This window comes from Suncus etruscus, chromosome 7, assembly GCF_024139225.1.
Source record: "Suncus etruscus isolate mSunEtr1 chromosome 7, mSunEtr1.pri.cur, whole genome shotgun sequence".
In the NCBI taxonomy this organism is placed as follows: domain Eukaryota; kingdom Metazoa; phylum Chordata; class Mammalia; order Eulipotyphla; family Soricidae; genus Suncus; species Suncus etruscus.
In genome coordinates, this window is record NC_064854.1 from 50,385,768 (window position 1) to 50,507,663 (window position 121,896).

At 38.0% G+C, this 121,896-nt stretch overlaps 2 protein-coding genes across 2 annotated transcripts in view; one reads left to right on the forward strand and one right to left on the reverse strand.

Moving 5' to 3' along the window:
- Positions 1 to 1,262, forward strand: part of AGT (angiotensinogen) — a 10,334-nt gene extending 9,072 nt beyond the window's left edge. Inside the window, exon 4 of the mRNA XM_049776516.1 lies at positions 622 to 1,262. Coding sequence (XP_049632473.1) covers positions 622 to 813 — 192 coding nt within the window. The 3' untranslated portion in view covers positions 814 to 1,262. The remainder of the gene's footprint in view (positions 1 to 621) is intronic.
- Positions 1,263 to 13,077: 11,815 nt separating this feature from the next.
- On the reverse strand, positions 13,078 to 103,212 carry COG2 (component of oligomeric golgi complex 2). Its single transcript, XM_049776457.1, has 18 exons — positions 103,056 to 103,212; positions 95,529 to 95,690; positions 73,839 to 73,904; positions 71,101 to 71,181; positions 70,130 to 70,233; positions 59,993 to 60,101; positions 59,069 to 59,248; positions 57,276 to 57,400; positions 52,639 to 52,765; positions 46,567 to 46,706; positions 33,216 to 33,277; positions 31,089 to 31,240; positions 28,670 to 28,867; positions 27,165 to 27,237; positions 26,760 to 26,902; positions 24,660 to 24,799; positions 22,160 to 22,343; positions 13,078 to 13,714 (listed from the first exon to the last, which is right to left on the reverse strand). Exons 1-18 carry the CDS (start codon positions 103,125 to 103,127, stop codon positions 13,619 to 13,621), a joined length of 2,214 nt encoding a protein of 737 aa, XP_049632414.1. The 5' UTR covers positions 103,128 to 103,212; the 3' UTR covers positions 13,078 to 13,618.
- Positions 103,213 to 121,896: the final 18,684 nt, after the last annotated feature.

Sequence of the window (121,896 nt, forward strand, 5' to 3'; positions counted from 1 at the left end):
AGTCTCAGGGAGTAAAGGGGATAGGTAAAAGGGTGAGAGCCCAGGGTGGAAGAAAGAGGGCAATGTTTTGTGTTTTTCGTTCTCCAGGAACAAGTGAAGTGAGCAAAGTTTTTCCATTAGATGTTAAATGGCTCTGACCTAAACTGCCAGCCCTCCTAGATCCTAAGCAGAATTGAGAGGAGGGCCTGAGAGTAAGTGGCCCCAGGTTCAGTGGCCTCAATCAAACTTTAGTAGTCAGGGTATGCTACTGTACCTCTCCCGAGATGCTCTAGGCATTATACTAAGTCTGGGGAGGAGAAGGGAAGAGGTATAGCATTGTCCTAGCCCCAGGGATCATCTTGGGATAGGTACCCTCTGCTAAATTACCAGGTTTTTCACCAAGCATTTTGTAGATAAGAGGGCTCAAAAGCACTCAGGTGGATTTTAGAAACCTGTTAGGGATTGCCACTGTGCAAGTTTGGCCAAGTGAGAGTGGTTGAGGGGCATGAATATCTTTGGGTAGTGTGTGTGGGTATGTGTGCATGCACAATTAGCCAGGGCAGGTGGCGGGATTTCCAGGTTGGTAGCAGCCCAGCAAGCTATTTAGCATGATCCTGTGACCCAGTACTTGTTACTTTGCAGGTACAGAATGACCTTCTTTTTGAACTAAAAGCAGATGAGAGTGAACAAACCTCAGAGAATGCTCAGCACCTGGAAGGGCAAGAGTCGCTGGAGGTGACCCTCAACACCCCATTCTTGTTTGCCCTTTACGAGATTGAGACTACTGCCCTACACTTCCTGGGACGTGTGACCAACCCACTGAATATGGTGTGAGGTTTCTGCTGGATGGATTTGGTGGCATTGTCAGGCTGGTAAAGCAAGGTGGGCCTTTCAACGTTTCTCCAAATGAATCCATATGGAGCTGGAAAAAAGGCACACCATATCCGTGAATGTGAAGTTTAATATAATGTGCAGCAGACCCTGAGGTCTCAAGAGCCTTAGGAAATCCTGGGGCAGACAGGGCCAGGATTTCACATAGAACTACTATTCAAAAAAATATATTGTTTAGTTTGCAGCTGTTTATGAGATCTAGAATTGCCTCCTTTTAAATTGAGAACTAAAATAATTAAAAAAAATTTAAATGCACTTTCCCTTGCTTGAATTAATATGTCATTTATTGCCTGTACATATAGTCTCCACAGGTTCCTGGATTTGTTAGAATATACTGTCTTGCTGACTTATCATTGTGCTACTAATAAATGTCTTGTAACAACAGGCAAGAACATTGTACTTTTTTCCTTAGCAGCATAACAGTTAATTGTCACTGACTATACAGTAAAGTAAAGCAGGTTTGCCACAATTGTTTTTTTGGGTTTGGGGTTTTTGTTGTTGTTGTTATTGTTTATCTGGGCCACACCCAGTGAAGCTCAGGGGCTATTTCTGGCTATGCACTCAGAAATCACACCTGGCTTGGGGGACCATATGGAATGCTGGGGGATCGAACCAAGGTTTGTCCTAGGCTAGCGCCTGCAAAGCAAGTGCCCTACTGCTTGTGCCTCCACTCCAGCCCAATACACAATTATTTTTGTTTTGTTTTTCTCATCCTATAACAAAATGACATTGCACTATATGGCTTATTCTAAGACTTCTATATCTGAAATTTAGCTGACAAGCATATATCAAAAGTCTTGTAAGGATTTTGCAGCTTATTTTGGATGTAATTTCTATGCAAGATGTGGAGTTTGGAGAAGTTGCAGATGAAGTGATTTTCCAGATGCTACATTCTTAATTAGCAGTTATAGGCAAGCAGACAAGCATGTGTGCTAGGCTCTGTACCCTTATACACTGAGAAAGAAAATAAAGTCAGGTCCTTGTTCCATTCTGGGAGCACAGGAAAGAATTGTTGCTTATATTGTTCCCTGGGAGCAGAAGACATATTGAGATTTTAGGATGAGCATTCACGTGTTCTTTTTATACCTATTGAGTGCCTCTATTTCCCCTCAAGGGATTAGTTCCCACACTACATCTCCTTGGGCACAAGTGGGAAGGTTCATACCATTTGTTGATGACAGTGAAGAAGCTCACTTGTATAGATCTTGTATAGATGCAGCCATTTCTCTTCATTCCATAAATAATAAAAGAACTAAGTAAGCAGTTTTATGTGTTACTGTTGATAATAGTGATGAGTACATATAATATGGAAGGAAGTAAAAAGTATTAGGGTGGGGGGTTAAGAATGATTTGGGCATTAGTAAAATTTTTCCTGTATTTTTCATCCTTCTAAGCACTGTTGTCTGTATTCTGCTTGCATTATAATTGTCCCTTTCCAGGCCATATCTCTTGTTCCACTGGGCCATCCTACCTATGCCTGGGGGAGGGTTTGGGAAGTGGCATCAAATCTTGCTGTGTGGATTGGTGGGAGATACACTTTACTGACATAAAGCATGTATCAGCAACAATTGCCATCAGATGTCAGCCTCTCCCAATCACACGCCCAAGTGCTACTCTCAGCTTTAGAATTTTAGCTTCAATGTCAAGGGGGGATAGCTGGTTCTTCCTGGCTACATGGATGATTGGTCTGGTGAATTTTATGAATGACACAAGGTACACAACATGGCAGGACTGGTACTTAGGAGTATGAATTCCAGCGACTGACATACTCGACATGAAGCCCATCTTCACTGTTGATGAATCCAAAGCAATTAATTTTATTTCTCTGTGCCTTTCTCTTTATTAAAATGGGTTAATGTGTAAGAACAGTGGTGGATGGTCTTGGGCACTTTTGGTGATGATCAGGTACAGTAAGTTCATTTTATACACATTAACACTATCAAAAATATGTTAACAAAACTATAATAAAATTACTTTAAGAATTAAAATGAGGGGCCCGGAGAGATAGCACAGCGGCGTTTGTCTTGCAAGCAGCCGATCCAGGACCAAAGGTGGTTGGTTTGAATCCCGGTGTCCCATATGTCCCCCGTGCCTGCCAGGAGCTATTTCTGAGCAGACAGCCAGGAGTAACCCCTGAGCAATGCCGGATGTGGCCCCAAAACAAAAACAAAACAAAAAACAAAACAAAACAAAAAAAAAAACAAAAAAGAATTAAAATGAATAAAACTTGAGTGAATGCAATTATGTCAATGCCTCCACACTTCCTCAGAGTTGTTTCATGAAAGAATGGAAGTATTTACCTGTGTGCATAATTGGCATAATAATAGCTTCTGAGAGCTGTAAGCATGACCTTATATGACAGGAGATTTTGTAGATATGATTAAAGCTCTCTGTTTGGAGCCACATTGGCATTACAGATTCCTGACTGTGTTAAAGAATTTATTCTGGTGGTGTTCAGGGGATCATCAGGGCTAGCTGCTTGCAAGGCAAGCATCTTATGGCTATGACTCTGTGATTAAAATCTAGTTCTGAGAAGATGATCCTGGACCCATGACCCTAAATTAAATCACACGTGGCCTTATAAGAGGGATATTTAAAAATGAAAAGGAAAATGTTGGAAAAGGGAGTGACAGGTTATATGATATGTATCCAAGCATCAAGAAATGAAGAAGCCTGAAGAAACTAGCAAAGGATGCTCTGTTAGAGCTTCAGAGGGCAGCATTGCCAGCCAAAATTATTTTGGTCCAGTGAAATCCATATTTTTCCTTGTGACCTTATAACTGTAAAAGAATAAATCTACTTAGTTTGTTAATTTGCTAAGCAGCAAAAGGAAACATACAGTGATCTTCTGCTTAGCTTCAACTACTGGTGGGTGGCATTGTTGGGAGTCCTTCCAAGACAACTTCCTTGATGTTCCAGGCTCTTATGATTTCCATAACAATACTAAGTGCTCTCCCTTAGTGATGTATTACAGAGAAGCTAGAGGTAAGTATTACAGAGAAACCAAAGGGCCTCAGTTGTTTGCTAGAAGACATTAAGATACAGTCAGCACCACTCTGTCTTTTTAATAGGTGAAATGTTCTCCTGGGTAGTTTTTCAGTTCCAAGCAATACTTCTACCTATTCATCTCCCATATCAACCTCCAATTTCTGGGTGACATAAAGGGCCCTGAGACATGTCATGTAGTGATGATGCTTCATTGTTTCAGTTCACAAGATATATTATATTACCTCCTTCTAGAGAGCAAATGAACTTGAGCAAATGTTGCACATTTATAACCTCTGCAGATCCCACATGTTTGCACAAGTGACACCTGGTCCAAATGGGCTTTGATTTGTGACTAAATAGACTACAATATATAGTGAATAGACTACAATATTATTATATTAGACCACATTATTTTTTGTTTGTTTGTTTTTTTGTTTTTGTTTTTGGGCCACACCCGGCAGTGCTCAGGGGTTACTCCTGGTTGTCTGCTCAGAAATAGCTCCTGGCAGGCACGGGGGACCATATGGGACACCGGGATTTGAACCAACCACCTTTGGTCCTGGATCGGCTGCTTGCAAGGCAAATGCCGCTGTGCTATCTCTCCGGGCCCTAGACCACATTATTATATTTTGAATAGACTTCGATAGCTGTGATTAATCTTAAAAGCTATAAATGGTGATCATAGTCCTGTTATCTGGGGTTCTCAGGGATTTTGTTCTCCAAGACAGTTTTTTCTCATGGTGCTTTGTGTTACCATAATACTGGCTATCATTACTCTCAGTGTTTCCTGAACTTTATGATCAAAGGGCCAGTGTGAGGGGCTGAATAGGTAGTATATCAGGTAGAGTGCCTTCACTGCATGCAGGCACCCATATGGTTTTTCTTACCCCGGCAAGAGTGATCCCTGAGCAAAGCCAGGTGTAAGGTCTGAGATTCGTTGGGTATGGTTCAAAAACAAACAAACAAACAAACAAAGGACCATGGTGAGTTAGGTTCAAAAACATTTCTCCTCTAATTTAGATCTATTAAATTAGCAATTTAAATACTGTCCACCCCACTCTGCATTGGAGCTCTTGGATGAGAAACAAAACTTGAGGAAGAGTTATTTAAAGACTTAATCTGAAAACGTAGATTCACCCAAACCTGCTGGATCAGAATATGCATTTTTAGTCGAAGTCCAGTGTTGCACATTCGTTTAGGAAACTCTGCTATGACTGGTTCATGGATTTGTGCTCTTAGTATATCAAACCAAAATAGAACTATGACATCTTTAAGAAACTTTTGAAACTAAAGAACCATGATTCAAAAATTAAACTAAATTTTTAAAGCTAAAGAATCATGATTTACAAAGTAACCTATTTATAAATTTTACAAATTGTTTTAGGCAAACAATATTTCAATATCAATCCGACTACACATGTTCCCATGTTTCCTCCCACCCCACCCACTGCCTCCTTGACAAGCTCTTTAGATAAGTTGCAGTAGTTTTAGAAATTATAAAAAATATTACTATTTATACATGACAATTTATTTTATAATTTCTAAAATTACACAAATGAGTCTAACTATGAATTGACTATGGATTCAAACCAGCGTTCCCCAGCTTCTACCTGTTTTCTTTCATTTGACACAAATCTATTGGATGCCAACAAGCTATCTTGCTTTGTGTTGGGTATAGAGAATCAGCAAAGAGCTGGAGCCACCAACAGTGAAGGTGAATATTTGGATGTTTAACCTTAGCTTAAAGCAACTGGTAGGATTTCTTCTACATAGATTGCTTGGGCACAACAGTTGCTAAGTGTAAAATGTTGCCAACCCCACTCTGCTTTGGAGTTCTTTCATAAATGGGAATTGGGTCAGGGCATCCCATGCATACAAAATACTAATATTTAACAGATGACTTAGACTGTTAATACTAAGACTATTTCCCTTAATATTTCTTCCATACATTCTAAGTCTTCATGTCATGCTCATCTAGATTAGGTCATTAATTCAATATCTATAATCTCCTTCTGAGATTTTAGATAGGAGATGATGAATGGAAACATGATCAATGAGGTTGCATCAGATTTCAGATCTTTCACTGCATTTAGAAAACTGAAATGCTTTTCTTATTTTATTTATTTGTCAGCAAATGTAACCAGAATAAACATGAAGCTGCTTAGGAACTTCACATTTTTGTATGTGATTTAACATTTGCTGCAGACACATTGTTTTTTACATGGCACTATACTAGAGCCTCTCTGGATAGCTCATGTTACACAAGAGATATAAAATGTTACCTTTCTAATAATAATTTTAGGCAGTAGATTATGAATTTGAATATCATCCATTTTTTCTAAATATGATATTTTAAGAGCATTTTTTGGGGGGACACACTTAGTGTTGCTCAGGGGTTACTCCTGACTATGCACTCAGAAATAGCTCCTGGTTAGGGGAACCATATGGGACACCAGTGATCGAACTAGGTCCTTTCTGGATCTGCCGTGTGGAAGGCAAACACCTTACCTCTGTGCTATCACTCCAGCCCCTTAAGAGCATTTTTTGTCTCATAGAAAAATGGAGCTGGACCACATCACTAATCATCAGGGAGATGCAAATCAAAACAAGTATGAGGTACCACCTCACACCACAGAGAATGGCACACATCACAAAGAATGAGAATAAACAGTGTTGGTGGGGATGTGGAGAGGAAGGAACTCTTATCCACTGCTGGTGGGAATGCCATCTAGTTTAACCTTTATGGAAAGCGATATGGAGATTCCTCCAAAAACTGGAAATCAAGCTCCCATATGATCCAGCTATACCACTCCTAGGAATATACCCTAGGAACACAAAAATACAATACAAAAACCCCTTCCTTACACCTATATTCATTGCAGCACTATTTATCATAGCAAGACTCTGGAAACAACCAAGATGCCCTTCAACAGATGAATGGCTAAAGAAACTGTGGTACATATACACAATGGAATATTATGCAGCTGTCAGGAGAGATGAAGTCATGAAATTTTCCTATACATGGATGTACACGGAATCTATTATGCTGAGTGAAATAAGTCAGAGAGAGAGAGAAAGATGCAGAATGGTCTCACTCATCTATGGGTTTTAAGAAAAATAAAAGACATTCTTGCAGTAACAATTTTCAGACACAAAAGAGAAAAGAGCTGGAAGTTACAGCTCACCTCAGGAAGCTTGCCACAAAGAGCGATGAGTTTAGTTAGAGAAATAACTACATTTTGAACTGTCCTAATAATGAGAATGTATGAGGGAAATGGAAAGCCTGTCTAGAGTACAGGCGGGGGTCGGGTGGGGAGGAGGGAGATTTGGGACATTGGTGATGGGAATGTTGCACTGGTGATGGGTGGTGTTCTTTACATGACTGAAACCCAAACACAATCACGTATGTAATCAAGGTGTTTAAATAAAATATATATAAATTTAAAAAAAAAAAAGAAAAGAAAAATGGAGCTGGAGCGATTTCTGAGCGCATAGCCCAGAGTAACCCCTGAATGTCACCAAGTGAGGTCCAAAAACCAAAAAAAAAAAAAAAAGGAGCAGAAAATTTCTCATATAATGTCTTCATAAATGCACAGCCATTTTTCATCAATAGCTGATAGTACTTTTGTTACTGTTGACAAACTTATTGTTTTTCAGAGTCCACAGTTTAGATAAGGATTCCCTATAGGTTTTGTCTATATATTTAAATAATGTTACATATCAATTATTAGTGTTTTTTTTTTACTGTTCCTCAAATTCTACATTCTCCCTATTCATTCACTCTTTGGCATTCTTGATTATTTTACTACCTCCATAATTTTGCCTTTTTCAGAATGTCATATATTTGTAATGAAACCATATGTAGCCTTTTTAGAGTTCTTTTACTTAGTAATATACTTGAATTAGTCTTTCTATGACCCAATAGTAGTTTTCTAATGCTGAATATTTGATTGTCTGATTTATCCATTCAATTTATTTATCCATTGACCACTAAATCTTGGTTGCTTTAGGAATTTATAACTAAGGCAAATATACACATCATATGCAATTTTCATGTGAAAACATTTCCTCAGGTCATCTTTTTTTTTTAATTTTTATTTTTAATTATGAGAACAAGGGTGCAAAGAAAGAGGACAAGGTAAAGTTACAGTGGAAGGACAATCACCCATAACATAATTCTCAGAAGTCCCCTTGCTGATATCTTAACTTTGAAATTTCAGCCAAAGAACATTAAGATAAATAAGACAGAATCCATGTACAATTACTTTGTCCCTCAAGTCCCCAGATTGTAACACATTATAATATTTCTTAACAGTACACAAGGCAATCTAAAGCCATAAAACTTACGTAACTCCTTAAACATTACAGGCATAGTATTTTCTTACATTTCCATATACATGCATATTAGCTTAAGTTAACCTCAAATTTTTTTTTTTTTTTTTTTTTTTTTTGGTTTTTGGGTCACACCCGGCAGTGCTCAGGGGTTACTCCTGGCTGTCTGCTCAGAAATAGCTCCTGGCAGGCACGGGGGACCATATGGGGCACCGGGATTCGAACCAACCACCTTTGGTCCTGGATCGGCTGCTTGCAAGGCAAACGCCGCTGTGCTATCTCTCCGGGCCCCAAGTTAACCTCAAATTTTAAGTGAGTTCTTTTTAAGGATTAGAGTCAAAGGAGCACAGTAAAAATGGTGTTAGAGTGGCAATTGTTGTTTGCATAGGCCCACCAAAATATGAGGGACATGGAAAGAAATAACCTTGGCCTAAGTACAAAGAGACCAGACCCCTGAAGTTTCCTGGCACAAGACCAACTCTAGGCTCCAGGCAAGCTAGATCGTCCAATCCAATACATTGTCTGTAGTGCCAACACACTTTTATTTTTCACACAGTCTCTGTTGTTGGTATCATGTTTCTGTAGTAAAGATCCTGGAATCTGCATATCTTACATTGAAGTCAGGATGTGGAGCATCCTCTCCTTTCACCTCACAATCAAAGGGCAATGCAGGGAGCCCTGTCCTGTAAGCAGGTCGTTGTTGTTGTTAAGTCTTCTCAGTGTTAAGGGAAGTATCTTTTGAGCAGGTCGAAGTCTGAGCAGTGTAGGTCTTCCGTGGTAGAGGATTGCTTCCAGGTGATGTTATAGACCAGCCTGGATGTTTCGTGGATGGCTTTCCTGGTTCAGGGGAGAATGGAGTATGCCCTTTCTTCTGAGGTCTGTGCCAGGTCATTATGTCAATGTTCAGGTTGAAAGGTCCCTTTGCACTACAAGATTTGTGTGTTCCAATCTCTATTAGATAGGATCTTATTTGTATTTATACTATCTTCCCATTTTAATGTGCCTATGCAAATAAGAAGCAATGCCACATGGTGTTATTGGCACATATAGGGGCCATAAGAACAATTACAATGATTCCCAAGACATGGTTCAATCATAAGCATTAACTGGGGGACTCTTCCACCAAAATTCCTTGTTAAACAGCTCAAAAAGAGATGATAAAAAGTGGTTAGAATCATCACTGTATAAGACAACATTTAGTAAGAATTATAGCTGTAAGAGAAAAAACACAAAATAGTCTAAAGAAATACGTGTCCATTTTATGTATCTTGAAACAGTTTGGGGTTGTCACACACAATGCACAGCTTTGGACTGTGATTAGGATTGTACACTACTGAAGTTAAAAAGAGTAAAGTAGGTTAGTGATGTTTGAGAGGGGGTTAGAGAGTTAAGGAGTAAAAAAGAGCTTTGGTGTGGGAAAGGGGAGAATACAAAATAAACATTCTGTATACGGAAAACATAACATAAGAATAAGGAATATTCTGAATACATGAAGTACATGAAGTACGTGCGGGGGCGTGAGCCCCCGCGCGGTTCTGTAGTTTTTGGATGCCTAGGGAGGAATTTCTCACCCCCTCCCCCCAGGGCCCGATTAACCAGGCGTGGCCCTGAAGACCCGCATGGTGTGGGGGGAATCATGCTCGCCTGGACTAAGTGGTCAGCCCAGGGGTCCTATGGCTAGCTGTCCTGCCCAGAGCCCCCAACATACCAGGCAAACACACCAAGAAATCCTGGCATTCGGAGTGTTCTGAGCCCAGCCAAGCCTCTGTAGTTTTTGGATGCCTAGGAAGGAATTTCTCACCCCCTCCTCCTAGGGCCCGATTAACCAGGCGTGGCCCTGAAGACCCGCCTGGTGTGGGGGGAATCATGCTCGCCTGGACTAAGTGGTCCCTCAGGTCATCTTGAGGCACTTCCTTAGGGTTCAGGAACCCAAAAGGTCACTTCTGTGTGTGTGGATATAAGAGCTTAGAACTCAGACTTAGCTATGGTGAGAACCAACAGATTATGTGGCGCTAGATACCAAACTCAAAGCCTGAAATATGTAAGTCAAACATTAGAATGAACTTTAGCCCTTTGAGAACTTTCTTGACCATGTGAAAAATTAAAGAGAAATTTAGAATGATTATGAGATACTCATAAATATCATGTATTTTAAAGGCTAATTATTCACTCACTTCAAGGAAGTGAGTCTTACAGCCTATGTTACTGCTTTCAAGTTATCTCATTCTTTGATTATTTGGAAATAACTGGTATATCTGAAAATTACTTTTATGTTTTGTTAGATGGGTCCAGATCAGCTTTTAGTATAGGTAAATTTAAATTCATTTCTGAAATCATATCCGTCCAGGGGCTCTTCCTTGAGGCCCATATCACAAAGTTTTCATTCTGGCTGATAGGAACACATCCTGTTTTTCTGCCTTTTAATCCTGAAGACTGTTCTGCTTGCTTGTTTATCCCTTTCCTAGATAGTAAATTCAGCCAGGTATCAATTAGAATTCAATTATATGAATCAAGTTACCTCTACAACTCACTCTTCTGTCTTCTCCATTTCCTCAATTCTAGCTCCTAAACATCCTTCAGTTCCAAACCAACAAAATATAGGAAGTTGGCCAGGCCCTAGATAACCCGCACCATTTTCTTTTCTTATGCTCTGGAATCATGTTCTTGTGTTGGCCAATCTCTGGACAATATTTTTTCCTTAAATGTTTGTCTTGAGTTTTAATTAGAATAGAAGAGTAAATGAAGTCCTTATTCCAATCAAGTTAGACTACACAAGAAATTTAACAATCAAATTATCATCCTAAATATTAGCAATGCATTTAACACTAAGGAGATATATAAAAAATATAAAAACCTCAATTTTTCTGTAATTCAGTCTCAAAACGAAAGCTAATTGAGAGTAAATGGAATGTGGAGGTCTTTTGAAAACCAAAAAACCCAGAACAGCTGAAACTGAGATACTAGAACTGCTAAGTCAACTTTTACACAAATGACAAAAACTTTGGTATATTTGTTGACTGATAATAACAGCAACCTCATATATTCAGATGCCAGGAAGAGAAAATAAAAAGATTAAAAAAAAAAAAGATATCAAGAAGCTAATGTTAGCTGCTTATGTCTGCATTTGGCCAGCTCCATACTCAATCCATTCTTCAAAGTGATGTAAACCAACCCATGAAAATTTATGGGCACAGTGGCTATGCAGCTGAAAGCTGACAATCTCGGGTGGAGAGGTGTGCCAAGCCCCTGCCCTGCCTATGCCATGCCAACTGCACCTATCACCCACAATTGCAGCTTTGCCTATAACCCTAAATTAATTTAGGGATTTCAAGATCAGACACTCTTGGGATAATCAGGTTTGAATTCCAATGACCTGTATTCTAATAAGACAGAAGCAGATAAGAACATGTAAAGATGAAGGCAAAACAAAAATGTAGTTTAATAACAAAAGCCAATGAACATCTAAGGTACAAGAAGCTACAGAGGCTCTCCAGAGTCTTCAGGGAAAGCAGTCTTCTCCACTAACATGTTCATTTTGGATTTTTGCTTTCAGAACTGTGTGAAGGAAGTTTAAATGATTGTATTTGTAGGAACTTGTTATATTAGCTCTAGGAAACAAACACAAATGTCAATGTTAGCTCTGTTAGGAAATCACAGGTCAGAGATGGCCTGAATGGAGATGGCACACTTAGAGCTGAGTCTACTCTTCTACTGTCTGCAAGTTTTACCCAGATGGTTACTTAAGGTACCAGTTCACACCATTCCTGGAACCCTTACATTATACAAGCATGAAATAAACTTTGAGACTACCTCTTTTAATCCTAAGAAAGATAGCATTATAGTAATAATGACAAAAAAAGTACTACATTTTCTTTCAACTTGTTTTAATTATTGTTCTCCAAAGCAAAGCTAACTAATAAAACTTCCATGAAGTAAAAGTGATATTCTGGGGAAATCAGAGGTAAATGCTCTGAAACTTTTTAAAGTTAAGATTGTTTCTAACCTTGAAAACAGTATAAGACATCAAGAATATAAAATATAAAACAATATAAGACATCACTGTGAAAACAAGTTTGGAATGTTGCATTATTAAAGTGAGGTTGAGCCTGGCATTTGAAAGGTGTTGAAGAAATCCACAAATTGGGTTCAATACAGGATCATGGGCCTATGTATTCCAAAGCTATTTTAGTGATAATTTGCCTGGCATTTAATAATGGGTGCTGGAATTACCAGGCTGTTTTAACTGTTTTGATAGTCAGGGAGATGGAACACCACTTTGAGTCTATTGACTATGGATCGACAGAAGTACCATACGCATGTGACTACTTAAAGTATTTGTCCAGGGTAAATCTGAGGAGGATGAAGTTTAACTTTTACTTAAAAGTTAAACACACATCCTGTGTGTGGATGTGCGTGCATGTGGGTGTTTGTTTTTGAGCCACATCTGGCAGTAGTCAGGGTTTACTTCTCTCTGCTCAGGAGTCATTCCTGTTGTTGCTTGGGATCAAACCTCAGTTGCATCATGTAAAACAAGATCCTTATCTGCTGTACTATCTCTTAAGTGTGTGATTTTGATGGTGGAGTCACACAGTATGTTTATATTCAGCAACTGAGTGCAAGGTGAAAGCACCTTTGTAGCTCATGCCTGTTCTTTCTTCCATCTTGGATTTGATGCTAGAAAGAGAAGCTTTCTGATTCATCAAGAGACATGTTATAGTTCCATGGAACCCTGCCCCACTCCCACTTAGAAAGGTACTGTGAATAGACAATACCTTGCCAAGAGTTAGAACAAAGTAATATTGCCTATAAGGGTATTTTAATCAAAGGTTATAAACTAGAAGGAATATTTAGCATTTGTCAAAGTCACAAACAAAAGAAACACATCCATTTCGGCAGATGGTTTTTTTAATTTAGAAAATAAATCTTTCCATACTGGTTTTAGCTCTTAACAAGAGGGCTAGGTGATGGACAGGATCATAAATATGTTCTTATATATCCACAGAGAGAATGGAGAACTACCATTTATAGCCCCTTGGAAATATTAAACATTTTTTTATTTCAGGGAAGGAGTTTCCATACTATAAACATTATAGTTATTCACTTAAAATTAGAAATAAGATTAGGGAGAAAAATCTTTATGACACATATATTCATACATATTTATTTTAATCATATTTTAGAAATTAGCCCCTTTGCACTAAGATTAACAATAAAAATAAAATAATTTGTTTTGTAAACTATAGTAGAAAGTTTTAAATGTTTTAAAAACAATCTTCCATACAATGGAAAAAAAGCTTGTTTTTCTGGTTCAAAGAAGTCCCAAATACACTGAGTAGCTGCACAGCATGTTGATGGTGGAAGCACTATTTGCTACAGACACTTGTTAAGAAGACACGACCAACTTTCCTCTTTGGTTCTTCCAAGATGCTTATGGATGCTCTGCCTGTTCCTTGGCAGAAATAACAAGCTCTGCAAGGGCTGGAAAGCTTCTGATGTCCTTTGTTTGCAGCCCCATCTTTTGTATCTGCAAAGACCAAGAGAAAAATTTTAATTGCTCTTCAATCTGAACGTGAAAATAAAATCTCATAAAATTATTTTAATTTTTTAAAAATAATATACTTTCTATCTATAAAAAGATAATTGCCTAAATTCTTTAGCACAAAAGATTCAGTGATTGTAAACCTTTAATTTGGAGTAAAAACATCTAACATTTTAAGAAATCAGTATCTTAAATTATCTAAGTTAACTGTTACCAGGATGAGCTTCTTTTGTGAAAAGAAAAGAAATCTTACAATAAAAGAAATAATTAGGGACCAGAGCACCACTACAGCAAGTAAGGCATTTATTTGTCTTGCATGTGGTTCCATTCACAGAATCCCATTATTGGGTATGAACCCAAAACAAATAAAAAAGAAATAGCAAATTGAGTTATTCTTCAGTGTAGCATTAAAAATAATGCAGCAAACTGGGCTATTCATTAAAAAATATTTAAAATGTGATTTACAAAGTTACTCATAGCTGAGTTTTAGATATATAATGTTTCAGCACCAATTCCATCACCGATTTCAAACTCCCTCCACCAATGTCCCCAGATTCCATTCCAGCAGCCCCTACTCCCCCAGTCTGCCACCAGAACAGGCACCTTTTAAAATTTGACTTAAAAATTGTGTCTCATAATTTCAGTGTTGACTTTGTGGCTTGAATATTTAGTTCTGTCCTTCCTTAACACCACCAGTGTAACTGAATCTCCTTGATTCCTGTCCCCCTTATTTCACACATCTTTCTCTTCCATTCTATTTCTCCCCCCCCTCTCTCTCTTTCTTTTCGTTTTTGAGTTATCCCCGGCAACGCTCAGGGGTTACTCCTGGCTCTGCACCCAGAAATTGCTCCTGGCAGACTTGGAGGACCATATGGAATGCCGGGATTCGAACCACTGTCCTTCTGAATGCAAGGCAAATGCCCTATCTCCACACTATCTCTCTGGCCCCTTTTTTCCTTTTCTTGACTTACAGACTGGGGCCAAATGTACTTTTGGTTCTAGGAAACACCCATTTAAATCACTACATTTCCCTCACTCAGTTATTCTAAATACCAGATATAAGTGATATCCTGTTTTTTCACTTAGTTTTCTGGCTTACTTCATTTTACATGATCTCTTCCAGTTCCATTCATGCAAATAACAAACTCTGACTGTAGCTTTCTATATATCTATATAATATTCCATAATATATATGTACCATATATTCATAATTCAGTCATCTATTATAGGATATCTAGATTGATTTCCAACTCTTAGCTATTATAAATGCTATAATGAATAGTGGTTTGCAAGCATCCTTCTGAATAAATATTTCTCTGTCCTAAGGATATATACCCAAAGGCACAATTACTGGGTCATATGGTAATTTGATTCTGAGTTTACTGAAAACCCACCATACTTTTTTCCATAGGGGTTGAATCAAACAACATTCCCATTAGAAGTGGATGAGAATTCCTTTTTTACCACATCCCCACCGACAAAGATTGTTCTCAAATATGCGCCATTCTCACTTGTGTAAGATATCTCATTGTTCTCTTTATTTAGATTTCCATAATGATAAGTGATACTGAACATATTTTCATAGGCTTGTTGACCATTTGTTGGTCTTCCTTGAAAAGGTTCATTTCTTCTCCCCATTTTTAATTTTTTTAAATTTGGGGGGGCTATCATTTTTTGTTGTTGTTGTTGTTTATTTGTTTTTTGTGGGAGCACAACCAGAAATGCTCAGGGGTTACTCCTGGCTCTGCACTCAGAAATTACTCCTGGCAGGCTCAGGGGACCATATGGGATGCCAGACATCAAACTCAGGTCAGCCATGTGCTAGGCAAACGCCTTACCAATTATGTTATTGCTCTGGCTCCTGGAGAGTTTATCTTTGTGAATACTATTTATATCCTGTTTAATATCAACTGTTTATTTGATGCATGAGTGCAAATATTTTCTCACACTCAGCTGTCTTATAGTTTAAGCCTGTGTTTCTTTGCTATCCACAACTTGTTAATTGACTTTTGTATAAGGTGTGAAATATGGATCTAGATTAATTTCTTACATGTGATTATCCAATTGTCCCAACACCATCTGTTGAAAAAGCTGTTTTCTTTTCTTGGCTACTTTGTCAAAAATTAGATGACCATATACTTGGGAATTTGTTGTTGGATATTCTATTCTGATTCACTTGGTCAGAAAGTCTGTCTTTGTTCCAGTATCATGCTGCTTTGATAACTATGGCTTGCAGTACAGCTTCAATTTAGGTAATGAGATACCTCTCAGTTTCTTACCTTTCAGTATGGTTTTGGATACACTATTTTTTGTTGTTTGTTTTTAGGTCATACCTGGCAGCGCTCAGGGGTTACTCCTGGCTCTACGCTCAGAAATTGCTTCTGGCAGGCTCAGGGGAACCATATGGAATGCCGGGATTCGAACCACAGACCTTCTGCATGCAAGGCAAATGCCATACCTTCATGCTATCTCTCCGGCCCCATACACTTTTTTTTTAATGATTCTATACAAATTTAATAATTGACTGTTTTTAAATCCTTAAAAAATGTCTAAATTTGAACTGGGATAAAAATGAAGCTATATAAGAGTTTAGATAACATGGTCTTTTTGATAACATCAGTTCTTCTAATCCATGAGCATGGAATATTTTTCTATTTCCTCTAAGCTTTGTTATTTCCTTCTGTCTACCTGTGCTCCGTTGACTGTAATTTCCCTTTTTGATCTTGCTACTTTCTTCTATCTCTATCTGTGGGATTCGTCATTGTGACTAGGACATGTCTTGTGGTGTTTTTCTTTGGGACTCTTCGCTGAAACTCTTTGAGCATGCAGGATTTGAATGCATGCAGTCTTTAGCTCTGGGAGTTTCTCTGTGATGATGTCTTTGACTGTTGATTCTTCCTGGGGATCCCCTTCCTGGTCCTCTGGGACTCCAATGATTCTTATGTTGTTTCTGTTGAGTTTATCAAAGACTTCTATTTTCAGTTTTTAAACAATGACAAACCCCATATATAGTGATGGAATACTGAAAGTAGCATGATCAAAAAGAGAAATTGTGTTCAAAATAGCATCCCAAAGATTTACTGCAGACTTGATACAAGAAACCCTCAAGGTCCAAATGCAGTGGTGGGACAGAGTGACAAAAACCATCATGTTCCGCCTTACAAATGGAGGGTACGAAGACAAAACAGTTGTATGATCATTAAATAGTAATAAAAAATGACCAGTCTTAAACACCATATCCAAAGCCAATGACAACAGAATTGATACCCAATCTATAACAAGCTAGACACAGAGGGGACCACTTATACTAGCAGCCTGGGGGTGGGAGGGTGGTGGTAAAGGAAGGGGATATGGGATGCATACTGGGAAAAACAGGGGTGGAGGGAGGACAACTTTGGTGATGGGAATTCCCCTGATTCAATGTCACTATGTACCTAAAATATTACTGTGAAAGATATGTAATCCACTTTGGTCAAAATAAAAATTATCATTATAATAAAAAATAAAAAACCCAATGAAATTAATGAGTCACCAAGAATACTTCACTCAGCTAGATTTACATTCAGGTATGAAAGAAGAATACATAGCTTCACAAATAGACAGCTCAGAAACTTTATAGATTCAAAACCAACCTTAAAGGATGAACTGAAAGATCTATTTTAAGACAATGCACACCAAACTCCTACTTAAATATATCAAGGGCATTCAGACAGAAAAGGAAGAAGTCAAGCTCTCACTGTTTGCAGATGACATGATACATATTGAGAAAAACTCAAAGACTACAAAAAGCTTCTAGAAACAAAGTAGCAGGCTACAAAATTAGCGCACAAAAATCAAAGGCCTTCTTATATATAAATGATAGAGAAGAAATAGACATTAAAAAATAATTTCATTCACAATAGCAACACAGAGTCAACTTAACTAAAGAAGTGAAGGACCGATACAAAGAAAACTATAAAGCATTGCTATAAGAAATAAAAGAGGGACGCCTGCCCAGTGGGGCCCAACTGTGAAAAATTGTGAGTGCTGCCTGTGTGTGTCTGTCTCCTGTTGTGAAACTCTTGGGAGTGGGCCAAAAAGAGGCTCCAGAAAACTCACTCTCCAAGAGCTCATTCTAGGGCAGGAACGCCAAGGAACTGCTTCATAACGTGAAAACCGGCTATAAGCAGTATTTTGCAGAAGCCAGGTCCCCTGTTTGTGACATCAGGCTGGGAAAATCTACGAAACTATACCTGCCCAGTAGGGCCCGACTGTGAAAAAATGTGAGTGCTGCCTGTGTGTATCTGTCTCCTGTCCTGTCACGTGAAACTCTTAGGAGTGGGCCGAAAAGAGGATCCAAAAGAGCAGGGCCGCTCCAGGGCCGCTCCACTTCGCTACGCGGCCGTGCACTCTTTCTAAGGAAAGAACATCATCGCAACAAGAAGAAAAAAATCACACTAAGAACTGTGCTGGATCACTGAAGCCCAGCATTTCTCTCCGGACTATCTTCTCTGCTGCGTGCTCAGGCCTAAGATTTGATTCTGTGAGAGGCTTTATCCACGGAGGACTCTCCTCCCTTGGAGGCAAGTTGACCCACCCAGAAAGGGTGGAGCCAGAGGAGTGTGGATGTGTACATCATTTAGCCAATGAATACCACCACAACATGTAGAAAAACCCACAATACAAGTGTGACAATGGGGAAACAATGCAGGCCAGCGTCAGACACAGAGAATGAAGATGACAATTCTGATGACCAGATAATGACCAACCAACTAATCAACCTCTCAGATAAAGACTTTAGACAAGCAATATGGAAGATGCTCAAAAAACTCAAAGAAACCATGGATCGAGTTGAACAGAACACTAACAAGAACCAAGAAAATATGAAGACAGAAATCACAAAACTCCAAACTGAAATAACATGTCAACTAACAGGCCTGAAAAACTCAGTAAACGAAGTGAATGACAAAATGGATAAGCTCTGGGACAGGGTAACAGAAGCTGAGAATAGAATTGGTGCGGTGGAAGATGAGATAAATAACAATTCCATACAGCGGGAGACACTGGAAAAAAAAATTAAGGCAAATGAATAGACAATGGAAAAATTAGACAAAGAATGGGAACAGATGAAAATAGAAGTCTATGATAAGCTCAACAGAAACAACTTAAGAATCATTGGAGTCCCAGAGACCCAGGAAGAAAATTTCCAGGAAGAATCAACAGTCAAGAACATCATTAAAGAGAAACTTCCAGAGCTAAAGAATATATGTTATCAAATCCTGCATGCTCAAAGAATACCAACCAAAAGAGACCCCAGAAAAAATACCCCAAGACACATCCTAGTCACAATGACAAATCCCACAGATAGAGACAGAATTCTGAAAACAGCAAGATCAAAAAGGGAAAGTACATTCAAGGCAGCATCCTTGAGATTTACAGCAGACCTGTCACCAGAAACACTCAAGGCCAGAAAGCAGTGGTGGGATATTGTGACAAGACTGAATGAAATGAATGCTTCACCTAGAATACTGTACCCAGCAAAACTTACTTTCCGGTTTGACAGAAGAATACATCGTTTCACAGACAAAAAACAGCTCAGAAACTTTACAGACACAAAACCAGTCTTAAGAGAAAAACTGAAAGACCTAATTTAAGACAAGACTAACCAAAAGACCCACCAAATTTCGATATAAAGATGGCATTAAATCCCAGGACAATTCTTTCTCTCAATGTCAATGGACTAAATGCACCAGTTAAGAGACACAGAGTGGCTAAATGGATCAAAAAACTCAATCCAACCTTCTGCTGCCTACAAGAAACGCACCTGAATAGTCAGAACAAACATAGACTCAAAATAAAAGGCTGGAGAAAAAAATATCCAAGCAAACAACATCCATAAAAAAGCTGGAGTGGCCATACTAATATCAGATAATGCAAACTTTATACTCAGGAAGGTTGTAAGGGACAAAGATGGACATTTTATATTAATCATGTAGAACAGGAAGAAATCACTCTCCTAAACATTTATGCACCGAATGAGGGGCCAGCAAAACATTTAATACAACTGTTGACAAATCTGAAAAACAATATCAATAACAACACAATAATTGTGGGGGACCTCAACACAGTTCTGTCAACTCTGGATAGGTCAACCAGACTGAAACCCAACAAGAATATACTAGACCTGAGGAGAGAAATGGAAGAAAGAGGCCTAGTGGATATATATAGGACACTCCATCCCCAGAAACCTGGATACACATTCTTCTCCAATGTACATGGGACATTCTCCAGGATAGACTACATACTGGCACATAAAACATACCTCCATAATATCAAAAGGATAGAAATTTTGCAGGCTACCTTTGCTGACCACAAGGCTCTGAAATTATTTGTGAATTCCAAAGGGACTCAGAAGAAAAACTTTAACACCTGGAATTAAACAGCCTCATACTGAATAACAAGTGGGCCCGAGATGAAATCAAGGAGGAAATCAAAAGGTTCCTGGAAACAAATGATAATAAAGACACGAACTATCAGAACTTATGGGACACAGCAAAAGCAGTACTGAGAGGAAAATTTATAGCTTTGCAAGCACACATCAGGAAGGAAGAAGGGGCTTACCTGAGTAGCTTAATGATGTAGCTCATAGAACTAGAAAGTGCTCAACAAAAGGACCCAAAAATAGGGAGACAGAAGGAAATAACAAAGCTGAGAGCAGAAATCAACGAAGTGGAAACCCAATAAACAATCCGAAAGATCAACGAAAGCAGAAGTTGGTTCTTTGAAAAAAATAAACAAGATTGATAGACCACTGGCAAAACTAACAAAGAAAGAGAGAGAGAGAAACTTGATAACTCGTATTAGGAATGAAAAAGGAGAGATCACTACTGATATGGCAGAGATTCAAAGGGTAATCAGAAACTACTTTGAGAAACTCTACGCCACTAAAAATGAGAACCTGGAAGAAATGAAATTTGCCTATACCTGGATGGATATGGAGACTATTGTGCTGAGTGAAATAAATGAGAGAGAAAGAGAGAGAGAAAGAGAAAGAGAGAGAGAAGGAGAGAGAGGGGGGGTGCCAGAGAGAGAGCATGGATGTAAGGAATTTGCCTTGCATGCAGAAGAACTGTGGTTTGAATCCAGCATCCCATATGGTCCCCTGAGCCTGCCAGGAGCGATTTCTGAGAGTAGAGCCAGGAGTACCCCCTGAGCACTGCTGGGTGTGACCCTCCCTCCCCCCAAAAAAAGAAAGAGAGAACACAGTATAGTCTGTGAGACTTAAGAAAAATAAAAGGCAAGGCTTGGAAGGACCAGCCTATGATATAAAGCTTATCAGAAAGAGTGGCAAATGCAGTTAGAGAAATAACTACACTAACAACTACCATGACAATGACAGAGAGAGAAAAACAATAATTGTCTCAAAGACAGACAGGGGATGGGGGAATAGGAAAATGGGGGCATTGTTGGTGGGAAAGTTGCACTGGTGAAGAAGGTGTGCAGTTTATGGGTAAAATTAAATTATGTACATGTTTGTAAACATGGTGCTTAAAAATAAAAAAATTATTTTCACCGAAAAGGAAGAAGTTTCTCTAGTTAATAAACTTTTGCTGGTGTAGCTCTAAATTTACTTCAAAGAGAAAATCTAATTTGATGATCCATAAGTGTTCAGTAATCATAGTAAACAGGCATTTTCTTTTGGAAACTATAAATTCACTTATTTTTCTCTAGTAAAATGTTTATCCTTGAGGGTTTACCTCACTCTAGAAAACCCAAACAATCATAGAGTCAGTTTCTGAAATTCAAAATGTTGTACACATCTCGTTATAACTCAGAAAAGTATCTTGCACATAATATTTATATGTGGTGAATTTGTGACATATATGTATATATGCATACATCTATAAATGTTGACTATATAAATTTGAAAACTTATAAAACCCAGGCAGGAAAGCAGTAAAATTGTACTCAGATGTCACTTAGTAGATGTCACTTAGTAAATTGTACTCAGATGTACTTAGATGTCATACTGACAAATCACGGACCAATACATTACTGGTGATTCTAAGTCAAACCAACAATTATTGTTGGTATCAATATTCTATCATGCACATTCCAGACCAAAAAGAGTAGCTCTATGTGCTACATTCCAGAAAGATTTAAGAATATCAACAGAGAGAAACAAAATGTCAACTGTACCATAATTTTTGTACCTCAGAAAATTAATTTTTATTTTTATAAGTAAAACTAATTATAAGAAAAGAAGTATTCTTTTGGCACAAAACTCTTCTTTGCAAATATTTTGGGTGTTGAACCTTTCTGTTAAATGTATTTAGACAAGGGACTTGATAGCCCCCATTCAACCACATTTGTGGTTCATGTGAACCCCAGATTACTAGGCCTTCAAATTAGGTTTCTGATTTACTGGATTTAGGATAGATCACAGGTTACCTGCTCTCCTAAGTACTCAACATCTAGGGCAAATTGCAGCCTGATTTTGTCGTCATCACTCATGCCACTACTACCCAAGCCAGTAGGGGTGGCAGAAGTATTTTTTCTGGCTTGTTTTAGTCTCTTCAGGCTCTCCTCCATTTTCTTCACAGAATTTAAAACATCTGACACAGTTTCATAGTACCTTGAAGATAAGACAGACATATATATAGTTTTGTTTTGTTTTTGAACCATACCCAGTGATACTCAGGGGTTATTCCTGGCTCTGCACTCAAAAATAGCTCCTGGCTGGGGAGACCATATGGGATGGCTGGGATCAGGTCTGTCCTGAGTCAGGCAGGTGCAAGGCAAATGACTTACCACCGTGCTATCACACCAGCCCCAAGACAGATACGTTTTTATAGCACCAAGCAGATTAACTGCTAAATTACCTAATCTTCAAAACAGTAGATTAAGATTAAAAAATATTTCCAACTAAAAATATGCTAATAGCAAATATTTATTATTTTTAAGACTACAAGAAAAATAGGGCACTGAGTCCCTCAGTCAGGCCTTTACATTATTCATAGATTTTATTTAAATTTTAGTGCTAAACAAAATTTACACCAAACTCTTTACTATATCAAGGGTGAACATTACTTTTGTACCCCATTATCCAAACATAATAATTAACTTAATTTGTAATCAATTCTTTTAAGGAGGAAAATACTTCAAATTTTTAAATAAAAATGTTTCTTCAGAGGTTGGAGAAAAGAGTGCAGTGGATAGGGCGCTTGCATTGCATGTGCCCAATCCAGATTCAAGCTCCAACTCTCCATATGGTCCCCCAAACCCTGTCAGGAGTGCAGATCAAGGAATGAACACCGAGTAGAGATAGATGTGGCCACCAAAACCAAACATTCACAATATAATTCCCAAAGAACTATGTACTAGAGCCATAATTAATTATAAATACTTATAAACTATTTACATGTTGATTACTTGGCAGTTGTAATGTTTACAAATATTGTAATGTACTCCTTTTTTTTTTTTTTTTGGTTTTTGGGTCACATCACACCCGGCAGCACTCAGGAGTTACTCCTGGCTGTACACTCAAAAATTACTCCTGGCAGGCTCGGGGGACCATATGGGATGCTGGGATTCGAACTACTGTCCTTCTGCATGCAAGGCAAACACTCTACCTCCATGCTATATCTCCGGCCCCTGTAATGTACTCTTATGTTCTAAATTAACATATTAGTACTGCTTTACCTGTAATTCTCTTTTACCTGTAATTTTTTTTAAAATAAGATATTACAAAAATAATAATTAAAGAGCTTTAAGCAATAAAATTGAGTCATATCTTTTTTGATGTTGGCATTTGGGGAAAAGTATTGAATCAGAAATCAAGACATAATTATCAAGTGATTCTGAAGACTTTGTGGTGTTTCAAAGGCTTTAGTAATTCATCCATTATCACTTGCAATTACACTTCAAAATGTATGTTTGCTAGTCCTGGATTACTATGATTTTTTCAATGTGAGTTCTTTGGCATGGTTAGAGCTATTTTAAATAGATAATAGCCAGAGAGCAAAGAATTTTAAGGGAAAGAATGTGCTTGGACTTGTAGAATCATAGCTGAATGAAGTGGCAATAAAAATGTAAAAGACAGTTGTGTCTCAGGAGCATAAAATGTGCTGCAGCTGCCAAAAAGTATGCATTTGACCTCTGTGTGGCTGCAGCCCAGGTAAAGGCAGGCAGTCTACAAACTGTTGGGAGAGAGTAATGAAGGCAAAACAGCTCAATCAAAGGAAAAGGAAAGATACGCAAAGTGGTTTCTACTTCTACCAATTTACCTATTGAAATCTATGATTCTGTGATGCTCTGTGATCCCTGATTTTGATTTTTTTTTTTTTTTCGGTTTTTGGGCCACACCCGGTGACGCTCAGGGGTTACTCCTGGCTATGAGCTCAGAAGTCGCTCCTGGCTTGGGGGACCATATGGGAAACCGGGGGATCGAACCGCGGTTCGTCCTAGGCTAGCGCAGGCAAGGCAGGCACCTTACCTCTAGCGCCACCGCCCGGGCCCCTGATTTTGATTTTTAATAAAGTTCCAAAGATTCTATTTTTAGGTTTTGTTTTTTAGGGGGGCCACACCCGGAAACGCTCAGGGGTTACTTCTGGCTATGTGCTCAGAACTCGCTCCTGGCTTGGGGGACAATATGGGATCGAACTGTGGTCCATCCTCGGTTAGCATGTGCCAGGCAAACGCCCTACCGCTTGCACCACTGCGCCGGTCTCCAAAGATTCTATTTTTTTTTTTTTTGTGGTTTTTGGGTCACACCTGGCAGTGCTCAGGGGTTACTCCTGGCTTCATGCTCAGAAATTGCTCCTGGCAGGCACGGGGGACCATATGGGACGCCGGGATTTGAACCGATGACCTTCTGCATGAAAGGCAAACGCCTTACCTCCATGCTATCTCTCCGGCCCCAAAGATTCTATTTTTAAGTAAAGATACTTACTTATGTGTGCTTTCAGAAAGAGCACTTTCTAACCATTGTTGAATTATCACCTGTTTGAGTTTATTCTTGTGCCCTCTCTGAAGCTGGTAAAATGGCTTCAGAGCACTGTCCACATAAGAGGAAGCTGTAGTTGGCACCTCCTGGGAAAATATTGATAAAGGTTAAATAAGCATAGAAAAAGAGAGGAAAAGTTACTCAAATGAACCCGTTTTAAGAAATATACACCTCCATTCATCTGCCACTAGTAGATAAAATAGCTTGCTGCCAAAAGACACCTGGAAAATAGAGAGTAAAGGGAAGCCAAACCAAAAAAGAACTCAATTGGATTTGGGTTTTTGTTTTCTATAAATTCATGTTTCACACCAATTATACAGTGAGATCCTTAAATTTTGGGTCTGATTTAATATATTTAAAACTAAATTTTGAGAGTCCTTTTCTAATAAATTCTCATCAGGAGACACTAATGTGAACCGCCATTTAAGCAGCTAGAATATAGAGTGATTTAGCTTTCTCAGTTTTGGTTTCTTCGCTTATGATATGGATACAGCATCCCATGTAGTAGGTCTATTAGGGTGTATATAAAGTGTTTAGTATAGTGTCTGAAACACAATTTATGTGGTAAATATTATTTTCTCTCTCTGTAAAAAAATCCTTTTAAATAAAGTTAGTTACTAAAGTAGAACAATGTATTTGAAAACATGAAACAAGTATTTTACCCTTGGTAAGTCAGAATAAAATGAAAAAAATTAGGTGACAAAGTATTAATTTTAAAAACAGTGATTCCATTGCACAACCTATATTTTAAAAGGGAAAAAGGAAAATTGTAACAAAGTTAGTCTTATTTGGGCAGAGAAAAGCCATCAACTGCATCTAGAATATCTTTTTTTTTTTTTTTTTTTTTTTTTTTTGGTTTTTGGGCCACACCCTGTGACGCTCAGGGGTTACTCCTGGCTATGCGCTCAGAAGTTGCTCCTGGCTTCTTGGGGGACCATATGGGACGCCGGGGGATCGAACCGCGGTCCGTGCGCAGGCAAGGCAGGCACCTTAGCTCCAGCGCCACCGCCCGGCCCCCATCTAGAATATCTTTAAATGGGTAGAGTAAAACGAAGAGAACAGAAGGCCCTAATAATGAAAAGGTTGGCCCTTAAACAGTTGCTTATAGAAACTGTAAGTATGATATGAAAGTAGCACAAAAGTAGTAGAGTATTATTCAGTTTCTGAGACTACATTTGGTGGTAAATTACCTAAAATCCAACTTTACAGTTAAGAAAAAAAAATATAAAAGTAAGTTAAGAGGCAGCAAGAATTAAATGTGTGTCAGTTCAATAGAGAAAACAAACAAAAAATTTTAAATATAAACATTTAAAATTGGGGGCCAGAGAGATAGCATGGAAGTAGGACATTTGCCTTGCATGCAGAAGTAACCCCTGGGTGTTGCCGATGTGACCCCAAAACAAAACAAAACAAAAAAATTAAAATTAGATAATTAAAATACATTGTGTACTCAAAGAGTGTTTTCATTTATAAAAAGTCTATATTTACTGATGTTTTTGCAGTCTTTGCTGGTGAAAGAAGATGAGGAAGAAAACAATTCCAATATAATATGGGAACATGGTAAATGCATATTTTTAAGACATTTAGTCCAATAAATATGGGACTTACAGTCTTAAAATATTTTATTAAAACACTTTCTTTTGAAAATACTTTTTTTCCTTACTGTAAGACCAAAAGAACCCAATGAATACCACAATTTCAGTGTAACTGTCTTAAGTTCTGTTTGCCCAAAGTAGGCCAGAGAGATTGCATGGGTAAAAGGTGCTTATTTTGTATGCAGCTATCTTATGAGCACCACCTGAAGTGATATTTTAGCTCAAGGCAGGAGTAAACCCTGACAACAACCATTTGAGACCCCTTTCCCAAAACTCAACAAATAACTATCTAAACAACAGAGTATAACCTTGTGGAGTGCTTTTTCTCAGAAACATTATTAAAAAGATAAAATTAAGTTGGCCTCAGGCTACCCTGGGACTAACCTTCCTTGGACTATCCTAACAAACATGATTTAACACTTCAAAATTATTTTTAATAAATGGTGGTAACCTTATTGGTTCTTCGGTAAAGCCGGGGAACCTCCAGAGCACTTTTTAGGTAACTGAAACAAGAATCACTTAACCCTTGGATGATTCTTTCACTCAGGGGAGGAATACAGGCTGACAAAGACTTCTTTGAATCCTCGATTGCAGCTGTAAAAACATAAAGACTGTGTTTAATCACTTCAATTAGGTCCAAATGTGGCAGTTTATTTTAAAAATGCAACAAAGTTATATTTTAATATAATCAAATTATTAAAAGTAAACTATATCACTTAGAGAAGTTATAATATAAAGAAAAAAAAGTTATAATATAAAGAAAAGACCAAGTGTCTTTACAATTAAAGAAGACTAAAATGGTATTTTATATTATTTATTATTCAAAGATTTGCTGAGTATAAAGACTTGTTTTTACCTGAGATCGAAGAAAAATTCTTTAAGCCAATTGTTTCCATTTTTAGCTTGACTATTTCCAAGAGTTCTGGAAGCTGAAATAAAATGTGCACTAAGTTTTTGGTTACGTCTTATAAAGTAAAGGAAGAGGAAATTCTGTTATACCTACCAACTTAAAAATATTATGGGTTTTTTTGTTTTGTTTTGTTTTTGTTTTTGGGTCACACCCAGCAGCACTCAGGGGTTACTGTTGGCTTCACGCTCAGAAATTGCTCCTGACCATATGAGATACCGGTATTAGAACCAATGACCTTCTGCACGAAAGGCAAATGCCTTACCTCCATGCAATCTCTCCGGCCCCATTGAAAATATTGTTAAGTACTCAAACTAAGGACTTTCAGTAATTCTCATCATTAAAATAATTCTTAATTAAGTTTTCACATATAAGAATAAAACAATATGGGAAGCAACAATTTCATGGCTCAAAATCTAAGCAAAGTATTTTATTTCTCTTCCCCTAGTATAAAAAAATAAAACAATAACAAACCTCCAGATAAAGACAATGTTTCGGGGCCAGAGAGATAGCATGGAGGTAAGGCATTTGCCTTTCATGCAGAAGGTCATTGGTTCTAATTCCAGCATCCCACATGGTCCCCCGAGCCTGCCCGGAGTGATTTCTGAGCATGGAGCCAGGAGTAACTCCTGAGTGCTGCCGGGTGTGACCCAAAAAACAAACAAAAAAACCAATGTTTCTGCTCAACATTGTTCAAGCAACTCAAAATACTGAAACTAAAAAAATTAATAATGTATCAGCAAACAAACACAAATCCATTCCACAAAATTCTTAGCAAAATTAGCAAAAACATGGGAGTCAGAGGGATGAAGGCACTTGACTTGCATATGGCCAACACAGATTTAATCCCTGGTATCACAATATAACTCCATAACCTCATTAGGCATGATCCATGAGTGCAGAGCCAATAGAAAGCCCTTAGGCATGGCACAAAACAGTCAACCAAAAAAAAAAAAGAAGAAGACAGAGGAGATAGTAAGAGAGACAGAGAATTACAAATAATTAAAAATGCAATCTAACTACTATGCTGAACACTAAGGGTAAAAGCTTGCTCTGGCCTGTCACATCACAAAAAAGAAAGCAGAGGCCCCAGGTTAATACAATACTAGATGAGATAAGATGAGTCAACATACGTCATAGAAACTTGGAGAAATACATAGAATAGTGAGATAGTCTTTTTCAAGGTACACATTTTTATTTGTTTTAGTTTGTTTTGAGGCCATACTCAGCTGTGCTCCGGGATTATTTCTGGCAACATTGGTAAACCATATACTACTAGGGAACAAACCCAGGCAAAGCAAGCTCAAACCTATACCTCAAATCTAAACCTAGCCATCTCAAGATACTTTTGTGTCCTACAGTCTATGGCCAATGGAGTAAAATGGCATTACATCTTTGCACAAATGACTTTCTATGAAAACAAATGACTTCAAATTCTTGTGACACATGCTTACCTGCTCCTGAAGTCTGTCCAGGTCTGCAACCACATATACAAGCTGCATGCTAGAAATGGAAACCACAGGCTTTGTTTCAGAAGGACCATTTCCCTGGTCGTCACTATTTCCTTGGGTAATAAAAGGGTCTTTGTTACCAATTACCAAAGACTTTTTACCATCCTTGACATTTCCATTAGAGATAGGCCTGAGTAAAAGCTGAAAAGAGATTTCAATGAAATACTTTTTTTTTCTACAAGCACAATTCATGCATGAACTTTTATATTTGTGGAAGGCATTTGACTTGAACACAACCCACCCAGGTTCAATCCCGGCATCCCATTTGGTATCCCAAGCCTGCTTGGAGTAATTTCTGGTCACAAAGCAAACCCTAAGCACCACTGAGTGTGTGCCCAAATTAAACCAAATAAGACAGATATTTAAATTTTAATTTTATCAGGTAAACATTTTGCTAACTTAACTGAATAATCATCTTCACAAATTGCTTGATGGTACATGGTGATCTACTAAGTCTCTTCTGAACAGTAAAAAAGAAAAGGAAGTAAAAACTAATTTCCTTTAAGCTCCAGTAATTTTGTTTTCACTTATCTGGAAACAAATATATTATGATCAACTGTGTCAACTATGTGATGTATTTTCTTTAAATAAATTTTAAAAATCACAGGATAGACTCAGGCTCATATTAATTTATAGAAAACAATTATACAGTCCAATGGGAAAGAAAAAAAAAAAGGCTGGGACAGCTATACTTATATTAGACAAATTTCATTCAATCTAAAGAAAGTAATCAGAGATGGACACTATTGACTCAGGAAAAACAGACCAAAAAATACTAATTAATCAACATATATGCACCAAATGTAGAATAAACAATATTTGTAAGGTTTTTGGCCACAGCCTAGAGAAAAACAGTGAAATCATAGTGATGGAAAACTTCAACAAGAAACTGTGATCGATGATAGATCCACTAGACAGGATATCAGTAAATATGTAAGAGACCTAGAAGAGCTTATATATTTATATATGTAAATTATACATAAAATCATAAGAAATATTATAAATTTATAATAGATGAAACTATATATACTATGTATATACTAGTATATTCATAAATATAAATTTACATATTAAATTCATTAATATATTCATAAATAGAAATACTTAGCTATAATCATTTATCATTTAGTAAAAATAAGTATCTTTGCTTAATTTAAAAATTTAACATGAAATTCTCTCTCTCTCTTTTTTTTTTTTTGTTTTTTTGCATCACACCTGGCAGCACTCAGCGGCTACTCCTGGCTCTGTACTCAGAAACTGCTCCTGGCAGGATGGGGAATCATATGGGATGCTGGAATTCAAACCACCATCCTTCTGCATGCAAGGCAAACATCCTACCTCCATGCTATCTCTCGAGCCCATAAAATTCTCATTTTAAGAGAAAATAAACTTGTCATTGTAGTTCTTTCCAGTAATATAATAATGAATAATATGTAATAACAACCCCCCTTAATGTTAAAACTCTAAAAGTAAAAAATCAAATGACAGAAATAGTTACATAACTGAGAAGTACTGTCTTTTAAATTAACCTCTCATGGTAACACGACATTTTAATATCTTGATGCAAGAATTATTTGAGCATTTGTCTGTTCATATCATCCTATTTATGTATGTCATTGGAATTTTTGTTGTTTTGTGAGTGTTTAGTATATCTTGGAATATAAATTCACTATATAATGCAGTGTGTGCCAGGTGAGAAAGAAACCTTCAATCACTGCTGGTAGGAATGTCATCTGGTTCAGTCTTTATGGAAAACAACATGAATATCTATGCAAAATTAAAATAAAACTACTATACAATTCAGAATACCATTTTTTGGCATCTATTCCCCAAATACATTCATTTGAAAGGAAATATGGCACATATAAGTTCACAGTAGCATTTAGAACAATAGCCAAAATATGGAAACAACCCAAATGCCCAATGACAGATGAATGAATCAAGAAATGTAGTAAATAACACAATGAAATACTAAATAGCGAAGGAAAAGCAAAATCAGAGTTTTCAGTAATATGGATGGAATTAGAGATATGCTGAGTGAAATCACTCAAAAGGAAAGGCATCAATACAGAAAGATCTCAGATGTGGGACTTAAAATTCAAGGTAGCAACAAAGGTCCTAAGGCAATATAATAGAAGAATCAATCCATACAATTGAGTGTAACGGGGGAGGGGTTTAGAGGCAGGGGTCTTGTTTTCTTGAGAGAGAGGGAATGGGTAACTGTTGATGGGTGTGTGTGGTGTTAGAATTTTATGCATGAGAAACCATTATTAATAGCACTGTAAACCACAGAATCTCAATATTTTTAAGTACATTTAATTCTTAACATTAATTATGGATGGACTACATAGCTAGCTCTCACCTCACTGATAAACACAGAATACCGAGCCAAAATTTGCAGTGTGAGTCTCCACAGACGATGTGAAAGCAATGGTAAGAAAAGCTCATCTGACCAACACTTCTGGAGACTATTCCATGTTATATGAGAAGCCAAAAGGCAATAGGAACTTCCAGCTAAAGAAAAAACATTTACATTAAAGGAATTGTAATTAAGAGTCAAGGTCTAACATTTTCTATGCAAAAGTGAAGCTACATTCTGAAAAACTATTGTCAGCCTAGAAGTGGCTACACAGATGACCAAATAGCCATAATCCTTATTATGACACAGCATTTCTTATGCTACCTCTCAACATAACACATTTTATAATTTTACAGAATTCTATCTCCAAGTGTTTTATAAAGGTTAAATATGTATAGGATTTGTTGGAACAGAAAGTACTGGAGCTAAGTGAATAATTTGTATGCTTCTGACACTGGTCGGATCCTAACAAAATATGGTCTCAGAGCACACTGTCAGGAAAAAGCCCTCAGCACAGCTAAGTGTGTCCCTAATACAGAACAAAACACACAAAAGAAAATAGTTTGTTAATAGGTACATTGTACCAAATCAATAAACATGAATTAGAGTGGAATCATTTGCAAGGAATTTAAACCCTATATTAGGTTTGTTCCATTCTATATGCCCCTGTTTCTTCTCCCCCTACTGAATTACTGCTCAATATTAGGAAGTCAATTAAATATTACCACTTTTTTTTTAAAAAAAGACAGAGACTGCAATTTTGAGGCTAAATTAGTGTGGTTCAGGTTGATTTTGCTATAAAAAAAATTTACATGAATCAACCTAGAGATCCAAATGACTATAAAAGCAGCTATACATTATGGAGGTAAACGAGATAGTAAATATACAGTATTTATACAAATAGCATAAATAATATATACCTATATACTCGAGTATAAGCCGAGTTTTTCGGCATGAAATTTGTAACTTGGCTTATAGTAAGGTCATACAGGTTATTTGATTTGGTGAGCACATACTGAATCAAATGCACATAGTCTCCAGTCATCTTCTGCCATATACTGGAGGGCAGTGCTTCAGCTTCAGTCCACAAGTCGGGAGCTGAGCTGAAGTTGAGCTGAAGAGAGAGGCGCCTGAACTGAACTGTATGCCATTGAACTATTTAACTCACAATATTTTGTACTTTGTATGAGACCAGCAGCAGTGATGATCATCAGTGATGCTCATCAGTGATGATGACAATGTCTATGCTGAGACCCTCACATCAGATACAGATGAAGCTCTGTTCGGACATACAGATGAAGAGGAGGAGGAATGCAGTTTTGAAGGACTTTTAACCTTTGTGATTTAGCTGAATTACCTGTTAACCTACGGTTTTCTGCACTTTAAGTTTTAAAGTTATTGTTGCAAGTTTACAGTTTTTCTTTGCAATAAATATTGAAAAACATTTAACCTACTAATTTCTCAATTACTCTAATTGTTTTGGGTATATATTTTTATTTTTGAAATTTACCAGTGGCTGCTGCATTTTCCACCTCGGCTTATAATTGAATCACTAAGTTTTCCCAGTTTTTAGGAAAAATTGAGGGGGTCAGCTTATACTCGAGTATACATGGTAAGTACATTATTTCTTGTCCAAAAATGGGACTTCAGTTATGAAGCCCAATTCCCAGCTATAGGTCATCTGTGATTAGGAGAGAAATGGCATCCTGATCCTATACTTCAGCCTCAGACAAAAGATTATAGCTAGTTTACTATAAAAAGGCCCCTTACACCCCTTGGTACGGTTGGTATGTTATATTTAGGAACAAAACTAAAGTCAGTCTTCTGTATTTGTGGGGTGGTGTGTGGCACCTCCAGCTTGCTGCTCAGGGATCATACCTAACAATAATCCCAGTCTATGTAGTACCAGGGATCAAATTTGTTCCTCCTGAACAAAAAGCATGCTCTCCAACCTGCTGAGTTATTTTGGGGGCCCAATTCTCTATATTTTATTTTCTCAGTTAAGATCTAATTTAACTATTGAACCCTAAAAGGTAATAAGTATCTTACAGATATTAAGGTATGATGACTTGGTGAGCTAATTCATGTAGTGACCTCTTGGTCAGTCATCAATCACTTCAAGAACTTTACCTGGAGCATCTTCTAAAACATCTGTAAATGCCATTTCTAAGGATCCTGCTATTTCTCTAAATCTAAAGGAAAAAAAGTGAAAATTAGTATTTATGACTGCCAAATATCCCTATTCATTTTCCAATCTTAATGTATAAAAAGAACTTTCTCTATTTATTTTGATGAGTCCAATGCTCAAACAGAAACTCAACCAGCCCCACAAAACCTACTCTCCAAGACCCCACTCCTTTTCTTTAGCTGAGCAAGAATAAACTTGTAAAATAAAAATCCAAAGGTTGACAGACCACCACAAGCACCGTGTTTCTTTTTTTTTTTTTTAATTACTTTTCTTTTACTTTTTTAAATATATATTTTATTTAGACAACTTGATTACATACATGATTGTGTTTAGGTTTCAGCAATGTAAAGAACACCACCCATCACCAGTGCAAGCACCGTGTTTCTAACCCCATGGGCGAATTGGGTCAGATGTAGCGGTGGAGAAATAAAACACTAGCAGTTAGGAAAAGATTTATCCGAGGAGTAAAAAATGGCTGACCGTGGGGACTGCCAGGTGAAGTGCTGATTGACTCACTTGCGGAGTCCCTGCCTGGCTGTGCTTCTTCTGAGGAAACTGAGGACCTGAAGGGAGCCCAGCCCTGTGCTTCTCTGTCTATTCTGAAACCTTGGAGCTCTCCTAAGAGCCCTGGGAAGTGAGCCCCCAAAAACTGCATTCGGAAGCTACCCAGCGAGCGGGTGAGTGAGTAAGAGGTGGCTGACCTCGGGGACTGCCAGGTGAAGTGCTGATTGACTCACTTGCGGAGTCCCTGCCTGGCTGTGCTTCTTCTGAGGAAACTGAGGACCTGAAGAGAGCCCTGTCTGTCCTTCTCTGTCTTTTCTGACTCCTGAAACTCTCCTCAGAGCCCTGGGAAGCGAGCCCCCAAAAACTGCATTCGGAAGCTACCCAGTGAGCGGCTCTCCTCAGAGCCCTGGGAAGTGAACCCCCAAAAAACTGCATTATGAAGCTACCCAGCGAGCGAGCGAAAAAGAACACCATTGCAACAAGAAGAAAAAAAATCACACTAAGAACCCTGCTGGATCACAGAAGCAAGCATTTCTCTCCGGGCTGTCTTCTCTGCTGCGTGCTCGGGTCTAAGATTTGATCCTGTGAGAGGCTTCATCCACAGAGGACTCCCCTCCCTTAGAGGCAAGTCCGCCCATCCAGAAAGGGCGGAGCCAGAGGAGAGTGGTGCTTGCATCATATAGCCAATGAATTCCACCACAACACGTAGAAAAACCCACAATACAAGTGTGACAATGGGGAAACACCGCAGGCCAGCATCAGACATAGAGAATGAAGATGACAATTCTGAGGACCAGTTAATGACCAACCAACTAATCAACCTCTCAGATAAGGACTTTAGACTAGCACTATGGAAGATGCTCAACGAACTCAAAGAAACCATGGATCGAGTTGAACAGAACACTAATAAGAACCAAGAAAATATGAAGACAGAAATCACAAAACTCCAAACTGAAATAACATGTCAACTAACAGGTCTGAAAAAGTCAGTAAACGAAGTGAATGACAAAATGGATAAGCTCTGGGACAGGGTATCAGAAGCTGAGAATAGACTTGGTGCTGTGGAAGATGAGATACATAATAATTCCATACAGCAGGAGAGATTGGAAAAAAAACTTAAAGCAAATGAACAGACAATAAAAAAATTAGTCAAAGAATGGGAACAAATGAAAATAGAAGTCTATGATAAGATCAATAGAAACAACTTAAGAATCATTGGAGTCCCAGAGACCCAGGAAGAAAATTTCCAGGAAGAATCAACAGTCAAGAATATCATTAAAGAGAAACTTCCAGAGCTAAAGAATATATGTGATCCAATCCTGCATGCTCGAAGAGTACCAACCAAAAGAGACCCCAGAAAAACCACCCCAAGACACATCCTAGTCACAATGACAAATCCCACAGATAGAGACAGAATTCTGAAAACAGCAAGATCAAAAGGGGAAATTACATTCAAGTGAGCATCCTTGAGATTTACAGCAGACCTGTCACCAGAAACACTCAATGCCAGAAAGCAGTGGTGGGACATTGTGACAAGACTGAATGAAATGAATGCTTCACCTAGAATACTGTACCCAGCAAAACTCAGTTTCCGGTTTGACGGAAGAATACATGGTTTCACAGACAAAAAACAGCTCAGAAACTTTACAGACTCAAAACCAGTGTTAAGAGAAAAACTGAAAGACCTAATTTAAGACAAGACTAACCAAAAGACCCAACAAATTTCGATATAAAGATGCCATTAAATCCCAGGACAATTCTTTCTCTCAACGTCAATGGACTAAATGCACCAGTCGAGACACAGAGTGGGTAAATGGATCAAAAAACTCAATCCAACCTTCTGCTGCCTACAAGAAACGCAGCTGAATAGCCAGAACAAACATAGACTCAAAATAAAAGGCTGGAGAAAAGTTATCCAAGCAAACAACACACATAAAAAAGCTGGAGTGGCCATACTAATATCAGATAATGCAAACTTTATACTCAGGAAGGTGGTAAGAGACAAAAATGAACATATTATATTAATCAAGGGGTATGTAGAGCAGGAAGAAATAACTCTCCTAAACATATATGCACCGAATGAGGGGCCAGCAAAATATTTAATACAACTGTTGACAAATCTGAAAAATAATATCAATAACAACACAATAATCGTGGGGGACCTCAACACGGCTTTGTCAACACTAGATAGGTCAACAAGACTGAAACCCAACAAGAATATACTAGACCTGAGGAGAGAAATGGAAGAAAGAGGCCTAGTGGATATATATAGGACACTCCATCCCCAGAAACCTGGGTACACATTCTTCTCCAATGTACATGGGACATTCTCCAGGATAGACTACATGCTGGCACATAAAACATACCTTCATAATATCAAGAGAATAGAAATTTTGCAGACTACCTTTGCTGACCACAAGGCTCTGAAATTATTTGTGAATTCCAAAGGGACTCAGAAGAAAAACTTTAACACCTGGAAGTTAAAAAGCCTCATACTGAATAACCAGTGGGTCCGAGATGAAATCAAGGAGGAAATCAAAAGGTTCCTGGAAACAAATGACAATAAAGACACAAACTATCAGAACTTATGGGACACAGCAAAAGCAGTACTGAGAGGAAAATTTATAGCTTTGTAAGCACACATCAGGAAGGAAGAAGGAGCTTACCTGAGTAGCTGAATAACACAGCTAATAGAATTAGAAAATGCTCAACAAAAGGACCCCAAAATAGGGAGACTGAAGAAAATAACAAAGCTGAGAGCTGAAATCAACGAAGTGGAAACCCAAAAAACAATCCGAAAGATCAACGAAAGCAGAAGTTGGTTCTTTGAAAAAATAAACAAGATTGATAGACCACTGGCAAACCTAACAAGGAAAGAGAGAGAGAGAAACTTGATAACTCGTATTAGGAATGAAAAAGGAGAGATCACTACTGATATGACAGAGATTCAAAGGGTAATCAGAAACTACTTTAAGAAACTCTACTCCATTAAAAATGAGAACCTGGAAGAAATGGATAAATTCTTGGACTCTTATAATCTTCCACAGTTGAAGGAAGAGGATGTAGCATATCTAAACACACCCATCTCCATTGATGAAATTAAAACGGTAATCAAATGTCTGCCCAAAAACAAAAGCCCAGGCCCAGATGGATTCACTAATGAATTCTTTCAAACTTTCCAAGAGGAACTACTACCAATCCTGGCAAGACTCTTTCATGAAATTGAAGAAACAGAAACACTTCCAAATAGCTTTTATGAAGCCAACGTCACCTTGATACCTAAACCAGACAGAGATGCTATGAAAAAAAGAAAATTACAGACCAATATCGCTGATGAATGCAGATGCAAAGATCCTCAACAAAATCCTGGCAAATAGAATTCAATGCCTCATTAAGAAGATCATCCACTATGATCAAGTAGGTTTCATCCCAGGAATGCAAGGATGGTTTAACATCCATAAATCTATCAATATAATACACAACATAAACAACAAGAAAAATAAAAACAACATGATCATATCAATAGATGCAGAGAAAGCATTTGATAAGGTCCAACACCCATTCTTGATCAAAACTCTCAGCAATATGGGAATGGAAGGAACCTTTCTCAATATAGTTAAGACCATCTACCATAAGCCAGTGGCAAACATTATCCTCAATGGAGAAAAACTAAAAGCCTTCCCTCTAAATTCTGGCACAAGACAAGGCTGTCCTCTCTCACCACTCCTATTCAACATAGCACTGGAAGTACTTGTTATAGCGATTAGGCAAGAAAAAGATATCAAGGGAATCCAGATAGGAAAGGAAGAAGTCAAGCTCTCACTGTTTGCAGATGACATGATACTACTTAGAAAACCCTAAAGACTCTACCAAAAAGCTTCTAGAAACAATAGACTCATATAGCAAGGTGGCAGGCTACAAAATTAACACACAAAAATCAATGGCCTTTCTATACTGCAATAGTAATAAGGAAGAAATGGACATTAAGAAAACAACCCCATTCACAATAGTGCCACACAAACTCAAATATCTTGGAATCAACTTGACTAAAAATGTGAAGGACCTATACAAAGAAAACTATAAAACTCAGGGCCGGGCGGTGGCGCTAGAGGTAAGGTGTCTGCCTTGCCTGTGCTAGCCTTAGACGGACCATGGTTCGATACCCCGGCGTCCCATATGGTCCCCCAAACCAGGAGTGACTTCTGAGCACATAGCCAGGAGTAACCCCTGAGCATCACCTGGTGTGGCCCAAAAACCAAAACAAAAAAACAAACAAACAAAAAAAAAACTATAAAACTCTGCTCCAAGAAATAAGAGAGGACACGCGGAAATGGAAACGCATACCCTGCTCATGGATTGGCAGGATTAACATCATCAAAATGGCAATACTCCCCAAGGTATTATACAGATTTAATGCTATCCCTCTAAAGATACCCATGACATTCTTCAAAGAAGTGGATCAGGCAGTTTTGAAATTCGTTTGGAATAATAAACACCCTAGAATAGCTAAAGCAATCATTGGGAAAAAGAGTATGGGAAGAATAACTTTCCCCAACTTTAAACTTTACTACAAAGCAATAGTTATCAAAACAGCATGGTATTGGAATAAGGACAGGTCCTCAGATCAGTGGAATAGGCTTGAATATTCAGAAAATGGTCCCCAGACATACAATCACCTAATTTTCGATAAAGGAGCAGGAAATACTAAATGGAGCAGGGAAAGCCTCTTCAACAAGTGGTGTTGGCACAACTGGATAGCCACTTGCAAAAAATTGAACTTAGACCCCCAGCTAATATCATGTACGAAGGTAATATCCAAATGGATTAAAGACCTCGATGTCAGACCCAAAACCATAAGATATATTGAACAACACATAGGCAAAACACTCCAGGACATTGAGACTACAGGCATCTTCAAGGAGGAAACTGCACTCTCCAAGCAAGTGAAAACAGAGATTAACAGATGGGAATATATTAAACTGAGAAGCTTCTGCACCTCAAAGGAAATAGTGCCCAGGATACAAGAGCCACCCACTGAGTGGGAGAAACTATTCACCCAATACCCATCAGATAAGGGGCTAATCTCCAAAATATACAAGGCACTGACAGAATTTTACAAGAAAAAAACATCTAATCCCATCAAAAAATGGGGAGAAGAAATGAACAGACACTTCGACAAAGAAGAAATACAAATGGCCAAAAGACACATGAAAAAATGCTCCACATCACTAATCATCAGGGAGATGCAAATCAAAACAATGATGAGATACCACCTCACATCCCAGAGAATGGCACACATCACAAAGAACGAGAATAAACAGTGTTGGCAGGGATGTGGAGAGAAAGGAACCCTTATCCACTGCTGGTGGGAATGCCGTCTAGTTCAACCTTTATGGAAAGCAATATGGAGATTCCTCCAAACACTGGAAATCGAGCTCTCATATGATCCAGCTATACCACTCCTAGGAATATACCCTAGGAACACAAAAATACAATACAAAAACCCCTTCCTTACACCTATATTCATTGCAGCACTATTTACCATAGCAAGACTTTGGAAACAACCAAGATGCCCTTCAACTGACGAATGGCTAAAGAAACTGTGCTACATATACACAATGGGATATTATGCAGCTGTCAGGAGATATGAAGTCATGAAATTTTCCTATACATGGATGTACACAGAATCTATTATGCTGAGTGAAATAAGTCAGAGAGAGAGAGAGCAAAACGCAGAATGGTCTCACTCATCTATGGGTTTTAAGAAAAATGACAGACATTCTTGCAATAATAATTTTCAGACACAAAAGAGAAAAGAGCTGGAAGTTACAGCTCACCTCAGGAAGCTCACCACAAATAGTGATGAGTTTAGTTAGAGAAATAACTACATTTTGAACTGTCCTAATAATGAGAATGTATGAGGGAAATGGAGAGCCTGTTTAGAGTACAGGCGGGGGTCGGGTGGGGAGGAGGGAGACTTGGGACATTGGTGATGGGAATGTTGCACTGGTGATGGGGGGTGTTCTTTACATGACTGAAACCCAAACACAATCATGTATTTAATCAAGGTGTTCAAATAAAAAAAAAAGATTTATTCGAGTCACACTGCTTCTGGCTCATGGCCTTTCTCTACATATACTCTCTCGTTGCCCTCAAATCCAGAACTCCTTTCTTTATTCAAACCAACTCCCAAATCCAGCAGGAGGAAGGTCAAATCAGATATAAAAGTAACTATCCAATGCTTTTACATCTCAAAAGAAGAGGTTACTGGGAAGCAGAAGTTGGGGGAACACCTTTGTTTAAGCTTTTACCTAAATTCACCTTACATAAAATTATGCTGATTAAACAACTGTTAATTAAGGAGAAACAAGGTTCCTCTATTATGTACAATCTCATTTTTAAACAAAACAAAATGTCCATTTAAGCTCCATGAAGAAGTTATTTTTCTAAATATATTCTATATATTTTCCATATTTTTCTAATGTATTCAGAGAATATATTAGATTGGTAATTACCAAAAAGTAAAGTTAGGTGTATGTGTGTGAGCTGTGTGTGTATATGTGTAAAAATAAAAACAATTCTTTTTTAAATTCCACCTTGCTATAGTCAAAGACATATACCATAATCCATATACACTGACACAGGTAAGAAGTTTCTAAACTAAAAAATGTAAACTGTATTCTGCATTTCTGGAGCTTGAAGAATCACTAAAAGTGTTCAATTAGAGAACAATCAGTTGTGCCCATTTTGAAATTGAATGGAGTGTGAGCACAGCAAAGCATGCAGCCTGGAGGATAAAAACCTTAGATCAACAGCAGAGGGAGCAGCTGTGGGCTGTGGGCGGAGTTTGGACTAAAAAAAAAAAAAAAGCACCATTTTGAATTGTACAGAGGTGTATGGCCCCTGCCAAGCAAGTAGCTGGGAGAAAAAAAAGGCTGTTGACTGACAGCAGATGGAGTGGCTGTGGACTGTGGGTAGAGTTTGGAGTATAAAAAAGGTGCCATTTTGAACTTTAATGAAGTGTGTGGGCCCAGCTAACAGTGTAAAACTGGAGGAAAAAAGACTACTGACCAACAGTAACAGGAGCAGCTGTGGGTTGTCAGCTGTTTGGACTAAAAAAAAGTACCACTATTAATTAAACTGAGGAACTTATTTCTGTGGTCAAACATTTCTTCTAGTCAAGGACCCATAACACAACACATTAAAAAAATTAAAAAAAACCAGCACCACACTACCAAGGTCACAATGGGAAGACAACACAGAACCCCACCAAACCTTGTAACTGAAGATGCTGGTTCTGAAGACTCAACCTACATCAGAGAAAATGCTAAGACGTTTTAAAGAACTCAAAGAAACCACTGAACAGATAGCCCATAAGATGCAAGAGGGTGGGTCCGGAGAGATAGCACAGCGGCGTTTGCCTTGCAAGCAGCTGATCCAGGACCAAAGGTGGTTGGTTCGAATCCCGGTGTCCCATATGGTCCCCCGTGCCTGCCAGGAGCTATTTCTGAGCAGACAGCCAGGAGTAACCCCTGAGCACTGCCGTATGTGGCCCAAAAAGCCAAAAAAAAAAAAAAAAAAAGATGCAAGAGGGTATGAGAATAAATAAAAAAAACTTCAAACACGGGCCCGGAGAGATAGCACAGCGGCGTTTGCCTTGCAAGCAGCCAATCCAGGACCTAAGGTGGTTGGTTCAAATCCCGGTGTCCCATATGGTTCCCCATGCCTGCCAGGAGCTATTTCTGAGCAGACAGCCAGGAGTAACCTCTGAGCAGTGCCGGGTGTGGCCCAAAAACCAAAACCAAAACCAAAAAAAAAAAAAAAACAACTTTCAAACAGAAATAGCAGGGCTGAAAAACATGATACATGAAATAAAAACCTCACTGGGAAGCTCTCCAGCAGAGAAAAAGCTACTGAAGACAGAATTAGTAACTGGAAGATTAGCTGCATACAACAGAAAAGGCTTTAGAAGAGCATTAAGAATCAATAGTCAAGGACATCAGTACTGAGAAGTTCCCAGAGCTTAGGAGTGCATGCAACCACATGCTAGATGCACAAAGAACACCAGCTAAAAAAGACCCAAAGAAAATCACCCCAAGACATATCCTAGTCACAATGATGAAAACCATAGATAGGGATAGAATACATAAACTAGCAAGCTCAAAAAGGAAAATTATAGGGACCGGAGAGGTGGCACTAGAGGTAAGGCATCTGCCTTGCAAGTGCTAGCCTAGGATGGACCACAGTTCGATCCTCCAGCGTCCCATATGGTCGTCCCAAGCCAGAGGTAATTTCTGAGCACATAAAAAGGAGTAGCCCCTGAGCATCAAACGGGTATGCCCCCCCAAAACAAACAAACAAAAAAGTAACAAAAATAAAGGGAAATTATATACAGAGTTAAGATTTATAGCAGATTTATCACCAGCAACTTTCATGGCCCAAATGCCATGGTAGGATATTATGACAAAACTCAATGAAATGAATGCTTCACCAGGAATAGTTCACCCAACCACTTTCAATCAGGTTTGAAGGAAGGATAAATAGATTCATGGATAAACAAGAGCTCAGAAACTTTACAGACTGAAGAGAACCTTAAGAGAACTGAAAGGTCTTCCTTAAAGGCAATGCAGATCCAAAAAACACATCAAACTACTATAAAAAGATGATAATCCCATGACAATCATCTCTTGTGGGGAGCCTAGCTGATGGAACTTAGAACAAAGGTGCCTCAGAAATCCCTGACCTTGTTACCCACGTGACCAGAGGCACTCATGCCCTGAGGACAAAGGAAATAGACAAATACTAAAGTAAATTCAAAGCAGCCCAATACATCCAGCCAGAAAGAAAATTATAAAGCAACTTGCCTTTGTGTTAGCAAAAGATTAATATGATTACAGCTGATGTTTTATTTATGCTTGCTGAGTAAATTTATAAGACCCTGTTTGGATCTTGTGCTTTCAGTATAAACATGTGCTCAGGTCTACCTTTTTACCCCTCCCTATTACCTGCCCCCAGCTTATGCTAATGAGTGCTTGCAGTTGTAAATGGTGGAAACCTGTAACACCCTCTGACATATTTTGCCCTTAAAAGCTGATCTCCCCAGCAATAAATCCCTTTTGAACAGCATGCGTTGTCTTGAGGATTTTTCTTACTAACTTCTCTAAGTTTTCTTCACAGATCGGACCTGCTCGAGTAAACCCACAAATTACTAGCGACCCTCATTCCCACACCCCTGCGGGTCGGGGGTCCCCCACAGAAGGTTGCAATCTCTCTCAATGTCAACAGATTAAATGTACCAGTAAAGAGACATAGAGTGGCAAAATAGATCAAAAAGTTGAATCCAACATGTTGATGCCTACAGGAAACACATCTAAATAGAGTAAACACAAACTGAAAGTCAAAATTTGGAGAACAATCATTCAAGCAATAACTCCCTTAAAAAGGCTGGGGTGGCCATACTAATATCAGGTGACACAGTCTTTAGGCTCAAAAAGGTTGTAAGAAACAGAGATGGACATTTCTTAGTAATCAAGAATTCACACTCCTGAATATATATGCACCCAGTGTGGGACCAGCTAAATATTTAAAAACAATTGCTGATAGATTCGAAGAAAAACATCAATTGCAACACAATACTAGTGGGAGACTTCTACCATCACCCTTTGATAGGTCAACCAGACTAAAACTTAACAAGAATATACTGGCTCTGGAGAAAGAAATGGAAGAGAGTGGCATGTATAAGCTTATATTCATATATATATATATATATATACATATATATACATATATATATACATATATATAGCACATAAGACATTCTCCAAGATGGACAACATGCTCAGCCATACAACATACTCCATAAAATCACAAAGATAGAAATTCTGTTAATGATCTTCTCAGAGTACAATGCATTGAAAATTGAAGTGAATTACAAACAGATACAAACAGCTCACTACTGAACATCCTATGGGTCAGAGATGAAATCAAAGAAAAATCAAAATATTACTAAAAACAAATGAAAATGAAGACATTACCAGAATTTGTAGCACATAGCAAAAGTGGTATTATGAAGAAAATTTAAAGTTTTGCAAGCATTCATCATGAAGGAAGAAAAGGCTACCATAAATAAGTTAATGGCACAACTTAAAAATTGGAAAAAGAGGGGCTGGGGTGGTGGTACAAATGGTAAGGCATCTGCCTTGCCTGCACTAGCCTAGGATGGACCACAGTTCGATCCCCAGGCATCCCATAAGGTTCCCCCAAGCCACAAGCAATTTCTGAGAGCATAACCAGGAGTAACCACTGAGCATCAACGAGTGTGGCCCAAAAACAAACAAAAAAAAAATGGAAAAAGAGCAACTTAATGAGCTGTAAGTAGGAAAAAAATGATAAAACTTAAGCATTTGAGTAGAGAAGAGTCTATTATGCAATTATAGTTGGAACTGACCAATATGAACAAAATTGGGTGCTGAAAAGAGATAAAGCAACATCCATTGCATGCTTAATCAACAATAGTGCAAATTGGTGTCAAAAAGAAAACAGAGAGAATAGGAAGAAAAAGAGAAAGAAGAGGAAAAGAGAAGAGAAAAGAAGAAAAAGAAAGAGAGGAAAATATGTATTCCCTAGGACACAAAGGAGAGAGGATATGGGGGTCTCAGGGTATCAGGGGGGATGAGAGGGAACTGAGGACATTGGTGTCAGGATATGTATGTGCACTGGTGAAAGTTATTGTACATTTATGACAGTAACTCAATCATAAACTTTGTCTATAAAAATCAATTGTATTATGAACAACCTTGTATCCATGATGTTTAAATTAAAAAATTTAAATAAATATCATATTAGTATAAAAATAAAGAAAACCATTAGTTATTAGAATTTGTGAACAACTTGTTGCTGGATGCTTTCAGGTATCTGCTATTCTTTTCATGGTGTCATGTTGCTAGCCCTATTGGAACTGCTGCTCAGTTTCATCTCTGCTTCCAGGAGGAGTTAGCTTTCTTGTTTGCTGATAGCTGACTCACCTGGTATCTTAGATACCTGCCATTGACCTGTTTTAAGTGATTATAGACAAATTTTTGTGACTTTACTAAATTAAACTACTTATATTAATATATATTTATATATATACTTGTAAAAATATTTAAACTAGCTTTTCGTTTTGTTTTTTTCTCAGCCACATCTGGTTATGAGCTCAGAAATTGTTCCTGGCTGGGGAGTACCATATGGAACGCTGGTGTATTGAACTGCAGTCCGTCCTAGGCTAGCGTGTGCAAGGCAGATGCCTTACCACTTGCACCACCGCTCCATACCTCAGTAATGGTTATTACATGCATCACTGTGGAAGCTAGACTGGCAGATTTCAGATTATAAATCTGGAAACAGCTAATGTGAGCTCCAGCAGAAGTAGAGCTAGATTACTAAGAGGGTAATAGGACAAAGGGAAAATGACTAAAAGGGTTTGGATGCAGTAGGCATAGTGACGTGACATAGTGATGTGACAGTACTACATATCTAATACAACTATACTGGGCCATATAATAAATGGTAAATTTTTAACATCTCTTTAATTCAGTTTTATACTGTAAAGCAGTGTTTTACAATTTTAAATTATGTTCATGAATCTAAATGCCTTCTTCATTTTTGTCTTGATCTTGATCATCACTATTTCCAATGCAGTCCAGGATACAGATCTTGATTTTCTACTTGGAATATTATGTACATAACAGCCATGTATGTGAAGGGGAGTCTTACTTACATTTGATAACAGTAACTTTGTTATAAAAATGATTACATATATTCTCAATCATGGCAAGCCAATTATAATCAACTGATTTTAGGTATATTCTTCTCTGTAATTTTTCCTCAGAAAATAAAAGCCAGATTGCGTGACAATCCAGTGGATAGTGTATTTGTTTTGCACAAAACTAATTGAGTTCAGTCTCAGGAATCCTATACAGTCACCCACCACAAGAGACCCCTAAGTCAAGAGTAAGTAGTATGCTCTGAGAATCAATAGGAATATGTTTGGTAAAAACCAAAACGAACAACAATGACAATAACAACAACAAAAAATACAAAAGAATAAAAAAAAAAGAAAGAAAGTAAAAGGCGTTCTGTGGTGGAAATAACTGTGACCTCATTCAAGAGTAGCTACAAAAATGGTTATTAACATCTATTTTTCTAATGGAATATATGCTGTTATAGATTTATCCTAAATTTAAAAAGATGTTTTAAGAAGACATTTATTGACAGAAAATATCATCATGCTTTCTGAAAGAAAAGTATCATCCTTTTTTCAGATCAAATAATAATATCACATTTATAAAAGAAATCAAAGTGAATTGTGATAAGAGAAATTATTAGAGAATTATTAGAATTTTTATATTGAGCAATGAAGTCAGCTGCAAAAATACTTAAATGCTAAAATACTTACCTCTAACCCTGAGATAAAAAATAATGCTATGATTGAGCAAAAATAATACTTAGGGACAGGTGCATCATGGGAGGCAGGTGATGAGAAATAAAAAATGGGAAGAATTGCAATTTCTTCATAAATAATGACAATATAGCAAGTGGAAATGAAGTTCAGCTTGTCAAAGAATACTTAATAAAATTCTAAAGTTCTGAGTTCTCTAATTACAGAACAAAGAAATAAATAAATACTATTTTGTTATGAAAGGTAGAACTTTAGTAATCATGATTTTCCATGCTTTTGTTTCCCAAAAACAGATGAGGACATCTTTCATTGGCATTTAGAATAGAGGTTGGAGTGAATAAAATACTAACCTTATTTGAAAATAAACAGGCAAGTTCCACTTATTATTGAAGCTTTGATAGGCAGGGTGTGCCCTTAATCTTTTTACACTGGCCTGTGATCCGCATTGCTGTTCAAATACTCTTACAAAATTCATACTTATGGTGTATTTCTAAAAAAAAAAAGAACAAACAAGTGTAATTTTGTTTTGTTTCATTTTGGGGTCACATTCAACAATGCTCAGGACACTTCTACATTCGGGGATCACTCCTATAGGGCTCAGGGGACCATAGGGGTTCTGGGGGAGGGAACCCAGGTTACTATCTCTCTAGTTCCTAAACAAGTGTAATTTTAATTGTAAGCAAACTAACCAAATTGGTAAAATACAATGGAACTGTAAGTAAGATTTTAAAAGGTCATCATGTAAAATCAGTTTGGTGATGATGAGAACTTCAGGGTTCTTCCAAAGTTCCCATATAAAGATTAGACAGCACCAGAGTGATTTCATGACATGTTCAGTTTATACAGAAACCCAAATATTCAAAGTCCAGAGCTCTTTAAAAACAACTTTTATAGTTTATCCATCATATGAAAATAGAAGTAATAAATTAATTTAAATAATCTTCATTGCATTTCCAGAAGAAGTTCAAAATTTTATAAAGGAATCAAACCACATAAAGAACTATGTGATTTTCACAGAAAAGGAACAGCAGCTGATATTACTTATTTGGCATCTATGATCTATTCTACATACTATGCTCAAAACTATTCTAATTTAACATACAAAACTAACTTAACTCAGGCAGATAACATTATTATTATCTCCCAGACACGTTTTCTCTTTTATTCGGGTACACAAAGAATTTTCCCAAAGAACAAAGCTAAGAAATGAAGGAAGCAGAATCTTCTGTTCACATTTAATGGAAGTCTTACAATCCTGTGTGGACACTGCAGTGGCCCCTTAACAACATCAAGTTAAGGGTACTGTTAAATATGGTGAAGAAACAACTTAAATTAGGACACATTAAAATTATGTTTTCAGAATAGAATTCCTGTCTTTGTTAGACAAAAAAGAAAGTTATAACTCATGAGAAGGTTATAACTCAAGGCAGCTCTTTGCAAGCTTAGTTCAAATGAAAATTAGGGATTATTAGGAAGTAAAAAATATCTAGGAACATAGTCTTCGCTGAGCTGGGCTGTATTGTTTTAGAAGTCAAGTAAAGGAAGGAGCCAAATAATGACAGAAAATGTAATACCAAGCATAGATTTATCTCTTTGGGAATTCCTCAGCTATCCACGCAGGGGATAAAGGCATCCACAGTGGGCCTTTTGAAGAACCCCCTGGGAGTTATTTCAGTTCTCCCCACCAGGAAAATCTGGCAATACATCTGGTGGGCTGAGCTTCCCTAAAATATTATGCATGCTGTGGCAATGAATGGCAAATCAAACATGTTCCTAGTATTCCCTATAATCCTCAGAGTTAAGACATCATTAAACATGCTCACAGGAGACTAAAAACACAATTACTGAAAAACAAAATTTTTGTTGTTTGACTACACTTCTTATCCCTAAACATCCCTTTGAATTTTTTTAATTTATCCCACGGAGAGACATTCATAGCTGCTAAAAACACTTTCAAGTACTAGCATAGACTTAGAAAATAGTTATTACACCTAACTGGGAGAAAATAAAGAATGGGTACTGGATAACCTTCTCATCTGAGTATCTGAGGAAAAGGCTATGCTTATATATCCACAAATGGCAGCCTCACCAAGAAATTCTATTTTATTTACTTTTTTTTAATAAATTTTTTATTTAAGCACCATAATTACAAGCATATTTGTAGTTGGATTTCAGTCATAAACAAAACACCCCTTATTTATTTATTTATTTATTTATTTATTTATTTATTTATTTATTTATTTATTTATTTTGGTTTTTGGGTCACACCCAGCAGTGCTCAGGGGTTCCTCCTGGCTCTACGCTCAGAAATCGCTCCTGGCAGGCTCAGGGGACCATATGGGATGACAGGACTCGAACCGATGACCTTCTGCATTAAAGGCAAACACCTTACCTCCATGCTATCTCTCCGGCCCCCTATTTATTTTTTAATAATACATTATTCTTCAAGTACTCACCAAGAAATTCTGGGTCCCATTACAACTCATCAGAAGTTGAATTCACCAAGACTCATAAAGGCCTCTATCTCTTTCAACAGACTAACCCGAAAAGGAGAAGCTGTTTTCAGAATTTCCTGCACCTGGGTTACCCCTTATAGCAGTTTTGTCCTGCAGCCCCTTGATTCCTCAGTTTCTGGACAAGAAAGGAATCCCTCTTTTAACTTTCCTCTAGGTTATTCCCTTGATCCTATTATCATCAGTCACTATACTACTGGTTAAATTGTGTGTTCTAACTTTGTAGATCTTTTTAGCTCTTCTTTTGCTAAGCCCCATTGCAAACAGGTAAATTGCATTTAACTTTAGTGGTTTAAAATGTTGCAATTACTATGATTAGATTCTTCAGACTATGTTGTTAATTTGCTCAGTTCCATGGAAATGCTTTGTTAGGCCCAGAACAGTAGGAGAGGCAGCAAAAGACAGGAACCAGAAGTCCTGTAAAAGCTTCTCCAGCAATTCAGCAGCAACCACCCAGGAAGAGCAACCCCCAGGGCGGTGGTGGCAGTCTCTTAGGCCCCTTAGCACTTTAGCCTGGGGCTTTAGGCCAACTTCCCTCTAGCAGCAGTTACAGGTACAGGTGTCTGGTAACTGACATCTTCACTCTTAATGGGACAATAGCACACTAATGGCTAACCAGGGGCCATAAGTCTCTGTTTTCTTATATGTATTATGTTTTTAGATTTTTAATCATTCTTGGTAATCATAGTGAATATTTCTCAAACGCAATATACTTGATCATGTATATCCAAATGCAACTTGTTTATCTATAGAACTGATTTAATTTATTTTTATTTTTTTGTTTTTTGGGTCACACCCGGCAGCGCTCAGGGGTTACTTCTGGCTCTATGCTCAGAAATCGCACCTGGCAGGCACAGGGGACCATATGGGATGCCGGGATTCGAACCACCGTCCTTCTGCATGAAAAGGCTAACGCCTACCTTTATGCTATCTCTCTGGTTCCTGATTTAATGTATTTTATTCAAGAAAGTCTTAAAGGTTTTTTACTAAGTACCATAAAGTACAATTTTGTCCTGTTAGGTGTAAGCATGTTTAGCAACTTGTTTTCAAATTAAGTATACATGCAGAAACGTTCTAATGTTTTTGTTCAGATAAGTCTATGGAAAAGGAACTCAGATCCTTGTGACTCATTACAGTGCTCTTAGAATTTAACTTCTGTGTCACCATCCCAGAGAAAGCACCTTCTAAAAGAGCAAACTGCTCTGTCCTCCCAAGGATAGAGAGGACCTTTTGCTGTTCCAGGCATGATCATTTAAAATGGTATTCCTCTGTCTAACTGATACGATCTTTTACTAACTCTGACCAAAACCTGGATCCCATTAAAGTTAAGGGAGCATAAAAATCTTTAACTGGGGCTACTGTTGCTATTGAGTCCTAAACTCATACACTTGGTATGGAATCCAATCATATCATTTGGGTGGGACAATAGTGCTTGAATTACAAAAACTAAGTGAGTTAAAAGAGCTTAAGTTCCATAGTCTTTGGAACTCCATAGTTTTTGTGATTTTATAAAGACAAGTATGCAAAAAAAGCTGACTAGTTTGAAAATGATGAATGCAAAATTTAACCTATGATAATTTTACAGCCAAGTCAATTCTCACAAGCAGTGATTGTAGGAATAACAGCTTGAAAAAATTAATTTAACAACTGCATATGTGTAGTGGCCACCTTTATGTTTGTAGTCAATTCAGATCTGTCTGTGTTGTCCCTTAGCAAAGCCCTTCCCATCCCCCATACCTTCCTTTTTGGACACTGCCAAAATCCCAGAAATGTGTGATTGTTTTCCATGTGCTCTCCTCCTATCCTGGATTTGTTGCTGTCCCTATCAATCCCCACTATCCCTGCACCTCATCAATCCTTGTACCCTGGAACACCGACCCCCTCTGCCACCCCACCCTTTCAAGCTTCATGACACTCACACTTGCAATCAGACTGACTACATTGATCGGCTTTTTAAGAAGGGCCTGGCACAGGGACAGGAACTGATCTTGGCCTGTGTTTCTCCCAGCAGCTGCAGGTACTTTGGTGGCCTCCCTAGCTACTCACCACTGACAGATTACCTCATTAGCTGAAGTAATCCTCCAGAAGTGATGTACCTTGGACTTGATCACAGCAGACAAAGTGGGGATATGTGTATTCGTTTATGTGTATTTCTTGGGAATAATGTTGTTATTTAATCAATTAATCAGGGAATAGTGGAGAATGGCATCAACAGAGGGAAAGACTCAACAAACTATTGTTTCCTTGTTCCTCAATGGTATACTCCCATGGACCTACTGAAGTTCCCCAATCCATTAGTCTTTTGATACTTTGTGGCAACATCCTTTTTTCCATTTTTGCATATATCTAGTAAATGGAATGTCTTACTGGAAGAAAGGAGTTTCCATCTATTTGTCCTAAGAACTCCAAAATTCAAATGCTTCAGGTGGGTCCTACAAAACCCTGAATATTTGTCAGAGTGATTATTGCAGGCAGGTTCTAAGCTGACCTGACTCAGCAACACAAGTTCTTTCTGAGATGCTGAGTCTTTAAGTGTGCAAATGATGTACTGGAACTCATAGAATCTTAGGACTTGTTAAACCTAATGTTCTAAAAAAACAAACAAAATATTCATTTGGATGGATCAAGCAACAATTTAACCTTTTGCTGCTTACAAGAGATACACTTTCTTAAGAAAAAAAAGGAGGGAGGGAGGAAAATAGGGAAGGAAGGAAGGAAGGAAGGAAGGAAGGAAGGAAGGAAGGAAGGAAGGAAGGAAGGAAGGAAGGAAGGAAGGAAGGAGAAAGAAGATGAAAGAAAGAAAGAAAGAAAGAAAGAAAGAAAGAAAGAAAGAAAGAAAGAAAGAAAGAAAGAAAGAAAGAAAGAAAGAAAGAAGAAAGAAAGAAAGAAAGAAAGAAAAAAGGAAAAAGAAAGGAAAGAAAAGAAAGGAAGGAAGGAAGGAAGGAAGGAAGGAAGGAAGAAAGAAAGAAAGAAAGAAAGAAAGAAAGAAAGAAAGAAAGAAAGAAAGAAAGAAAGAAAGAAAGAAAGAAAGAAAGAAAGAAAGAAAGAAAAAGTAAGTCATAAAAAAAAGTGCAGGGGCAGGAGAGATAACATGGAGGTAGGATGTTTGCCTTGCATGCAGAAGGATGGTGGTTCAAATCCCGGCATCCCATATGGTCCCCTGAGCCTGCCAGGAGCAATTTCTGAGCATAGAACCAGGAGTAATCCCTGAGCGCTGCCGGGTATGACCCAAAAACCAAAAGCCAAAAAAAAAAAAAAAAAAAAGGACAGATTCAGATGGGTTCATTAGTAAGTTCTATCAAAGTTTCAATCGATCTACCGTATTCAAGTTCTTTTGAAATATGAAATAAATAAAAAGTGCGTCTGAGTAACTTCCAAGAGGCCAATATTAGAAACAGAGACATGACTAAGACAAAAATTACCCCAAAAATACAGACTGATATATCTCATTAACAATGGCACAATGGTCCTCAAGAAAAATCTTAGTGACCCAAATCCAACAACATATCAAAATGATCATATACAGTGATTAAGTATCATCACTTTTTTTTTTTTTTTGGTTTTTGGGTCACACCCGGCAGTGTACAGGGGTTACTCCTGGCTCTGTGCTCAGAAATCGCTCCTGGCAGGCTTGGGGGACCATATGGGATGCTAGGATTTGAACCACTGTCCTTCTGCATGCAAGACAAATGCCCTACCTCCATTCTATCTCTCCAACCCTAAGTATTATTACTTTGAGAGAGATAATGAAATGCACTGTGTCAACATAGAGAAACATAAAAATCATGTGGTTCATCTATCAACTGATGGGCAAGATTTAGTATCTATTCATGATTTAAAGAAAACATTCAATAAAATAGGGACACAAGCTAGCATTGTCAAGAATGAAGAAAATGAAGGAAAAGTTACCTCATGAAATGCATCAGGATTCCCAGGATTAAAAAGAGACGGCAAATTTTCTTCTAATCCTCGTACTATTTCTGGCCAGACAGAATTTACCCAAAAATCATATCCAGGAACAGTATTACCTTTTTCACTGCAAGATAAGAGTATATTTTGATACAAAACTTTAATACTATATAGCCTTGTATTTACAAAGAGCAAAACTCTACAGTGATATTTTTACTAAAAGTTCCATGGCCTAAAATTTATGTCTTTTCAAATAAAATTGAAATTAGTTTCTAGACCCAAAGGTCATGCTTCAATTTCACTCTGACACTTAACCTGATACATATCCTATATACTGGCTTTTAATCTATCATATTATAGGCAAATTAGTATCAAGTAAAAAACTAAATCACTGTATAAAATCACCTTGGTATAATCTTCTCCTGAATTAAACTACACTAGAGCCCCAATATAAGTTACAAATAAGTTAGAAAAGAAGTATAATAGCAGAAGAAATCTTTATACTTACCTTATTAAAGCTAAAGCAAAAGCCTTACAAATTATTTTAATTTTGTTCAAATGTTAACAACTTTGTGCTTATATAACCAGTTATAAGATTATTTTAATTCTAAAACCTTATAATTATTGTATATTAAATTATAAAAGATTTATATTTTATTTAAAATATTAACACAAAAAAGTAAAAAAAAATAAAACACTGATATTTAAAACCATGTACCTTATAATTTTTTTTTCTTTTTTTGGCAAAGACCAGACTTGATTTCTATTTCACAAATTCAGATGACAGGCAGCATCAAGATAAAATCATGTACTCAGAAGCAGAGTAAACAGAGTATCAGTTTAAATTTAAGATTATTTGACATTTATCATTTATGTTTTGATATTCTTTAGAATGAAAATAATAAAAATGCCCTCTTCAAAGACCACTAAAAAGGACTAATATTTGTAAAAAATTTAATAAGTGCTTTACTATTTAAGAACTATGTGGTTAAATACATAAGCTAAAAAAGCAAATTACTTAAGCTTCGGTTAAACTTAATAAGTTATTTGTTAAGTTCAAAAGAAATGTCTAGGCAAACACCATCTCACAGATCTAACCATTTTGGTTGCTATATATTGGGAAATATACTGTATGTAAAACCATTTTTTTTAAAGACAAACCGCAACTCAATACATTTTCCCTTCATAGCAACATTAAATGCAACTGTAATAATTAAGATGCCTGAGAAAAAACTTTTCTAGTTAATTTTTATCTTATATAATTGCCTGCTTTCTTTACTGGTTATTTTTATAAAACAAAGTTTGAATGTTGCATTTAAAAAATAACAAAAGCTACAGAGTACAGCAAGTCGATGCCTTGCATGCAGTGGACCCTGGTTTGATCCCCAACACTGTATATATGGTCTCTCTATCATTGCCTGACTCTTCAACACAGAATCAGGAGTACAGCAAGAGAACAGGCAGATGTGGCCTCCCACATAACAAACAAACAAAATTAAGCAAAACCAAAAACTTATACTAGAAACTTTTGAAAGTATTTCTGTTTCTTCATTTTCCCAGAAGAGTCTGAAAAAGATTGGCAGTAGGTCCTGTTTAAAGGTTTGAAAGAATTCAATAATGAATCCACATAGGCCTGGGCTTTTGTTTTGAGTAAGCCTTTTGATTAATATTTCAATTTCATCGAGAGTGATAAGTATGTTCAGGTATCACAAATCATCTTGGTTCAGCCTTGCAACATCGCAGGAGTAATGTTTATCAATTTCTTCTAGGTTCTCTTGACTCATGGCACAAATATTCTCAAAGTAATCTCTAGTGATACTTGGAATTTTTGTAAGATCTACTGTGATGTTCCCCTCCTTTCATTTCTATTTTTTGGGGGGGTTTGTTATTGTTGTTTTATGTTTGGGCCACACCTGGTGGCACACAGCGATTATTCCTGGCTTTGTACTCAGTAATCGCTCCTGGCAGGCACAAGGGACCATATGAGATGCCAGGAATGAACACAGATCCGGCCCGGATCATCCGCATGCAAGACAAAAGCCCTACCACTATGCTATCACTCTGGCCCCTCCCCTCCTTTCATTTCTGATTCAGTTTAATAGGGTTCTCTCTTTTTGAATCTTGCTAGTAGGTCTGGAACTCCATTTTTATCAAAGAACTGTTCTTGGTTTTGTTGATTTTTTGGGGATAGTTTTGGGAGTTTCTGGCTCATTAATTCCTGCTCTAAGTTTTATTATTTTCTTCCTCCTGCCTTTTTTCAGCTCCTTTTATTAGTCATTTTCCAATTTCTTAAGCTGTGAAGTCAAGTTATTCAAGTACTTTTTCGTTCCTGATAATTGTGTGCTTCTCTGTAGAGCTATGAACTTTCCTCTAAACTCTTTGGCTGTGTCCCACAAATTCTGATCTACTGGTTATTCATTAGTGAGCTGTTTAATTTCCAAGTTCAAGTTATTTCTCCATTTCTGTTTGAATTCACTTCTAATCTCAGTGCATCATGGTCTGAGAAGATAGTTGATACTATTTCCATCCACCTGATTTTATAGAAATGTTTTGTGGCCCAGCATGTGATCAATCTTGGAGAATAATGTGTCTATATCTTAGAGATTTTAGATATGAAAAGCCCTATATGTATCTACTAAGCCTCTCCTATTTCTTCCCTCGAAGCCAATATTTTCTTACTGAGTTTTAGTATGGTTGATCTATTAAGAGGTAACAGAATGATGCTGAAGTCTCCAACTACTATTGTGTGTTGTTATTAATGACTTTCTTCAAGTCTATTAGCAATTTTTTTAAACTGCTTAAAATACTATTTAAGTATTTTCTGATTCCTCATCAGGTACATATATGATCAGGAAGTGATTTGTGATGTACATACTTCTTGACTATTAAGCTTATAACCTTTTGAGCCGAAGTCTATGTTGTCTGATATTAGTATGGCCTCTCAGAACTTTTTGAGAGTATTTTCATGTGAAGGGTTGTGTAACAACCTATGACTTTGAATCTTTATTTGCTCTATTTAAATGAGTTTCTTGCAGGCAGAAGAATGTTGGATTCAATTTTTTAATCCATATTGCACTCTAGGTCTCTTTTTTAGCCATATATGGTGGTGCTCAGGGGTTACTCCTGGCTCTATGCTCAGGAATTTCTCCTATCAGTGCCCAGGGGGAATCAATTACAAAGCAAGTACACTATTCACTGTATTATCACTTCGCCTCACTCTGTCTCTTAATTGTTGCATTTAGATCACTGGTAGTGAGAGATTTTTTTGTGCCATCTTTCTGTGACATTGTTTGCTTGTGTAGTTGTCTTACCTTAAAGTAGCCCCTTCAGTTCTTTTAAATTTGGTTTTGAGTCAACGAGTTCCTGAGCTGTTGTTTATCTGTGAAGTTGTGTATCATTCTTTCAAATAAGAATGATAATACGGCTAGGTAAAAGGTAAAGTATTTTTGGTGAGGCATTCATTGCATTGAGTTTCACTATGTCCCACCATTGCCTTCAGAAATGTAGGATTGTCACTGATAAATCTGCTATAAACCTAAAGATGCTCCTTTGAATGTGATTTCCTTCTTTGATCTTGCTGCTTTCGGTATTCTAGCTATGGTTTTCATCTTTCAGATTAGGATGTGTCTTGGAGTATTTTGACTTGGATCTGTTGTGTTGGTTTGTTTGTTTGTTTTTTTGTTTTGTTTTGTTTTGGTTTTGGTTTTTGGGTCACACCTGGCTTTTGCTCATGGGTTACTCCTGGCTCTGCGCTCAAAAATTGCCCCTGGCAGGCACGGGAGACCGTATGGGATGCCGGGATTCAAACCATTGTCTTTCTGCATGCAAGACAAATGCTCTACCTCCATGCTATCTCTCCAGCCCCCAACTTGGATCTGTTTTAACTGGTACCCTTCAGCACTCTCCAGTTCTGGAAACTTTCCAGCAATAATATCTTCGACTGCTGCTTCTTCATAGGAGTTGCCTTCCTGACCCTTTGGAACATGGATGATTCTTATATTGTTTCTCTTGAATTCATCCCATAGTTCTCTTGTTAACTGATCAGTTATTTTAAGACTCTTCCATCTTCTGCTGTTGTCTGGGGTGTTCTGCACCTCATCTTTGAGCTCTCTGCTTTTATCTCAGCAGTTAGTACTCTGTTAGCAGTGAGTCCTTACAGTCAGTTTTTCACTTTGCCTAATCTTAAACTTCTTCTGTTATTTCTGTTTGAAATTTTCTCATTTCTGCTCTCATATCCTCTTCTCTTTATTGGCTGTTCATTGTATTGTTGGTTGTTGTTTTTTTAATTCCTGAACATCCTGAACATGTCCTCTCTAAATTCTTCATCATAGAGATTATACAGTTGGATGATACTGGTTGATTCTTTAGGGTAATCAAGTTTCCTTATTAAATGTGGTGGGATTCTGTGCTGTCTTCCCATTGTGACCTCTGCAGTTGGAGGTATTTATTTCATGTGGCTAAGTGAGTAGATGACATGCATAACCACAAAACTTGCTCTGTGGCCATGCTTTTCTCTGGTCTGTGAACTTGGGTACAAAATGACACTTTTAACTTACACGGACCCCAATGCTTTTCTGTTTGCCTCAGTTTCCTATATCATATTTCAAAATGTGATACTTTGACATAGCTTTAAGTACCTTAAGACAGCACCTCCTGTGACTTCTCGAAGAAGGTGGCAATGGTGAGGAATAAACTCCAGAAGTTTATCATACATAATTTGAAGGCCATTTGGATATGACTCAACAAACTGCTCTCCAATCACCTATTAAAAACATCATTTTTAAAACCTATAGTATGAAAACATGAACTTTAATACAAAGATCAAAGAAAAACTACAAATATATTTTCCTGTGTCTATCTTCCTCCTCAACTGACATGGTTTTAAAAAAATAAGTTAAATAGTAACTACATGCAAAAAGTCCCTGAGACTAATCATACCCAGTTCTGACATGGGGGGAGAGGGGGACACAGATTGTATGAAACTAACTTGAAGCCAACAAAAGCTAGCACAGTCATCTTTTCTATCCTAGAAAAATTTTTCCCAGTGACAATTATTTCTATTATCTTGACTCTGGCCTGTCTGTGATCATCATTGACAATAGAGAAAGATTTGAAACAGAGAAGAATATTAAGAAAATATCCCTTTTTATAAAACAAAAGGCTTTCATCCTAAAGTAGCATTGAGCAGTAAATTTATACTAAAAAAAAAAAAATCTGCAAACACTGAGAAATGAGCTTTGAGGCACTAATGACCTTGAACCACAAGGAATAGTCATTGCTTAATAATGGGAGTTCAAACTTCCTATAGTCTAGCTGTAATTTAAGAGGTAAAGGACACCAGAGAGTCAAGTTCTGGGCTTAAAATAATACTTAGCAGAGATGAAAGGATAGTATAAGGGTAAATGTACTTGTCTTGCAGACAGCTCATCCCAAAATGTTTCTCAGTATTGCATGTGGTCCCTGGAGAACAGCCAGGAGTGATCCTTGGGCCAAGGCAAGGAATTGTTCTGAGTGTAGTCAGGTTTAGCTCAAACCATCCCAACTATTCTCCTTCCCCCCACCCAAAATAATGTTATATTTTGGGCCACAGAGATAATACAGGGATTAAGGCACTTTCTTTCAAGTGCCTGACTCTGATTCAAATTCCCTGTATTGCACACAGTGCTGTGAGTACCGTCACTAGGACTGATCTCTGAACCAACAGTAAGTCTTGAGCCCCACTGGGAATGTCCTCTCAGCCTTCTGCCCCACATTTCAGCTAAAATACTATGCTGCTAATTTGTTTATAAATATCCCCATCACTAAAGTCTCCCCTACCCCTCCATATTTCTGGCCTCAAACACTGTTATTTCTCATGACCTCAGCTAAATGTCTTCTATTCCTTAACCAGGTAAGCACACTGTAGTGCTTTCAACTGATTACTTGTTTTGTTCTACCCAATCATTCAAAAAAAAAAAACCACTTAAATTTATTTTATTGAAAATTTAAGGGTGCTCCCTGCTCCTTGTGCTCCTCTGGCCTCCGGCCCACCTGCCCTCCCTCCTCCCTGGCTCTCCCCCCAACCTCTCCCCCAGGGTCATTCCCTTGCAGCACCCCAAAAGAAAAAGAAAAAAAAATAAAATTTAACTAACATAAAAGTAAACCCAAAAACATTCTGACATACTCTCTTCCAATGCAACTCTCATCAGAACTATATTAAGATATCTGAGTTACAGCATTACTAAAAAAAAAAAAAAAAAACAAAAAAAAAAAACAAAACAAAACTGGAGAGCATTCCCAGTACCTATCATGCAAATTGTAACAAACTAAGATCAATTCTTCCATATATGTGATAATGCAATAATTTTAAGAAACTTTACAGGAAGATCTGCTATTCTGGTAACCGTAAGTATCAAAGAGAAATACATGAATGTTTGTTGAATGAACAAACCTCATCTATGTATGGTTTTACTAGTATTTGACCAACTAATGCCTCTGCATCCCGTGTCTTGTCAATTGTGGCATAGGTTCTTAAACAGTGTCGTATTATATCAACATTGGATGTCTGAAGACCTTCTAAGAGAAGACTTTCCAGTGACTGTTGTAACATAGCAGTAATGCCAGCTATACGCTGCAAATACATAAACATTTGTATTTATAAAAGAAACAAATTAGAACAATTTAAAAAATGCTAATATATATAAGACAAATCTTATATTAGAATATATGTAAATTAAGTTTTAGGCTTAAAGTCTTTTCCTGGACAACAACGATTGCTCATCTTCATAGTCTATACATAAATTTTGCTTTATCAAAGTAGACTTTAGGAAGAGATTTCAATATGAGAAACAAACTTATTTTCCTCTGATATTAGTTTGTCAGAATAAATCTGACAGAAATAATAAATTCCAACTATATCCTATAATGTAAAATACAGAACTAATTTCACTTCTTTTTTTGGTTTGTGGCAACACCCAACAGCGCTCAGGGGTTACTCCTGGTTGTATACTCAGAAATTACTTCTGGCAGGCTTGGAAAACCATATAGAATGCCAGGGATCAAACCTGAGTCACTGTGTGCAAGGCAAATACCCTACCTGCTGTACTATCGCTCCAGCCACTAATTTCACTTTTATAAGTTAGAGAAATGTTTGTGTTCATATACAATATATCAATGTATGCTGTACACATTGTATACTTAGGAGGCAGGCACCAAAAAATAGAAAAACAAATAAAATATTCAAATATTAAAAATTATTAAAAAGTCATCTTCAAAATTAAGTAGTTCGACTACTGGATACTCAAGGGAGTATTACTAGGTTAAACAAAACTAAATAAAATCGCAAATAAAGTGCAAAAATCTATACAGTACTTACTGGTCTGACTTTGTCCATAAGAGGCATGCCTTTACTTTGAATAGCATGAAACTGCAACTGGTTAAATTCAGTGGCAATTCTCTCCAAAATTTGTCCAGTTAAAAGTGGGCTAGTAGAGAAAATGACAGAAATTTAATTCCTAAAGTGTCTTAATTTCTAAGAGAATCATGAAGTGATAAACGGCAATGTGTTTTGTATTCACTTATCCAAGAGCTGCAATGTGTTCAACAATGATTTCTGCATTTGACTTCTTCTGGAACTGTGTTCTCATATATATACAAGGTTCTCCTTATATACAAGGTAGAATAAAAAGTATCTTTTCACTCTGAACCTAATATAAAGCATATTCTAAGCCTAGGCTTGCTTAGGCTTTCCTAACCTAGCTTTGGCAAAAGAAGTACAGGAATAATCAGTGTGGGCAATTCTGAGTTTTCAACACCTAGTCTCTACCACTTATTACCCTCTACCTCCTTTCTCTCACTCTCTTGTCCTATTCTACTATTTACACCTTAATTCTCTTCTGCTTGTCTCACTTTTCTCTTCTTCTAAAACACATCTAATAATCTAAAATACCCAATACTCTCAACCAATAAAACAAAATAGCCCTCTAGAAAAAAAAAAAGAAATACCTTAAATAGATTGCTTTCAACTTAAATAGTAAAGACCTACTTTAAATATAACTTACTAAAAGATAAAACAGCTATTAATCTATAAACCCTAGTTTTAGTGAGAGGAAATTCTTTTCAAATCTGCAAGAGTGTAATAAAATGTACTTTTTTTTCTTCAAAATACACTGCAAAGTATTGATGACATTCAAAAGAAAGGTAAATGCAAAAAATATAAAGTACTTTAAATCACCCTTTAAATATTGGCCTTAAGACATGAACAGAGTCCTGATTAAAGCAAACATGGGAAAACACAGGCCCAAGCAAGAAATGTTCTAAGAAAAACAAAGTCTTACGTGGGAAACATACTACTAGGGAAAATATGTGCCTGAGCAGAAACTATCCTGCTAGGCTTAGACAGACTTATAAAGCTTGTAACATGAACAGCTTGGTAGAGAAGAGCAAAACATGGTCTCAAGAAATATGCTTATCTATCCCATGTCCAAGCACAGAGTTGACCTAACAGTTTTTCTTTTGCTCTATTACTAATTCATTATGAATAGTGTAATTGATGAAAGGGAGGAAATAAAGAAGGTACCTAGTATAAGGGCCAAGGAGCACTCTCTTTCAAGCTTTTGAGGCTAGCTTGCTACCTGGACAGCCACAGTGTCTAAGAAATCAACACAGATGGACAGAAGTCAGAGGTGCCAATCCAATCAGCTTTTTGCCACTTCCTTGAACAGTCTGTGTCTAGATCAAACAGTAAAGTGAAGAAAGCAATCTATATTAGGTAAATAAAATGCTATTTGGAGTCCCTAAGTATCTATGCAGTCCTATATCTGAAGCATAGGAATTAAAAACAACAGTGAAGATAATACAAGGATTAGATAGCAAGGGAAGAACTCAACCCTGGATTAACTCTTGGCCCTTTAAGTACTGCTAGGTAAAGCCATGAAGTCCCTGATCAATGCAAGGTATGGCACAGGGACCATCAAGCACGAGTAGAGTGGCCCAGGGTCCCTGGCATCATAGAGCTTAAAATTTTAACCACCAGCAAGTTAGTCAAGATTTTCCAAAGTTGGTTCCTAGAGAACTCTCCCTCCAAAAAATTAAATTATCTCTTTGTTACTTGAGATCACCATTTGTCCCCCCAACCCCCTGTCAGGATCTTTACAATGTGGAAGGGGAAGCTGCTACAATTTAGGCTTGGCTGTACCTAGCCTTGGTCCCAAGAAGCTGAGACAACATGGCATTAATCACCTCTTTGTTACTCAGGATCACCATTTAGTCCCTAAGGTCAGGATGCCAGTGAAGTGGAAGGGGAAGGCTGATAGTCACTCAGCTTTGCTCTGCCCAGCACCATGCTTTTCTTCACCCCTTAATATCTTACCATGAATATATAAAGACATAAGCAGCTGCGCACTTCTTCACCATGTCATATCTAATGATGAATACACAAAGACATTCTAAGTCTAGTCAACTAACCACAAAACACACAAGAAACACTGCTTGACTGCAAAGGTGACAATGAGAGAGCAATGAGACAAGATGGTAGTAATAGAGCCTCTCTGATAAAGACTCTGGAGATGAAATGGTGATGATATTAAAAGAGTTCAAAAAAATGGAATAGACAGTCAATAAAACACAAGAAGATATCAGAGCAGAAATGAGAAAACTACAAGCAGAAATGACAGTGCTAGTGCTAGAGCAATGGTGCAGCATTAAGGTATTTACCTTGCATGCGTATAATCTAGGACAGACCACAGTTCGATCCCCCGGCATCCCATATGGTCCCTCAAGCCAGGAGTGATTTCTAAGCACATAGCCAAAAGTAACCCCAGAGCATCTAGACAAGATTACTTCACACAGCTAGATTCACATGCAGGTTAGAAGGAAGAATACATAGCTTCATAATTAATCAACAGATCAGAAACTTTACAGACTCAAAATCAGCCTTAAAAGACAAACTGAAAGGTCTAATTTAAGACAAGACAGACCAACAGACATAATAAACTCCAAAGATTTCACAACACATCAATATTGAAAAAAATTAAAATGGTGATTAAAAGTCTTCCCTAAAACCAAAGACCAGGACAAAATGGATTTACTACAGAATTCTTTCAGACCTTTCAAGAAAACTTAATACCAATCCTTACAAGGCTCTTCCAGGAAATTTAGGCTTTTCCAAAAACAGAAACACTTCTTAATAGTTTTTACATAGATACAGAGATGCCAGGAAAAAAAAAAAAGGAGTACAGACCAATATTGCTGACAAAAACAGATGCAAAGATTCTCAACAAAGTACTAACAAACAGGATCCAACGTCTCATCAAAACTACCATGGCCATGTAGTTTTCATTGCAGAGATGCAAAGATGGTGTAACATATGCAAATAAGTCAATATGTAATAACTAATAAGTAATATGTAATAATAAAAAAGAGAAAATAAAAACCATATGATCATATCAATAGATGCAGAGAAAGCATTTGATGAGGTCCAACATCCATTCATGATAAAAGAAACTCTCAACAAGATGGGAATGGAAGAAACTTTTTTCAATATAGTCAAGGCCATTTACCACAAGGCCATAGCAAATACTTTTCTTAATGGAGATAAACTGTAATGTTTTCCTCTAAATTTTGGTACAAGACAAGGCTGCTGCCTTTACCATTCATATTCGGTATAGCAATTAGGCAAGAAAAAGGTATCAAGGGCATCTAGATAAGAAAGAACAAAAGTCAGGCTCTCACTGTTTGCAGATGACTTAGTACTATATTTAGAAAACCCTAAAGACTACCCAAAACCTTCTAGAAACAATAGATTTATATAGCAAAGTGGTAAGCTACAAAATTAGCATGTGAAAAATCAATGGCTTTCTTATACACAAATAATGATAAAGAAGTAATTGAAAAAATATCCAATTCACAACAGTGCCACAGAAATGGAAATACGTTGGAGTCAACTTAACTCCAGAGGTGAAGGAACTACACAAAGAAAACAACAAAACACTGCTTTAAGAAAAAACAAAGGACACAAGGAAGTGTAGACACATAGAACGCTCATGGATTGGGAGAATTAACATCATTAAAATGGTAATACTTCCCAAAGCACTGTACAAATTTAATTCAATACCTCTGTGAATACCCATGACATTTTTCAAATGAGTGGATCAAACACCCCTAAAATTCATTTATAATAATAAATGCCCATGAATAGCTAAAGCAACCCGACAGAAAAAGAAGATGGGAGGTATCAATTTCCCCAATTTTAAATTGCACTACAAAGCAATAGTCATTAAAACAGAATGGCATTGGCATATAGACAGACCCACAGATCAATGGAATTGACTTGAGTACTTAGAGAATGTCCCACAGACATACAATCAATTAAACTTTGATAAAGGGGCAAAAAACGCAAAACAATATAAGGAAACCCTCTTCTAAAAGTGGTGGTGGGAAAACTAGACAGCCACATGCAAAAAGAGCAGTCTCAGACCTCTAACATCATGCACAAAGGTCAAATCAAAGTGAATTAAAGACCTTGATATCAGACCTGAAACCACAAGATATTTAGAAGAAAATGTAGGCAGAACATTCCATGATATTGATGGGGCTGGAGTGGTGGTGCAAGTAGTAAGGCATCTGCCTTGCCCATGCTAGCCTAGGACAAACCGCGGTTCGATCCCCCCAGCATCCCATACGGTCCCCCAAGCAAGGAACGATTTCTGAGCGCATAGCCAGGAGTAACCCCTGAACGTCACCAGGTGTGGCCCAAAAACCAAAAAAAAAAAAAAAGGACATTCCATAATGTTGCAACTAAAGGCTTCTTCAAGGAGGAAACACCACTGTCCAAAGAAGTGGAAGCAGAGATAAACAAGTGGGACTACATTAAACTGAGAAGCTACTGCACCTCAAAGAAAAAAGTGTCTAGGACACAAAGGCCACCCATGCAATGGGAGAAATTATTCACCCAATACCCATCAGATAAAGGGCTAATATATCTAAGATATACAAGGTACTGATAGACCTTAAAAAGAAAAAAACATATAACACACCCCAAATGGGGAGAAGAAATGTACAGATATTTCTCAAAGAAGAAATACAGATGGCCAGAACCCAGATGTGGGGAGAAAGAAACCAGCTTACTGCACAGATTCTGGCATATATAAAGAATAAGAACAACCAGTGCTGGTTTGAATACAGGGAGAAAGGAGCTCTCATTCAATGCTAATAGACATCAATTGATAAACTTTTTTGGGAAAGCAATATGGATATTCTTAAATCTAGAAATGGAGTTTCCATTTGACCCAGCAACTCCACTTCTAATATACCCCAGGGGTCCAAAAATAAAATGGAGAGAAGACATTTGCATCTCTAACTGCCTTGCAGCACTATCAACAATAGGCAAAATCTGGAAATAGGCAAGTATCCAAGAATAGATGGCTAGATAAAAGAACCTTTGGTACATACACACAGTGGAATATTACATAAGAAAAAATAGTCATGCAGTTTGCTGCTACATGGACAAACCTGAAGAGCATCATACTGAGTGAAATTAGCCAAAGGGTAGAGAGACTGAAATTGAATACTGTCTCTCATATGTGGCTATAAAGAAACTTAATGGTGGAAAAAAAAATACCCAATGATTATAGAAACAAAGAACTTAGGAACTGATATTCAGTGGGGAAGGGTTGGGGCTGAGCAATTGGACAGAGAGGGGCAACATGTATACGGTGGAGGGAAGCAGTCAACCAAAAGGATGTGGTGCTGAAAGGTGGTAAAGTGTTATGTATGAAACCCCATCAGCAACAGTACTATAATCTAAAGTGCAAAATCTTATCATCTAAAGTGCAAAACCTTTAAGAAGCAGGCTGTGGGAGGGTGGCAAAAGAGCGGCAAAGAGATTGTGGAGGGAGGTATATACTGGTGAAGGGACTGGTGTTGAAACATAGTATGCTTGAAACCTAATCATGAACAACTTTGTTGATTGGGTTTCAGTCATAAACAGAACAGGCCCCTTCACCAGTGAAACATTCCCACATCAATGCCCCCCTCCCTCCTTCCCAACCCCTGCCTGTATTCTTCTCTCACTCATTAAGATTGTCATAATCATGATAACTTTGTAACTTCACAGTGCCTAAATTAAAAAGAAATTAAGAAAAACAAAAACAAAAAAAAAGAAAAACCATTTGTTTAAAGGAAGCATATTTGCCAACAAGACCAAACCGAAAGGTTCATTCCTAATTCTCTTAAATAACATAGACTTAATATTTATAAATTATCTAACCTAACCTACCCACCCTTCCATGTGAGTTGAATCTCTAGCCTTCACACTTGAACTCCACCATTCATCTGACCCAGCTCCACATCTCCTACAAGTTTACCTTTGCAGTTGAAATAGGTCCTCATTTAATTTCACACTACTCAAATTTACTTCCTATCACTGTTTTAAGACAGATAAGAAAGGAAAAGAGCAAAAACCCAATGGAGAAAGATATGTAGAAGTTCCAACAAGTTCAATGAGTGAAAACTAACACAGAAGCTCTATCAGCACAAACCTGCTATATTCAAGCTCCAAAAGCCTTTATTTTAGACCATGTTTCCAAAAATAACATCTTTCAGAGATGTGCTTTCAGTGGAAATTTTTACTTTGGGATAGAAGTGTAAATCTCTTAAGTATTCTATTAAGAAAAGGGACAAAAATTAGTAATAAATTATCAGAAAACAGAAAAAAATATTAGATGTTCAGTGAGGACTATTTGAAAGGCTCTGTTCATGCTGCTAAAGAAATAGAAGATTTTGGCTTCAGTTGATCACTAATATCAACTATTAGTCTAGTTAGATTATCTGACATGGTTTATAGAAGAATGACATGGTGTTCAATATGACTTTAGGATATATTAGACCTCATTAGACATGAATTAATTTCTATTATATGCCAGATGCTGGCTTTAATGATTATCAGATAACATTACAAGAACAGTTACAATTACTCTCATGCTACAAATGACAGAAAATTGAAGAATCTTGACTCAGGCTGCCCAGTTAGTACATGCTGTTCAAAGATGTACTCTTTTCGCCAGTGTTGAAAAACTACTCAATTCATTTCCTGACTCATTAATATATCTAGTTATCCTAAAATCAGAATGGAAACATATTAGGACAGTCACAGTGTAATAAAGGAAATAGTCATCTTTCTTTGGCCTTCTAAGCATTGTGTATTGTATTCCGGGGCTATTTCTAGTGTATTCATCCAACCGGACCAGAATGAATTTGAGGGCCCCCAAATGTAGTCCTGATTGGATCCAGTAATGCAGGGAAAAACCAAGATCATAAGCAGCAGTGGTTGGGAACTTCCATGGCTATACTTAGGAATATTTAGAGGTCCACGTGGTGTTAAGATTGAAACAGAGGTTCAATAAGTATGCATGTTTGTATATCACCTTAGTCCCATCATTTTCCTCTTACAGATTTTTCTTTCCTATTAATAAATTTCATCTAGAAGTACCCTATACTATTTCTTAATGAGATAATGCTAATGTATTTTGATTCTCAAGATACATCAATAGTCTTACTCTGATCATAAAATCTAAAAAAAAATTAAACTACTCTATACACCTTGAAAAATCAGTAAGAATCAGTTAAGGCATCTCCAAAAATAAAAATCTTCTGTTGAAAGTAAAATGACTCTGAAAGGTAATATAATGGAACCAATAGCCAAAAACTGCTAAGTTTTTAAGGGCCTGAGTGACATTGCAGTAAGCAGTGCACTTACACTGTATGAAGCCAACCCACGTTCAATTCTTGGCAGCCTACATAGTCCCCAAATTCCCTACCAAGAATGATCCCTGAGTTCAAAACCCAAGAATAAAACAAGCCATAAAGATTTTAAAGTAGCTGGGAGCCGGGAGGTTCTGCCAGCATGGCATGTGGCAGCCCTCCGCCATGCCAAAGGCCTCTTTAACCAGGCCTAGGAAGGGGTACGGGACATTGGTCACCCCAGCACCCCTCTACCTCCTTCCTCTGGAACTCCAGGGCTTTTCCTGGCCACATGGCTGAGCAAGCCAGCGAGGTGCATCCCTTGGAGGAGCTTGTTAGTTTCCCTAGGCTTTCCTCATTTCCCTCACGGCTCCAAAGGGAGGGTCTGGGGTGGGGGCTTTGACCTTCCGGCCTTCTAGCTCGGGAAGGATCTCCTTCCTTCCTGGGAGCTGAGAGGTTCTGCCACCATGGCCTTTGGCAGCCCTCCGCTATGCCAAAGGCCTCTTTAACCAGGCCTAAGAAGGGGTGCGGGTCATGGGTCACCCCAGCACCCTCTACCTTCTTTCTCCGGAACTCCAGGGCTTTTCCTGGCCACATGGCTGGGCAAGCCAGCGAGGTAGGAATAGCAGCACAATAGGTTCTGGCTTTAGGACTTACCAGGGAAGTTTCCTTATTAAACCTGTCCATTGTGAAAATGTGCGGGGGCGCTATCACTGTGTTTCCTCTGCTTGTCATAATCTGAAAGCCGTCCAGGAGCTTGTTTTATTCCTTTACTCCCTCACTCCCATCTCTTGTTACCCCACATTTAACCATTTTTCTGTACTAATGATTTTTGTTTTGGCCAAGGTAGATTACATATCTTTCACAGTAATTTTTTGGGGAGTCTGAAGCTTCAGCAGGCAATGCATCACGGCAAGGTTGCATGCTGTAGGCTTTTTGGCCAAGATAAGGTGAAGATGCAGCCTCGGCTTCCCCCCACAGCCTTCTCTCTCCTTCCTCCCCATCCCCAGGGTTATTCCTGGACACCTGCTCAGGGTCCCAGCAAGTAGATTCCGGTGAGGTGCAATTTAAGAGACCCCAGGCTTTCTTGTTCCTGCAAGGGGCTGGGAGGGGACTGGTGAACTTTCAACTTCTAGCAATTAGGAAGTAAAGGAGACTCGGGGAGTCGGAAGCTTCAGCAGGCAACAAGGGAAGGACATGGCTCCATTTGCTCTTCGCTTGTCCAAATCACAGACCAAAGTAGTATCTCGGAAACAACCCCCTCCCTTTTGACTACTTCTAAAACATAAAAGGGACACGTGTATCTCCTTTGTATATCTCAGATGTATTCCCTTAACATCTATAACACTTTTCGAACATCCTCATATAGTGACAATTTTGCCCACTGGACTTGTTATTGATTGTTTGATTTTTTCCCCCTTTGAGATATGTTGTATAAGCAATACTGGTAGAAGAGTATTTCTATAGATTTCAAATTTGAACCAAGTTACGGGGAATGTTGGACTTTATTCGTCGGCCCCCAGATGCACCAACAATATCTTGTGGCATTGCTTCTCTTTTGCATAGGCACATTAAAATGGGAAACAAGTTCTTATCTAATAGAGATGGGAACACAAATTTGGTAATGTAATTAGGCCTTTTACCCTGAACATTGGCATAATGATTTGGCTTAGGCCTCAGAAGAATGGGCATCGCCCACACACACCTGAACAATGGATACCATCTATGGAAACAACCACAATTGTCTATAACATTACCAGGATCCAAGCCTCTATCAGGGAAGACCTACCACTGCTTTGGCATTGACTTACTCCAAAGAGTGATCCCAACCACCCAGACGACTCAGCAACAGTCTGCATGCAGGGCAAATCGCTTCGCATTTAATGGTATGCTGAAACTAGAGGATGCTCCACATCAGCCTGACATCGATGAAAGAAATGCACAGAATCCGGAGTCTTTAAATATAAGAATCTGATACCAACAATAGCTAAAGTGTGAAAAAGTTTCACCGGGACCACAGAGAATGACTCGGGTTGGACGGACTGGTATGCCTGGAACCCAGAGTCGGTCTTATGCCAATAAACTTCTGGGGTGAGGCCTTTTTGTAATCAGGTCAAGGATTTTTTTCCATTTTCCCCATTTTTCTGGACCTATGCAAACAACGGTGATTGCCACTATCACACCTTTACTATATTTTTTTACTCTTATCCTTTAAGGAAAAAAAAATACAAGTTACTGAACTAAAAAACAAATAACTGTAGAATGCCTGTCTCAAATACAGGAAGGGGATGTTACACTGGTGAAGGGGGGGGTGTTCTTGTTATGACTGTAACCCAACTATGATCATGTTACTTAAATAAAAAATATATTTCAAAAAAAGAAAGATTTTAAAATAACACATTATAAATTATACCAAGTCATGCACTTAATTTTTCTTGAGTTACATTAAACATTAAGGTTACATTAAAACACTAAGGTTTAATCTGCATCTTTTTTCAGAAATGAGTTCTAACCCCACAACAATTATCCTTTTAGCTTGTATGTAATTTTTTTTTTTGGTTTTTGGGCCACACCCTGTGATGCTCGGGGGTTACTCCTGGATCTGTGCTCAGAAATCACTCCTGGCTTGAGGAACCATATGGGACGCCAGGGGATAGAACCGCGGTCCGTCCTATGTTAGCTGTGTGCAAGGCAAACACCGTACCGTTGTGCAACTGCTCTGGCCCTTGTATGTAAATTTTTAATTTACATGTATTTAGAAAAAAAATCTTACCTGTTTGCTTCTAGTATAGATGTTTCTTTAGAATTTTGAGAATTTAAAATTTTTTCAATTTTTTCAACTGATCGAATAACTTGTATAAGCCTCAACACACATATCTATAAAATTAAAATTAAGCAGAAAACAGAGACAAGTTATCATGATCTTTAATGCTAATTATTTTATATTCCCATTCTAAACAATGAAAAATACAAAAACCCAAAATCAACATAACAAATCTAAAACATTCTACATTTTGAATATTTCTATGCAACAATGAATTCCCAGGAGTAATTTCTAAATGCATAGCTAGGAGTAACCCCTGAGCATCAGAGGGTGTGGCCCAAAAACCAAAAGATAGATAAATAGATAGCTAAATAGATAGGTAGATAGATACACAGACAGATAAAATCTGCTGTAGAAAGTCACACCTATTCCCCAATGTCTGAAATATAAATAACTTCTTTTGAGGGGTGCTGAGAGACACCGTGCTATTATATTACAAAGTGTTTTTATAGATGTTAGTTATTACTTCCCATTATTTAGGAAAAAAATGTGGAATTTTAACTTTGTGACCACTCAACACCTTTAATTTGTCTTATAATTTCAATAGGACACTAAAATAAACAAATATATGGACATGGAAAGCTATAAGTAAAAAATGTCATAATACTGAGAACTATGAGATGATCTAAGATTCATAGTTTATAAAATGTCTATGCTAAAGTCAATGTTAACTGTCATGTTTAAATTGAGGACTAAGAATTTTATTTCATCATGTAAAATGTACCACAGTCCTTTTATTAGCAGGACTGGGATTGAGAAAATTTGGTTCCCAGCTCTAGCTCTAGACTTTACTGGTTTCATCTAAGTTACTTTAATAAACATATAGCAGACCTGCTCTTTGCACAGACCCCAAAAGAAGTAAAATCAGACTATTTCACACAATGAGTCCATGTTTTTAACCATATGACACTTAAATATACCTTTTTTTTCCTAATGTCCTCTTGTTTAGATATTTGTTCATCTACTGCCCGAATTCCTTCACTGACAGATGACCTAAGACTCTTGAAAATAATTTAAAAAAATGTATTAAAAAATGTAACATTTTGATTAAACACATTAATTCAATATTCACTAAGTAATTCACATTAATTAGTATTTATAAGCTAAGTTTTACTTAGTATTTATAGGCTAAGATTATACAGATACAGGTATAACACATCAGGCACAAATAAGAGTAATCATAACTTAGGGACAAAAAACAATAAAGTTAAGGTCACACAAGAGTTAAAAGCTAAAAGAACTTTTTAAAAGCAATGAATGTCATAGCCAAGAAAGGATAATCTGAATCCATGTATTAAAAAATTAGCTAATGGAGCCAGAGCGATAGCACAGCAGTAGGGAATTTGCCTTGCACGTGGCAGATGTACGACAGACCTGGTTAAATTCTTGGCATTCCATATGGTCACCCTAGCCAGGAGCAATTTCTGAGTGCATGCCAGGAGTAACCCCTGAGCATTACTGAGTATGGCCCAAAAATTAGCTAATAAAATGCCACTTGGGCTAGAATCTAATAATCTGTGTTTTGCAGGACTTACTATAGACAAAAGTCTGAAATAAAGAATTGAGTACATCACTTGTCAGGAGTCATACATAAGTCATGAAACATAAACCCAGGTGTCCTACAGAATTTACTTTGGAGACTTAAAATGAAATCTTTAGACTAGACTCTACATTTTGAAGATATAAAGATTATTTAAGCATTACATATCAGTATAAATGTTCTTTATAATGAGGAATACTGAAAATCAAGAAACAGAACAAACTGCAAAATAGAAAGGTAAGACACATGACCAGGAATTAGAGATATTAAGAAGTAGGGGCAAAACAATGGTAATAAAGACAAAGATAAAACTAGATAAATCATAAAATCCTACAAAAAGATAAGTCCACTCATTCATTAAACATTCATGAAATACCTATTAAATGTCACCTACTCTGTAAATTAATGAAGATTCAATAAACATCATAGAAACCATTTTGGTCATTAATTGTCTTAGATACTCATAGAGTAGCTCAACTTTTAAGTTCTGATCAAAAAAAGATAATTTTTGTTGGTGAATATGAAAGACTATATAAAAAATAATTTTGGGGGCCGGAGAGATAGCATGGAGGTAAGGCATTTGCCTAGCATGCAGAAGGTCAGTGGTTAGAATCCTGGCATCCCATATGGTCCTCTGAGCCTGCCAGGAGTGATTTCTGAGCATAGAGCCAGGAGTAACCCCTGAGCACTGCCGGTGTGACCCAAAAACCCAAAACCCCCCAAAAAAATAAAAAATAAAAAAAATTTTGGCAGGGTATAAGAGTTAGAGCCTGCATGTGTGTATGACAGCAATCCATGAAATTCAGAGCAGAAGACCAGAGTAGATATGATTACAATAAACTACAAAAACCATTTCTCTTATCTCCAAGAAGTTACTTAAACTTCTGTAAAAATAAATAAATAAAAACATCAACCAAGACATAAAAATTCAAATATTTTTACTAATGGAAGCAGAGGAGCTGTAGAATTATGAATTTTCCTGACTCCTCATCCAATGGTCTTTTCAGTATCAACATTTACATTAATCTTCATTTTTTAAAAAGTTGCATGCATGCTGAGTGTTTCATATTACTCACAGAGAGCCTCGAACACTGTCTCTGGGTTAGGCATTAGGACATTAAATGGCAAGGTTATGTCTGGTGACATACTTATTTGTGTACCATAAACTCCAAATTATGTCAAAGCTAAGGAAGCAGGAAGTTGTGGAGCATGAGAATATAGGCATTCAATGAAAACAGTACATTTTTTCTGTCAAAGAGATTCCCCAGACTCCTCTTTCATAGCTCATTAACATAGTCTCTTCCATAGATATTTTCCCAGAGGAATATGTAAATAGTGCTTATTGGGGAATATATTTATGTTACTGACATTGAAGATTAAATAGCTATTGTGGACTGTTCTAGGTACCAAAACTACTGCCTAAAAAACATATATGAAATTAGCAAACCTAATAACAAAATTTATTCCTCTATTTACATGTAAAGATTTCATATATATATAAAAAAGATAACTGAATGTAAATGAGGTGGCATTAACAAGTTGAAATAGCCTTCTCCTCCCCAATATTTATCATTTAGGGAGGGAGGCTGGCACCATAACCAGCCATATTCAGGGGCTACTCTGGGCTCTGAGCAAATGAGTGACCCTTGGCACTTAGAGGACACATGCAGTGGCAAGACGAAATCCAATTCAGTTGTATGCCAGGCTAGTGCCTTATTGTTGGTACTCTCTCTCCAACTCCTCTCCAATATCTTAAAATTTCGTACTCTGATAAATTTCTCATCACCAAATCAAATATGCTTTAAATTTTAATATCACATGCAAAAAACAGAGGTAATTTACCAATTTTTTGAAGGTACATAATCATGAAACATTAAAAAAATATTTTCTTCTGAGCTTATTCCTGGCTCTGTGCTTAAGGATCATTCCTGGAAGGCTTAGGTACTGGGGATTAAATCTGGGAAGGCAAGTGCCCTGACCACCACACTAACTCTCCAGCCTCACCATTAAAAATTAGTTACAATATTAAAGAAATGAAAATTTAAAAAATTCTTAGAGTATGTGAACAAGTATATCTATGCTTTATGGTAAACTGTTTAGTATTATTTTAGAACTTACCAAAACCTCTTCCCGTAACTGTCCCAAGGGCACAGAAAGCTGATTAAGGGCTTTGTCCATGCCAACCTGAAGGCAAAATCATGTTAGCACAAACACATAACAATCAGCAATAACAGTGAAGTATATTTTGTGGCAAAAATATCACTCAAAATATTTATTATACAATAAAAATGAACAACCATCTATTGGTAAGTTAATAGAAATGTTAATCTAGGATATCGACAACAGTCAATAAATGTCAATAAATTGTACTGTGGCCAAGCAATAGGCACAACCAATAGGGTGTGCCCTTGCTTGTGGCTGACCAGTGAGTTTGATCCCAGCATCTCATTTGGTCCATGAGTCTACCAGGAGTGATTCCTGAGCGCAGAGCCAAGAATAACCCATGAGCACCACCAATGTGACCCAAAAGCAAAAAACAAAAACAAAGAAAAATAAACACTGTACTGCATATTTAAAACTTGTCAAGAGAGTAAACTGTAAAAGTTCTTATGATAACCTCTTTATAAACAGAAAGAGAAATCTCTAACTTCATAAAATGATGAATGGTAACTAGAAATACTATGCAGACTTTGATATTGAATTATGTTGCAGATCTGAAATTAATATGTGATTTACATCAACAATTTTTTAAATTTTTATTGTGAGCAAAGTGAATTATGAGTCTTTCACAGTAATATTTAAGGTAGACAGTGACAATGAATCAGAGCATTTCCACCACCAGTGTTGTCCTCCCTCCACCCCTGTTCCCAGCATGCATCCTATTTGCCTCTGGACTGCTACTGGAACTGGTTTTTGCCTTTGCCCCTGGACTGCTACTGGAACTGGTTAACTTTGGATTTGGGTTTTAAGTCTTATCATTTTTTATTTCTACTCAATGTTCATACGACTGTTTGGTCCTGGTACCATCCATATTTCCCCCTCAATTTATGAGGCAGAATAAGATGATTCAAGTTATGTGGTTCTGTTAGGAAAAAAAGAGAAAAAAGAAAAAAAAACTGGGAGGAATCAATCGAGAGGTTATAAATATCAATTCGAAAGAATAAAGGAAAAAAAGAAAAATAAAACAAAACAAAAACAAACATAAAAACCTAAACCAGCAACTACAAAAAAGCACAACAGCAACAAAAAACAACAACCAAATAATAACCATGACAACGAAAAAAAAAAAAAAAGAGGAAGGAGGGCTAGTATGGCAGGTTTTGTGTTTTTGTTGTTTTTTTTGCATAGGCACAGTAAGTATTGGGGAAATTAGAAAAGGAATTCCCTTGGCTTAAGAGAAACAGGGTTTCTCTGCCCCTGAAGCATACTGTCATGGGAACAATTACAGGCTCCATACATGCTCATTTTCACACCCCAAGGTCTTTCTATGGTGCCAGGAAACTTTCCACTCAATTGTGGATGATAAAATCTAGCCTCTGTAACTAGAGATCTTGATATTTGCACAGGTCATAGAATGAAGCCTAGGATAGATTCTTTCTTTGTGGTTCTAGAAGTTCTGTTCCATCACTGTTGTTGTAATCAGTCTTCTGAAATTAGTGGTCTTGGTTTTTGCACAGATCCTAGGATAGTCTTTCATTATGGTTCCAGAAGTTCTGCTCAGTCACAGTTGTCAAAGTCAGACCTCTGGAATTAGAGATCTTGATTATTTGTACAATTCCTAGGCTGAAGCCTAGACAAGGGTCTTTCTTATTGGTCCCAGGATAAGTTCTGCCCAGTCATGGTTGTCAAAGTCAATCTTCTGTAGTTAGCTGTAGCAGGACAGCCCCTGAAGAGGTTGACTGATGGAGGGATGGAGAATGAGGCCCTTTTCTTCCAGCTCGGAGCACGTGTCTGCCACCCTGTCTAGCCCACGGTTCTGAGGTGAAACGGCGGGTAAACAGCTCGCAGACAATCAGGCTCGTGGAAATATTTGCTTTATTCGGATGGACAAAACTGAAGTCCAAAGACTCAGATTCAGTTCCAGCCAGCAAAAGCCTCTCGCCTTCCACAGACCCTTGCTCTTATAGTCCAGAGTCAGGTCCCACCCAATGGTGGGATCAGATACCAACCAATGGTGGAAGCAGAATCAGGTCCTACCCTAGGGTGGGGGCAGAATGCCAGGTCACACCCCAGGGTAGGGCACAATCACCTAATCAGATTAGGGTGAGCAACATAGTAATCCCCCAAAATATTTACATACACAACAATTCCCCCTTTTGTTTTTAGTAAACAAACAATATTGTCTACAATTATTAAAAGAAAAATTAGTCAATAATAAAAGAGCGGCTGTTTGCATAAGCGCATCACAGGAAAATGTAAAGAAAAACTTCTAACCTAAGCACAGGGTGTCTAAAACCAGAAACATGTATCAAGGAATCAACTACAAGCTCCTGACAAGATAAATCTAAGACGTACATAGATCTTTCGAAGAGACACCAGAAAGGTTGTGTAGCAGGCAAGGAGAAGCACCTTTTCTTTATTTGTTGTTGTTGTAGGTGGTGGTGGTGGTCGTTTTTGGGTCACACCTGGCAGTGCTCAGGAGTTACTCCTGACTCCACGTTCAGAAATCGCTCCTGGCAGATACCGGCATTTGAACCAATGACCTTCTGCATGAAAGGCCAACGCCGCGCCTCCATGCTATCTCTCCAGCTCCATTTTCATTCAAGTTCAGGTAGACCAGAAAGCCCATCTTTGAGGGCATTGAACTAGGCCTTTATTTCGGAAGAAGTGGCACATACACCCTCTGCACAGTGGGGAGCCACTGCAATGATGATCAATAGGTATTTGAACTTAGTCCAAGTTCTTAATCCGGTCTGAAGTCCATAAGATGTCTGAAATTGATGTCGACTATTTATAGATGGGAGCTTAAGTCACAAACCAAAACAAAATGTTTAAGGCAGAGACCCTCCCTGTGTAAATAAACAACTTGAGGGCCCATCCAAAATGGATGGAACCTTCTATAAACCTAGTATTTTGCCTATGATGCGCCCATGCAAAAAACCCTGAGAACAGACAAAAATATCATTTGGGAAATTATAGACAATAATATCTAACTCACAAACCTAAAGTCAAGAAAGCAAAACCTCATGACTGACGCAGGCTCTGGGGGCAGAGGAAGGAACTGGAGACTCTGGGAACAAGACAGAGGAAGAGATGCTTTTCGTTAACATCCCTTCATAAAAGCGAGAACTCAGGTAGCCAGGAGGACGCCTGTACCTCTGGGCCCAGTTCTCCAGGTTCCAGGACTGAGCTTGGGAAGGACGTCGTGGTTAAGGAGATTGGAAGATTTTCAGCTACCTACAGTCTCTCAGGGGGACCTAGAAAGGTTTTCCCTTACCCCCACAGTGGGTGCCCATGGCCCGGGATGCCTTTCCAACCTGCAGAGACACCAAGCAGGGATAATGCAGTGCCAGAGATGCAAAGCATGTCCTCCGGTCCTTTGAGCTGTCTTTCTGGACACACACAGTGATGCTCAGAAGTTATTCCTGACTCTAAACTAAGGAATCACTACTGACTGCTTGGATGCTCTCATGGGATTCTGGAGACTGAACCCAGGTTACTCCTGGCTAAGTGCTTAGAAATTGCCCCTGGGGGGAAAATCCGCGAAAGTACACCGGCCCAGTGGGGCTCAGCTGTGAAAGACTGTGAGTGTGACCTGTCTATGTCTGTCTACTGTCCTCTTGCGTGAAACTCTTGCCAGTGGGGCAAAAAGAGCCTCCAGAAACCTCGCTCGCCCAGACGCCATTTTCAGGGAGGGACTTCAGAGCATAAAAACCGGCTAACCTTTGCAAAAGCTGGCTCCCTGTGTGTGACACCAGGCGGGGAAAATCCGCGAAAGTACACCGGCCCAGTGGGGCTCAGCTGTGAAAGACTGTGAGTGTGACCTGTATATGTCTGTCTACTGTCCTCTTGCGTGAAACTCTTGCGAGTGGGGCAAAAAGAGGCTCAGAGGAGCACGGCCGCTCCGCTTCGCTACGCGGCCGTGCACTCTTTCTAAGGAAAGAACTCCATTGCAACAAGAAGGAAAAATCACACTAAGAACGGCGCTATATCACAGAAGCAAACATTTCTCTCCGGACTGTCTTCTCTGTTGCATGCTCGGGCCTAAGATTTGACCCAGTGTGAGGCTTCATCCACGGAGGACTCCCCTCCCTTAGAGGCAAGTCAGCCCATCCAGAAAGGGAGGAGCCAGAGGAGTGTGCTGCCTACATCATATAGACAATGAATACCACCACAACACGTAGAAAAACCCACAATACAAGTGTGACAATGGGGAAACAACGCAGGCCAGCATCAGACATAGAGAATGAAGATGACAATTCTGAGGACCAGATAATGACTGAACAACTAATCAACCTCTCAGATAAGGACTTTAGACTAGCAATATGGAAGGTGCTCAACAGACTCCAAGAAACCATGGATCGAGTTGAACAGAACACTAATAAGAACCAAGAAAATATGAAGGCAGAAATGACAAAACTCCAAACTGAAATAACATGTCAACTAACAGGACTGAAAAAGTCAGTAAACGAAGTGAATGACAAAATGGATAAGCTCTGGGACAGGGTATCAGAAGCTGAGAATAGACTTGGTGCTGTGGAAGATGAGATACATAACAATTCCATACAGCAGGAGAGATTGGACAAAAAACTTAAAGCAAATGAGCAGACAATGGAAAAATTAGTCAAAGAATGGGAACAGACGAAAATAGAAGTCTATGATAAGATCAACAGAAACAACTTAAGAATCATTGGAGTCCCAGAGACCCAGGAAGAAAATTTCCAGGAAGAATCAATGGTCAAGAACATCATTAAAGAGAAACTTCCAGAGCTAAAGAATATATGTGATCAAATCCTGCATGCCCGAAGAGTACCAACCAAAAGAGACCCCAGAAAAACCACCCCAAGACACATCCTAGTCACAATGACAAATCCCACAGATAGAGACAGAATTCTGAAAACAGCAAGATCAAAAGGGGAAATCATGTTCAAGCAAGCTTCCCTGAGATTTACAGCAGACCTGTCACCAGAAACGCTCAATGCCAGAAAGCAGTGGTGGGATATTGTGACAAGACTGAATGAAATGAATGCTTCACCCAGAATACTATACCCAGCAAAACTCACTTTCCGGTTTGATGGAAGAATACATGGTTTCACAGACAAAAAACAGCTCAGAAACTTCACAGACACAAAACCAGTCTTAAGAGAAAAACTGAAAGACCTAATCTAAGACAAGACTACCCAAAAGACACACCAAATTTTGAAATAAAGATGGCGTTAAATCCCAGGACAATTCTTTCTCTCAACGTCAATGGACTAAATGCACCAGTTAAGAGACACAGAGTGGCTAAATGGATCAAAAAACTCAATCCAACCTTCTGCTGCCTACAAGAAACGCACCTGAATAGTCAGAACAAACATAGACTCAAAATAAAAGGCTGGAGAAAAGTTATCCAAGCAAACAACACCCATAAAAAAGCTGGAGTGGCCATACTAATATCAGATAATGCAAACTTTATACTCAGGAAGGTTGTAAGGGACAAAGACGGACATTTTATATTAATCAAGGGGTACGTAGAGCAGGAAGAATTCACTCTCCTAAACATATATGCACCGAATGAGGGGCCAGCAAAATATTTAATACAACTGTTGACAAATCTGAAAAATAATATCAACAACAACACAATAATTGTGGGGGACCTTAACACGGCTTTGTCAACACTGGACAGGTCAACCAGACTGAAACCCAACAAGAATATACAAGACCTGAGGAGAGAAATGGAAGAAAGAGGCCTAGTGGATATATATAGGACACTCCATCCCCAGAAACCTGGATACACATTCTTCTCCAATGTACATGGGACATTCTCCAGGATAGATTACATGCTGGCACATAAAACATACCTCCATAAGATCAAGAGGATAGAAATTTTGCAGACTACCTTCACTGACCACAAGGCTCTGAAATTATTTGTGAACTCCAAAGGGACTCAGAAGAAACACTTTAACACCTGGAAGTTAAACAGCCTCATGCTCAATAACCAGTGGGTCCGAGATGAAATCAAGGAGGAAATAAAAAGGTTCCTGGAAACAAATGACAATCAAGACACAAACTCTCAGAACTTATGGGACACAGCAAAAGCAGTACTGAGAGGAAAATTTATAGCTTTGCAAGCACACATCAGGAAGGAAGAAGGAGCTTACCTGAGTAGCTTAATGACACAGCTAATAGAACTAGAAAATGCTCAACAAAAGGACCCAAGAATAGGAAGACAGAAGGAAATAACAAAGCTGAGAGCAGAAATCAACGAAGTGGAAACTCAAAAAACAATCCGAAAGATCAACGAAAGCAGAAGTTGGTTCTTTGAAAAAATAAACAAGATTGATAGACCACTGGCAAACCTAACAAAGAAAGAGAGAGAGAGAAACTTGATAACTCGTATCAGGAATGAAAAAGGAGAGATCACTACTGATATGACAGAGATTCAAAGGGTAATCAGAAACTACTTTGAAAAACTCTACGCCACTAAAAATGAGAACCTGGAAGAAATGGATAAATTCTTGGACTCTTATAATCTTCCACGGTTGAAGGAAGAGGATGTAGCATATCTAAACACCCCCATCACCATTGATGAAATTAAAACAGTAATCAAATGTCTGCCGAAAAACAAAAGCCCAGGTCCAGATGGATTCACTAATGAATTCTATCAAACTTTCCAAGAGGAACTACTGCCAATCTTGGCAAGACTCTTTCATGAAATTGAACAAACAGAAACACTTCCAAATAGCTTTTATGAAGCCAACATCACCTTGATACCTAAACCAGACAGAGACGCTACCAAAAAAGAAAATTACAGACCAATATCACTGATGAATGCAGATGCAAAGATCCTCAACAAAATCCTGGCAAATAGGATTCAATGCCTCGTTAAGAAGATCATCCACTACGATCAAGTAGGTTTCATCCCAGGAATGCAAGGCTGGTTTAACATCCGTAAATCTATCAACATAATACACAACATCAATAACAAGAAAAATAAAAACCACATGATCATATCAATAGATGCAGAGAAAGCATTTGATAAGGTCCAACACCCATTCTTGATCAAAACTCTCAGCAAGATGGGAATGGAGGGAACCTTTCTCAATATAGTGAAGGCCATCTACCACAAGCCAGTGGCAAATATTATCCTCAATGGAGAAAAACTGAAAGCCTTCCCTCTAAATTCTGGCACAAGACAAGGCTGTCCTCTCTCACCACTCCTATTCAACATAGCACTGGAAGTACTAGCTATAGCGATTAGGCAAGAAAAGGATATCAAGGGAATCCAGATAGGAAAGGAAGAAGTCAAGCTCTCACTGTTTGCAGATGACATGATACTCTACTTAGAAAACCCTAAAGACTCTATCAAAAAGCTTCTAGAAACAATAGACTCATATAGCAAGGTGGCAGGCTACAAAATTAACACACAAAAATCAATGGCCTTTCTATATACCAATAGTAATAAGGATGAAATGGACATTAAGAAAACAACCCCATTCACAATAGTACCACACAAACTCAAATATCTTGGAATCAACTTGACTAAATATGTGAAGGACCTATACAAAGAAAACTATAAAACTCTGCTCCAAGAAATAAGAGAGGACACACGGAAATGGAAACACATACCCTGCTCATGGATTGGCAGGATTAACATCATCAAAATGTCAATACTCCCCAAGGCATTATACAGATTTAATGCCATCCCTCTAAAGATACCCATGACATTCTTCAAAGAAGTGGATCAGACACTTTTGAAATTCATTTGGAACAATAAACACCCTCGAATAGCTAAAGCAATCATTGGGAAAAAGAATATGGGAGGAATTACTTTTCCCAACTTTAAACTGTACTACAAAGCAACAGTTATCAAAACAGCATGGTATTGGAATAAGGATAGGTCCTCAGATCAGTGGAATAGGCTTGAATACTCAGAAAATGTTCCCCAGAGATACAACCATCTAATTTTTGATAAAGGAGCAGGAAATCCTAAATGGAGCAGGGAAAGCCTCTTCAACAAGTGGTGTTGGCACAATTGGATAGCCACTTGCAAAAAATTAAACTTAGACCCCCAGCTAACATCATGTACAAAGGTAAAATCCAAATGGATTAAAGACCTCGATATCAGCCCCAAAACCATAAGATATATAGAACAGCACATAGGCAAAACACTACAGGACATTACAGGCATCTTCAAGGAGGAAACTGCACTCTCCAAGCAATTGAAAGCAGAGATTAACAGATGGGAATATATTAAGCTGAGAAGCTTCTGCACCTCAAAGGAAATAGTGCCCAGGATACAAGAGCCACCCACTGAGTGGGAGAAACTATTCACCCAATACCCATCAGATAAGGGGCTAATCTCCAAAATATACAAGGCACTGACAGAACTTTACAAGAAAAAAACATCTAACCCCATCAAAAAATGGGGAGAAGAAATGAACAGACACTTTGACAAAGAAGAAATACGCATGGCCAAAAGACACATGAAAAAATGTTCCACATCACTAATCATCAGGGAGATGCAAATCAAAACAACGATGAGATACCACCTCACACCCCAGAGAATGGCACACATCACAAAGAATGAGAATAAACAGTGTTGGCGGGGATGTGGAGAGAAAGGAACTCTTATCCACTGCTGGTGGGAATGCTGTCTAGTTCAACCTTTATGGAAAGCGATATGGAGATTCCTCCAAAAACTGGAAATCGAGCTCCCATACGATCCAGCTATACCACTCCTAGGAATATACCCTAGGAACACCAAAATACAATACAAAAACCCCTTCCTTACACCTATATTCATTGCAGCTCTATTTACCATAGCAAGACTCTGGAAACAACCAAGATGCCCTTCAACAGACGAATGGCTAAAGAAACTGTGGTACATATACACAATGGAATATTATGCAGCTGTCAGGAGAGATGAAGTCATGAAATTTTCCTATACATGGATGTACATGGAATCTATTATGCTGAGTGAAATAAGTCAGAGAGAGAGAGAAAAACGCAGAATGGTCTCACTCATCTATGGGTTTTAAGAAAAATGAAAGTCACCCTTGTAATAATAATTTTCAGACACAAAAGAAAAAAGAGCTGGAAGTTCCAGCTCACCTCAGGAAGCTCACCACAAAGAGTGATGAGTTTAGTTAGAGAAATAACTACATTTTGAACTGTCCTAATATTGAGAATGTATGAGGGAAATATAGAGCCTGTTTAGGGTACAGGCGGGGGTTGGGTGGGGAGGAGGGAGATTTGGGACTTGGGTGATGGGAATGTTGCACTGGTGATGGGTGGTGTTCCTTTTATGACTGAAACCCAAACACAATCATGTATGTAATCAAGGTGTTTAAATAAAAAAAAAAATTATGCATTAAAAAAAAAAAAAAAAAAGAAAGCAAAACCTTAATGTAATACATCGATTCCTAATATTAAAACTAAAATAGAAAAACATTAATTAGGATAGTCAAAAGAAGTGTAGTACCAAATATAACTTCAAAGGATTACAGTTATAGGAAAAACAACAGATGTAATTTCTACAGAGTTCAATACCAATCTGTAAATATGAGGGGTCTGGAACTCCAAAAAGACCAGCAGAAGACACTTGATGGGTCTGGAAAAGCGGGTTGAAGCCTTGTACAGGAGATAACATCAAGCTGAATGAAGAAGGAAGGCCAGTACAGTCATCCATGTGTTGGGGCATCCCCAAGCGTTACATCATTACATCATAAGTTGGTTGGGCTTCTGTATTTCCTTTGGGATCGGTGCAATCTTGGGGTAGCCATTGTAGAAACGGTCAACAATAGCATTTTGTATGTGGATGGAAAACCAGAAATTCAGATAGCACAGTTTAACTGGGATCCAGAGACTGTGGGTCTTGTCCATGGATCTTTTCTCTGGTGTTACATTGTGACACAAATCCCAGGTGGCTTCATTTCCAACAAGTTTGCAGCATATATGGTGTAAAACTCCAACAGTCATGGATTTCTTCTTCCCGCCGAGATCAGGAAGCTTGTAGTTGTGGGTGAAGGAGATGGGTTGCACATGTGAAATCCTGAAAATTAAAATGTTAAGGACTAGGAAGAGAGAAGGAAGGATAAGGAAGACTAATTTGGGGAAGATAAAGTTAGGAAAAAGGAAACTATATACAAAATATGTAGAACAGACAGACACTAAACAAGACATACACACACAGACTTCACAAAAAATATGGCCATAACACTCACTCATACTAAAAAATATTTGTTGGAAAGGATCCAAAATAGAGCAAAAGAAAAGAGAATTCAGCTGAATCAATTAAAAGCTCCTTAAAATGTAATAGCCGGCAATTGTTTAGATAAATCATTTCAAATTCACTAAAAAAATATATATATATTTTTTGCCTAGCAGATCTGAAAGAGAATTTCATGCGTAATACAAACATGGACAACTCTACTATACGTGTATATCAGTATATATACAAAGTTATTGTATAACAGTAACTTTATGATAATCAATCATAGGCAAGAAGCACTGTGAAGAAAGTCCACCTAAAATTATCATTATGTATGCGTCTTAAAACCTAAATTGAGGGAAATAAAGCAATGATGTTAAAATAAAAAGAGTGAAAGTCGTTAAATGAGTATACCTAGAAAGAAAAACAACATTAATATGATGAGAAATTTCTCTTTCAGGTGAACCTTGACTAAATTAATTTGTAAAATTTCATGATTAACTGAGACCTAGAACAATAATGAAATTAAGACATAAATCCATCCTACAAGGAAACACATTGGGGATTCATGATTTTCAATCTATATTCATTGATCATGCCTGTGGAAAGAATCCTAGAGCATTAATAGCAACTGATAGGGAAGTAAAATGATTATCTGGTGTTCATTGTAGATCTCTAAGAAGTATAAAACAGGATGTATGCTGCTGTGGATTTCACCAATGTATTAGGGACTTTTTTGATCTTCTTGTCATCAAAATTGATCCAGTGTTGTTTTCCAGCAATTTTACAGTATGAAGTACAGTGTCCATAGTGAACTTTACCATAATGGTTTGACACCGATGATAAGTTGTATTTCTTAATCTTGCTTTTATTCTCTGAAGTGAACTCCTCTAAATTGAGGTCTTCTAAAGGAAAATCTACATAAGTATGCAATTTTTTTATTTGTTTGCCATCAAAAGCAAAACGTTTCAAGTGTATTATAAGTACTGGTGGCAGTTTCCATAAGTACGTTTTCTTTGAAAAATCCCTTCTATTTTTGCAACTGTTGCACAGAACTTTGTTGTCATTTCTTAATTCTTCTTCTTTAAAAAATTCAGAGAGGCATTCCTGTAATGTACATTTATCTGTAGATGTAACAGCCAAAGACAAATGAACAAATGTCTCATAAACCTCAGACTTTTGGTGGCAAGTGAGACACTGGAGTATAGATTTGAATTGTCCTTGAAAGAGATCATAAATAATAGATTTATGAGCCTTTTGGTGTTCTGGACTAAATTGTTCATATTTTTCATTTCCCATGAGATGTGTAGTTTTGTCTGTCATTAGATTTACAGTAAGCAAGTCCTGATGTAATCCCTCTATTAGGAACATCAGTAGTTCGTGAGGATCCTGCTGATTGTGTCCAGCAAACTGGTCATTAAGTAAACCAATTGTTACTTTGAAGCTTTCAGGATTAATATATCTATGAAATCCATTTCCCATGGTTTTGATGAGCCGACCAAATTCTTCGGCTAATTTACCTTCATGCCCCATCGGATTTTTCTTGTTAATATCCTTTTTATAATGATCTTTATAAAAATACTGAGTTAAGTCTGAAATATTATACAAGCATTGCAATATTGAGTTCATGTAGCAAGAGTTTCCTATATTTTGGAGCCCAGTTAAGACAGGTTCCTGTCTTTCCTTTTGCATCTCGGAGTGTAAGGGTTTATCACTACCATCAGTCTCACTCATTGTATGGTGTGTGACAGCTAAATCGTTCCCTGCCCCAGAGACCTTAGTAATATTACTGCTGTTAGTGTCTGAAGTATTCTGTTTTTTTCTCTGAAGGGGAGTTTGTAGTCTGAACCTGATCATTTGTGCTAGCCCGATTTCTAACAAGATGTAATGGAACCCAAAATTTCTTGGGAGGGTCATCATTTATAGAAACATAGGCATAACCCCTTCCTCTTAGGAGAAGATAGCCAGCTATCCATTTTTCATCCTCCTTGATCCAAATAGGTTTATGGGTTGTTTCTTGTCTCTGAATATCTTCTTTAAAATGTCTTTCCGCTGCAGTGTAGCTTTCCCCTTGGGGTAAGTTAAAGTAATTTAGTGTGATAAGAGTCAAAGACAGCAAATCCGTTGGTGGTAAACCTCTTTTTCTATTTTTTTGCAATTGAGTTTTTAAGGTTCTGTGAGTCCTTTCTACAATGGCCTGTCCCCTACAATTGTAAGGAATTCCTCTGAGATGTCTTATCTGCCATTCCTTACAAAAAAATTCAAAAGTTTTGCTAACATAGGCTGGCCCATTATCAGTTTTTATAGAATATGGAATACCCATCACAGAGAAACATTGTAAAAGAAAACTACAAGCAGCCTTAGATTTTTGAGAAGACATGGGAATTGCCCACATAAACCGAGAATAAGTGTCCACCACAACATGAAGATAAGGTTTCCTTGGAAATAAATCTGTTTGAGTTATATCCATTTGCCAAAGTTCGTTAGACTGTAAGCCTCTTGGGTTTGCTCCTGCTATGTGAGTCTTTTTTGTTAACGGTGCACATACGTTGCAGTTTTCTACGATTTCTCTAGCTTGCCTCCATGGAATTTGGTAATTCACATGTAAACGGCGAGCATTTGTGTGTAGGGCTGAATGTTCCTCTATAGGTGATTTAAATATAGGCATTGCTAGCAAGTCAGCAGTTTTATTTCCTTGAGCCATAGGTCCTGGAAGACCTGAGTGGGCTCTAATATGTGTGATGAAGATGGGCTCAGTTCGTTTTTGAAGAAGCTGCTGTAATTGTTTAAGTAAGTCCTGTATGATCGGGTTATTAGCATTAAGGGATGCAGTGGCTATCACATGACATAAATTTACCACATACAAAGAATCAGAAACTATATTCATGGCTTCAGATACATTTTCTAATAGGTAAATTAACGTTGCTAATTCAACTTTCTGTGCAGATTTATATTTGGTATCTATGGTCATATTAATGTTGTCTCCAGTTATTCCTCCTTTTCCATTTTGGGATCCATCAATGTAAAAAACCTTGGCATTGGGAATAGGGGAATCCCGAACAATTGAAGAAATAACAAACTGAGTTTTCTTTAAAAAGTCCCAAATTTTTCCTGCTGGATAATGGGAAGATATTTCTCCTGTGAAATCTGAGAGGGCCCTTTGTAGAGATTCATTAATTGGCAATATTGACTCAATTTCCTTTTTTGGTACTGGCAAAACTATTATATCTGGATCAAAACCTAGTAAAGATATAGATCTGAGTCTTGCCTTGATAATAATCTCTGAAATCAGTTGTAAGTAGGGGACAACTGAGCGAGGTTGTTTGTTATGTAAATACACCCATTCCAAAGGTCCTGACTGTTGCATCAAGGCCCCTGTGGGGGTTTCTATAGTAGGGAAGATTAACAGTAATACCTTTTCTCCTGGGATGAATCTTGAGAGAAACGATTTTTGTAATCTGCTCAAGAAGATGTCCAATTCATTTTTTGCAGCTGTTGTTAAATTTCTCGGGCTATCTAAAGCAGGATCACCCTCCAACGTTTTAAACAGATTAGATAACTCTGCATTTGGGATTCCTAGTGCAGGGCGGAGCCAATTTACGTCACCTAAAAGTCTCTGAAAATCATTAAGCGTTCTGAGGTTTTCTTTTTTGATAGAAAATTTTTGTGGACGTATAGACGTCCGGTCCAAAATAAAACCCAAATATTGATACGGTGGCATTATCTGTATTTTTTCTAAAGCTATTTTCAGTCCTGATGTTTGTAAACAGTCAGTAACATAAGAGTATAATTCCTGTAAATCTGTTTCATTGTTCATTGTGAGCAAGATATCATCTGTATAATGAAATATCATGGCTTGAGGAAATTTTTCACGAGCAGGGCTCAAAACCTTATCTACAAAAAACTGACACATGGTTGGGGAATTCAGCATGCCTTGGGGGAGAACAGTCCATTGGAAACGTCTGCAGGGATGGGTATTATTGAGAGAAGGAACTGAGAATGCAAAACGTTTTTTATCATCTGGGTGGATAGGAATATGGTAGAAGCAGTCTTTCAGATCAATTATAATTAGTGGCCATTCCTTTGGAATAACTACAGGTGATGGTAAACCAGTCTGCAATTTGCCCATAGGTATCATGGATAAATTTATAGCTCTAAGATCCATCAAAAGTCTCCATTTACCGGATTTCTTTTTTATAGTGAATATAGGTGAATTCCATTGAGAAAAAGATGGTTCAATATGTCCTAAACTTAGCTGTTCCTCCACTAATTCTGTCAGCACCTTTAATTTATCAGTTTTAAGGGGCCACTGACCTGTCCAAATTGGTTCATCAGATTTCCATTTTATTTTTATTGGTGCTGGTGTTTTTACGGTAGTGGCCCCCACTAAAAATTTTGGGTTTTTAAATCAAAAGAAGGTTCGGGCTCTTCTGGAGCTAATGGGATGTGGAATTCTGCTTTCCACTGTTTGTGTAGGTCACGGCCCCACAGGGATGGTGAAAATGGGCCCACGTGAGGTCTGATTATTGCTTTTTGATTTTCTGGGCCGTAAAATAGTATAGTCCTCGTACTCAACAGACAGGAACTCAGGCCTCCTATTCCTTCTAGGGAATACGGGATTTCCTGAAGAGGCCAATTTTCTGGCCATTCTTTATCAGAAATTACGGTAACCTGAGCACCCGTATCTATCATTCCATCAAAGGGTTTGCCTTCCAAGTGAAGTTTGATCATTGGGTGTTCATCTTTACATTTAGTAACCAGAGCCACGATTGGGTTTTGAGCAGCACCCGGATCTGTGCTTCCAAAACCTCCAATTCTAGTCTTATCTGAAGTCCCAAATTTGACATAAGGCACTATTACTATCTGGGCAATCGCTTCTCCTTTTTTAAAGGTCCATGTAACTGGTACAGTAATAACTACAATGATTTCTCCCATGGAATCTGAGTCAATGACACCAGTGATTACTGATATACCCTTTATGTTGAGGGAACTTCTGCCAAGAATCAAACCCATGGTATCTGGGGGTGGCGGGCCTACAATGCCAGTTTCTAACATGTAAGGGCATGCTCCTGGGTAAATTGTAATGTCCTCTGGGCATAATATATCTAATCCGGCACTCCCTGAAGTAGAGTGGATTAATTCCCTTATCGTGATGAATTTTCTTGGGCTGGGCTTGGAAGGATTATTGTCTGTGAACTTTGCCCCTGATTTGGAAGGGCCTGGGGGGAGGCCCTGTGGGCGTTTCCCTGCATCTTGTATGTGTGTTCTTGGGGAGCTGAATTTATAAGGAGACGACAATTTCTTTTGATATGTCCCTGTTTTCCACAATGGTAGCAGGCAATTTGCCTCCTGGGGACTGTGTTGAAACCTCTACTTAGGTTATTATTAATGAGGTTTCTGGATCTGCAATCTTTCGCCCAGTGGCGACCCCTTTTGCATTTTGGGCAAAGACCTGGTTTCCGGAAAGTGTTCTGTCCCCGAGGGGAGTAAGACATTGTTCCCTTGGTAACTGGGAAGGTTTGTACTGAGTCTGAGTGGGGTGGGGGTTGGGGTTCCACATAGACATTCCGGCAGGCATAAAGGTAATCATTCAGATCTGACTTTTCATTTAATGTATTCAATACTAATCTACAGGCTGAATTTGCATTATGATAGGCCACAGATTTTACTAGGAAGTTTCTTATCTCCTCATCTTCGACTTGTAACTTCAGAGCATCTTTAATCTTACCTACAAACTCTGCAAATGACTCATAAGGGCCTTGGGTGATTTTTAAAAAGTTTCCTCTACCAATGCTGTTAGAATCAATTTTTTCCCATGCTGACAATGCAATCTCCCTGATTAAATTTAAGATTTCCTTAGGTAAAGCTGCTTGTGTCTGAATATTTGCAAATTGATTTTCTGCCATCAATAATTCATACGATAGAGTAACACCTGCCACTTGCTTTTTCATACCATCCGGACTATATAATTTAGCTTTTACGCCTTCTGAATAGTACATTTCCCATTCAGTTCGCTGTTTAGACGACAGGCATATTTCAGCGATTCTTTTAAAATCATACAAAGTCCAAGATGAGTTATGACTCCAAAGTCTTAATAACTCCACACTGTATGGCGATTTTGGCCCATTTTCTTTACATGATCTTTTAAACCGATCTAATTCTTCCATCTGATAGGGTACATAGTTAGAAACATTTACCCCGTCTATAGGGGATAAGGCCTGATTAGCAAAATTATTCTGAATAGAGCTCTGAGACCGAGCATGTGGTTCATCGTTTGAATCTGCTCTGCTCTGCGATTCAATTTTGTGACTAGAAGGAGGCATACTTCGTGGAGTTAGCACTGGAGGTAGATCATTATCTGAGTCACTACTGTCAAGCAATTCACTAGAATCAGGCTTAACATTCTGAGTTGTTTTTCTTCCAGCAAAAATTTCTATATTGTTGATGGTGGGGCTGGATTCGTCAGCCTGCACCTTGGTCTGAGTTTTCGTCAGATAAATTTCCTTATTATCTATACTGGTTTTAGCCTCACTATTTCTACACTTTCTATTTCCTAAATAGAAATAACAGCAAATAACTATGCTCATAATAATAACGTTAGTCAACACAGAAATTCCACAAACTATGATGGCTAGAGACACTACACTTTTCATTTGAAATATAGACCACAACCATCCAACTGCAGTAATTGTCCTTAGATCAAAACCAATTAGTTTTAAACAAAATGGAATGATCCACTTGTATACTAGAGCACCAATGCGTAAGACTAAGGGTGGTAAAATCCACATGACTAACCACAGAAACCATTTGATGGTCAGCATAGGAAATTTCCAATGAAATATTTCACTTACAGTTCTGAGGGTCCAGGGTTCAGGTCCCTGTCCGGGCGTCATTAGTAGAATCAAATAATTAGTGATGGTGCTGGATGGCGATGGATGGCGATGGATTCCTTTCTGCCACCCCAGGCCACATGGCTCTGCCACCTCCATCCAGCCGGCCGGGTCCCAGGCCCAGGTGAAATCACTCACTCACACGCAGGCTTCAGGAAGAATCATCTTTATTCATGCCCTAGCCACCACAGGTGTGTGGCCTATGTCAACCTTTCAAGCACAGCATTATTTTGCTAGCCCTGCATCTTATCTCCTGTTAGCCATCTTCCCTTTGGGCTCCATGCGGCCCAAAGATCCAAAAGCCGGCCAAGAGACAAAAAGGGCCGAATCCCTTTCGTCCCAGGCTTATCTAACTTTTTCCAGACCCCTCCCAGGAATGGGAGGTCTTGCAGGTAGTTACACCTATTATCCGGTTCCCAAGACCCCTCCCAGATATGGGTGGGTCTTAGGGTCTTTGCACCCAACTTCAGGGTTTTAGCTAGGTACACCAACATTTCCTCCTTTTCTTAATATTTTTATGCACCAACGTAATAGAGTGAAAATTAATATACCAGCCCTTTTTTTAAAAACATATTATTTTTGCAAAATATACTTTACACCTGTAACCTAAAATTCTATTAATGCTTTTTTACCAAGCACTATTTTGGAACTTTCATGTTTCTAAACTTTTAAACTATATTGGGGGAACTATTTGTTCCTATAACTTTTCTATACACAAGTACTTCAGCATACATGCATAACATACATTTTAAAAACAGGCTAAGTACATTAAAATACACAGTAAAACATTTTGCAATTGAAAATATTAACTTTGAAAAACAAAACACATTTAAATCATAAAGAAAATGACTAAGACAAAGATGCAGGTGGTTAGAAATTAGATGTTAAAATGGGCTAATCTGTATTACCTCCCTTATATTTTTATTTTTTAACCACTAACTAATTAAAACTTATTTCATCACCAACTATGAGTAAAATATTACTACCCACTAATTTTCTACACCTAAAACCATAGTTTAGATTAATTTGTCCCACGCTGATCTCACCACGTGGCTTTTGTAAACTTTTAAAGTTCAGATGTTGGTTTGTCCCACGCTGATCTTACCACGTGGCTTTCTTCCGTAGTTCCAGGCTCCGCTGCCGGTTTGTGATCTGGAGCGTGGATTCCAGGTTTTTCGCTTTTCCGGGCAAAGCTGAGCCCAGCCAAGCCGATCCCAGCCGAGATCCCAGCCGAGCCGAGCCCAGCCGCTTTTCCCCTCTGGGCATTACTTTGGACGGTTTTTCTCGCTCCTGCTGTTTTACCTTTTCAGGCTTGCAGCGGAGCAAAAGCTGAGCTGAGCTGAGCTGAGGCGTTCCTGCTTCTGGGCCGATAGGAGCTTTTTGCCGCTTTTCTGATGCTGGAGGGGCTTCACCGCTGCCTTATTTTTCCCTCCGGGCGCACTTTGGAAGCAGCTTATGGATGTTCAGAGTTCCAAGTGATTTAAACTAAAAGTTCAGTTCGAAATTTCCAAAGTCGAAATCCAAATTCAAGCCAAAGGTCATTTTTAGAAAATCAGTCCACTTTAAATACAGTCTTTTTTCTCCTCCGTTTCCAATTTAGACTTTTAATAAGTTTTTGAAGAGGCCGAGGTTTTTGGTTTTTGTAACAAAGTTTTAGTTCTAGGCCTGGGCCTGGGCTGGAGGTGATGCAAGCTTTCACCTTTGTACTTCCAGTTGCCCTTCTGCCCCTAGAAGGGGTTGCGGCCATCTTTGAACATGGCTTTACGTGGCCAAACACTTTGGGCTGACTGCATCTGAACAAAGCGAAAATCAAACAGAAGAGCAGAAATCTCACCATTTTTGCTGATTTCTAAAAAGTTAGACAAAAAGGGCCGAATCCCTTTCGTCCCAGGCTTATCTAACTTTTTCCAGACCCCTCCCAGGAATGGGAGGTCTTGCAGGTAGTTACACCTATTATCCGGTTCCCAAGACCCCTCCCAGATATGGGTGGGTCTTAGGGTCTTTGCACCCAACTTCAGGGTTTTAGCTAGGTACACCAACAGTTAGCAATCTTGGTTTTTCACAGATCAAAGCATTAGGTGTCTTCTGATTTTATCTTACTGTTAGGTGATGAGATAAGACAATCTGTTCTTGGTTCATGTTGTTGCCGTTTCCTCCTTGTCAGGATGTCAGATCAAAACTGGGGCATGTTGGTGCCAGAGCAGCAATAAAACTTTCCCAGGGGGGTTTTGGTTCCTGGTGCTGTTGCAGGGAATTGTGCTGGTTACTGTGTCTGGGATCTAGGTTTCCGGATTGGATGGTTGCTGTCTAATAATGGATGGAGTCTAATACCTCAACAAATTTTTAGAAAAAAACAGAAATTCCACACCATAGATACTGCTCTTAACAAAATCTACTTATTTATGTAACTGTAAAAATAAGGAAATTCTTAAATGAAAAATTATTTATATTATATATGTTTTAGAACAAAATTTAAATTAATTTGAAATGCTCTAATGGAAGGTGAATAGTTGTCTTTGATTATAGTATTCAATAATACTATAAAAAGCCTAATAAACTATACTGCCCCTAGATATTATTATTATTATTTCAGGAAATTCAAGTTAAGTAGAACAAAAATAAGATTTTCTGAATTTCTAATTCTACTGAAACATTTATCTCACTGGGATACTTCCAAAACAAATATGGCTCTTTAATGGTTCTTGAAATTGCCATGACAAATTCTTCACTAGGACAAAAAAGATCTAAAAGAAAAATCAATTATATATTTTTGTGTGTGTATAAAAAGCATTTTAGAAGGATAGAGTAAATAGTACAGTAAGTAGAACACTTATTCTGTTTACAGTCGATTTAGGTTCAATCCCTGGCATATCATATTATCCACCAACCCCCTCAAGAAGTGATTCCTAAAATCAGACCCAGGAGCAATCACTGAGTACCACAGGGTGTGTAACAACAACAACAAAAAAAAAACCTTTGCCGTAGCAGCCCCTCCCTTCATGTTTTTTTGTTTGTTTTGTTGTTGTTGTTGTTTGTTTTGGTTTGTTTTTTTTTCTTTCTTCTTTTAAATTTATATTTATAGCTTCTAGACAGGGGCTCCTCCCAGCTTTACTTTTGTTTTTCCCAACAAAACCATAGAACGCGAATCATCTTGTTCTGCCTCATTAATTGAAGGAAAAAAAGTGGATGGTATCAGGGGCAAGAAGTCTCACTAACATTGAGTGGAAATAAAAAAAATGATTGGGGGGGGGGCAAAAAAAGTGATCAGACCTAAATAACCAACCCAAAGTTAAGGACAACAGAATCAAGAGACCAAATTTACAACACTACACTAGCAGTGCAGGGGAGAGAGGGTGGAGGTATAGGATGCATACTGGGAACAGGGGTGAAGGGAGGTCAACACGGTTGACATACAAAGGAGCATTCTTAAGGTTTACAGCACATTTATCACAAGAAAATAAGAGTTGAACAAAAACTTCCTCAGAGAAGAAATACTGAGGTTCAAAATGCTCATGAAAACGTGTTCCACAGAGAAACAGTCAGGGCAGAGTGCTCAGGGCATTTGCTTGCATGTAGCCAACCAGAGTTCAAATCTTGGCATCCTATATGGTCCCCTGAGCCCACCAAGAGTGATTTCCGAGCATGGAGCTAAGAGTAATTTCAGAGCACTAATGGATGTGGCTCAAACATGCCCAAAAATGTTCCACATCATTAATATCCAGAAAATAGAGATGAGGGCTAGCAGGACCAGTCCACAGTAGTAAACTTGCCAAAATAGCAGGGGAATGCAGTTAGGACAGAGAGGGACTATTATGACAATTATAGTTGTAAATTATCACTCTTGACAAAAACTGTAGACAAAATGAGATATAGTGACTTTAAAGGAGATAAAGTAACAGGCATGTTTTCCACAAAGGAAATCTGTAGGGAGAGTAGAAGGGAGAACAGGGTGGAAATTGAGGACATTGGTGATTGGAAATGCACACAGGTGAAGGGTGGGACATTGCATGACTGAAACTCAATCATAAATAACTGTATAACGAACATGCTTGTTATCATGGTGCTTAAATATTTACATATTAAAATAAATAACTTTGTCACTGTATATGTCACAGTGATTCAATTGAAGAATTTATTTTTGAAAATAAAATAAGCATATTAGAACTGTCTCAGATGAGCAAATTCAAAACAAAAGATGCTTGTTAAGAAAAATATACTATTTCTATTAATAAGGTAGTCCTTCATATTTATTTATTTATTTTTTGGTTTTTGGGCCACACCCGTTTGACACTCAGGGATTACTCCTGGCTATGCGCTCAGAAATCGCCCCTGGCTTGGGGGGACCATATGGGATACCAGGGGATCGAACCGCGGTCCGTCCTATGCTAGCGCTTGCAAGGCAGACACCTTACCTTTAGCGCCACCTTCCCAGCCCCAGTCCTTCATATTTAGGGAGAAAAATCAACTAAGAGTTACAAAAGCACTCAATACATTATTAAGAATAAATGTGAATGAGAAAGTGTATGTGTATATATATATGTGTAAGAAATAGATGAGATTTACCAAGTTTGTTGAAAGGTTGACAAAATCTGCATAATCCTTATTGATGAGCTCAACCATAGCAGTTTTAAGAAGTTTATAGTAGAGTTCTAGGTGTTCTCTCAGTTCTTCTAGCTGTACACGCTTTCTACAGTCAGACACAAAATGATCGACATCAAAATCTTCCTAAAAAAAAGAAATAAATTATTATTTCTGGATCATATTTCAGTTCTACTTTAAACTTTGGAAGCAAGAAATATATTGTTTTTCATAGTGACTGAGTGATTTTTTCATTCCTACAAAACATTGCACGAGTTCCTCTTTCTCCAAATTCTTATCAAGATTTAGTATTCCCAATCTTTTTTATATCACTCAACATAAATGAAAACATATCTCATTATAATGCTTTTATAGACCATTTACAGCTCATTATAGTCATTTTCTGATGACTAATGATGCTAAATATCTTTTTGCATTCTTGTCACCTTTGTTAAAATGTCTATTAAATAATTTGGTGGGTTGCCTTGTCATTTTGCTGACAGTTTCCTTTGTTGGGTGGAAATTATATAAAGTTTAATGTTGTTCTACCTGTTTTTGCTTCAGTTGTGAATTCCCAAAGGAATTTCATGTAGTGCTGGGGTAGGCTCTGTCTAAGGCAAGTGCTAATCTCCTGTACTAACTAACTCTCCAGCCTCCCTTTCTTATTTTCGGATGTAGTCAGTCATGTATCATTAAGAATTAAGACATATGGGATGCCAGAGAGTAAACCATATAAGGCAGGGTCAGACACGTATAAGACAAATACCTTACCCACTATACTACTGCTTCACTTAGTAAAAGGACACAAGAAAATGGAAACATACACTCTTAGACTGGAAGAAGTAACATCATTAAAATGACAATACTTCCCAAAGCATTTACATATTTAATACAATCCATCTAAGAATATAATTAACATTTTTCAAAGTAGTGAACCACTATTGAAATTCATTTGGAACAATAGATGCCCAAGTATAGCTAAAGTAATCCTTAGGAAAAAGAAGTTGGGAATCATCACTCTCCCCAACTTTAAATGGTACTAAAAAAGCAATAGTCATTAAAACATCATGGTATTGGAATAGAAATAGACGCTCAGACCATTGGAATAGACAAAGTATTCTGAGACTGACTCCCAGACATACAATCAATTAATCTTTGATAAAGAGGCAAGTAACACAAGTGGAGCAAGGAAAGCCTTGTCAAAATGTGGTGTTGGGATAACTGGTCAACTACACAGAAAAAAAACACCATGGACATAGGTCAAATCAAACTGGATTAATAACCTTTACATCAGACCTGAAACCATAACTTACAGAGACCTGAAACCTGACACTATAGAGAAAAAATGGAGGCAAAACATTCCATGACATTAAGACTAAGGCATCTTTAAGAAAGAAACACCTCACCCGACCCCCCTCTCCCCCTTTCCTCCGGATCTCCAGGTGGGTTTCTGGGAGGAGCTCATGGGGCACCCTGGGTTTTCCCCACTCCCAGGCCGGGTCTGGGGACCGGCCTAGGGTTGGGCTTAAATCCCTGTCCTTCGGGCTTGGGAGGGTCTCTCTCCCTTCCTGGAGCAGGATTTTTAGCCGGCACGGGCGGCCAGCTGGCAGACCTCCGCATGTGCCAGCGGCCTTTTGGCCTGGCCTAGGGTAGGGGGGCCCGGACCTGGGTCACCCGACCCCCCTCTCCCCCTTTCCTCCGGATCTCCAGGTGGGTTTCTGGGAGGAGCTGATGGGGCACCCTGGGTTTTCCCCACTCCCTGGCCGGCTCCAGAGGTTGGCTTAGGGGGTGGCGTTTGATCTGGGGGGTGGCAGATAACTGCTCAGCTATACTCAGGCTGTCACTGGCAATTTCATACCTGTCTACATTTTGAAACCGCACGGGGGCTACTGCCCCCGCGCAAACATATGCTCCTCCCAACCATCAGTACCCCAGATTTACCCTTCTTAACTTCAGTAACACACAGTTTTAATCTCTGACCAAAGATATACAGTAGATCTTACAAATCCCAGAACTATTTAGAAGGACACAAATCGAACACATATTGAACACATATATCTTTTGAATATTTTATGATTATTTTCTTTAACTGCTGTAACTCTCTATATATTCTTCTACCATGATGTTTCTATCCACTTTTCATCTTGTCTTTTCTTTGTAAGCTGTTCAGTAAGGATTGTTGGTGGAACTGTCCCTCAGTTTGATGCCTATGATTGAACTATGTCATGAAAATTGCTGGTCTTGTTCCTATTGCCTCCAGATGCACCAATAACGCTTCATGGCATTGATCCTTGTTTGCATAGACACATTAAAATGGGAAAACACTATACATACAGATTAGTTATTATCTAATAAATCTCATTACAATGTACCTTACACCCTGAACATTGATATAATGACCTGGCACAGGCCTCAGATGAATGGGCATTCTCCATTCACGCTGGAACCAGGCAAGCTATCTACAAAACATCCAAGGTCTTTTATAGCAACAGTTGGAAGCAGTCCTCTACCAGGAAAGACATTACCAAGGGTCTGACATCGACCTCCTAAAAAGACACTTCCGTTTACACTGAGAAGACGTGACAACAACAATGACCTGCTCTACAGGACATGGTTCTCTCTATTGCCCCTTAAGTGTGAGGTGAAACGAGAGGATGCTCTGCACCATCCTGACTGCAATATGGGATATGCAGACTCTAGGATCTTTAATACAGAAGCATGATACCAACATTAGAGACTATGTGAGGAATGGAGGTGTATTGCCACTACAGACGATGACTTGAATTGGACAAACTAGTTTGCCTGGAGCCTAGAGTCAGTCCTGTGCCAGGAAACTTCAGGGGTAGGGTCTCCATGTATTTAGACCATAATTTGTCTTTCCATGTCCCTTATGTTTTGGTGGGCCTATGCAAACAAATGCCACTTTAATATCATTTTTTTACTATGTTCCCTTGACTCCAATCCTTAAGAAAAACAACCCACTAAAACTTTTGAGGTTAACTTAAACTAGTAAGCATGTGCATGGAACTAGATAAATGTACTTTGCCCTCAATGTTTAAAGAGTTACATAAGTCTAATATCTTTAGATTATATGGTGTGCTGCTAAGAAATAATATGTACTACAACTGGGGATTTGAGGGACAAAGTAATTGTATTGTACATGGGTTCAGTTTTGTTTTTCTTAATGTTCTTTGGCTGAAAGTTCAAGGCTGGGATATCATCGATGGGACTACTGAGAATCCTGTTTATGGGTGATTGGGCTTCCACTGTAACTTTACCCTGTCCTCTTTCTTTGCATCTTTGTTGTCATAATTAAAATAAAAAAAAAGAAATAAACTCTGAAAATCTAACAGGAAAAAAAAAAAAGAAAGAAACACCACTGTCCAAGCAAACTGATGTAAACATAAACAAATGGGATTACTTGAAACTGAGAAGCTTCAAGGAAACAGTGACCAGGATACAAAAGCTACTCACAGAATGGGAGAAACTATTCACCCAATATCCAACAAATAAGGGGCTAATATCTAAGATATACAAGGTACTGACAGAATTTACCAAGAAAAAAACATCTACTCCCAAAGAAAAAAAGATAGAAGATATGAATAAACATTTCCTAAAAAAAAGTAATAGATTACCAAAAGGCACATAAAAAAATGTTCAACACTACTAAATCATCAAGGCAATGCAAATCAAAACAACAATGAGGTATAATTGCCACAGAAACTGGCACACATCACAAAGAACAAGAACAACCAGTGCTGGCATGTATGTGGGGAGAAAAGAACTCTCATTCACTGCTGGTGGGAATGCCAAACAGTCCAGCCTTTATAGTAAACAATATGTATATTCCTCACAATCTGGAATCAATGGAGTCTCAGAGACCCAAGAAGAGACCCTCATGAAGAAGCAACAATAAAAAAAAAAAAAAAATCAGTGCTTTAAGATCCCAGAGCTGAAGACTGCTTATACCCACATCCAGGATGCACAAAGAGTACCAACTAAGAGACCCAAAAAAAAGCACCCTAAGGCAACATTCTCATCACAATGATGAAAATTAATGATGAAAAAGATAGAAATAGAACAAGGTAAAGAGCTAGACCAAGAAAAGAAAATCACTTAGAAAAAGTACATACAAAAAAAACCCAAGTGCCTGAGAATAGATGAGTAGATAAGGAAATTGGTATATATCTACTTAAGGGAATACTGCACAGCTTTTAGGGAAAATGAAGACATGAAATTTGCTTATACATGGGTTGACATGGAGGGCATTATCCTGAGTGAAATGGGTTGGATGGAGAGGGTTATACATAGAATAATTGCAGTCATTTGTGTGATATTTAAAAAAAAAATAATATGGTAATAATATTCAAACACAGTAGAGATCAGGGTCAGGAGGGACTAATCCATAACAGGAAATTTGCCACAAAGAGTGGAAAAGTGTAGTTAGGGCAGAGAAGGGACCAGAATAACAATGATAGTTGGAAATGATCACTGACAAAAACAGAAAACTGAAACTTGAGAAATGAATATCAATTCATGATACTTCTTCAATAACAATATTGCAAAGCACATTCTCTAAAGGAAAATAAAAAGGGAAGAGTGTGTGAGAGACACAGACAGGAGGCAGACAGAGAAAAGAGGAGAAAGATGACGAAGAAACAAGGAGGAGGAGAAATGAGGAGGGAGGAGGGGAAGGGGCAGAGGAGGAGGAAGATGAGTCAGGCAGGGGAGAGGGCAGGAGGGAAATTGGGGATAATAGTGATGGGAAATGTGTACTGGTGAAGGGTGTTGAACAATTTATGTCTGAAACTCAATCATGAACAATTTCGTAAATATGAAGAAAACTGTAATATGAACTGTGTAACTATGCTATTTAAATAAAATAATTATTTCAAACAAAAACAAATAATGATCACTTCCACACATAATAAAAATAAAAATATTAGTGAGCTATTTTACACACAGAGCAAAAAAGAAGAAATTTGTGGCTGGAGAAATAATACAGACTAAGGCATTTGCCTTGCATTGCCAACCCTGGTTTAATACCAAGGACCATCCATATATGGTCCCCAAGCACAATTAGGGGTATTAGTAAGCCCTGAGCATTGACAGGTGTGAACAAACACCCTCATCCGCCAAAGAATAAAATATATACTCTTATTTATGTAGATATTATAATATTTTATTACACTTCTACTTGAGTATTTCATGTGCTCAAATAAATGGACTGGCCAGCAGCTCTATCCAAGAGCCTGACGAAATAATATAGCCCAACAAATAACCCTCCCCTTCAACACCTCCCCCCAAAAAACCTGAAGTTTCTCTTTATATTCAGAAGTAGTTCTGACAAATTCAAATCAGGTACCTATACCCCAAAAGCTGTAAGTTGTGAAATCATAAAGAGTACTGTAACATAGGAAAATAAGGCAACAAGCCAACTACTTCTTTATATTAGTACTGGGATCAATTAAATGTAAAGACAAATTAAGTTTAAAAATGTAATACAGGCCAGAGCAATAATGCAGCTACCAAGTAGACTGCTTTCCTTGGACTCAGGCAGCCTGAACTTGAGCTCTGGTACCCCAAATAACCACCCAAGCTCAGTCAGGAGTGATCTCTGAGTGCAGAGCCCTGAATACTGAGGTAAGTGGCCCAAAAGCAAAACAAAACAAAACAAAAATAAAATGGGACTACATCAAACTAAAAAGCTTTGTGTGAAAAAAAAACACAAACAAACAAACAAAAAAACACAAGCAAAAATAAAGGCCCCCTATAAAATGGTAGAAAATTCACACATCAGATAAATGCTAGTAGTCAAGGTTATTTATAAAACATCCACAAACTTAAAAAAAAAATCCAAAAATAGGGAAAGGATGAGCAGACACTTCCCCAAAGAAGACATATGTAAGGACAGTAAACATGAAAAAGGTCTTGTCACCTCTTATTATTAGAGAAATGCAAATCAAAACAAGAATTAGATATATTGCATCAATGAGAAAGGACTATACAAATAAAAAGAAAGAAACAATAACTGTTTGCTGTTACTGATTTCATCAGTTAGCCGGCAGGCACTTAAGTTTTCCTTTCAGACACAACAATAAAAACCTGCAATACTGAAGACCTGATATCCATGAGTTTTCCATAGACAGCATTACTACGAATGAGCAAGAATTTATATTCCCAGGTCTAGACAGTCCCTCATACTAAAAACTCATCTTCTCCGGTGTAAATATATTTTTAAACCAGTTTTAGAGAAGGAATCTAAATGTAAACATCAAAAAGAAATTAAACAACTGGGCTGGAGAGGTGGCGCTAAAGGTAAGGTGTCTGCCTTGCAAGCTCTAGCATAGGAAGGACCGCGGTTTGATCCCCCGGCATCCCATATGGTCCCCCCAAGCCGGGAGCTATTTCTGAGCTCATAGCCAGGAGTAACCCCTGAGCGTCAAACGAGTGTGGCCCCCCCCAAAAAAAAACAAGAAAGAAAGAAAAGAAAGAAAGAAAGAAAGAAAGAAAGAAAGAAAGAAAGAAAGAAAGAAAGAAAGAAAGAAAGAAAGAAAGAAAGAAAGAAAGAAAGAAAGAAGAAAGAAATTAAACAACCTAGTGAATGAGAAAAATATGCATCAACTTAAGACTTCAAAAAAGGGCAGAACAATAAAATATGTAAACCCTCTCACTATCCTAAATTTTAAGGGATTAAACTTTCAACGTATTAACACTGTAACCAAGTTTAAATGGATGTCAAAAATCCCAGCACTAACAAATTAAATGTACTTTTGCTTTATAGTTTTAGGATCAGCTTGGGATGCCGGGGTTACTCCGGACTCAATGCTCAGTAGCTCCTATTGGCAATGTTTGGAAAGGTCAAGAATGCCTGGAATAAAAACCAGGGCTCTGGAATGTACCACATGTGCTCACAGACTATAAGCTGGCCCTAAACATACTCTTTATTTTTGTTGTGTGTGTGTGTGTGTGTGTGTGCGTGTGTGTGTGTGTTCTTTTAGACATTTAAGCAATACACAAATAGATCCAGGCTCTCTAAAAGACAGTCATTGCGTTGTTATACCACAACAAAATCGTTCACAATAGTCTAACCTTTTAAGTATTTCGTGCCAAACTTGGAATGCGAAGCAACTTTCCGCCGACTCAATACTTGTGTAGATATGTACATTTTTAAGAGTTTCTAGAACAAACAAGCTCCTTTTCAGGAAGCCAACTGGCAGTCTGGCCCCTTTATTTTACCAGGGTCAGGCAGGTGCTTTACCGTTTCAAACCCACTTTCCAAGCCAAGATACAGGATTTTAGATAACTACTTCGCCAAGCTTCGCCGTGCAAACCTTAGATCAAGAGCTTCGCTGCCCAGTGCAGTTTATAGTCCCTACAAAAGGGGGTGACTGCGGGCAGATTTCGAGACGGGGGTGCTTGTGGACCAGGCCCTCACAGAAGCAGCCCACCAAGCAGAGGCCCCCAAAGGGCAGGTCACCCCCAACCGGCCCGAGAAGTTCCGAAGCGCACCTTCATAAACTCGTCCTTGTCGAAGCAGAGACTGTCGGGTCCCTTGGGCAGATTCATCCTACTTTTCTGCATCCTGCCGGCCGCCGCTTCTTAGCAAGCCGAGATTCTTAGCAAGAAGCAGGAAGCTGTGTGCAAATATCAGGGCCAGTTTCCAGGGCCGGGGAGGCACCACTTCCGCCAACATGGCAGCGCCCACGCAGCGACCAATGAGGGAGCGCTCCCCGAGTCCACTCTAGCCAGGCCACCGAGAGAGAAGGCGGAACTGCTGCTGCCGCTGCTGCTGCTGCTGCTGCTCCTACAAGCGGTGCTTCCCCCTGCCGGTACACATTGGGACTGTAGTCTTGCTCAGCTCTGGCTCTCGGGGGTGAAAAAACTAAGGAAAGGAGCCCAGGAAGATAGGATGCAGGGGCTTCCTCTCCCCAACCTTTCCACTGCAATATAAGCATGCAGTATAAGCTTTTCTAGTGTTTTCTTCCAGAATAGGCTGTTCATTGTGCTACAAGAGCCTCAAGATTCGAACGTTAGCCCATTAGTTATCAAACTGGTCTTCTAGAGTTGTGTACAACTTGATTCAGTTCTTGCATTTCTTCTCAATGAGTCTGTTGTGTATACACTTTGGCCTCTGTAGGAGAATATTCTCAGCTAGAAACTTAGGGGATGGTTTTTTCTTTGGGTTATATAATAATAAACGGAATCAAGAAATTGGTCAATTTACCTCCCCCCCCTTCAGAATTCCTTCTATTCTCTCATCCCCCAATCCTGATCCATTATCCCTCCTAATTTAACCCTCTTTACCCTCAGTTCTTAACTCAATGGCTACTGAGACCAACCCCTTACACCAATAAGCCACCACCCAGCTCCTAAAGTCAAAGGACACCCTCTCAGTCCTACATCTCGTGGCCTAGCAAGAATTTACAACCAACACTTCTGCTGACTCATGCTATATGGCCCTTCTCACCCCCACCAAATTTAGACTATTGCATGCTATCGGATTCAACTCTAGAAGGATCCCCAGCTCAAGGACACTACCTGATCCCTTACTGCATGCTGGGAACAGGAGTGGAGAGAGGACAACACTGGTGGTGGGAATGGCCCTGATTCATTGTCACTATGTGCCTCAACTATTACTCTGAAAGATTCATAATCCACTTTGGGGGAGAGATTAAAAAATAATCTCCAAGGGGGGGCAGAGAGATAGCATGGAGGTAGAGCGTTTGCCTTGCATGCAGAAGAACGGTGGTTCAAATCCCGGCATCCCATATGGTCCTCCGAGCCTGCCAGGAGTGATTTCTGAGTGTAGAGTCAGGAATAACCCCTGAGCACTGCTGGGTGTGACCCAAAACCAAAACAAACAAACAAAACCGAACAACAACATAATCCCCAAGAAATCGAAGCCATCATGAGGGCTTATTATGAATGATTGTATTCAGTTAAGCTAGAGAACCTAGAAGAAATAAACAAATTTATAGAAATAGATCATCTCCCGATACTTAATAAGAAGGAAGTGGAAAATACCATAACAAGTAAAGGAAACATTAATTAAGAAACTCCAAAAGAATAAAAGTTCAGCACCAGATGGGTTTACAGGTGAATTTTGTCAAGCATTCAGACAAGAATTACTACCATTGATCCTTCCAAAACATTGAAAAGATGGGAGTCCTCCCTAATACCTTCTATGAGGCTAATATCATGCTCATTCCCAAAGCTGACAGATACCACCAAGAAAGAACACTATAGAACATTCTCACTAATGAACTTGGATACAAAAATCACATTTTAGCAAACCGAATCCAACAACTCATCAAAGATTATTTTTCATGACCAGTGGGGTTCATCCTAGGAATGCAAAGATCATTCAAAATATGTAAATCAATCAACATCATACACCACTTCAGTGAAAAGAAGTAAAATGCCACTTGATAATATTTATCAAAACAGAGAAAGCACTTGACAAAATACAATACCCATTCATGATAAAAAAAAAACTTTTAGAAAAATAGGTGTCAAAGGAACCTTATTCGGGATAGTAAAAGCTATCTATAAAAATCCCACAGCAGGGGCCGGGCGGTGGCGCTGGAGCTAAGGTGCCTGCCTTGCCTGCGCACGGACCGCGGTTCGATCCCCCGGCGTCCCATATGGTCCCCCAAGAAGCCAGGAGCAACTTCTGAGCGCATAGCCAGGAGTAACCCCTGAGCGTCACAGGGTGTGGCCCAAAAAAAAAAAAATCCCACAGCAAGGGCTGATGTGACAGCACAATGCTAGGGTATTTGCCTTGCATGCAGACAGCCCTGGGGGGCCCTGTGTTTAAATCCCTGGCATCTCATATGGGACTCCTGAGCTTGCCAGGAACAATGTCTGAATACAGAGCCCAGAGTAAACTATAAGGGCCACCGGGTATGCCCCCCCCAAAATTAAAAAATCCCATCAAAGACCTAGGATAGCCAAATCAATACTAAAATACAAAAAAACTTGTAGGCATCTCATTACCTAATTTAAAGCTCTACTACAAAACCATATTAATCAAAACAGCAAAGTAATGGACGAAGACAGATATTGAGACCAATAGATGAGAATAGAATATTCTCATCCCCTAGCATATGATCAACTAATCTTTGACAAAGGAGCTAAGAATATGAAATGAAAAAAGGCAGTCTCCAACAAATGGTGTTGGAACAATTGGATAACTATGTAAGAAATTAAAGATTGATTCATATCTCACACCTTACACAAACATCAATTCAAAGTGGACTAAAGACCTTGAGATTAGACCCCAATCCAAAAATTTCATTGAGGAAAACTTAGGTAAAATATTACTGGACTTGTACCACAAGGAAGTTTTCGATGATAGGATACTAATGGCAAGAGCTATAGCATCAAACCTAAATAAATGGGACAACATCAAACTAAAAAGTTTCTGTATGGCAAAAACAAGAGCTAAAATTAGAAGGCAGCTAACTGAGTGGAAGAAATTTTTTAGTCTCAACAAATCAGATAAAGAAACGGTTGATTTCTAGGATATACAAAGATAAACTCCAGGGCCAGAGCTATAGTACAGAGGTAAGGCATGCCTTGCATGCAGCTGACCCAGGACAGACCCGGGTTTGATCCCAGTGTCCCATATGGTTTCCTGAACCAGGAATAATTTCTGAGCTCATAGCAAGGAGTAACTCCAGGTGTGCCCTCCCCACCCCATCCCCCAAAAAAGATTAACTCCAGAAAACCAAAAAAATCCTATCAAAAATGGGGAGAGGAGATGAACAGGCAATTCTCTGAGGGAGACCAACAATGACCAACAGACACAGGAAAAATGTTCATCATCACTTATCCTTAGGAAAATCCAAATCAAGATAACAATGAGATATCATCTTACACCAGTGAAGATGGCATATATCAAAAATACTGGAAACAATCTCTGTTGGTTAGGATATGATGAAAAAGGAACTCTCCTCCATTGCTGGTAGGAATGCTGCCTGGTCCAACTTCTATAGAAAACAGTATGGAGGATTCTTACTAAACTCAAAATTGAGCTTCCCTGTGACCCAGTAATCCCCCTTTTGGGTATCTATTTCCAGGACAAAAAACATTTATCCAAAAGAATGGGCATCAATTTGCAGCACTAAGTACAATAGCTAAGACTTAAAATCAACCTAGATGCCCAAATCGGAAAGTTGATAATAAAGATGTGGTACATATATACAATGGAATATTACTTAGCTGTAAGTAATGATGTCATCATGCAATTTTCAGCAACATAAATGGAACTTGAAGTATATTATGTTAAATGAAGCAAGCCAGAAAAAAAATTAAGTACAGAATGGTAACACTTATATGTGGTATTTAGAATAACTGAACAAAGCAAAACCATGGTGTTTAATTGATAGTTGTCTTGATCACCATTAGCCTCAGTGTAAAGTGAAGAGAAGAGAAGGAATTGGATGGAAGAGGAGAAACATAAGAGCTTTTATTCTCCTCTATACTGCAAAGAGACTTTCAGCAATGGATATGGCTGTTTAAATTGAGCTGGTCTTTTTTTGTGGGGGGGGGTCACACCCAACCCAAATCTATATCTCAGTGGTTACTTTCTGGTATTCGCTCAACAATTGCTCCTGGCAGGCTCGGGGGACCATATGGAATGCCAAGATTCTAATCACTGTCCTTCTGCATGCAAGGCAAATGCCCCACCTCCATGCTATCTCTCCAGCCCCTGAGCTGGTCTTTTAAAATCAACTGCTCTTTATAGATGTCTATAATGTTCTAATACTTTTATCCACATTAACAGTGAAGAATGATTTTGGAAGCCATGGACTCCCATCACAGTGCTTGCTATAAGGACTTTTAATGTATTAATTTCAATATGTCTATAATAACTCCTTTTTCTTTTTGTCCACAGTGGTACTTGTAGATATAGATTGGTCACCCTATATAATATTAGACTCAAAAGAAAATACTCATTAATATGTCTTGACAAAAATTCTAATCTATTCATTTTTCATTTGATTATGTCTGCTAATATCATCTAATGATTATATACACAGATAGCAATGGAATATGCAACTGCATGCCATAAACTCCTGCTACAGTGATCATTCATTGAGTATGTTACTGCAGTTTATTTTCAATTTTATGTAGTTTACCATTATACCATAATGCTCATGATTTCAATTTGCTTTCAGGAAAGAAATCTATATGCCAAAGACCCATTAGATGATACTTCATGGTGTTGTAAACTCATCTTACAGTGCTCATTACCATATTACTAACTTGGTTTCTAGACTTGAATATTATGATTGCTTTTAAGAATTCTCTATACACAACCTAACCCACAAAACCTTTCTTCAGTAAAGTTTAGCCTTACCAGTGATTTGCCTAGAAAATAGAAAACCTTTACCTTGACAGCTTTATATTTTTACGCATTCTAATTCATTCCACTTGGGTCATCTTTTCAACTGTCATCCATGAATTGGTCCTCAGTGTCTAACTATGTGTATGCATGAATATATGTGTTGACCACCTCAATGTCTGTCTAATGTTCATATACAACATACATAATGCTGGAGGCTGGAGAGATAGCATGGAGGTAAGGCGTTTGCCTTTCATTCAGGTCATCGGTTCGAATCCTGGCGTCCCATATGGTTCCCCCATTCCTGCCAGGAGCAATTTCTGAGAATGGATCCAGGAGTAATCCCTGAATGCTGCTGGGTGTGACCCAAAAACCACAAAAAAATACATAATGCCTGTCTATATTGTATATTGTCCTTTCCCCTGTTATATATAATCCTTCTTTCCCCTACCCCCACTTACCTCATACAAATCCCTTTCTAGCCCTTCACTCTCTCACCCCTGATCTGTTATTTATCCTTATTTAACCCTTTTTACCTTCAATTCATAACTACTCAGGAACTGGAACTTTCCCCCCACCCCAACCAGCTGCAAACCAGCTCTCAAAGGGAAAAGACAGATTCCCAGCCCACCTTAACTCAACCCAGGAAAAAGCAGCCATTACTACTGCTGCTCTAGGTAGCCCCTTTTCTTCTACCTCCCTTAGTTATGGAATGTTGCTTGCTACCAGAATCAGTTTTTGAGAAACCCCATGCTCGAAGACATTTCCTGATATGTGACTGCTGGGAGCCATTTTTCAGACTCCACAAGACCATGTCAGAGGCAGAAGCTGTGCTACTTTTTATTCCCCTCTCAGACTACTTCAAAAGAATTAAAAGGAATATGTATAGCTCCATCATATATTTTAGATGTATTTCCTTAATAGGTATAATTCTTATTGTCTATTTCCTTATGTAAAGGTAGTTTTTTTCCATTCCTTTTAAAAATCTATTTAGTAGTTTCTCTGTGGCTCTGAGTTCATGTTACAACCAGGTTATTGAGAGTGCTTAGCTTGTGATTTTGACCCCTTTATGCACCAGTAGTACCATGTGGCATTTTTCCTTTTTTGCATAGACACATTAAAATGGGGAAATCTTACTTGTGCAAACAAGTTCTAATAGGGATAGGAATTCATAAATTGTAATTGCAGTGGGGCCTTACACCCTGAACATTTGTCATAATGACTTGGTTTAGGCTTCAAATCATAATAAATTGGCCATTCACCCCTGAACCTTTGATATCCTTTATGGGACTAACATGGTTTTCTGCACCAACACCAGGAATAGGATTTGTACCAGGGAAGAGCCTAATGCTGCTCTGGCACCAATTTGCTCTAGAATGGGTTCATATGACATCCTGATGACTTGGAAACTGCATAAACTTGCTTTTATGGTAGTGTTCATCGCAGAGATGCAAGGCTGGTATAACATAAGCAAGTCAATTAATATAAAATCTATAACAATGAAAGAAGAAATAAATTGTATGAGCATAGCTATACATGCAAAGAAAGTATCTAAAAAAAAAAAGACCATTCATGATTTAAAAAAAAACTCTCTCAACTAATGAGAATTACAACTAATTCTCAACTAATGAGAATTGCAAGAACTTTTCTCATTGTAGTCAAAGCCATCTACCACAAGGCCATGTCAAACATATATTCATGGGGAAAATAAAAAAAAATTCCTCTAAATCTGGCACAAAACAATGTTTCCCATTATTACCATTTCTATTAATATATACTACAAATACTTCCCATACCAATTAAGCAAGAAAAAGATATCAGGTAATTAGGTAGTACAGAAAGAAGCCAACTTCTCACTGTGTACAGATGACATGATACTATATTTATAAAATATTAAAGACTACAAAAAGCTTCTAGAAACAATAGCTTTGTAAAGTAATATGGCAGGCTCCAAAAATAATAAGCAAATACATATGCCTTTTTCACATACAAATAATGATAGTGAAGAAAGATTTACTTTTATTTTTTATTTATTTATTTTTTGTTTTTGGGCCACACCCAGCGGTGCTCAGGGGTTACTCCTGGCTGTCTGCTCAGAAATAGCTCCTGGCAGGCACGGGGGACCACATGGGACACCGGGATTTGAACCAACCACCTTTGGTCCTGACTCGGCTGCTTGCAAGGCAAATGCCGCTGCGCTATCTCTCTGGGCCCTTAAGATTTACTTTTAAAATCCCATTCATAATTATGCCTCAGAAAATCAATTACCTAAGAGTCAATTAAAGATGTGGAAAAAGTGAAAGAAACTACAAAAATCTGCTCCAAAATAAAGGAAAGCACAGAAAATAGAGACATATACCCTAATCATGGATTGGGAGGATTAATACCATTATAAGGACAACACTTCCTAAAGCTCTCTACAGATTAATGTAAACCCTATAAGTATACTCGTGGAACTTTTTTTTTTTTTTTTTTTTTTTGGTTTTTGGGCCACACCCGTTTGACGCTCAGGGGTTACTCCTGGCTATGTGCTCAGAAATCGCCCCTGGCTTGGGGGGACCATATGGGACGCCGGGGGATCGAACCGCGGTCCTTCCTTGGCTAGCGCTTGCAAGGCAGACACCTTACCTCCAGCGCCACCTACCCAGCCCCTCTCGTGGAACTTTTTAAAAGATGGATCAAACACTGTGGATATTCATTTGGAACAATAAATATCTACTAATAGATAAATCAATTCTTGTGGTTAAGAATATGAGGAACATAACTTACCCCAATTTTAAACTGTACTATAATGCTGTAATCATTAAAAGAGAATGCTATTGGAATAAAGTCACACCCTCAGATCAATGAAATACACTTGAGTATTCTTGGGGTGACCCCCCAAATATACAATCAATTAATTTTTATAAGGAGACAAGAATTATGAAGTGAAGCAAGGAAAGCTTCTTTAACAAGTAGTATTGAGAAAACTGGTCAAATAAATGTGAAACGGTGAACTCAGATCTTTCTTTATCACCTTGCACAGGTCAAATCAAAGTGGATTAAGGACCTTGATACCATACCTGAAACCATACCTGATACCATGATATCTTGATACCATACCTGAAGCCATAAGGTACATAGAGGAAAACAAAGGCAAGATAATTCATGAAGCTAAAGATATCTTCAAGCCTAAAACACCACTGGCCAATTAAATGAAAGCAAAGGGAAACAAATGGGACTGCATTAAAGTAAGACGCTCCTGCCACTCAAAGGAAGCAGTAATTAGGATACAGAGTAGCCAAGGAATGGGAGAAATTATTCACCCAATACCAAAATAAGGGGTTAATATCTAAAATATACAAGGCACTGGTAGAACTCAGCAAGGAAAAAAATCTAACCCCATCCAAAAATGTGGAGAAAAATAAGCTGGTATTCCTCAGGTGGTCAAAACACACATAATTAACCATCATGGAGATTCAAATCACCACATCAATGAGATACCATCTCACACCACAGAGACTGGCACACATGACAAAGAACACGAATAAACAGTGTGGATGCTGTCAGAAAGGGACTCTCATTCACTGCTGGTGAGAATGTTGACTGTTTAGCCTTTCTGTAAATCAATATGTATATTCCTCAAAGAAACTAGAAACTGAACATCCCTATGACCCAGCAGTAGTACTCCTAATAATACACTCTAGGAGACCAAAATCATAATGTAGAAAGGCTCTCTGCATTCCTATGTTTATTTCAGCACTATTTTAATGTTCAGAATCTGGAAACAATTCAAATGCTTGAGAACAGATGAGGTGATAAAAATCAGTGATACATTTACACAATGAAATAATACACAGCTGTTAGGAAAAAGGAAGTTATGAAATGTGTTTATACATGGATGGATGAAGAGTAAGAATATATATATACATATATATATACATACATATATATGTTTTTGGGCCACACCCGGTGATGCTCAGGGGTTACTCTTGGCTATGCACTCAGAAGTCGCTCCTGACTTGGGGGACCATATGGGATGCCGGGGGATTGAACCGCGGTCCATCTTAGGTTAGTGCTGGCAAGGCAGACATCTTACCTCTAGCGCCACCACGCTGGCCCCGCAAGTATTATGTTGAGCAAAAGGAGTCAGAGCAAGAACACTAGACAAAGAATGATCACATTCATTTGTAGGATATGTAAAAATTATACTATGGAAATAATATTTAGAGATAATAGAGATGAGAGCTGAGAGAGCCCATCCTTGCCACAAAGAGACACGGAATGCAGCTAGAGGTAATGCAGCAAGAAGGTACCATTATGATAATGATAGTTACAAATGATCACTTTGAATAAGAACTGGGTGCTGAAAAGAGATAAAGTGATAGGCATGATAAACCTCAGTAACAATATTGCAAATAACAATGTCTAAAAGAGAAAAAAATGAAAACTGATAGTGAGGAAAAGAAAGAAAAGAAGAGGATTGAGGAGCAGAAAGAAGAAGAGTGAGAAGAAAATAATGAAAAAGAAGAAGAGGAGGAGAAGAAGAAGAAGAAGAAGAAGAAGGAGGAGGAGGAGAAGGAAGAGGAGGAGGAAGAAGAAGAAGAAGAAGAAGAAGAAGAAGAAGAAGAAGAAGAAGAAGAAGAAGAAGAAGAAGAAGAAGAAGAAGAAGAATGCAGACAGGTTTGGTAGAGGGCAGGAGGGAAACTGGGACATTGGTGATGGAAATGTGCATTAGTGAAGGGTATTGTACATTGTATGACCTAAACTTAATTATTAATAACTTTGTATCTGTGAAAAACTAACTGTATCATGAACAATCTTATAACTGCAGTGTTACAAGGTAACGTGGAGTAATTAATAAAATAAAAAATCGGTTAAAATAATTACATATGTTAATAGTTTATAATTATGTAATATAATTATTTGCATATAAAGTTTATACTAATAAATAGTTTAATAATTATTATTAACAATTCTCATCATTGTTTATTTTATAATAAATTAATTGAATATTAATAATAAATGAGTGAATAAATGATAACATTAATTGATAAAACAATTACTCAGCATTACCTTATATTAAAGTAATTAATAAAGAGTAAGTCAATTCAAAGTGAATAACAGATCTTGAGATCCCAGTGGTAACTATAAAGTATATTAAGAAAATATAAAATAAAGTATATTGAGATACCTTAAAGGTATCCTCAGTGATCTGATACTACTGGCAAAGGCAACATAATAAAAAATTTTTAAATGGGACTGTACTAAATTAAAGTGTTTCCACATCACAAAAGAATCACAAGCTAAAAGTACAAGACATCTAACTGATGAGAAAAAATAATTGCATTCAGTAATCAGATAAAGGCTTGATATTAAGGATAAAGTATTCACAGAGTTCATCAACAACAAATTCAAAGGACTCTTCAATGATATCATCTTCAATGATATTCTTCAATACCACTGGCAAAGGCAACAAGATAAAACATAAACATATCAAATTAAAGTTTTTGCATGGCAAAATAAACAGGGACTAAAAGACAGCTAACTGAATGGGAAAATATTCTCTTTTAAAACCTCATTTAAGGGTTTAATATTTAGGATATATAAAATATTAACAAAGATAAACAAACACCAAATTAAAAAATCCTCTCAATATATGGGGAGAAGAAATGAGACATTTCTTAGAGGAAGACAAGCAGATTGCCAATAGCAACAAGAAAAATTGCTCAGTATCACTTATCATTAGGAAAATCCAATTTAAGGCAACAATGAGATATTATTTCACACCAGTGAGAATAGCACACATTAAAAATAGAAGGAACAATCTGTGCTGATGGGGATGTGATGAAAAGGGAACGCTGATCCACTTCTGCTGAGAATATTGTCTGATTTAAACTCTGTGAAAAACGCATATGAAGAATCCTCTGTAAATGTAGAATTCAGCTTCCATATAACCCAGAAATTCCACTTTGGGGTATCTATCCCTAGAACCTAAAAACACTCATTCAAAAAGACATGTCTTTTTGAATAATGAGTCTATTATTCATTGCTGCAGTGAGTATAATAGCTAAGATGTGGAATAAATTTAGTTTTTAATGCCAGATGAATAAATTATCAAGACATGATGCAATGGAATACTATGCAACTACAAGAAATGATATCATGCAATTTTCTACAACCTGGATGGGACTGAAAGATATCAAGTGAGTGAAGTAAGCTAGAGAAGGACAAACACAATATGATTTCACTTATTTGTGGTATATAGAATAACTGGACAAGGAAATGTAATGCAGTGAAAGGAAATGCCTAGAGTACCCTTCAATCCAGAGTATATGGAAGAGGATATAGAAGAGAAAATATAGAGTGGGGAAGAAAAATGAGAAAGGTACATAACAGGGAACAGAGTCAAAGTCTTGGTTGTACTGGTAATGTGGGTGAATGATATTCCTATATATCCAAATCACAGTCTCAACAACACTAACACATGAGATATAAACTACAACCACTGAACTTTGAAATGTTCTTATCAATATGTCAAGTGGAATTGGGGTCGGTGGGTTGGGGTGAAAGAGGTAGGAGAGAGCATGGAAATACTGGTGGAGGGAACTTGACACTGGTGGTGAGATTGGTGTTTCAATATTGCATGAAGAATACTCAACTATGAATAACTTGAAAATAATGGCTTAATTAAATGTGAAAATAATAATTTTAAAACAAAATAGAGTTGCCAGGGGTAGGGCACTTTCCTTGCATGCAGCCAATGTGGGCTTGATCCCTGGTATCATATGGCTCCTCAAGCACCACCAGGAGTGATTTCTGAGAGCAGATCCAATAGTAACCCTGAAACATTACTGTGTGTGGTCCCCCCCACCAAAACAAAAATCATCCTCACACAGAAGTAAGAAAATAAACTTGTATTATCTAAATTAGTAAAAGACTGGCAAATTAGCAAAGAAAAATAGAGTACCTTGGCTGAAAAATCGGCAAAGAGCTAGGATTTAATGTATGGTTAATTGGGAGTTGTTTAGAACACCGTTGGCTATCTAGAGTATAGCGAGAAGAAGAAAAGAAACTAAGTGGAAGAGGAGAAACATAAACATGAAAAGATAGGAGAAGGGGCCAAGAGACATCAGGTGCATTGGTGGAGATTTAAAAAAAGAACAAAACTAAATATCCAAGTGAAAGGCAACAGCAGTGGAATCAAGAGATCCAAACTTTAACAATCTAAACTTAAAATGGGCCTGTTATACTGGCAGGCTATGGTGCAAGGGGGATGTGGCATGAAATGCACTTGAGGAACATTGTTGGAGGGAAGTAATCACTAGTAGTGGGATTATCCCTGAAATACAACTATGAAAAACTTTGTAAATCACACAGTTTCAATAAAATAAAAGTAAGGCCAAAAAGATAGTACAGGGTTTAGGTGCTTGCCTAAATACCAGGGCCTCCTAAAAGCAAAGCAATTGCTATACCACTGAGCTACATCTCAGACTCAAAATAACACATTTTGCTGATCACTTTGTTATCTACCCCATAACACAAAAACATTTATTTATAGGGAAATGCACACCATTATTTATTGCAGTAGTAAGTACAATAGGTAGGATGTATAATCAACCAGGTTGCCAATGACAGATAAAAAGATGAATGGATATCTTAATGAATGATAAAAATCATGTAATCCACTGCAATTTAGATGATATCAGAAGTCATTGTGTTAAGTGAATTTACAAGAAAGATAAATTTAATTGATCTCATATGTGTCATATATTGAATAACAGGACAGGGAATCAAAGGGGCATACCTAGATTAGCATCAATCTTAGATTATAGAAATGAGGAGAGGAAAGCAAAGAAATCAAGGAAAAATTCAAAGAAGAGGAGGACAGAAGGTAGAAGGGGTAGGAGTCAGGGGTCTCATTTATATTGGAAGTTTAGAAATTAGAAAATTCTACCAAATAGGAAAAAATATTTGTACATATTGTATATAGGGGTAACATTGAAGATATAAAACCACTCACAAAGTGCAGCAGCAACAACTAAAAGCAATAATTTTCTTTTAGAAATGGGGAAATAAGATAAAGAAATATTTCTCCAAAGAAGATATACAGTGTCCAGTAGGCATCTGTGGTGTCGTGATCACTTGTTACCAGAGAAATGCACATTAAAAAAAAAAGACATTTTACAGTAGTTAGAATGGTATGGTTCAAAAAAAACTGAAAACCACTGGTGTTGCAAGGGAGGCTTAAAACTCTAGAGTATCAGGGGACAAAAAAAATTTTAAAGAAAATAGAGGATCAAAGTGGATTGTTTCTCTTTTGTCTAGCTGATGCTGTTCAAGCACATTATAAAATTACTAGGGCAAGTCTTAGGCAGCTGGAAATGTAGGTTCTATTTTATCAATGGGATGATATTACTTGGGATACAGTCTCTAAATTTGCAAACTGGTATCTGTTTTGCATGGGTTAACAGTTATATTGTTAGGCTGAACCCACAGAGACAAGGAAACACCATAGATAGTTAAAGAAAGACATTTATTAGAAGTTCAGTACTAGAGACCCTGGGCTAAAGAGACACTGAGGCCCTGAGCAGCTTTTTCAGCACACATTTATTATACCTTTCTACACAAAGGCAAAAAGGCCAATTCCTACCTCGCTGGTGGAATTCCAAGGTTAGAGTACCTGAGACCTGGTGAGCTTTTAACACAAAATCCAATTTATGAGAAATCATTGTGCTGGTGAGGGCTGCCCACTCCCAGATTAATGACTCGTGGGGTGTTTTACAGTCCAGCTGGGAAGTATCCATTTTGAGGTTAACTGTCATATCCTGCTCTCTATCTCTAAACTCTTCATTGGGCTGAGCTATATATGCTACATGATTAGCAACACATGGCTGTTAGAATATAAGTACTAGAACTAACATGGTAGACCAGTGTTTTTAAACCTTTATACACATATAGACTGTGAACACAGTGGTTGGAAAAATGTTCTAAATGACTAAAATGCACTTATTTGAACTATTTTTTTAAATAGTTGTATTTGCAAATACTAAAATTTGGTGCAGATGAACTTTGAGCTAAAGGGTCTCATCCTCCCATTTAGACATAAATAACCCAGGGTCAACACATAGAAATAACTTTTGGCACATTCATATGAGAAGAGTACATACTACTACTCTATTCTTTTAAAAATATCCCTTTGGGGATATCACTGCAAGCAGTAAGGCATCTGCCTTGCTGGCGCTAGCTTAGAACGAACCGTGGTTCAATCCCCCGGCATTCCATATGGTCCCCCAAGCAAGGAACCATTTCTGAGTGCATAGCCAGGAGTAACCCCCGAGCATCACCGGGTATTGCCTAAAGAAACAATATATATATATGTATATATATATATATCCCTTTGGATAAAATTGATTGAATTGTAATAATATATAAGTCTGGCTTAAATTTATGAACTCACATTAAGTGATTTATTCCACTACTTTCAATTTTAGGTCAGAGATGTGAAGTTTATACCATAAATATCAGCACACTGTTCTGTTTTTAATGTTGTTCTGGTTATTATTGGACAGTCATGTTTTGTTTTGCTTGGCTTCTCTATAATCTATAGCTCTTTGATGATATGACCTTATCTGTTGCCATCACACTTGTTAAAGACCTTTTTTTTAAAAAAAATAATTTTTATTGAGACCAATGTGAATTACAAGTCTTTCACAGTTATATTTAAGGTACATAGTGACAGTGAATTAGGGCAATTCCCACCACAATTCCCACCACAATGTTGACCTCCCTCTGCCACTATTCCCAGCATGCATCCCATACTTTCATCCTTAGTCCCCTGTACTGCTAGTTTAAAAGGTCCCCTTTGTGTATAGCTTGTTGTAGTTTGGGTCTCTTGATTCTATTGTCATTGACTTTGGGTAGGGTATTGAGGTTTGATCAGTTTTTATTTCCACTCAATGGTCATAAGATTGCTTTGCCCCTGATATCATCCACTTTTCCCCCTCAATTTGTAGGAAGACATAAAAATATGAGGCAGAACAAGATGAATTATATTCTATGGTTCTGTTAACAAAAATAAAGAAAGCAGGTAGGAGCCCCTTGTCTAGAAGCTATAAATTTAGAAGAAAAAAAGAAAAGGAATAAAAGGGGGCCAGAGAGATGGCACAGCGGTGGGGCCTTTGCCTTGCATGTGGGTGACCCAGGAGGGACCCAGTTTTATTCCCAGCATCCTATATGGTCTCCCAGCCTTCCAGGGGCGATTTCTAACTGCAGAGCCAGGAATAGCCCTAAACCAATCAATAAAATAAATAAATAAATTTTAAAGTAAAAAGAAAAGAATAAAAAAGAGAGGCTGGTGTGGTTTGGGTTATTTTATTTGTTTGTTTGGTTTTGATTTTTTGCATAGGCACAGTAAGTATTGGAGAAATTAGAAAGGAAATTCTCTTGGCCTATGAGATACACGGTTTCTCCACCCTTGAAGCATACTGTCATGAGACCAACTACAGGTTCCGGACATTTTCATTGTCGAACTCCAATGTCTTTCTTTATGGTGCAAGGAAACATTCTGCTCAGTTGTTGTCAAAGTCAGTCCTCTGGAATGAGAGATCTTGGTTTTTGTACAGATCAAAGGATGGAGTGACTTCTGATTTCATCTCACCATTAGGTGATGAGGTAGGGCAACCTGCCTATAGATCAAGTTGTTGCTGTTTCCTCATCGTCAAGATGTCATATGAACTTATCCTGGCACAAATTGCTGCCACAGAGGTATTAGGGATTCCCCTGGAAGGAGTTTGATTCCTGGTGCTGTTGCCTGCAACTGTATAAGTTCTAAGGTTGGTATCTGGGATTTGGGATTGTATGGTTAATGTTCGATCACATGAGGTCTAAGTCAAATCCCCGTGACAAATGTTCAAGATGGAAGGCTCCCCTGTATCATAAAATTCATGGTTCTTATTCCTAGTAGATAGGAACTTGTTTCTATACATAAGATTTTCCCATTTTTGTTTGCCTATGCAAAAAGGGACGATGCCATATTATACTGTTGGTGCTTTTGGGGGTTAAAATGACATGCTATACAATATCTGTGCCCTGGTTTTGACTTCAGCTTTTATCCCAAGCAAGACTTTTCTACTAGAATTTCATACTAAGCAGAACCAAAACAAGGAAAGAAAAAAAAAAGGATGAAGGAGGCTAAACACATAAAAGGTATAACTATTGAGGAATTAAACATACAAAGAAAAATAAATCCACATGAAGTTTTTTGAGATAGTCTTGGGGGGATGAGATGCAGGGCACATTTTCGTCTTACACCATAGTCTTATTGAATCTGAGAAATGGTTTGCAGCAGTAAGGGATCAGGTACTGTCCTCAAACTGGGAGTCCCTCAGGAGCTGAATCCGGTAGCATGCCACAGTCTACATTGGGATGTGGGTGAGAGAAAAAGGACAGCATAGAATGAGTGGTGGTTGCAGCTTCTTGTTAGGGTGAGAGATGTGGGACTGAAAGGGTGTCCTTTCTCTTTGAGAGTCAGGTGGCAGCTTATTGGAGCAGGGGTTGGTCTCAGTTCCTAATGAGTTAAGAACTGAGGGTAAAAAGAGTTAAATAGAGAGAGATAACAGATCTGGATTGAAGGGGTGAGAGGATAGAAGGAGTTCTGAACAGGGGCGGGTAGGGATAATATATAACAGGTGCTATATATAATATAGGCATGAATTGTTTACAAGATGATTAAGCAAACATAGAGGAGTCACTGCATACAAACTCACACCTCTTATAGATAGACATTAGAGATCTATTCGTAGTTGGAGGCCTGATCCTAATGTGATGGGTTGGAATGCTTAAGAAATAATTGAATTAAGAAAAAAATAAAATTGTTTTTAAAAAGAGGAGGAAGAAAAAATATGAAGAAAAAATAAATTGGACAGGCACATTAGAGGGGAAAGGTTTTCCAATTTCTAGGCATTTCATCAATGGCAGGGGTGAACTTTGCTAAATGAAGCTTTTAGGATTAGATTGGAGCATTTTACATTAAACATGATTTTCATGTCTGGAGTAATAAGCAATGTGGTAATGAGCACTATAACTCTACCTCTGTAGCAACATACACCCTGTCTTGTGTATCAAGGTTCCTTTCCTGAAAAAAAGAATGACAGTGTGGGCTTTATGATATAATAGTAACATACATAGCTTGAATTGAAAAAGAAGAAAAAAAGGAGAAAAGGATAAAAAAGAAAGTGGATAATAGTAATTTGCAAAATAAAATAAAATAAAACACTCAATAAGTGGGACCTATAACATAAGTCTATGGTGTGCAGTTGCCTATTTCAGTTAGAGACCCTGTTTTGAGGACTGCCTGGTAGCAATAGCTCCTTTATTTATCTGCAGTTAGAAGCATGCTTCCCACCTCTCTTTGGTTGTCAGTTGAAACAATCTGGAAATTTTATTCTGCCATTGTAGGTAGGAGTGGGAGGTCCAGGAAAATGGTGATGGCACTTCCTGGTTCTTGTTCTTTATACAGTCCTATTATTATTTCAATTCTTGAGTGCCCACTTATCTTGTTCTCTTGCAGGAATATGATCTGTTCCACAATCAGTTCTTTCTTTTTTTTAATATAATTTTTATTTTGATCATAGTGGATTACATATTGTTGACAATCATATTTTAGGTACATATTTACATAAAATCAGGGGGGATTCCCATCACCAAATTGTCCTCCCTACACCTCCGTTTTTGTCCTACCTCCCATATCCTCTTCCCTCATCCCTAGGGTTGCTAGAATATGTGGTCTCCTCTGTATCTAGCCTACTACTTAGTAGTCTTGCACCTGTTTGGTCCTGGTGCCTCCCTTATTTCCCCCTCTAACGGGGGGGGGGGGGCAGGACTAGCTAGTTCAAGTTATGTGGTTTTATTTGAAGGAGAGAAAAGTAATAAACTGGGGTAAAAGTCTAATATGCCGAAAATAAGCAGAATTCTTCTAGAGGATCTCATCATCGGTTTGAGAAACGAAGGAGAGAAAAAAGGTGAAACATTCCACCAGCACAAATAGAAGTGTCAAATATCCAGTGAGGCCTCCAACAATAACTATAAGCACCAAAACAAAACAAAACAAAATTAAAAAAAAACACAAAAACAGATACAAAAAACACAAAACAAACAAACAAAAAACAAAAACAAAAAACGTCATGGTCTTGATATAAGAAACATGGCATAGCATATAAAGAAAGAACAGAAAGGAAGAGAAAGAATAAGTATAACTGGGGACAACTTCAATAATCACACCCAAACAGAGAAATTGACCAAAAATAGATAGGTAAATAAAAATAATAATAATAAATGAAAATAAAATAATATATAAAAAATAAACAATGTTTTGTGCTTTTTGTTTTTTCCCTCCTGCCCTGGCACAGTAAATATTGGGGTCATTCGAAAAGGAATTCACTTGGCCTAAGAGATATGGGGTTTCTCCGCCCTTGGAGTGTATTGTCATGGGATCAACTATAGACTCTGTTCAGGATCATTTACTCTCCCGGTGATGCTTTTGTGGTGTTTGGAAGACCTCTACTCTGTCCTGGGTGGTACAATCAGGCCTCTGTGTCTAGGGATCTCAGTATCTGCACATATCCAGGGGTGGGAGTTATGATGAAGTCAGTCTTTGTGGTTCTAGAAGTTCTGTTCCATCAGTGTCATTTTAATCCATCTTCTGTGGTTGGTGATCTTGGTCTTTGCACTAAACCTAGGATGGCACCTAGGATAGCATCTTTCTTTGTGCTTCCAGAAGCCCCATTCCGTTACAATGGTCTCTGCCAGACCTTTGGAACTGGGGATCATGTTTATTGTGCAGGTCGTAGTTCAAACCCTAGGCTAGGGCTTTTTTATTGGTCCCAGGCTGTATACAGTCTGGTCATGGTTCTAGCAGCCAGTCATCTGTAACTCGCAATCTTGGCTTTTGGACCTTCCAAAGGGTGACAAGTCTTCTGATTTTGTCTTGTCGTTAGCTGGTAAAGTAGGATAACCTGCACT

What these genes read in the sequence shown, in the direction of transcription:
- COG2 (XM_049776457.1), bottom strand. Translation starts at nt 103,127, where the DNA reads ATGCAGAAAAGTAGGATGAATCTGCCCAAGGGACCCGACAGTCTCTGC. An exon ending in AGGACATTAGGAAAAAAAAG is followed by an intron (nt 70,234 to 71,100) that starts GTATATTTAAGT and finishes TTAATTTTATAG; the next exon opens with ATATGTGTGTTGAGGCTTAT. An exon ending in CTTTCTGAAAGCACACATAA is followed by an intron (nt 22,344 to 24,659) that starts GTAAGTATCTTT and finishes CTTATCTTCAAG; the next exon opens with GTACTATGAAACTGTGTCAG.